At 33.9% G+C, this 138,130-nt stretch overlaps 15 protein-coding genes, 2 long non-coding RNA genes, 1 other non-coding gene and 1 pseudogene across 24 annotated transcripts; 9 read left to right on the top strand and 10 right to left on the bottom strand.

The window, feature by feature from the left end:
• The first annotated feature begins 8,111 nt into the window (after window positions 1-8,111).
• On the top strand, window positions 8,112-14,905 carry LOC140806035 (ATP-dependent DNA helicase DDM1-like). The gene is given in 18 exon segments (XM_073162467.1): window positions 8,112-8,242; window positions 8,438-8,515; window positions 9,079-9,255; window positions 9,257-9,322; window positions 9,401-9,438; window positions 9,440-9,488; window positions 9,687-10,033; window positions 10,129-10,318; window positions 10,434-10,609; window positions 11,284-11,353; window positions 11,439-11,628; window positions 11,950-12,048; window positions 12,134-12,228; window positions 12,310-12,429; window positions 13,071-13,190; window positions 13,714-13,812; window positions 13,917-14,027; window positions 14,355-14,905. Coding segments are annotated over 17 exon segments (2,253 nt in total). The 5' UTR covers window positions 8,112-8,242; window positions 8,438-8,449; the 3' UTR covers window positions 14,595-14,905.
• An 89-nt stretch (window positions 14,906-14,994) lies between these two features.
• LOC140806036 (acidic endochitinase-like) lies at window positions 14,995-16,059 on the bottom strand. Its single transcript, XM_073162468.1, has one exon. The coding sequence runs from the start codon at window positions 15,892-15,894 to the stop codon at window positions 15,013-15,015; it is 882 nt and encodes a 293-aa protein (XP_073018569.1). The 5' UTR covers window positions 15,895-16,059; the 3' UTR covers window positions 14,995-15,012.
• A 642-nt stretch (window positions 16,060-16,701) lies between these two features.
• Window positions 16,702-16,773, bottom strand: TRNAE-UUC (transfer RNA glutamic acid (anticodon UUC)). Its single transcript has one exon. It is a non-coding gene; the product is annotated as a tRNA-Glu (tRNA).
• A 311-nt stretch (window positions 16,774-17,084) lies between these two features.
• LOC140806034 (uncharacterized) lies at window positions 17,085-18,294 on the top strand. Its single transcript, XR_012112436.1, has 3 exons — window positions 17,085-17,225; window positions 17,653-17,995; window positions 18,157-18,294. It is a non-coding gene; the product is annotated as an uncharacterized lncRNA (long non-coding RNA).
• A 7,147-nt stretch (window positions 18,295-25,441) lies between these two features.
• LOC140806033 (SCARECROW-LIKE protein 7-like) lies at window positions 25,442-27,780 on the top strand. Its single transcript, XM_073162466.1, has one exon. The coding sequence runs from the start codon at window positions 25,577-25,579 to the stop codon at window positions 27,362-27,364; it is 1,788 nt and encodes a 595-aa protein (XP_073018567.1). The 5' UTR covers window positions 25,442-25,576; the 3' UTR covers window positions 27,365-27,780.
• Window positions 27,781-32,007: 4,227 nt separating this feature from the next.
• Window positions 32,008-41,372, bottom strand: LOC140806039 (vacuolar sorting protein 39-like). 4 transcript variants are annotated; one of them, XR_012112437.1, is made up of 13 exons: window positions 40,750-41,370; window positions 40,014-40,225; window positions 39,637-39,768; window positions 39,408-39,551; window positions 38,824-38,936; window positions 37,288-37,723; window positions 36,691-37,020; window positions 35,763-35,984; window positions 35,237-35,479; window positions 33,889-34,329; window positions 33,645-33,743; window positions 32,406-33,264; window positions 32,008-32,185 (listed from the first exon to the last, which is right to left on the bottom strand). XR_012112437.1 is itself a non-coding variant. In XM_073162472.1 (12 exons), the coding sequence occupies exons 1-12, from the start codon at window positions 41,201-41,203 to the stop codon at window positions 33,064-33,066; spliced, it is 3,021 nt and encodes a 1,006-aa protein (XP_073018573.1). In that variant the 5' UTR covers window positions 41,204-41,372; the 3' UTR covers window positions 32,008-33,063. The 4 variants fall into 4 exon arrangements, 3 of the variants coding, with proteins under 3 accessions (XP_073018573.1, XP_073018572.1, XP_073018574.1); XM_073162472.1 differs by having other exon boundaries at window positions 32,008-33,264; window positions 40,014-40,241; window positions 40,772-41,372; XM_073162471.1 differs by having other exon boundaries at window positions 32,008-33,264.
• A 1,090-nt stretch (window positions 41,373-42,462) lies between these two features.
• On the bottom strand, window positions 42,463-44,245 carry LOC140804753 (GATA transcription factor 19-like). Its single transcript, XM_073160866.1, has 2 exons — window positions 43,323-44,245; window positions 42,463-43,055 (listed from the first exon to the last, which is right to left on the bottom strand). The coding sequence occupies exons 1-2, from the start codon at window positions 43,758-43,760 to the stop codon at window positions 42,798-42,800; spliced, it is 696 nt and encodes a 231-aa protein (XP_073016967.1). The 5' UTR covers window positions 43,761-44,245; the 3' UTR covers window positions 42,463-42,797.
• Window positions 44,246-53,891: 9,646 nt separating this feature from the next.
• Window positions 53,892-57,675, bottom strand: LOC140806032 (sugar transporter ERD6-like 6). The gene is made up of 18 exons (XM_073162465.1): window positions 57,252-57,675; window positions 57,091-57,153; window positions 56,889-56,978; window positions 56,689-56,748; window positions 56,521-56,586; window positions 56,365-56,430; window positions 56,185-56,260; window positions 55,788-55,852; window positions 55,612-55,704; window positions 55,406-55,486; window positions 55,222-55,306; window positions 55,083-55,129; window positions 54,938-55,000; window positions 54,794-54,853; window positions 54,658-54,717; window positions 54,506-54,565; window positions 54,319-54,433; window positions 53,892-54,058 (listed from the first exon to the last, which is right to left on the bottom strand). Exons 1-18 carry the CDS (start codon window positions 57,444-57,446, stop codon window positions 53,946-53,948), a joined length of 1,458 nt encoding a protein of 485 aa, XP_073018566.1. The 5' UTR covers window positions 57,447-57,675; the 3' UTR covers window positions 53,892-53,945.
• A 2,026-nt stretch (window positions 57,676-59,701) lies between these two features.
• Window positions 59,702-61,259, top strand: LOC140806031 (alkylbase DNA glycosidase-like protein mag2). Its single transcript, XM_073162464.1, has one exon. The coding sequence runs from the start codon at window positions 59,887-59,889 to the stop codon at window positions 61,087-61,089; it is 1,203 nt and encodes a 400-aa protein (XP_073018565.1). The 5' UTR covers window positions 59,702-59,886; the 3' UTR covers window positions 61,090-61,259.
• A 10,936-nt stretch (window positions 61,260-72,195) lies between these two features.
• LOC140806030 (zinc-finger homeodomain protein 6-like) lies at window positions 72,196-73,786 on the top strand. The gene has a single exon (XM_073162463.1). It carries the CDS (start codon window positions 72,602-72,604, stop codon window positions 73,676-73,678), a length of 1,077 nt encoding a protein of 358 aa, XP_073018564.1. The 5' UTR covers window positions 72,196-72,601; the 3' UTR covers window positions 73,679-73,786.
• A 4,322-nt stretch (window positions 73,787-78,108) lies between these two features.
• LOC140804687 (uncharacterized) lies at window positions 78,109-79,792 on the bottom strand. Of its 2 annotated transcripts, none has more exons than XM_073160782.1 (3): window positions 79,470-79,792; window positions 79,147-79,256; window positions 78,109-79,082 (listed from the first exon to the last, which is right to left on the bottom strand). In XM_073160782.1, exons 1-3 carry the CDS (start codon window positions 79,676-79,678, stop codon window positions 78,226-78,228), a joined length of 1,176 nt encoding a protein of 391 aa, XP_073016883.1. In that variant the 5' UTR covers window positions 79,679-79,792; the 3' UTR covers window positions 78,109-78,225. The 2 variants fall into 2 exon arrangements, with proteins under 2 accessions (XP_073016883.1, XP_073016882.1); XM_073160781.1 differs by having other exon boundaries at window positions 79,461-79,784.
• Window positions 79,793-83,284: 3,492 nt separating this feature from the next.
• Window positions 83,285-84,432, bottom strand: LOC140804751 (protein RADIALIS-like 5). Its single transcript, XM_073160863.1, has 2 exons — window positions 84,030-84,432; window positions 83,285-83,450 (listed from the first exon to the last, which is right to left on the bottom strand). Exon 1 carries the CDS (start codon window positions 84,282-84,284, stop codon window positions 84,072-84,074), a length of 213 nt encoding a protein of 70 aa, XP_073016964.1. The 5' UTR covers window positions 84,285-84,432; the 3' UTR covers window positions 83,285-83,450; window positions 84,030-84,071.
• A 17,250-nt stretch (window positions 84,433-101,682) lies between these two features.
• Window positions 101,683-107,609, top strand: LOC140806026 (U-box domain-containing protein 5-like; annotated as a pseudogene).
• A 1,651-nt stretch (window positions 107,610-109,260) lies between these two features.
• LOC140806027 (laccase-11-like) lies at window positions 109,261-111,858 on the top strand. Its single transcript, XM_073162460.1, has 6 exons — window positions 109,261-109,558; window positions 109,657-109,808; window positions 109,891-110,135; window positions 110,222-110,350; window positions 110,433-111,356; window positions 111,516-111,858. The coding sequence occupies exons 1-6, from the start codon at window positions 109,448-109,450 to the stop codon at window positions 111,644-111,646; spliced, it is 1,692 nt and encodes a 563-aa protein (XP_073018561.1). The 5' UTR covers window positions 109,261-109,447; the 3' UTR covers window positions 111,647-111,858.
• A 281-nt stretch (window positions 111,859-112,139) lies between these two features.
• Window positions 112,140-115,907, top strand: LOC140806025 (putative glucose-6-phosphate 1-epimerase). Of its 2 annotated transcripts, none has more exons than XM_073162458.1 (10): window positions 112,140-112,299; window positions 112,411-112,518; window positions 113,436-113,546; window positions 113,737-113,788; window positions 114,114-114,251; window positions 114,397-114,495; window positions 114,652-114,749; window positions 114,973-115,080; window positions 115,170-115,251; window positions 115,648-115,907. In XM_073162458.1, the coding sequence occupies exons 1-10, from the start codon at window positions 112,229-112,231 to the stop codon at window positions 115,711-115,713; spliced, it is 933 nt and encodes a 310-aa protein (XP_073018559.1). In that variant the 5' UTR covers window positions 112,140-112,228; the 3' UTR covers window positions 115,714-115,907. The 2 variants fall into 2 exon arrangements, with proteins under 2 accessions (XP_073018559.1, XP_073018560.1); XM_073162459.1 differs by having other exon boundaries at window positions 115,422-115,695.
• A 248-nt stretch (window positions 115,908-116,155) lies between these two features.
• On the bottom strand, window positions 116,156-117,629 carry LOC140805122 (syntaxin-112-like). Of its 2 annotated transcripts, none has more exons than XM_073161323.1 (2): window positions 117,524-117,629; window positions 116,156-117,118 (listed from the first exon to the last, which is right to left on the bottom strand). In XM_073161323.1, exon 2 carries the CDS (start codon window positions 117,090-117,092, stop codon window positions 116,199-116,201), a length of 894 nt encoding a protein of 297 aa, XP_073017424.1. In that variant the 5' UTR covers window positions 117,093-117,118; window positions 117,524-117,629; the 3' UTR covers window positions 116,156-116,198. The 2 variants fall into 2 exon arrangements, with proteins under 2 accessions (XP_073017424.1, XP_073017423.1); XM_073161322.1 differs by having other exon boundaries at window positions 117,481-117,606.
• A 1,758-nt stretch (window positions 117,630-119,387) lies between these two features.
• Window positions 119,388-120,594, bottom strand: LOC140804151 (uncharacterized). Its single transcript, XR_012112091.1, has 3 exons — window positions 120,364-120,594; window positions 119,853-120,071; window positions 119,388-119,671 (listed from the first exon to the last, which is right to left on the bottom strand). It is a non-coding gene; the product is annotated as an uncharacterized lncRNA (long non-coding RNA).
• A 3,018-nt stretch (window positions 120,595-123,612) lies between these two features.
• On the bottom strand, window positions 123,613-128,451 carry LOC140806024 (protein MODIFIED TRANSPORT TO THE VACUOLE 1-like). The gene is made up of 5 exons (XM_073162457.1): window positions 127,997-128,451; window positions 126,210-126,962; window positions 125,878-126,033; window positions 124,348-125,301; window positions 123,613-124,133 (listed from the first exon to the last, which is right to left on the bottom strand). Exons 1-5 carry the CDS (start codon window positions 128,201-128,203, stop codon window positions 124,092-124,094), a joined length of 2,112 nt encoding a protein of 703 aa, XP_073018558.1. The 5' UTR covers window positions 128,204-128,451; the 3' UTR covers window positions 123,613-124,091.
• A 3,475-nt stretch (window positions 128,452-131,926) lies between these two features.
• On the top strand, window positions 131,927-133,055 carry LOC140804629 (enoyl-CoA delta isomerase 1, peroxisomal). Its single transcript, XM_073160704.1, has one exon. The coding sequence runs from the start codon at window positions 132,088-132,090 to the stop codon at window positions 132,880-132,882; it is 795 nt and encodes a 264-aa protein (XP_073016805.1). The 5' UTR covers window positions 131,927-132,087; the 3' UTR covers window positions 132,883-133,055.
• The last annotated feature ends 5,075 nt before the right edge of the window (window positions 133,056-138,130 follow it).

Here is a 138,130-nt window from a genome sequence, read left to right as displayed (position 1 = left end):
AAAAGAAGACATGCATTCAACCTTTTTCATCAACTCAGTTATAAAATATATTTTTAAGTAAACTTTTTTAGGAAAGCGCTCAATATAACTCATGAATTCTCAATCCTTAACATCAAGCGTAAACTTATATCGCTTCACATAAACAGTCAAGTTTTCCTTCAAAACTTTTTCGTAAAAGTTTCCTTTAATTTATGAAATATAGCTAAAAAATTACTCACAGTTCATAAATTTTTGTTCAAATTCTCAATGAATCCAAGTTGGCAGAGGTATCCCGAGCCAAATGCCGAAATCAAAAGCAAGTAATCAGTCAAGTCGGTAGGTGCATTCCTACTCGAAAGCCAAAACTCGTCATCACTCAAGTTGGTAAAAATGACTCGACTCAAAAGTTAAGACCCAAAACCCGTAATCAGTCATAACTTTGCTACAATCATAGAAAAATCTTTAACATTTTCATTAATCATCCGCGTCCTTTTTTTTTATAAAAAAAATCATTGTTATTTGATGATATATATATATATATATTAAAATTTAACTTGAATCCAAATTTATATTTAGATGATACCGAATCAATCGAATATCATTGAAGTTAATCAATTAGGAAATCATATTCATATAAAAAAATATTTATAATTTAAACGCATCTTATTCACTACCGAAAGTTGCTTCTTGTACACTAGCACTCGAAAGGGGTGGTTCGGCTACCAACAAAGGCCTCTCATTATTTCACCAGAAATTTTCTATGTCTCTACTGTCTAATAGCTTAAGCACCTAGAATAGAGATTTCACTTTTCCAAGCCACAAATCTTCATCAATTGCATAATATTAAGAAATATAAACTTTTTATATTTGACCTTCTATCCGAAAAAAATTTACGAAACCGGTAGCCGAACCGCACCCTTCAATTGCTAGTGTATAGGGATGTAAATTAACCAAATCGTTTGCGAGCTATTCGAAGCTCTGCTCGATAAAAAGTTCGTTTGAGTTTGTTTGTTAATCATATCAAGCCAAGCTCAAGCTCGATTTCGAGGTCGAAAATTTAATCAAACCAAGCTCATTGTATTAAATGAGTGAAATTATTGCAATATTATTTATATGGTGATCAATGTATGATGAATATTTGTTATCTGGATGCTAGATGTATTATTTTGGGATGTTCAATAATATAACGAGTTTATGTTTTTTAGTTGTTATTTTTTCCGTTTTGGTTATTTATGAATGAATTTATATTTTTATGTCTGATTTAAAATTAGTTCATAGATAGATTTAATTTTTAACAAGCTCGAATCAAGCTCAAACTCGAGCTTCATTCTATGATTTGCGAGCTCGATAACGAGCCGGGCTCAAGACATGCTTGTTAAACATGATAAACGAGCTATTAATGAATCAAAGCTCGAACTCGGCTTGATTAACATGATAAAAGAGCTTTTAACGAGCCAAGCTCGAGCTTTTATCGAGCTTAGTAATTTCAATACAAATAATACAAACCGACCTCGAGCATGATAATAGAAGCTCGAATCGAGCTCGAGCTCCTCAAACAATCTTAAACGAGCCAAGATCAAGCCTGATAGATACTGTTTGGTTTGATTTGATTTTGATCGTTTACATCCCTACTAGTGTACAAAGAGTATCTTTAACACGTGTATTTGTAGAGCGGTCAAAATGGGTTACACCTATTGGATCAATCCACTTTGCTACATAAAATATGTAAATTGAGTTGACAATTACTCCATTTACCAAAATAAAGAACAGATCCAGCCTCACCTAGTGATGAGTCGAGTCAATATGCCCGTTCCTCCATTACTATGCATTTGTACCAAGTATATATATTAAAACAAAAATATCAATGACATAATTAATAATGTAGATGGGATCTCTATTAATTAAAGATTAGACCAATTAAGACCACTTTTTTTAGGCATAATTAAGACTTTCCTTGAAAATAAAGGATTGGGCCAATTATAACCAGGGCCGCCTTTTATTGGGCCATTCAACGAAACGAGCGTACTCCCATACTTCTGAAAACTGGAGCTCGACTCTGATGGCTCCGCAGACTCGGTCGCAATCGAACTTGGTACGCACTTTTTTCTCGAACCTCTGCTTCATTTTTTACTCTGAACTTTCGCGTTGTTCATTGATGATATGTTTGGAAAACGATTTACGTGTTTCAATCGATTTCATAATGCAACTTCTGTGTGTTTTTCTTGTTATATTTTGGGGGCACACGGCTAGAACTATGGAGTATCTTGGTTTTTTGTTTGAATTATTGTGGCGGTAGGGTTTTGTAATTAAAAAACGGCACTACTTTTAGTTCAAACGTTTTTATTTTTATGTTTCGTTTGATTTTGTATTCTTGTATATGGTGTATTAGTTAATTATTTTGTCATAAGCAGTGATGTGGTGAAATCAGGAATTATTTCCTTATTTTTATCAAATTATTGGGGGAAAATATGCGAAATTTTTGAAGTTCGTATTTGAGAGGCGATGGAGGAGACTCGATTTCATATAATTTGCTGGGAAAGAAACCTTTTTTTAACAACTTCAGTAAATATATAGGTTTTCTTTTTAGGGGATCATTCCCTCTCGTCACCTAGGAGATTAAGTGGAAAGAAGAGTTAATTGGGTAGGATGCGATTTTTAAACACTGTCCATTCAGTTTGTTCGTCAAGACATGGAAACTTTTACCAATCAAGCCTGTTCGGATCCTTTAAAGTGTTGCTTTTGGCTGTATATTTCTGCAATTTATTAGTTAAATCACAATACACAGAAAAAACAAAAGAAGATTTGGTGTTGAACCATGAGTTATATTATGTTGTGCTTCTTTTGTTGCTCAAAGTTGAATAACTGATATGATATGGTTAGGAAGTGCATTTGTTGTTCTTTGTGTCAATTGTGAAAAGTAGAGATGTTTAATGCCGTAGAATGTCAAGTGTACGCACATGAATTTTGATGTAAAAGTGATAGAGATCTTTTCACACTCGATGGAATTACAAACACTTTACACCATTAGTGAATTTTAGTAATAGGCTTGTGATACTATTTGAATTTTGTGATACTTTGTGCATTTTAATTTAATTTACTAATAATAAATTTAAAAATAATGGAAAAAGATAATTAGTTATATAATCTCAGGTTTCCAAAATTCTAAAAGATATTATCAGAATTTTAGAAGATTCAGCTATCCCGATATTCTAGTCTTTAGGAAATATCTTTTACATGCTCAATCTCAAAAATCTTAAATTTCCTCCACTCGTATGTTTCTTAACCCTGCTTACCAGGCAAGAAATTTTTGCGTTAATAAAACAATGTATGTGCATGTGTGTTTATGCTTTATATTTATTTATTCTTGATAGCACACAAATATTATGACACAATCATCTAACCAATAATAATTGGAATTTTAATTCATAAATTGTAAAATTAAGAAATAACTGTTTTTTCCAATGGAATTGCACTGAATCGGTCGATGAGATTCTATACTGAGTATGTTAAGTTCATTGGACATCCATTGGTCATCATTAGTCCAAATATGTGGGATTTATTCTTGACCCCACAAATTTTTTTTTTGCTAAAACAACGGTTGAATCTATCATGAGGATAATATATTTATTATGATAGGTTAAACTAAACCAAATTATGCATAATTGAGGTCCATAAATGACTCTACCTCACAAGAATCTCACTCTAGAACTCCTCGGCCTAAAGCCCAAACTCCGTATCTTTCCTGGTAAATGCATACTTGGATTCTACTGCAAATCAACACGAGGAAAACCATTTGATCCAGTTTATCTTCAGGCAAATCACAATACACGTTTTCAGATTTTGAGGTATAACTCAGAACCCATTATTTAGATCTATTTCTTGAGGTATAACTTAGAACCCCATTATTTAGATCTATTTCTGAGCATAAGAGGTTATTAACTTTAGGTAATGAATTATTGTGATGTTGAAAATGAATCTGCAAGTTTACAATAGATTTTATGTTACGACCACCACAGTGGGAATGTCCGAGAATTCAAGTTTACAACTTTTGTTGTTACCCTTGAGGTCAATTTATGGTCGGAATGTTTGGAGTGTGCTGAATTATTTGGTTTCCAAGTAATGATCTGAATGAAAGAGATGAATGCGAATGATATGTGATGGAGATAGTCAAGGATGGTGATGATGGAATTCTTTATTTAGTATTTTAGAGAAGATTTTCTTTCAAAACATATGCATTTTTGGTGAGGCAATCCGAGCCTTACATGTTTTCTACTCTCTTCCCTTCTATTTTTTTAATCTGATTTTGTTAGAAGGTGAAGAACAAAAATAGGCTTGAAAAATTAGAATCCAGTTCAGAGCTGCAGTTTTAGGCAAGTTAGAAGTCTCATTCCAGTATATTTTTCTAGTTGAACGGGCTGCTGTCAAAGGGAACATACCTTTTTGGGGCTGGCAGAGGGTGTGAATCCAGTGTTGTTTCATGTTAGGGATTTCAGTGATGGAGCTTATGTTATTCTTCTAATTTGGATTTTCAGAATCGGTTATTTTTTGTTCGATATCGAGTCTTGAGGAACTTTGTTAAATTTCATCATTTAATTGTAAGATTTACGTTGATTGGTTCGAAACTAATGTTTTAATTAAGTCTTCAACTTGTTAACAAGATTTTAAAATCTTAAGTTTATTTGTTGAATTTTAGAACTTGACCTTGTTTGGTCTCCGGGAGCAGGGCGGCAGACATACTTACACATACAGATGTTACATAAGTGCTAGGATGGACTTAGGACTTGTTCTCTTTTACTGTCATAATGCGATTATAAACTATGTCTTTGGCCATGACAAGAAAACTTGCTATCTTTTTGCAGTATTAAGCAGAGTGACTAATTGATTTCCACTGATGGATCGTGGCAAGAGACCTGGTAATTTTTTGGGGACGAGGAACAGTAAGTTGTACATGGATCTCAAGGGCATTATACGAGAAAATGCTCTTCCATTTCTTCCGGCCAAATCACTTTTAAGGTTCCAGTGTGTTTGTAGGGACTGGAAACTTCAGATATCGACTCCATTCTTTGCCCACAACCAGTCGCTTTCATGTCGTGACGTTTCAGGTTGCTTTTATCAGATACCTGGAGGACCACCAACATTTATTTCTGCAGACCCAATATCCTGTGGTGTGCCAGATCCTTTGCTAAGATTTTTGCCCGAACCAGTTAACATCAGGTCCTCATCCAACGGACTGCTCTGTTGCCAGGGTTTCGCTGGAGATAATCCGTACTACATTTGCAATCCTGTCACCCAGCAGTGGATGAAGCTCCCAAAGCCAAACGCTGATCATGGGCATCATCCAGCTATTGTGCTCGTATACGAACCGTCCCTTCTTAACTTTGAGGCTGATTACAAGCTTGTTTGTGCCTTTCCTTCTTGTTAAAGAGAAGCAATGATCTGCCATTGAAGCAGTTAAGCTTCTCGTTCATAGAGCAAATATGAGAAGAAGAGGAAAATAAAATGTATTTCCAGAATTGTGTTTTGAGTACAAAAGTCAAGCTATTTATATCCTGACTAATTAAGCTACTAACTAACTGCAATATGTAAAAGACGTGTACACGTTTACACACTATTTAACAGCCCCCCTCAAGCTTGTAAGATGTTGAGGAGTGCAAGCTTGGATATCAAAAATTGATGCTGATCAGATCCCAACGGCTTAGTAAAGACATCCGCTGGTTGCAACTTTGTGGAAATATGTGTAGGGCGGATCACATTGTTGCGAAGCTTTTCTCTAATAAAATGACAATCATTTCTATATGCTTCGTTCGTTCATGAAACATAGGGTTGGCCGCAAGATGTATAGCAGAATTGTTGTCACAAACAGGGGTGTAGCTTGATCAATATATAACCCCATATCATTAAGAAGACCACGAAGCCAAACAACTTCACATACAGCAGTAGCCATCGAACGTTATTCGGCTTCAGCGGAAGAACGCGATACCGTGTTCTGTTTCTTAGTCTTCCAAGAGACAGTGGAGGAGCCCAGTTGAATAACATAACCGTTTGTAGACTTAACGGCTCATAGGACAAGATGCCCAGTCGAATCACAAAAGGCAGACAAGTGGAGATCATTAGTAGCTGAGAGGAAAATGCCCAGACCAGGAGTCTTTTTAATATATCCAAGAACACGAAAAAGCAGCCTGCAAGTGAGATTTCTTTGGACAGTGCATGAACTGACTCAGATATGGACAGCAAAACAAATGTCAGGCCTGGTGATAGTAAGATATATAAGACGACCAACAAGGCGTTGATAATTAGATGGGTCACTGAGAAGGGGATCAATCTCAGAAGTAGAACATGTCACAGACTTTGAACTATCAAATGCGAGAGTTGTAAGCTTTAAATGTTGTTCCATAGGTGTATCAAACGGTTTGCAACCAGACATTCCAAATTCTGACAGTAATTCTAACGCATATTTGCGTTGATTCAAACAAAGACCAGCTTTGGATCGAGCTACTTCAATGCCCAAGAAATACTTCAAGGAGCCGAGATCCTTGATGTCAAAAGTTGCATGAAGATAGGCTTTGAGTTTGTCAATAGCAACAGAGTCATCACCAAGTAATGACAATGTCATCCACATAAACTAACAACAAAGTGATTAAAGTCCCACGTTTCTGGAAAAACATAGAATTGTCATGCATGGACTGCGTAAAACCTGCTGCAATTAGTGCAAGGGAAAATTTAGAGTTCCATTGGCGAGATGCCTGCTTCAAACCATATAGAGATTTGAGAAGTTGCAAGCATAGTTCCTTTGCTTCCTTTCAAAACCTTGAGGAATGGTCATATAAATTTCTTCCTGTAAATCACCTTGCAAGAACGCATTAGTCACATCCATTTGATGTAAATTCCAGTTGCGTGCAGCTGCCATGGATAAGAGACAACGAACAGTAACAATCTTAGCCACAGGAGAAAATGTATCCTCATAATCGATACCATATTGTTGGGTGTAACCCTTGGCAACAAGGCGGGCTTTGTAACGATCAATGCTTCCATCCGCTTTGTATTTGATTTTGTAAACCCACCGGCAACCAATTGGTTTCTTCCCGGGAGGTAAGGGAACAATATCCCATGTACGATTGGTGTCCAAGGCAGCAATCTCCTGAGCCATGGCATCACGCCAAAGTGGATCAGAAGCTGCCTCTTGATAGGACTTGGGTTCGGTGAGATTAGATATGGAAGCAAGAAATGACCGATAAGAGGGTGATATTTTGTCATAAGTGAGGTAATCAGAAATGCTATGAACTGTAGAACTGGATGAAAGATTGGAACATACATAATCATGGGTCCAGATAGGAGGTCGTGAAGATCTAGTGGACTTGCGGAGTGGAATGGAAGAAACAAGGTCAGGGGAGGTAGAAGATGTAACAGCTGCTGGAGGAAGATCAGTGGTTTGAGGATGGCAAGGATCTTCCAGAAATAAAGAGGTTGAAGGAGGAAAAACAGAGGATGGAGAAATCATTGAGGAAAAAGGAAATATATCCTCATGGAAGACGACATCTCGAGACACAATAAACTGTTTTGTAGAAATATCAAAAAGCTTGTAGCCTTTGTGTTGGATAGGATAACCCATAAAAACATATGGTTTGGCACGGACATCAAATTTATCATGTGGCTTAAGATTTGAAGCATAACATAGGCAACCAAAAACTCTAATGTGAGTGAATGAAGGGAGTCTGTCAAACAAGACCTCGAAGGGTGTCTTATTCGATAATAATGGAGTAGGAATCCTGTTAATCAGGTATGCAGCATGTAATACACATTCTCCCCAATAAGGATCAGGAATGGATGCTTGGAATTTAAGGGCTCGAGCTATGTTAAGTATGTGGCGATGTTTTCGTTCAACTAAGCCATTTTGTTGGGAAGTATATGGACAAGAGCTTTGGTGAAGAATCCCTAAGGATGTGAATAATAATCGGCAATCATTATTGAAGAAATCGGTGGCATTATTAATCTGAAAAGTCGCTAACTAGGTACTTTGATGAAATAACCCCGAACTCTGGGGGCAAACATGAACATTTGAATTCCCGCCCAAACCCTAAAAAATCATCACATCAAATTAAAATAATCCATTTATTGAAGCCATAAATAAAAATCTGCACTTTCATTAATTTTCGGTCCCCTGTTGCTTCCATTAGAGAGAACGGAGCAGAGAAATTCTAAAGGAACTCGCGGCTCTTCATTTTTTTGGGTGTGTAATCTGAACCTATTTCCTTGTGATTATCTAGTATGTTTGTTTTTAGGAATTATTTCGTTGTTTGTGCATGATTTATGAAATTTGGCTTATTATCTTGTCATTTTTGTGAGATTCTTTGTATGTTTATGTTTTTGTTTCGTCATTTACTTGCTATGAGAGCTTCAGGTTAAGTGTTCGCTTTCCGTTTATAGGTATACGATTTTTTGAATTATTTTTATGGCGTAGGGTTTGAGTTTAATGGCTGAGAACGGAGCAAAGAGTGAGCCAATGGCAGATTCCCCGACTTCTGTTCTTGACGAAGAGGTACGATCATTTACTTTATCTCGATTTTCCCTTTCTGTTACTGTACTTGTGTTACCTTTGTTTTTGAGCTCTATTAGCTTCTTTTTTCTCTTTTCTTGTTTTGTTTTTGGAAGGGAATATCTGTGATTGGAGTACCAATTACAGCTAAAAGAGTATCTTCACTTTTTAAAGTGAGGTTTTTTATGGGCGTTTGTTTTCATTGAGAAGTACCTAGTTTTCTTTTTTGACCTATCTCTGAGAAGTATGAATGTTGAGAAATAATAAAAATACTGGAAAAAGACATTGTTTTATTTAATGACCATGTTTTTATTCCTGAGTGAATGTTGATCCTTGAGGTCTTTTTTTACGAATTATCTGGTCTACTTTGCTAACTTGATACCATTTTGTTATGGGTATTGTGTACTTGAGTTGCATGGGTATTGTGTACTTGAGTTTCCAATGCATTGGGTTCTTGTTCGTTCAATGGAACGCGTAAATTTTGTAGATGTAGTCGTCCTATTCTTTCTTGACTTTATTAACATTCTTCTTACTTCACTGATTCTTAATACTACTACGAACTGAAGGACTGCAAGGATAACCTTGCCGATAAAGTGAACATAGAAGATTCTTCTCTTGTTATAAATGCCATGGAAGAGGTGGAAGAGAAGTTAAAGGAAGAGCGGCTAAAAGAAGAAGGGGTAATGACAACTGAGCCTAAAAAAGAACCTCAGTTAAACGAAACCCAATTCACTAAACTGGACTGAGCTTTTAACTCAGACACAACTTTACACGGAGTTTCTACTGGAAAAAATGAATGACATTACAAAGGTTTCGTTATTTCCAGAATCTTTGAATTTAAATTATGTTAACTGGTCACTTAATCTAATTGGTTTTTCGATTTGCTAGGATGGGTCAGAGGACGATGGCGAAACTTGCTTCGGAAGTCAAGAGAATCTGTGGTTCCAAAAGAAAGGCTGGTTCAAGCTATGGAAATGTAACATATTTTTTCACAACGTCCTTCAGGTTTTCAAGAATTTTAAATTTAGTGCTGTCCTGTTGAAGTTCTGCATCCAATTCATGATCTTGTTTTTACTGGTTTATACCGTATTGATCTGAGATTCATTATGTGTCTTATGTTGTTTTATTTTAATTCCTTTGCTCCATTTCACCTAATAATGTCGTGCATCCATAGAGGAAGGCAAAAAGAGCTGTTGCAGCCATGCTTACAAGATCTAAAGATGATGGTTCTGCTGAAGATTTGACCCTCACAGATGAAGAAAGAGCTGAAAAAGAGCAAGCCAAACTGGTACCTCTGTTGACTGGTGGAAAGTTAAAGTCTTATCAAATTAAAGGTGTGAAGTGGATGATCTCTTTGTGGCAAAATGGACTAAACGGGATCCTCGCTGATCAGATGGGACTTGGGAAAACAATTCAGACTATTTCCTTTCTTGCACACCTCAAAGGGAATGGATTACATGGACCTTATTTGATTATTGCTCCTCTCTCCACTCTCTCTAATTGGTTTAGTGAAATCGGAAGGTACTTGACTGTTATTTCTGCCTCTGGAGATGCCTCAGTACGTTCTCTTTTTCAGCTTGTATGATCGATATTGGTTACTTCATCCAATTGATTAGGTTTGCACCCTCTCTGGATGCAATAATTTACCATGGTGATAAGAAAGAAAGGGCTGAAATTGTTAGAAAGTACATGCCTAGGACAATAGGTCCCAATTTCCCTATTATCATTACTTCTTACGAAGTCGCTCTAAGTGATGCAAGAAGACATTTGAGACATTACGGCTGGAAATACCTCGTTGTTGATGAGGTATATCTAACTGATACAATGAGTCGTTCACCCTGAAATTTGTTAGCTGCCTGAATTTAAAGAGATATTTATGTGTCTATTGGTGTTTATTTCGCAAGATCTGATTTTTTTGAAGGGGCACAGGTTGAAGAACTCAAAGTGTAAATTGGTGAAGGAACTAAAACAAGTATCTGTTGAGAATAAGCTTCTATTGACTGGAACACCTCTGCAAAATAACTTGGCTGAGCTGTGGTCCCTGCTAAATTTCATCCTCCCAGATATTTTTTCATCTCACGAAGAATTTGAATCTTGGTGATTACTTTCTATATCATAATTATATTTGTATTCTTCATTGTGATATAATTGTTCAACTGTTGCAAGTCAGTTCTTTATTTCCTTTTTGCAAGCATTTCATATAATATAATGCTAGAGGCACTGTTTTGTATCATATGCTTACGTTATACTTTACATTTTTAGGTCATGGCATCCACTTGTAAGTGATTAGTTACTTAGTGTATTTGATATTTGGTACATTTTTAGATTGTGATGTTCTCAAGATATACCTACATTTACGTAAAGTTTTCCCCTGTGATCTAGCATAGACAAGTTTCCAATTTGGCGTACATACACCTGAGATGGTTTAATTTGGTTATTATTTTCAGAAGAGCCTGATGCTCTCTATGAGAAGTTAATATGTGGTGAAGTATTTATATATAGTTTTTACTATTACTGTTGTTGTCGTTGCGTTGAAGAAACAATTGGTGTTCCCAGAAACTAAAAATTTATGTGGGTGAAAGTTGGAAGGGTAATAATATCTGTCGAGCTGCTACTAGTTTCAATTTCAATTAAACACCTTTTAATCCCTGATTGTTGTTTACATAGTTTACCATTATTGAGGTAGTCCATGAAGCGTCCTCTGTATTGTATGGATAATGGCTGAAGTGTTTGTATTCTGATTATTTGGTTTGTGATGTGAATATTTTCAGGTTCGATTTTTCAGGAAAGTGCAACAATGAAGAGGACAAGGAGCAATTGGAAGAGAAACGAAGGGGACAGGTCCGTTTAAGATGATTGATATTACTTGAACAGGAGACCAAGTATATGAATACTAATGTCATTTTAGTTTGGTTTAAATGGGCAGGTGGTAGCAAAACTCCATGCTATTTTGCGTCCTTTCCTTTTACGCAGAATGAAAGCCGACGTTGAACATATGCTTCCTCTGAAAAAAGAGATTATCCTTTATGCCACACTGACTGAGCATCAGAAGAACTTCCAGGATCATCTCGTCAATCGGACTCTTGAAAGTCACCTCAGAGAGAGAACAGATACCGGTGTTGACTTCTTTGCTATTAAAATTCATATGCAGAAATTTTTTCCTGAATTTTTAGTGACCATTTTTGAATGGTGATTCTCCTCAAAAGAACCAAAAACTTGGAACAAAGTAGCAATTTTATGTTTCTCTCTTGGTCTGTTTACTTGGATCTATTCGTATGGAAAATCTTTCTGTTTACTTGGATCTATTCGAATGCAAAATCTTTTTTGCCCAACACTCAATTCAACACTCTTTGCTTGCAAAATCTCAGTTCATGATTACATTGTTTTTGTCAAAGTGTGTGTGATGATGATCCCGAACTGATTTTCTGTACATGCAGCTCATAATGGCATGAAAGGGAGGCTAAATAATTTGATGGTTCAACTTAGGAAGAACTGCAACCACCCTGACCTTTTGGAGTCTTCGTTTGATAGTTCTGGTAATTGAGCAGCCCATTAAAGTTGATTTAATGCGAGTAATTAAAAGTCCTCCATAACCTTTCAATCTCCTATATTTTCTGTCAGGCTTTTATCCTCCAGTGCAACAGATAGTTGAGCAGAGTGGCAAATTTCACTTATTGGACAGATTATTGGCTAAGCTGCTTGCTCGCAATCACAAAGTACTGTAGAACTTTTTCCTTTGTATGAAGATGTGCTATTATTGCTTTATTATTTTATTATCTTCAAATTGATTGAAACAGGTTTTGATATTTTCTCAATGGACCAAGATTTTGGATATAATGGACTACTATTTTAGTGAAAAAGGATTAGAGGTGTGCAGAATTGATGGCAGTGTTAGATTGGCAGAGCGAAGAAGACAGGTATGGCTGTTTTATCTATATTTATTTGCTTGAGTCTATCCTCGTGCTTCTCTTTTATTTGCTTCGGTCTATCCTCATATTTCTCTTTGTTCTTGCAATTTCTTCCGTTGGTTTGAAGAATTTCTGAATTTCTGGTGTCATCTCTTTGCATGGGTTATCATTTCATATATGTAGTTGTATAATTTCACACCCGTTTAGTATTGTTCACGGTAGCCATAATTTGAGAACACCATCTTTTGTTGATGTTTATGAATGGTTTTTCTGCTCTGACTTCGACTTCACATGTTGCACCTAACTCTCTGACTTTTACTCCGTTTGTTTTGAGAATACATAGCTATGATTGGTTATTTGTTTCTCAACTATCATGTCACTTGTTATTCCTTGCTGTTGTACTAGTTGCAAGAGTTGCATAATCTTTACCTCATACTTTCGATTGAATGTCATTATTTTCTGGTGATGCTTCCTGCTTCCATGGATTTCTATATTAAGTACTAGTCCAACATTCCAAACTTTAATGATGATCACTGTTCATTAAAATGAAAACCTTGTTCTCAATGCTCTCGTGCTCCATGTTTGCTGGCGGCTGATTCCCATATATGTAAATTGATTTGACCTGTCAACTACTCATTGAATCTAAACAGATAAATGAATTCAACGAAGTCAACAGCGATTATAAAATCTTTCTCCTTAGCACTCGTGCTGGTGGGCTGGGTATTAATCTCACTGCTGCTGATACCTGCATTCTATATGATAGTGATTGGGTACTTCCTTCAACCACTCTTTTCATCTCTCTCTCTCTCTCTCTCTCTCTCTCTCTCTCTCACACACACACACACACACACACACACACATGCGTGCACATGTACCCACACAACCACTACTGTTTTATTTGGACTGGCAGTGCTATGATTTGGCTGGGTTTGATCAATTCAACTAAAGAATTATATAAAAATAAAGTATTTTTTGAAATGCGATGTTTAAAAAGTGATATTTGTGATGGCGAGAGAGAAGGATAAAGTAAAATAATGATTCTCTGAAATGTAGAGAGAAATGCTTGATTGTGTAGTAAATATATTTTTTGTTGATCTGATAGTTTGATTGATGATTTTGAATTTTTTGAGTGCTTTTTTTAAATGTGCATATTAATTAATTTTTTAGTTAAGTTTGGAGGGGCTTTGATTGAGAGCCCAAACAACTGGGCTTTTTCTTTCATTCTTATCTTTGTATTTTTTCTCTCTTCTTTAATTACAATATTCTGAAGATTTAATTGCTTTTGTTTTCCAGAATCCTCAGATGGATTTACAGGCTATGGACCGATGCCACCGAATAGGTCAAACAAAACCTGTTCATGTTTACAGACTGTCTACTGCTCAATCCGTGGAGGTGCCTACTAATCGGCATTCTTCTCTCTTTTCCTGCTGTATGTTTCAGTTATTTCATGCTTATAGTTTATTAAATGCGAAGAAATTGCCACCCTATACTCTTAGGGTCGAATTCTGAGAAGAGCTTTTAGCAAGTTGAAGCTTGAACATGTGGTGCTTGGGAAGGGACAGTTTCAGCAAGAAAGATCCAAGGCCGATGGAATAGACACAATGACGGTCCTGTGAGCTATTTCCTCATCTTGTGTGTTATTTTTTGTGCTTCCAAAGTTCTTGTTGTGCATAACTTTTTGAAATCTCTTTGTTTTTGTTTTCTATTGTTCGCTGAAGCTAGTAAGCTTGTTATTGTTGTCTTTCCACGGTGCTTGCTTTAGCTCTATTTCGGGTTCTTTGAACATTTTAAATTGTCTTCTCACAGTTGAATGGTTGTAGAAGTTCTCTTTTATGTTCTTGTTTGGAATAAAAAAATTATTTCTATCAAGGTTCATATAGCTCAGCCATTCATTTTACTTTTGGAAGTTGATTAATTTATGTTTTTTTTTCTAGGAAGAGGAGTTGCTAGCAATCCTTCGTGATGATGAAGATGAAAAAGACAAATGGATTCAGACTGATATTAGTGAGGAAGACCTTGAAAGAGTTCTGGATCGCAGTGATCTGGTTATGAAATCATCGGAAGAGGATGAGAAGTCTACATCCAAATCAGCTGTTATTCCTCTTAAGGGACCTGGTTGGGAGGTGGTAATCCCAACTGCAACTGGAGGCGTGCTTGCCAACCTAAGCAGTTAATGAGATAACATGCTGATACCTTTTGTTCTTGAAGGAACACAGAACATTGTAGCCAGTCTTTATGTATGCTCAAGTTTCCTCTCCTTTTTGTCAGTATTTTGAGAGGAAATGAATTCTCTAATTGATGATATGAGTATTGTAAAGTTCGTGGTCGGTTGAAGGCTGTTGGTACTTGGTAGGATAAACAGTCTTTGGATAAAATGGTGAAATTCCTTAACATCGATGGAAATGCCCTTGGGATTCTTATTGTTTCTGAACATATTGTCCAGATGATGTGCTGGAAAGAAGCTAAAAGCATTTACTGTCAACAATTCAAACGTATATATTAACAAGCACGAAACACAAACATATGTAGACATGGTTAAACACGTAATTTTTACATGACAAAACTCAATTAACAATCTCCATGAGAGATGGATCAAACATCATTCTTGATGGAAGAACTGTACCCAGAATCATGATATCTATCCCATAGCATTACACCTCCATATTTTGCAGAACCTTTAATCGCGGGAAGCACTTGTGAAGTAAGTTCTCCTGCAGGAACAAATCCTGTGCCAGCAGCATCTGGGGATGCTGGTAGTCCAAGAAATATATTTCCTGCCGGGATCGAGTTCCAATCCTTCCACGCTTCTTCAAAGCTCGTGGTTCCAGAAGAGTATTGGCAAGGAGGATTATTGTAGAATTGCACCCAAACATAGTCGAAAAGTCCTGTCTGAAGTGCATTCCCAACGTAGTAATCAGGGAACGGGCACTGTGGTGCTGCAGTAAGGTACACTTTCTTCCCCCTCTTGCCATAGTTAGAAAGGTATCGGGCTAAATCGTCCCAGTACAGGTTTGTTCCTCCCTCAATGTCAAAGTCGACTCCATCCAAAACTGCATCACCTAATGGCCGGGAGGATGATGTTCCACCCAAAAAATTGTTCCAAAGATAAGTTGCAACTTGTCTGGCATCAGAGGCAGAGGAGAGGTAATAACTTCCGGCCCCTCCTCCGATTGAGAGCATGACTTTTATGCCTTTCGCCTGACAGGACTTGATTTCGGAACTTAAACCAGTGCAGCCATTTGTGTAAGGATCACAATGGCCTGCAAGATTGATCATAGGTGCCTGGCCATTGCCAAATGTAGGGAGAAAAGCTATGTTCACGAACTGATAGCTTCCGGTGGCACAGGTTTCTGCTAATGAGCCTTCATTTCCATTCTGACCCCAATAGATCGCGATTTTTCCGGCTTGGGATTGTGACAGAACGAGGCAAATTGAGAGGACTAATGTGATTGCAGCCAGTGGAGCTGGTGCCATCGCAAGTTCTTGATTTGGTGGTTGTTTTTGTGTGTAAAACCTTTGGGAGCTTTCCGGTTTATATAGAAGGTGGTGGTCCTAACCGCACAAGTGCTACCGCAGAATTCAAGATTAGAGCTGCGTAGTATCTTGTTTAGCGTACGTGGGCTGCCACTGCCGCCGAATTTTGTGACTCCTGGTTCGATTTATATGCATGCGGGTACATTGAGGCCAAATACAACCGACAAAAAATATGTCATAAAAAAGCTTTAATGCACACAAGATATTTACTAAATTTACCAATTACTACTCATATCAAGTTCGTGAGTATTTAATTGAAGATTATTTCAAGATTAATTTTGAAATGAACTTTTAAATATCAAATTTTTATTTCAAGATTAATTTTGAAATGTTCTTTTAAATATCAAATTTTTAAGAAAAAAATATGTTGAATAAATATCAAATCAAACTATTCTTAGTTGTTATTTTTTTTGAGAGAACTATTCTTAGTTGTTATTAAGTATCAAGAGGGAAATGACGATAGGAGTGTGAAGTAATGGAAATAGTTCGAAAAATAGTTGATTCGTATTCGAATTTTTATTTTTAAAACTTGATAAAAATTGTTTTGTGTGAGTTTTAATAAAATAATGTCGATTAAATTCGGTGGAACTTACCCTGGAGGAACATTTAGATTATTTTGATACAAAACATTTGTCATGAAATATATTTTGAATATTACTCGATGCATGTTAATTATCATGATCATTTCTTTGTAATTAATTAACAAGAATTGTCCAGTTGTCATTTTTGTTTGAATCCCAAAAAACGTTCCATTGCCGGGAATCGAACCCGGGTCTCCTGGGTGAAAGCCAGATATCCTAACCGCTGGACGACAATGGATCGTGGTAACCTATTTGAGCTTAATATTTTATATATATATATATATATATATATATATATATATATATATATATATATATATATATATATATATATATATATATATATATATATATATATATCATAAAGTAATACCTTTCCTTCACTTCAATATGTACGTTTTTAGCGAACAGAATGGTTTCTCAAAACCCAAATCAATCGATCGGTAAACATCAAAATGGACCCGAAAAATTATCGATTCCGCAGCAAAACTCAAGCCATTGGCGATTCTCCAGCGGAATCTGTTTCAATTCAGTTCGATTGGAGTAATTAATATAGGGCAGGATTCGGTTGAGCAACTCAATGATAACTCGATCGAAGCTCGTGGAGCAACTGAGAGATTACCAGATCCGATCCCAGCACAAGTGGCCGGCCCTCACTGTATTCTCTCCCAAACCCATTATCTCCACCAGGTAATTTCATTATTTTGCTATTTCTTATGTTTCATAAATTGGTTTATCTGGACTATTTTCGTTCATACTGTAGAATTTTATCCCAGACGTTTTTTTGGTGATAAATGACTGGAAATTTTCGTAAATTCCTGGATTAAAGCGACATTCATGACTATATGCGAAAAGATGCAAGTTTGGGAATCTTGAATTGACTGTATGCATGGCTTTGAACTATATTGATCACTGCTGTTATTAAAAGAAACAATGATTGGCAGCTAGAACAGTAACTAATCTTACTGATCATCTATACCTGCACCATCTACTACGTTTATAGTCCTCTCATTATCGGATTCAAAATCGACATCTTCTTCATTATCTTCCTCAGAAGTATCTAAATCTTCGTCAAGTTCTCTAATGGGATGTTCTTTGCACTTCTCCTTGGTTGTAGCACTTCATCCGCTCCCGAGGCATCCACTACCGTTCTCCCGTGGCGAGGGCAGGCGACGGCGAGAGATAATTAGTGTGGTGGGCTTAGTGGTTGATAGTGAGAAAAAGTTAGAACCAAAAGTTAAAAAAAGAAAGTGGAGTGTGATTTAAATAAATAGGATTTTGAGATTTAAAATTAGTTGACTTTAACTAGGTTTTTAAAATTTGTTGACTACAACTTAAAAATGTTTTCTGCCACACCTGGCCTACCTTGACCTCCTGGCCACCGTCGTATAGCTTGGGCTGTCTAAAACAGCCGCCTCATGCAAAGGCAGGCGCCGTTTCGACCGTCATTTAGAACACTGGTAAGATACCAACACTTTTCCATATTTATTCTTATGTTTACTCCCTTCTTTCCTTGTTTCCATTTAGTTTGTAATCCCGTCAAAGGTTTCTTCAGTTATTTTACCATGTTGTTTTTTCACTTTCTCAGGTACTGATATTGTGGTGTCTATATTTTGGGCAGCGCTTTTTATCGTACTTCTAGTTTCATCATATAGTACCCTCTGCTTGAAATATTACTGGATTTCCTTCGTTATCATGTGTCTTGACATCCTTATTCCTGTACGTTTGAGAATTTCTCGGCAGTCGCTTGCAAGAAAAAGGGATAGAAGATTGTTGCTACCTTTATCCATGTGAACGATCTCATCTATTGCTGGGCAATCTACTCCTCTTTACCTGCAGATAACAGAGATTTCACTTCTCGGGAAGCCCGTTCTGCAAGCTCATTATTATTGATTTACTGAATGCTAATATCGGTAGGGCTCTTCCCGACCCTTTCCTCTTTGAATTTATACCAGAGAAATCTAGAGTTGCAGGAACGACACACACAACAAGCTTGCAGCACACGACCAACATTTCTCGCTCGAGTGATTAGAAACTCTCTTGTACTCGTTTCCAATAGTGAGAATAACTACCCCCCAATCGACTTCTTCATGGTTTCACCATCTCCTGGTCGTAAATAATGACCAAATCAGGAACTTTTTTACTCCAGATGAACTCCACATGAACCTAGGGAAATACCAAGCATCTGATATGGCAAACAAGAGCCTTTGGATTCTGCAGAAACAGAAAAACTATGTTGTATTCCAATGTTTAGCTGAAATCAGGGCTACACAAGAGCAAATATGTTTGATTTCCTGTCCTGAAAAAAACAGTTTCTCGCAGGTGTCCAACTTTTAGCATTATTGATGTAGTTTCCATTCAGATGATGTGATTCCCATATACATGTAATCTTTTCATTAGATATTTGATATCAATTCCAATGAGTTGAATTTTTCACGTAGAAATGGGATGATATATTTTTTACTTTGATAGGCCATGTACTTTCCTGTTTTTTTTACTCTAACGTAATACAGATACAAGTTTCTAAGTGTACACAGAAAGGGACAATAGGGTGATTTTGATACTGAAAATGACTTAGTTCACCCTCAGGACTCCGTATATCTCAACGTGAAGTCTCTTATACACAGTGCCACCGACTTACTATAGCCAGATTTGGAAACATAGACGGGCAATACAAAATGGGATAGGGAGATATTGGATAGACGGGGCAATGAAATTTCAATCTTAGTCCGTCCGCTATGTTGTTTTGACAATTTTAGGTTGTTTTCCACGAGGTGATAAGGTGATAGTGTGTGGTAGAAGTAACATTGACACGAAGACGTGTGTAGTGTCACATAAGACGTGTGTAGTGTCACATAGCACTCCAATGGGAAAAAAAGAAGATTAAAATTACAATTATATTGCAATATATTTCTGGTTATCTTTTTTATTTCTCAATTTCATATTTTCATGCCTTACTCGAATATAATATATATATAAACTATGGGGTTGAGAGAGCTCGAACTTGAGCCACTTACAAGGTGAAAATGGGTGAGACCACTCAGGTTGAAGCCCGGTCTCCTCATTGCATCCCTTTTAACTGCTAATAATGACTCTGGATTCTATCGGGTATTTAATTTCAAGTTCGACTTTTTTTAAAATTATCTAGTTATTTGAGCTTCAGCTCGAGAATGTTTGTATTATAATTGTAGGATTTAAATTTTTTATTTAAATAGAAACAATTAAACTCGAGTTCGGTTAAATAAAGTTCGAGTTGAGTTTTACTCGAATCGCTGATGAGTTACTCAGAATACAAAAATCGATCCTCTCATAATAAGTGAGATGTAAATAACAATTCTCTGTATTAAATGTTGACAAATTTCGAATGTAAAGATGGAAAGGAATAGCATGAGCATGAATTGTTTTGATTTGGTTTAGTAACAAATATTAGATTGTCTGCCACTTAGGTCCTCGGCTTTTCCAAACCCTTGAAGTCCACCAAATGAATCCATGGATCGATAAATCACATTATAGAGATTTTGACTATCAATCAATTATTAATTAGATAAAAACTTGTGTGAGACGGTCTCATGTGTCGTATTTTTTGAGACGAATATTTTATTGGGTCATCTATGAAAAAGTATTACTTTTTATGTTAAGAGTATTACTTTTTATTGTGAATAATGTGCAGTATTTTTTATCTTATGTCTTTTTATATAAAAGTAATTTTCCTAATATTATTAAAAGGTTGCTTCATGTATTTGCAAGGAAATTTTCATATTGAATTATTTAGAGGGTTGGGTTTTTTAAACATAAACATTTATTAAATAGTTTTAGCTCATCTTGAATTGTTAGACATTATTTTAAAAATTTAAGGATGTCATGATCAGGCTCAGTTGGGAGCTGATATACAATAATAATAATAATAATAATAATAATAATAATAACAATAATAATAACAACAATAATAATACAATAATGAGGTTTCATTTTCAGCCAAAACTTACGGGTGTGGCAATTATGTGCAAGGGAAATGCATGGGTCAAAAAGTGCGGCTACAAGAGAACAAATATGAAGCCTTTAACACTCAATTTATTATCGGGAAATTTGACTTCAGTTCCCAGCCGCCGTTTTTTTTTGTTTTCAGTCCCTAGGTACTTTTTTAGTACCACATTTCCACATGAAGTGTACCACATTTTGTATGAAATAGTACCACAATTTTGTGGGTAGGGAGTGAATGCAAAGAAATATTATGATTGAGGATTTTTCAATAACTTCCCCATTATTATTATTATTATTATTATTATTATTATTATATAGGTAATTTAGAGAGAGATATTACCCACTTTAGTATTTCTTATAAAAAAATTAAAATAATTTTTACTTTAATTTTTTGAAATAATTGTACGAGATAATTGTAAGAATTGGAATTCAAAATAAATTATAAATAGTAGTGGTTTGAGAGAAATATATAAATAATTTATGGAAATAATTTTTGCATAAATGAATAACATCACTCAAATTTAAATATAAATTATAATCTCATCTACACTAGTTTCTTGTAAAATATATCATGTTGGAATATTTTTTCTGATTAATTTTTGTTAGAATTTTTATTCTTCTATGTATTTTCTCAATAAAAATAAAAAAAAGTAGCCTGTGGCAGGTGTATTTAAATGAAAATGAATTGTATATTTTAAAGACCAAGATATTATGTATTAGAGGAAATATAATTCTTTTCTCATATGTTATTTTCAGTACATCTTATTTTTAGTTCTAACATAAACAGGAAAAAAAAAAAAGAGAAGTTATTATATTACACTAGAATTAAGTTTCGATTAAAAAAATGCAAAAATATTGCATTTTAATATATATTAGTATAAAACATATTAACAATTTGAGAAGAAGAATTATTTATCTTTTTCAATGGAAAGAAAAGAGGAAAGTTACACTTTAATGGCGAAAGTACTCCATAACTAAAGTTATACAACAAAAAATAACACGAACAATCATAACAAAATCCATTTCAAGTACCAAAAAAAAAAAATTGATTATGAATGTTCGTAGAATAATCTCGATTTTACGTCATCGTTTACTATTTATTATTATTTTGGAAAAAAGGTTTGTATACGTTTTTCCATAATGGAAGTGAAAATTATTAGTTATTGAAATTATTTTTCCCAAAAGCGTAAAAAGAAATATTTATTTAGGTGTAAAAGAGTGTACCATATTGTTTTCAGATTACTTTTATTTATTTTTCACTTTTTTATATAATTTTTAATAGTGGGCCCTAAAGTCTTGCTTTTATCCTTTTAATCTACTTGACGTGGGCCATGGAGGCTCGATCTGGTCCATGGAGCCCAAACAGGCCGAAAGAAAACGGCCCTTAATCTTAGTAAACTGGGCCCACCCTATCTTCCTCTTTTTATCCTCTTATTTTCTACAAACTTCACCTCAATTTGTCTCATTTACTTTTTGTTAATATTGCATATATATATATATATATATATATATATATATATATATATATATATATATATATAAACACACACACACACACACATAGAATATACAATACTAGTGACTAGATGTCGTACAAATCTCAGTTCTAATTTTTCACAAAATTCTTGTGAGATCGCCTAATAGAAGAATTTCGTAAGACAAATCTTCGACTTGACTCAATTCGAATAATAAAAAATATATTTTTATATTAAAATATTACATATATATGAATTGAGTCGATTCATCTAAAAAAATATGAATAGGTGAAACTAGAGTGAGTCTCATGTGAGAGCGTCTCACGGATTTTAATCTGTGAGACGGGTCAACCTTACTTATATTCACAATAAAAAATAATACTCTTAGTATAAAAAGTAATATTTTTTCATAAATGATCCAAATAAGAGATCTGTCTCATAAATACAACCCGTAAAATTGTCTCAAACAAATTTTTGTCAGTGAAACTATCATGCATTCACAGGAACCCTGTCATAGTAAATAAAGATAAATCAGGTAGAGTGGTTATCGGGTCAAATTAGCCCTTTACACATTCATCTCTCTCATTTTGACCCGTCCCATTCGTGGGGCCCACTAAGCTCCTACTTTGTCAACGCGTCAATCCAGGACCTCCACTGCCAACGGTAAAAAGAAACAGACAGATCTCACCGTCCAGTCCCCGATGGACGGATGAGATCAAAACATTTCTAACCTCGAGAAATTTCAAAACAATCATAAACAGTGACGTCATACACAGTACGGCTGACGCAGCAGTTAGGGCCGAAAACGCCGCAGGCACTGCACTGCAGCGCGGAGCTGTCCCCCGTTCAGGCCGGGGGAAAAGATGGTTTTCTGTGGGCCCCACACTGAATAAAGAGCTACGTCATCGTCAGTCTTCTATGGCGACGGTGCTAAGAAATCAATGGTGACCACACATCCTAATGGCGAGATTTGCGTGTGTGTGTCTATGTATTGTAAGATTGGAGAATTAATCTCACATTTAAATTATAATTATCATATTTCATGTTTATTTTTTTTTTTAATATCACCACATTTTTTAAAAAAATTCAGACCGACCAACACTTTTGAATTATACCTGAAAAACAAATCTCATAAAAAAGTGAGCTAACTTCAATACATTCACAATGATTCAAATGTAAAAAATTAATTAGTTGTAAATCATATTGTTGAGAATGATCAATCATCTCATCTCAACTTGTTGAAAACAAAATAATTTGTGAAAATAAAATCATTAACAATATTTCACATTTTTTTCAATCAATAATCACAAACCATCAATCGTAGCCAACTGCATAAATGTCAATTTCTGGACCAGATATATCATCTGATAAGATTTATTAAAGAGATACTCATTGAGCTATAATAGTTCGATTCTTGAAATATTGAACACCGATAAATTAAATCAAGTTTGATTTTAAAACAAGTGGAAGACACTCGAAATAATCATTCGTAGAAAACGATTAGACAAATTGTAAAGAATTTAAGAATATGCAAGTTGAATGAGGAAAATGGTTGAGGCGTTTTATATATCTGATATGATTGATTATGGGGATACTCGTTGAGCTACAATAGCTCGGTTCTTGAAATATTGAACACCGATAAATTAAATAGAGTTTGATTTTAAAACAAGCGGAAGACACTCGAAATAATCATACGTAAAAATCGATTAAACATATTGTAAAGAATTTAAGATATATACAAGTTGAATGAGAAAAAATATTTTGGTTGAGGCGTTTTATCAAAAATTTGGTATGCAATATTTTGGTATTTGAATAACATATAAAATGCTTTAACAATGCATCTTTAAAACTATGAAAAAGATAAGTAAATGCAATAAATACATAGACACAAATTTGTTTATGGAAGTTCGGAGATCAACAACTCCTATGTTACTCCTTCTTCCCCTTGGAAAAGATCCACTAGAAGACTTTGATTTATACAACACCTTGTACAAACTCACTCCAGAAGGACAAGACCCAATTAGAACTTCTAGCATTCAAGATTGTAGGCAACACTTCACAATCAGCATATTGTTTAACGTCTCATATTCAAATACTACAAACACATTGTTTTACGTCTTTGTGTGAAAACTCACTCATCTAATATTTGAAGTTCAACTATCTTGTATATATGTAAGTGATTGTGTGTCGGAAATTTATCCTTTACAGTGTACATCTCAAATATATCTTCAAACAATGACTTATTCTCTCAACTAGCTGATTTCTTCATGCTAACTATCCATGCTTTGAATTTCCTTCAAAAGCACTTATTTGATTTTCAGGATGTTGTATTGATAGGCTCCAACAATGATATATACGTTAGATACAAGAATATGACCGTTTGAAAAGTTTATGTACTGTTTTTGAAATTGCAACAGTCAAATTCGTCTTGCTGGACTTTTTTTTGAGCTTAAACTGGTCAACTTAGCTGGTCGTTCAGTTCAACTGATCGTTCAGTTCAGTTGATCAGCAGCTGTTTCGGTTTAGTTCAGTTGGTCAGCTGCTGGTTCTGTTCAGTTGGTATTGTTCAGTTCAACTGGTTCAGTTTCAGCTTGTGCAGAACCAGTAACTTAATCGTCATTTATCTGCATCTTAATCTTCGATTCAAACTTTGACTTCTGCAGATGATTTGTAGATTACTGTCTTAGTTTTCCAACGTATAGTGAATCGCTTCATCTCAATAACCGAGCTAAGAGATATGACCAAAATACTGCAATATCTCATAACCAACTGATTGTTGTTTTCGTGTAATCAGTTTGGTAATTCAGCGATCAGTTAGATCATGATAACATCTGATTTGTCCAACTGACGTGCAATACGACTTGTTTCAAATTGAGTTTTCTGATTAGTTATGTTGTCGGATTGTCATTTGAATCATTCAGCTGAGAGATATCATCAAAATACCGAATATCGTCAGAAATTCAGTTGGACTAAATTCAGTTTCTGTTTGCTTATTGTGTTTGCAACTTCACACATGACTAAATATGTGAGAAATATAATAACAAATTTTGTTAACATCAAAATCAAAATCACGAACTTGATATATTCCAACATCATCAACTGATCATTATTTATCATATCAACAAATTAAAGATCAGATATATCATCCACTGATCAAATTAACTATTTTATAACATTGAAATATAATAAATATCTAACTAAAAAATATATCATAAAATTAACTCACGGTTTACTATGACATAGTAATTGCATCATATATATATATATATTATAGTTTATGAATGAATTATGTTAAGTAAACGAGAATATAAACAAAAGATGTTAATATATTTGTTATATAAAAAAGTCAAAGGGTTCGTGCTTTCCCATTTAGCTGTATAAGATATTTTAATATTAATATATAATTTAATGCTTACGAGAGTGGAATTGTTTCGTCCACAGTGCACAAAACACAGTCCCCTTTCTCCTTTAAATCTCAGCATCTCTCCCTCGTCTCCTTTCTTCTCAAATTTCCCAGTTTTACATACGCTAGAAATCTGCGGCTGCTCAGTTATGTTGTAAGATTTTGTGGAGAAGAGCTTTACAATGGCATACATGTGTACAGACAACGGGAACCTGATGGCGATTGCGCAGCAAGTGATTCAGCAGAAGCAACAGCAGGAGCAGCAGCAAGTGCAGCAACACCAGCAGCAGTTCCTCAACATCAACCCTTTCTGCTCCAGCCCATGGCCGGGAACCAGTTCGACCGTGGCTGGTCAACATCACCATGCTCAGGCTTCCGCCTCTCTCAGCTATGGGTTTCTCGACCAGTTTAGTGTCTCGGGCGGCGAGCCCGACACGACCGAATCTGGGTTTTACTTTCCCAGCTTGGAACACCACTCCACAACAGGGTTCAGATTTTCGGAGTTGTGCGACGGTCCGGGTGGCGATTTTGACTCGGAGGAGTGGATGGAGAGCTTGATTGGCGGCGGAGATTCCACTGAGAACTCTAATCTTCGGACGGATTGCGACGCTTGGCGGCCCAGTTCTGATTTTACCACTCACATATATAATTCTGATCCGTTCCCGAGTCGACTCAGGGCTAACTCATCTCCGCCGTCCGATCTTGCCCGAGTTATCTTCTCCGAGCCGACTTCCACCTTGATCCCGCCTTCTTCCGCCGTGAAAGAAACGAAGCCAGTAATCCATGAAGTCGGCGCAGTCGTGGCCGGTGATTGCACTTTTGCTTCAACTAGTTCCCCTGACCCCTCCCCTAAAGGGAAACCATATCTAAAAGCTTTACTAGACTGCGCTCGGCTCTCTGATTCAGACCCAAAAAAGGCGGTGAAATCTCTTATACGACTCAGGGATTCGGTTTCCCAGCACGGCGATCCCCTCGAGCGAGTATCGTACTATTTCTCCGAGGCCCTATATAGTAGAGTCTCGCCTCGAGGTCTAAAATCTGCCACAGTTAGTGATACTACCTGTGAAGAGTTCACTTCATCGTACAAAGCCCTCAATGATGCCTGCCCCAACTCTAAATTCGCCCATTTAACTGCAAACCAAGCAATTTTAGAAGCCACTGAGAAAGCCAAGAAAATCCATATATTGGATTTTGGGATTGTTCAGGGAGTCCAATGGGCTGCCTTTCTGCAGGATTTGGCGACAAGACCTGCGGGGAAGCCTGAAAGGATTCGAATTTCGGGAATACCGGCCTCTGCTCTTGGGCATACTCGGGCGGCTTCGCTTTTGGCTACTGGAAAGCGATTGCGAGACTTCGCCAAGCTTTTGGATTTGAATTTTGAGTTTGAACCCGTTTTGGCACCGGTTCGGGAGCTGAAGGACTCGAGTTTCCGGGTCGATCCGGATGAGGTAACAGCAGTGAACTTCATGCTTCAATTGAATAATTTACTCGACGACAGTGATGAAGGCGTTGAGGCAACCCTCAAGCTTGCAAAGTCATTGAATCCCAAGATTGTAACTTTAGGTGAGTATGAAGTGAGCTTGAACCGGGTCGGATTCTTTCCCCGTTTCAAGAATGCCCTCAAGTACTACACCGCTGTGTTTGAATCCCTAGACCAGAACATGGCTCGGGACTCACCCGAGCGTATCCAGGTTGAAAGATTGGTTCTTGGCCGTAGAATAGCTGGAGTAGTTGGGCCGGAAGAACCAAGAAGAGAGCGCATGGAAGATAAAGAGAGATGGAGAATTTTAATGGAGGACGCAGGTTTTCAGCCATTAGTCTTCAGCCATTATGCATTAAGCCAGGCTAAAATACTTCTTTGGAAATACAGTTACAGTTCATTTTACAAGCTTGTTGAATCTTCTCCACCGGGGTTTCTTTCTTTAGCTTGGAATGATGTTCCACTGCTCACTGTTTCTTCCTGGTGTTGATTGAATAGGCTGAATTTTGTCTGTATTTTTCACCCCCGATAGATCTTTTTAGATCCTTGGTGTAGAAACACTTTAGAGAGACTGTTACTGGAGTCAGCTTGGATGAGCTAATACTCTTTATCCTAAAGATTGCATCAATTGCAGGAGTAGATGGAAGGCATCTTACCAACAGGGACAGATTAGTTAGTAGTTTTGAAGCTTTTGGGGGCCAACTCATTTTCCACTCGTTTCAGTATGAATTTCTGGTTAATTTGCCGAAATTGTTAGTGTTCAAGGCTTGTTTTATCCTCCATTATATAGTTTAACTCATGGCCTCATTGTTTGTTCTGTTACGTGACTTGCTGAGGACCAACTGTAACTGTTTATATGAATCTGAATTATTTATGTTTGGTAATAATTGATGTCTTGCTTTTCAATCTTTCAAGAACTGGAGAACTTGGATGAGTTACGCCCCATGTAATGGCCAACCAGGAGCCGGAATCAGTTTCATTTGAAGAATTTAATTCCATACTCGAAGAAAACTAATGTGTGAAAAGTATAATGGGGTTTTTGTTATATTTGTATGGTCAATTTTATTGGCGTGGGCATTTTTCCAAGTTACTTGCATCACATGATATATGTGTGTGTATACTGTAGCAGCCGCAGCATTTTCTTCAAGGCAATGATATACTGTAGCAGCCGCAGCATTTTCTTCCAAGTTACTTGCACCACATGATATATGTGTGTATATACTGTATAATACGTCTTTTTGCATCCATGAAGGTGAAAGACGTATTTTAATGAGTTTCATATGTTAAAAAATCACTCGGGACGCGTCGATCTCTCTCGATCTTTGCTGGAACGCCCCGAGGTTTGAGTTCATGGAAGCTAGAGGCGGCCCGAGTCCGGGAAAAGAGTCCAGAGATGATCCAAGGGGAACAGAGTGGTGGTGGTTCCCTTTGAGTTGCCATTTTACCCACGCCCATTAAGTAATATATGGACTCACACGGACTGCACGATACTCCTCTTGACTGAAAATTATTTTTTCTAGGAATTTCCGGCCACTGCTAAATTTTTTTTTTAGGAAAATTGTTTACAAAATATAAACGTTTTTAATTAAAATATGAAGATTTTTGTGGAGGCCGGAAATGTATGGTGCCACACCCTGGAAAATTCTTGGTGTGGACTGAGCCGAGTATCAAATAGTTGGAAAAATGATGGTTTTTTACAAAAAAATATCAGAAATATAGTCTTATAAATGTATGTACAAAAAATCTTGTAAAATGCCAAAAAAAGAAGAAGAAGAGATAACTTCCAATATTTTAAAGAATACATTTAGAGTTGTTTTTAAATTTTGGGACCAAAAGCAGTACAAATTATCACAATATAGTCAAATGAAATTTTTAAGAAAACTAAGTAAAAACAAAAAAATAAAATAAAAATTCATGTAATGAAAATATCATATTCAAATTTCCAACGGCTATCAATGATTCTTTATATCCATTGAACTAGTTTTCATGGGGTGCACAAGCTGCTAATTGGCCATTGTTACATTCAACCATCAAACTTTCATTCCTCAAATTCAAAAATAATAAAGTAAAAAAGTTAGAACCCAAATATCGATCATGTTTGGCCTTCTCCAATTTGGTCATACACATTCATTGCAAGACTCCTATCCAAGACCACCAAATGATGTAACGGTGTTCCGCTACATCCGGTGACGGAGCCGAAGGAGGGTGGTCGGCCCCCGTCGATTTTTTTTTTATTTTATTGACAAGTAGTCGAAAAATAATTATATTTTTTTAACCAGCTGCATGCATGCATGCATTTAATCAAAATTAAGCCCACGAGTCGACATTTCTAAAAGAAAAATCCAGGATTCTATGTCCAATAAAATGTGGTTTTGATACAATAACTTTGATATTTTTAGGATTTTACTCTATATTTTCGTCGTAGTGCTTATAACATGGATTTGAAAATTACGGAAAATGTCGACTCAATTGGCACTATGAATTGCTGATATGTATAAAAAATTGTTGATGTATCTGATGTCATGTCAAAAATTAAAAGTTAATCGAACAAAATAAAAATAAGATTATAATTAGCTATTGAGCAAAAAAGTTGATTTATATAATGCATGTGGTTTGATCAATTTCTTGGGCTTGTTGTACAAGAAAGAAATAATAAGAATATTTATATCTTTGGAAGGAAGACAGAGAGTTAATTAAGGAAGTTAGGTCGAAAATTATGGATAGAAATAATAAGGATTCATGGGAGATATACGCGTGTTATTCTGAGGGTCTATTTAGCTTCGAATTATACTAAATTCAAATGAATCTAATGTCTGCATATCAGAAAAAGTAGAAGAAGGGTAACATTCGAGTTTGTTTTCGAGAGAATATTTTCACAGAAATTGTATCGAAATATGTGATATATAGGTTAGGTAATTATGTTTAATTTACTCTTTATGTAACACATTGTGTAGAAGTGGGATAAAATGTATTTTCTAAGGTACAGTTTGGTACACATGATATGATAAGTAAGAGATATATAATATAAGGATAAATCAATGATAAATATAATGATAAGATAATATGTTGAATGTTTGGTATGATTTTATCAAGAGTGATTAAATTTATATATTGAATTGTAATGACAATATTAACCCTATCACAAAAACTTATATTTCATTGTTATCAATATCTTGTAATTGCATATCTCAATTCTTAAATTATATATATATATATATATATATATATATATATATATATATATATATATATATATATACACACACATATATATACATGTGTGTGTATATATATATTTGTGTGTGTAATGTGTATATATATCTATATATTTGATATATGCATGTATTTAATAAACATTTAACATTAACTTAAATGCATTTAAATTAGGGGTAATTAAGTCATTTGTAATGTATTTTATCATTACATTAAGATTATCCCACCTCTTACAAAGGATGTTTTATCCTTCTCAAAATTTATTTATCAAGAGCCCATATATCATGGGCTTTTTAAAAATGCACCAAACATGGGATAAGTGGGATTATTTATCAATCTCACCTTTATCCCATGTACCAAACAATGCCTAAAGGTTTTGAAAATACTTCAGAAAATACATGAAGTATACTATTAAGAGGTGTATACAAACATCCTCTAGTTTGGCTTTGGAAAACCACAAATTTTTTTAAAAAAAGATAGGATGTTTTTGGTTCGTATTTTGTGAGACGGATCTTTTATTTGGATCATCCATGAAATAATATTCCTGTTTATTTTGAATATCGGTAGGATTGACCCATCTCACAGATAAAAATTCGTGAAATCGTCTCATAAAAAACCTACTCTTTGGTTAATGGTCTCAATTTTTTTTTGTTGTCGATCAAGTTGCATATTTAATATGGCGATTGTCCCTGGAGATTTTCACACAATGCGATTTCGTCTAAAGTTATGAATGTCAAAGTGGAATTAACTAGATAAATATCTCATAACTACATTATCTAATATATTTTAAAATTAAAAAAATTCACTTATTATCTCTACAAATTACATATTTAATATAATTTTATTATCGTTATCTAAATAATAATTAAAAATTATAACAAAATTTTCCGAATCAACTCGATTTGTTAATGATCATAATCATTATCATTATTCATATACGTAATGTCATCGTTTGCTAGTTAAATATAAAATATTTTAAATTATCTCAACAACCGTACCATTAGAAATTGAGACTTTAAAGCATCAACTCCATTCGACTCAAATAAATCAAATCGTTCCATTCTAAAACAAAATTATAGATTCACTTTAATAAAGCAAAACGAAAAACAAAAACTTTTATGGTCTCACGTATTTTTATCTGTTAGACATGTCAACATGTCAAAAATATTATTTATTATTCTAAATATGGCATGTTGACCTGTCTTACAGATCCGTGAGACGGTCCACATGATACCTAATAAATGAAATATTAATAGCAATACATAGAAACTATAGGAATAAACCCAAGTGAAAAGCAAAATCCCATAAGTGAAAAGCAATACATTGAAACCATAGGAATAAACCTTATTTTGTACCAGAAGTTGTTCCATCTGAAAACTTGTCGACAATCTGAAATTAATAAAAAAATCAAACCCATAAGTGAGAAGCAAAATCCCATATTCTCAAAATCAAATTTGTACTTTTCGGCTCTCGTTCGAACTCAAGGGACGACCAAAAATATATTTACTTTTCGGGTGGGGAAATCAAATTGCTTTACTTGCTTTCTTGCTTTCAATGTGTTAAAATGAGAAAAAATAGCCCAACATATAATAATATCGATGCAATGTCATATTAAATAAACAACTTACCATCTTCCATTTGACTTGGAAACAACGTTTGTGATCTTCCATGGGAGTGTGGATAAATTCCTGGAAATAATTCTTCATATTCATGAAAAAACTCGCATTATGGCGATCAATTTGATATAATCGACTATTTCGGCAAGAACCAGTAACAGTAATTGGCTGATCAGCGTCCATTTTTATGATTTGCAAACTTCTTTCCAAGAAAATATGAGAGAGATCATAAATAGTATACCCAACAAGTTTAAACAGAATGAAGAGAATAGTTATGACAAAATTGCACGTGTTTTGATATTACCTGATGAAAAAGAGACGAAGAATATTAGCTATTGTATGTATGCATTTATAGTAGTCTGGTTTGATTAATTTGTTGGGCTGCTTGTACAAGAAAGGGATAACATGGCTTGGGAAGGCAGACAACTGTGCTTGACCTGTTTTTCATCTGCTAAAACTCAGCAAGTTGGTCTTCTTTTGTCCTGCAAGTTAACTAACGATTACAGATTCAAATTCATCCGAATTGCTTGAAGAAAAAGAAAGACAACATCAACTATGCCTCTCTGACTCCTCGACGTCCAAAACATTTGCACCTATGATTCTATTCAATCAGGTTGAATTTAAAATAAACACAATTTTGCATCAAACAACCCATTGTGCACCGACGTTCACGGTGGCACACTCTTGTCTCTTGATGATAACCTTTATGCACCTGCTCCCTGATCTATCGTATAATATGAACATCTGCCACATTACGACTCTGACCCAACATATACACTTCTCCAGATTGTGTTTTCGCTGCGTGAATGTTCAACAAAAACACTGCCATAAGCTAAGACGAATCACTAATGTTACAGGCGGGAATGCCTCTCAAACTTATCAACCCCGCTCCACAATTGTTAGTGACATTGATGTAGGACACAACATAAACTAGATAAAAATAGAAAGTAATACAAGTAACAACCAACAGAATGATTTGCTCTTCCATTAAATTAGAAAATATCATTTTACAATCATGTGGTGATACTAAATTACAACGAAATCAATTTCCAAAAAAATGAAACACTTCAAGCCTTGCACAAAAAAATACTCGCTTCTCATAAATAAGATATACAACAAGTTGATGACACCGTTCTATTATGTCACGTGTAAATGACTGCAGTTTCTCAGTCAAAAGAGCAAGAAACAGAACAAAATCATGCAGCTTTGTGAGTAGAGAACTGGTCCTTGTTGAAAAGGAAGATAGAAAAAAACAAAAAAGCACATTTTAGTTCATTTCGACCTCCCAGATGACATCGAAAACTTGCCACTGTCATGGAGGGACTACTGTCACCGCTACTACTAATCTATGCACTAATTGTCACCACTTGAGCACCGGCGAGCCTTTTGCCACAGCTTTCATATTCTGCGAATCTTTGAAGCAAACAAAGTGCACAATCGTCTTACCGTTGGGATAAATTGCAAAGACACTAGTTCCTATCTTTTTGTTGCAAAGAGAGCACACACTGTCTCCAGTAATCTTCACAACAGTTTTCCTTAGGCTATATAATTCATCTTTTACCTGCGATTTAGAAAAAAAATTATAATTTAGAGAAACTAAAAAATAATGCATTCTCGGACATTAGTTAAATTTGTTTTATTGAAATCTGGGTTATGCGCTGTCAGTTCCGGGTCAATCTTAACATAGAAAATGGTGGAACTTGTAGATCAACAGAGGATTACATGGTTAATGCTTGGATAGAGAGTACATGAAAACTATGATTGGCACGATTAGTTTCTCATTTGCCTCATTCATTAGAAAAATGTAAAAGTAAGTCATAGGGTAAAGTCCGTTGACATTTGACACGTGTACATGCTAGACATGATTGTATCAACTGAGATTCAGGTCGTTGTGAGAATACAAATTCCAATTTATCCGATAACATTTTGAATGAAACATACCTGTAGGCTTTCACTCTCTCTCAAACTCTTTATAACAGAAAAATTCCGGTATGCTTCACTGGATTTTCTCAAAAGTGGACCAAGAAAAGGAAGTAGATTCTGCAGTGAGCCAATAAAAAAAAGAGTGAGAGCAGTCTAAACATATAACAATACATATTATTCATCTCAAGAAACACCGGAAGAATCCAACATACGTATGCATTTCCCATTATAGTCATAGTACTCTGTCCAACAAGGAAATTACCTTTAGCTTAGTTTCTCGAGGTAGCAGCTTTAAGGCCTGAGCTCCATTTATTCGATCCCATCTTTGGCTCAATAAATCAATGACCTTATCAAGCATAATGGTAGAAGTTCCTTCCTCAATTGCATCATCAGTATCACTCTTTCCGCTGTCAGTGCCACTAGCGTTGATGCGAGTCTCTTCCGCAACCTCAATTTCCGCAATTTTCTTATTTAAGCGACCTTTGATTTTACTTGTTCCAGGACCAACTTTAGGAATAGCAAAGCTCTGAGAAGAAATCAAATTGGCAATTCTCCTTTCGAAGTTTTTCGTTGTCTTCCGAGGATTCAAATATATTTGCAGCAGAGTAAGATATATGTTTCCATAAGATTTTGCTGAGTGTTGACCAACAACGGACTCGTAAACCCGGTCGCAATATGACAGCGCCATTTCAGGAACATTAAGCTTTTTACAATTTATCCACATATCAAAGAAGAGAGGATTAGAATGCATGAAGATGAGTTGCTTCAAGGGGTAAAAAGAAAGAAAGAAATAAAGAAAGAAAGAAAGAAAGAAAGAAAGAACGAAAGAAAGAAAGAAATGAAGAGAGCATACAGAAAACATAAGCACGACATTCTACTGGCGAAACACATAAAACGTGTCACTTTAAATGTTGTTCCTTTTTACACGCAAGACTAATACATTAACACCCTATTTCTAGTCACCAATAACAAAGCTCACCAATATATTAGACATACCATAGTAATTTTAGGCATATGAGCAATCAAAGCGACTAAAGCATGCTATTTTACAATCTAGATGTGTGATAAAATCTAGTATCACAAATCCAATACCTACTTTACAAATTAAATAAGAACAAAACAAATATTAATTGATGTACAAGGAAAACACTTGAAGCGTGCCTTGACCATTTATTGCACGCCGAGCTCCACGGCCAACACACACACTTCATGAAAGTGATGCACCTTGATTTGTGCCAGACCCTTGTGAACCTCTAAACACTACAATGTACACATAAACATACCTGGAGCAGTACTTTTAGATATTACAAAATTAAGATAGTAATATTCCATCCATCTAAAGTAACAACAAACATATCAGTAAGAAAGAGCTAATTTGTCGGTGACTTGACATGTCAAAACGTCTGAAAGATAGTGAATAGGCAAGTACATCTGGCTACAATGTCTATCTAGTTCATATGGAGAACTTCCTAGACAAGGGTTCTATTAAACTTCAATTTTTTGACCAAGGCATAAAACACATACAAATAACACCAAAAAGTTAAGGACAAACATTTATTTGGTATCAAACACAGAGTCTTCAGAAAACATTGAACCTGGGACATAGTTACCTTGTGAACATAAATGGACAGAGCTAGCTCATGTTGGTTAATCTTGCCCAATAGAATTGCATGTTCTTCAAACAGGGCCTCTGGTGGAAGACGCTTTAACACAATCTCCGGGTTGTACCTAGAGATGCTATCTAAAGCAGATAATAATTTTTTCCTCGTAGGAGAATACATTTTCTCATCCCACTTTCCCTGAGAATTAAGATCTGCATACCAGTCGAGTACTTCTGACATATATATTTGTATCTGGATGAACCAATTATTTTCAGAAGATTAGTTCACATAGACTAAAAATTATGTGTGATATTAGCACTACAAAAGAACATTTCACCAAAATCATCTGATTATGATACTGTCTTTATTTGACGGAAAATCAGTTTTTCAACTGTTTTTGAGAGGAGACCATAAGCCGCACAACATCACCGCCAATTAAAAAATTTAAATTAATTCATTTTCCTCTTCGAGTAATTTTTTAAAACATATCATTAAAGGTCTATCTGAAGCAGCCACATAATGTGTAATTCCTTACCATTTCATTTTGGAGATTTCCTGAGATGCCGTTTTCATTCATTGCAAGCATAAGTTCCAAATATGTAGCCTGCATGCTTGGAGCATGTTGTTTTAGATACGAGTTTACCAGGTCGGCTGGAATATTTCCAGACAAGAAGAGTTCTATAGTTTGTGTGGGGCAGCTATCAAGAACTAGCATTGAGAACTCCAGGACTAGCATTGGATCTGTGCCACAGAGAGGCTGACAAAAATAGACAGATTTTCAAAAAAATTAGTTGAAGCAGGTCATTGGTGTCAGACAATAGTAACACAAAATTATATCTATGGCAATCATCCTGCTTGAAAATGCAACCTTCGCAAAATTTTATCTTGAATATGGATTATTGTAGTTCTCATATAGGTTTCATTACCCACTGAAATATCACACAATATGATAGGTTTCTTCGGATCCTTCCATTTAAAGAACTTTGACATACTTAATATGAATAAAGAGGTTCGATCCAAAAACAGTCGAGGCTGGAGATGATTCAGAGTTATCTGGATACTGGACCAATTAATTTGGAGTTTCAAGTTGTTTGGAACTTACAATATTTTACATTCGTAGACATACTGGATTAGATGCATTCAAACGATATACCATCAACATCAAACTGTTTATATTTGTAACACTGGATATGCTTTGGTAAGAGAAAACTAGCTGATAAATACACAATTAAGAAATAATCGAAAGGAAAAGCAATTAATAAAAGTATAACAAAAGCTAGAGCGGTGAGAAATTTTTTCCTGATGTCCTTTGTTTTAAGTAAATCTGGCAGTTATCCATGATGTATGGAAGTGCACTTGCATTATGATAGATTCTGCTGATCCAAGGAAACACTTTCAGTTTAAATAAATGCCAAAGTATTTTTTGTGAACCAAGTATAGTGTCATTCGTAAAGGATACCTACTTTCAGATACTCGATAATCATTTCAGGTTTGAACTTCTGGGTGAGCTCAGCTGGTGTATTGTTTGAGTTTGACTCTGCAACTAATTTATGAAGCAGCTTGAGTGCCTCACGGTGCATTGCATTGCATTTATAAAGTTCCAACAGGCAAACATGCTGATTTCTTTCCTGTAAAAACTCTTCACATATTTTTACATCACAATAATTGAGACCCTTTAATAGTTCCAAAGCAGCTGAAGGTTGTCCTGTCAATACAAGCGCCTGAAGTAATGCTGTGTCAAGTATAGCAGCAATTTCACGAGCAACGGAGCTGATGGGTACATTTGCTCGACCCTATGATAACCCAAAAAAGATTATAATCAAATAAAAATTAAAACATCAAACAATAACTAGTCCTGCAGGTGCTACTAGGAGTAAAATGGAATCTAATGATAACCAACAGAAAAAAATCAAAAGTTTTATTTAAGGTAGACGATACTTAATCACAAGTCATCACAATGAACGCAAGCTTAAATTCTGCTACAGTTGGGACCTTTGTCCATGAAACGAGAATTTGACATCTAGATTTATGACATGTAAGTGAAAGAAGCAAGACCTCACCTTTATTGGCTTCTTGGGCCGATTATATCCATATGAAACAAAACTATTTCCTACAGCATCTGAAACAGCTTCTTCAGTTCCTTCGGCGGCAGCTTTTTCAACAATATTGAATCTCTTTCTATGCAAGAACTTAATCAGGGCCATCAGAGTATTGTGGCTCATCTTCTTGGATTCAAAATCTACTCTCTCATCAGAATTCAATGCATGTGGATGAAATATAGATTCCATATCATCTGATATGGCTGAGGAACCTCTTGAGAGATCTAGAGCATCACCACTGATATCCATATATTTCTCTGGTTCAGGTACAACAGATGATTTTGGAAGAATGATTGATGGGTACAGAGAAAGCACATAAGTGATTTCCACCTGAGATGCCAAAAAATGTTCCATGGCATCCTCATAGTTACCATTTTCAAACAAATAGTGAGCATATCTGCATCCATGTACCGATTTAACATCACAATTTTGCACTTGTAAGAGTAACTCATGGCATTATATACCACGTTGGATTGTTAATTAAACAACATTTTGACCGCAACTTTTGATCAAATTATCTTCAATTTACCAGTTATAGTCTCTAACATTGCAAATGTAATTCCAGATCAATTTTTTTAAAAAGAAAAATATGCCTTTAAATATGTATATTTAACAATGTTACAGCAAATTGAAGTTGGACCATTTGAAATTGAATTAATATATAGCCCAGCTGTCGCCACGGCATCATGAATGAAAATCAAAACGGAGAAGAAAACTGACTAGACAGATTCCTTCCCTCCATAGGACCATCTCGATTCTATTAAATATACTATGAGCCAAATTCCAACGGATGGGATGTCCAATGTCGACTGGAGTATCTTATACTCGGAAAAAACATTTCATCAGATTTCTTTGAGTTTTAGCTCGGTACTATGATGCTTTTAACAATTTTAGTCAGTCGGTGCATTATAAAAAGATACAAATCAAATTATGTGTTCCTTGTTCCCATTTAGACTTGGTAATCCCTTCTCATTGCACTAAGGAAATGCGCCATAAGTCCAACTTCAAAAGAATATTTTCTCTCTGTTTCCATAAGCTCTGGTATTGACCATCTCTTGTTCAAGTCTTATAGTTGGATGTACAAATTATCAGCTGTGGATAGAATTTGTAGGACAAACTATGCTAAACAACTAAAAGTGCCTAGGCATGGCCAACATATCTCAACAATCAAAGTGTGTGATTAGGGAAGCTAGAAGAAAGGATAATGTGATCATAAAAGCTGCGGAAAAAAAAAGAGATAATGATTAGGCATGAACAATATTAATTTACACGTCTGCTGATTAAATATAACCATTCAAAGATATGGAGTTTAGTAAGATTCGATTAAAGTTGAATCCAATAAACTAGACAAGAAGTTTACATAGTTTAAAGAGTTTGATATGAGCATCATCATTATATCAGTAGAATAACTCGTATCCTTGCCTTTTTCTGTTTTCTTTTTATGAAGCGAGCTAAAAAAAACCTAACAAAATACGAAGAACAAGGATAAACAACCACCTTATATGAATTGACTGCTCCTTTGCGGCTCGAAGACTCGAATCTTCTGGGGGAAGTAACTTGCACATAGCCAGCGCTTCCTCAAAATTGCCTGAAGCTGTTAGCTGAACAATCTGGAAAAATGAAATACAACATATGGCATTTTATGAGGTCATGGTCATCTTTTTAGTTAATAAAAATTTAAGTCAAACATAACCGCCAGAGCCTTCTTTAAGCATTCCTAACATCAGTCACTGAAATTATGTTTTTCATCACAAAAGCCATATAAATCAGCATTAAATAAAATCATAGTATCTCCAGTAAGATGTCCAATGTCATGAAGAAAATCAAAGCATAATTTTCTCCCTTGGTCTATATTAACATATTACGAGTTTATGACTCCACATAATTGAAGAGGTACAACTTCTTGATTCCAACAAGTACTATGCCATATAATTAATGTTAGGATGAAAGATTGGCAAATATTGGAAAGACTGACCCACAAGAGATGTACAATCTACAAATATTTCTTGGTACAGGCACAATTAACAAAGTCACGATCAAATGCAAAGGCCAATGATTATGGGGAAAAAAATGAAATGCACCTGTGCACCGAGAGGAACAGGAAAAAATCCATAAACAGAAGTCTCTAGAGCTACAATCATAGCATGGGTGCTCTGAAGGAGCCGGCGAGCATTACGAAGAACAACAGTTTGAATCAGTGGATAAGGATCTAGAAGAGATCGTATCTGCATACCAAAATAAAATTGTTAACTGCGAAATTTCTCAAGACCATTCTCCATTCAGGTTGATAGCTAATTTATGCCAAGATACCTCAATATGTCTTGGTAAAAGACCTACTGCATATGGCATCTCAATAACCACTGATGCGGGAGCCTCCGACCAGCAAATCCTACCTTCCTGAAGAAGTTTACCATTTTGATCGACAAATACTCCGATATTATCCTGGAGAAAACATAGGTAAATTTAATCACTTAATGCATCCAGAAACTTTAGGCAACAAGACACGATATTGCATTTTGCATCAAGCTTGGATACTGCTTATGCAAGACATGCTCAAAAAATTGTTCTCTAATCCGGAAACTTCGGGACCTGAGTAATTGATAGACCTAAATCACATTATAAAAACCTTTGGGTGTGAAACACGGTGCTGACATCATGTAGATAACGAGAAACAATAAATATATTACCTTCCCCAGAAGAAGCTCTCCAGATGGAAGAGATACAACCAATGGCGGGGCAGTTCTGCCTGAAGGAAAAACCTCTGACAATGCACCATTTGTTGAATTCAATATGACATATTCTCTTCGAATCCCCAAACATATATTTTCACCACACCATGACATTGACTTCACATAGTCTGGAACACCAAATTCTTTCACCTCCGCAAACCCTCGCCCGCCTAAGAAAGTGATAAACTATCATGAATCAAGTCAATTTAGATAAAATGAACCACTGTATCAAAAAGATGTACAAACAAATTTGTCTTGAGTTCATAAATCATACTACGGAATTCCAAGGTAAAAGTATGTTAAGAAGCGTAACCAAAATGAATCAAAGATGATATAGTTCTTTCGGTAATCTAAATTTTGGACCTTCCTAGATAATAATGGCAATGTAACAGCGTCCGAGAACCTAAATCCATGAAATCAAAATGAAAAAATAACTATAAAGCCAAGTAACTTTCGTAGACAAGGAGCCAGAGTTCACCATACATAAATTCAATCCTTTACACAGAAACAGCCAAACAGTAATATCCTCGTAATTATTCTTGTTTCTACCCCATCATACCGTCAACAGAACATTAATAGTTCAACTCTCAAAACAGAGGATAAAAAAAAAACAAATCCCGTCAAAAAACCACAACCCATTTTAATCCAACAAAATGGAACCACCTAAACCTCATCTAAAATCACGAGTAATTACCATCGTGTCTGAAAATACAGACCCTTTTCTGCCGCGCGAAGCAGAGTAACCCCCTCTTCTCATCCCAAGAAAAAGCGTTCGCTCCCTTTGCCTTCGTAATCACAGCCAAAGTCTCCAAACTGGGCAGCCTGTGGAACGCAATCGACTCCGAGAGCGAGAGCAGGAGCTCCTTCGACTTAATGACTTCCATCGCGAGCATCGGCTTCTTGGAGAACCCATTAATCGTCCGCTGGAGCACATAGGGCTCCTTCTTCAGCTCTAGTGCGTGATGACAGAATTCAGAGACGGTAGACGGCGTGGATCGATCCTCCTCCCCGGAGGACTCGGGACCGTAGATTCGGAGGGAGCCGTCGGAGCAGGAGAGGAGCACTGTGGAGCCGCACGACTCGATGGCGTCGATTCTGGCTGCGGAATTGGGGACTAGCTTGAATGAATCGTAGGCGCTGTGCACCATTTTTTGTAACCGATTTTCGCGAACCTCCTTTTTTGTTCTAGCCTTTTCAAATACTTTTTCAATCTGGGGAGGTGGAAGCGACAAAACGGCGTCGTGCGCGAGCTGCTTTATTTGGGAGACAGTTGTTACAGTGGACTCGGGGGGAGGCCTCGTCCCGCGCTTTTTAACTTCCTTTTTTGGTCGGGTTCGTTTGGAGTTTAAACACAACAATTTCGTGCATTTTACGTTTATAATATCAACTTACTTCATTGAATTTACAGGAAAGAAATCAAGAAAATGAATTCATCACCCGACTCTCGACAAAACACACCATTATCAATCTAACTCACTTATTTTATGTGACGAGCCTTCAACATATGTAATCTGGTTAGACAATTATATGCACAAGAAAACCGAGACCAACTATTTTATTTAATCTATAGACTAACAGTATATATTTTGAAATTTAAGTTTCAATCATTTTCGAAATTTTCTAAAATTATTACGAGCCTTTTTTAAAAGTAAAAATAAAAATTAATCCATTGTAAAACAGTATCTAGGGCCTACGGGATAGACTGATTGGGCCAATAATTTTGAACTGTGAATTGGGCTCATAGTCATGGCCCATAACTATTTGGGCTAATCCCTCGACCCACTAAAACTACTTTAATCTTGTTCTCCATTAACCTCCTCGACCCAATATACCTGCCTATGAGCCAAGTTTCCGCCATAGTGTAAAGATGATATCAATCGATCAATCTTTAATAATAAAAATTCCTAGCTTGCCTAGTTCGGCGAATCAATATTTTCTCGATCAGTATGTCATAAAAATATTTGTCTAAAAAAGTTTATTTGAGTAGCATTGCAAGCTAATGTTTTATGCTGACGGTTTATCCAATGTAAACTGAATGGTTGCGACAGCGGGTTCAATGTCATAAAAAAGTAGTAACTAATAAAATTATTCCAGACAAATGAAATGACTGGATTTTAGCATATTTCAAAAAAAAAATAATACAAAGCTTAATATCCGAATGTCCATCATTTAAAAAATTTTTTTTTTTCGTTTCTTAGTGAAATCATATTAATTAATGTTATATTTAATAATTTTGTTTCTAATCTCTTACACTTCTCAAATAATTCTTTGGCATGTGAATCTTTTTATAATATATATGATATATGATATATACCAGTTCAACAGCATATAAAATTAAATTAAATTAAAAATATACAAGATAGTACAGAAAGGAACATCTGATTACATGGAAAACAACAAAAATATATATGCTTATAAAGCAATCCAGCTTGTTTCAAACTTGTCAAATTAAAGAAAAGTTCATGAAACTGACCAATAGAAAAATGGACCATTAGTATGTAAGGAAAAAAAAACAAAAGCCGTAAAAGAACAAAAGCAATCTAAGTGACATCGGATTTAACTCATTTTTCACTCCACCTACGTATTTAGATTTTCTCCCTGAGTGACACTGAGCTATCAGACCACCGTCGCCATCGAACTGCCGAAGCGAATATCGTGTGTAGCTTTTTCAGATTCTGCTTAACTAATAAATAAATATTGATTCTGGATGATGAATAATTAGTGGGATTTTTTTTTGGTTGATTATCTTGGGAAATCGTGGACGAAGCTCGGCCGGTCTGTGACGTTGAAGCGCCATGTATTGAGGTGGTTGTCTTCTTGCAGGAACTGGTACTCGTTGCCGTAGTAATAGGGTGTTTTCTGGGGTTGAGATGCCCATGTGTTGTTCATCATCTGTTGAGTTTCCATGGCTCCGTAGCTGCCGCCATTGCTGGTGGCGGCGGCGGCTGTGGCTCGTCTCTCTTCTTTCTTGAAGCGAATCCCACATGCATTGCACAGTGACTGCAGCAATTCATTTGGTTCCAAATTAGTCTCTGGTTTCAAAAAGTTTTGGAGATTGAATCTTTTCTAAAATAAGAAGGTAAAAATTTTGGAGTTTGAAGGCTAGATTTCGAATTGTATATCTGATGCCGTCCATTATTAAAGGGATCGAAGATGGATCCAAGAATCTAACAGATGAACACATGTGGAGTTGTTTTAAAGTATTTTTGTGTAAAATTTGCAGGAAAATTTTCTAAACTAACGTTTGATGTTCAAGGTGAGACTGACCTTAGGACCTCTTGGACCGTTCCTCCACAGAGGAGTGGAGGTGGTGTCGCAATTAGCACAGCGGCGGGCGAGAAGAGGGTCACCACCGGAGTTCCCACTGCTTCCACCACGGTTGCTCTTGGAGTTGGACGGCGGCGCCGGCGACTGCTTCGAAGGCAAAATATTCCACCCGAAAGCAGATATACGAGAAGAACGTTTCTTCTCACCATGATTGTCGTTCTCACTCGTCAGACGAGTGGAAGGCGTGCCCAAAGAAAGCGTGCAATCCACAGAAGACGAAGGAGATTTCGAGAAAGAGTACGTGTCCCCTCCTTCATCGTATCCTCGGTAGCCATTGTTCATGGAGAAAAGCATCGAAAACGAATTGCAGCTTTGCGTGTGGTACATCCCGCAGGTGCAACCCCCCACCACGTTCGAGCTACTGCATCTGTGCATCATTCTTCGATATTTCCGCACTCAAAATCTAATCTTAAACAAAATGGTCCTCTTCAAAACTCCAAGAAGGTTGAAAGACTGATCAATATTTTAGGGTAGATGGTGGTGTAGGGGTCAAGAACATAAAATTGACAGGGAGAAAGAACAAAAGAAGTGGGAGCAAATAGTTATCTGACAGCGACTTGTAATGCCAATAATAAAATTGTTTTGATCAAAAACAACTTGGGAAAGAAAGCTGTGCTTTGAGTGTACGAAATGGCAGAGACCGCTGTTGTCCGTTAGCTATTAAAATGGCGAAATATCAGCCATAATCTGCAGTATCCCACGTTCAGTTTGATCGCCAATAAGTGACGTTGATTATAAGCAAAACAAATTTCACACAAAACTAAGTTCTCAGAGAGAAGAACTTAGATGACACTGCGCTGTATAATAATTCGAGAATGATGCAGGAAGTGGGGTTAGGCTGTGGAGATTGGAGGGCTATTGCATGAGTATTTATAGAACTCGGCTGGGGATATACGTACACATATAGATACATGAAGGGGGTGGGGGGATTGGGTGTGGTCATCGGGCAGTCAAAAGAGCCCACGTGACTAGCGGGAACAGTCTTCCATGTATCTGCCTTCTCCGATCACGAGGCAATAGTCTCAAACCCAATACATCAAACTTGTCATTGCCGTCGTCATGTTTTTTATGAGACGTTTTTATAAATCTTTATCAGTGGGACGAGTCAAAGTTATCGATATTTATAATAAAAATAATATTTTTTGTATAAAAAATAATAATCGTAGATAACCCAAATAAGATATCCGTCTCACAAAATACTACTCATGAGACCGTTTCACACAAATTTTTATCCCCAAAAAAATTGAAGTTACTTGAAAATTTTAGCCAAGATTACTAAAATGTTCTCCCTGTTCCATATATATAAATGCGTTTTCACATAAGTTAAAAATAATTATTGAAAAAATAAAGTTTACGTCATATTATCTATATTTTATGAATGTTTCAATAAGATATAATAAATTATTGGAAATAGTTGATGAAATAAAGATAAACTAATAAAAAAATAGATAAAATAATGTTATATATATGTATAGATACTTGATCAGTATATGATATTTGTTGAATATGTTAAATGATGAAAAGTGATAACGGTTGTATTACATTGTACAATTTATTGGATTTTATAAATAGATTTCAATTATTAAATAAGTGTGAATAATATAAATTGGATTGTAAATAATAATGTTTATTGAAATGATTAGTCAAACGTAGACGACCTTATAGTATTAATGTGCTTGCTTGAGTTGATCAAAATTTTACTAATATACTAAATAGAGAACAAATATTTGTGAAATGTTGTTATAGTTATACCGGTTTTAGATATAAAAAAACATTAATTTGGAACTATTTGAAATATTATTATAAAAATTAGCTTGACAAAACGGGATAATTTTAATATTGTAAAATCAAACATTTGTCACTTTATCAAAATTTAAAATAGAAATAAATTTTTTTAAATATATAATAGCTCAAACACAATATTTTATTTGTTCTATCAAACACGGACAATTATTGTACCAACAATCTTCTTCCCAAAAATTGGATTCCTTACCATCAATGAATTCGAACATGTGAGCTTAACTCTGATATATCAATAGTAGAACCAAACATTCATCGTTTTACCAAAAGTTATAGAATGTGGCAACGGTGTAATTCAATTATTTTAAGCTGTATAACATCTCTAAAACCACGATTCAATTGTTATATCTAACATAAACAATTATTACACCAAACAAATATTATATATTTTGTGCCATAAAGTAATATTTAATTTCATGAATCTACATAGTATTTAGGATTTCGTGTTATGAATAAGTTGGGGCTAGGTGCCTTGATCCGGCTTAATTCTATTTTAATTAAATGGGTTTTTAAGTCTTTTTAACAAGTTTGGACCATAGTGTGTTTTCTATACCACACTTTACCAGACTAGCTCGGGTGGTTTGAATTAAAGTAATATACTTCTCTAAATTGTAGATTTAAGTTGATTAACAAAGAAAAATATATGTTTCTCCGTATCAATTTTCAGTATCGCGACATCATTTTCAGATACAACGTCGGCCTTCTAATAAAACATACTAAAAATTTAAACAAAAACAAATTTGTTAGACTAAAATTAATTAAAATTTGAAACCTTTATATGACTTAAATTAAAAAAAATACAAATTACATGACCTAAAATATCCTCTCACGTCTTACATAAAATTATTTATTTTAAGCATTAATCCTTGATAGATAGGAGATGTGTAATCATCAAAATCAAAATATAATAAAAGATACATGAAATCATTATAAATAGAACGGGATTAAATTCAACGTGGTAATTATCATTGCAACGACCACCATCCTTTGGTTGTTATAGACTGTCTAATCCGTCTATCAATCCCATTGCCGCCTAAACAGGATGTGGCAGATGGACAATATAATCCTTATCCTTACAACTAATAAACAATAAACATTTTCATGTCTAATCAAAGCTATATAAATATATATATATATATATATATATATATATATATATTTTTTTTTATATTCAGATTAACTCGATTCATACAGTAGGACATAGATAATTAATGATCCAAATAATTTTTCTCCTAACAATTACAATTTTTTCAATTAATTGAAATCAAAATCGTGATATCGTCTCTGATATCAATTGTAGAATTAAACAAGTTCTAGTTTAGGCTAATGATATAATTCAAATATTTTAAACAATACAACAGCTCAAGCACAATGTTCTTATTGATATACACAATATAGATAATTATTGCACCCAATAATATTTACAATAAAAAGTAATATTTTTTCATAGTCGAATCATAACGAGAATCCGTCTTGTTTTAATTACACACTCAAAATGTCTCTTTCCTTTAAAACTATAGTAAGAGTCTATTTTCTTAAATTTATTAGCCTAGTATAACTATTACATCTCACGTTTCCAATTTCAAAAACAATCAGTGTATGTTAACAATAGGATAATTATTCAAAAGTCCAATAATTATTGATAACAAAACTCCAGAATTTATAATCAGTCAATTCGGTCTAAAAATCCACATGATCCGATAGTAACATACTCCATTTTAGTTCTTAAAAAAACAAAAAATGTATGCAGGTAATATAATTATTTCGTATATTTAATAATAATAAAAAAAAGTATCCCCCCAAAAAAACAAAAAATAACAAATAAAAAATTCATAAATCCAATTTTATATTTGATATTCTGACTATTACAATCAGTAGCTGTGCCCCCTGGAATCACGTGAATTGAACGAAAACAATCCATTTGGTCGTATCCTTAATCATACCCTCCTCATGCCCGAATTTTTATTTTTATTTTTATTTTTATTTTTATTTTTATTTAATATTTTAATAAATTCAAAAAGTTTTCCCGAATCTAAATACTTGTATCCTAGACTAGATAGTTTTTGTGGGGACAATAGGAAAAAGTGAAAGAGATACTCAGTAATCAAAGCTTCGTGGGTTTGGAGAAATCTTTGACCCAAAGATGCAAGGAAACATGCAAAAGTGAACAAAGCTTGTGTTGATGTTCATAATGAAGTAATCACACTTGAGACATGTTGGATAAGGTATAAATTAAGATATCTTTGAGCAGTTTTTTATATAATCGAATTTGAGTTAAAAATATTACTATGTTGACGAGCAGTTCAAACTAATTCAAGATACAAACGATTACTTTTTATTGTGAATATGGGTAGAGTTGACTCGTCTCACAGATTATGATCCGTGAGATAATCTCACATAAGATCACTCAAAAAAAAAATATAACGATAATTTGAATCACTCTCAACTCCGAAACGATGATATCAAATATATAGATTAAAAAAGTAGCGATAAGAGACAACCGCCCTAACTTACACTGGTAAGTATCTGCGAGACAATGAGAGGTTTTTTTTTTTTTTTTCCTTTTCAAATTTCAGTCACTCAATTCCATAAAATGGGTCAAAATCTTTAATTTTTAAGTGTAGAAATGGGGACAAAAGGATAGGTAAGGCGGAACAAATGCCTCTGGAATATCGATCCAAAGAAAACAGCACAAAACAAAAGAAAAAAGACACAAATTGAGAATCGGATCGTCTTGAGATTGGAGTCCCCCTTCGACAAACACCGCTTTCCAATATATTCTCTTTTTTAAAAAACTATTCACATAATAATGATAATAATAATAATTTATTATCCTTTTTTTTGTTTTAAATTTTATCAACAGTGGATTCACTTTTAAATCATATAGGAGCGTGTGTCATGTGAGACCATTTCACGAATCTTAATATATGAGACGGGTCAACCCTACCCATATTCAGAATAAAAAGTAATACTCTTAGTATAAAAAGTAATATTTTTTCATGGATGACCCAAATAAGAGATCCGTCTCACAGATACAACCGTGAGATCGTCTAACACAAGTTTTTATCATCATTATAGATTATAATTTCCTTCGTCATTTTACTTAATTTTTTCATCCCTCGCGCACCAAAGTTCAAAATATAACATACTTGATATTAATTGATTAATATCCATTTATATTAGTAATTATAAGGAATTAAATTTAAGATCATATAACAAAGTAGAGAAGTAGTGATCGTTTAATCATATTTTTTTCTCCCCGTAATTATTTTGGTAAAACATTTCTAGCTTCTCTTTGTTAAGATTGACTAGGTGTTTAGAGGGTGGATGAATAAACACCGAATAAAAATATTAGAATTTGTAACTCGAGTGACTCTAGCTAGATTAACAATCAAATTTTATTCTAAATCAACTGGGTACAATATAAAACTATTGTAAATATTTTTCTTAGCGCGGAAAGAGCTGCTATACTTGGTGAATAAAATGATTAATCAGCTAGATTAAAAAAACTATCTAAAGAAGAAGTGAAATAAGTATTGTAGATGACACGATATTTGTTTCTAGAAGATTTTGATTAGTATAACAACTTGATCAAATCCGCTTCAGGTGACTTTAAACTCTAAGTATTATATAATATATAGTCATGAGTCCATGGACTAGAAAATTATAATCATCCCAATGGAAATCATCGGTTTCCCAATCCATAAAATTGTGTTACACATTATCATATGTGATGGTAACGATAAAACAAGTTTTGAAAAGTTCACCTGAACATCTTTGGAATTGACTTGAATGAAGAAATTTTATCGAAGAATATATTTAAAACTTGGATTTCAAATAACACTCATCTTGAGTATACATCATATCCAACTCGGTCGTTATAATATTTCTCTAAACTAATTTAATAATGGTTTGAATTTTCAGACAATTTAACTTCATCCAACAACAAATCAAATTTAGCTAGGGTCTTTAATTTAACACTATTATTTCAATATCTGAATTTAAAAATTGTGTATCGTTCAATCAAACCAACACAAAATAGTTGTTATAAAAGGGAATATACTTGCTCTAATAGATCGCTTTAACAAATATATTCAAAGAACTTGGGAGAAGACTTCATATCCACTCTATGTCATAAACTTTTGTAAATGTTTTCGTTATGGTACTAAAATATCGGTTAATTAACAACTAATGAATTTAATAAAAAAATTTATCTAATATTTATTAATATACAGTTAAAAATTTTATTTTAAATATATCAAATATTATTTTAGAAATAAATATCATTTTTTAAAGTTCATTTCAACAATTAAACAGTTTTTGAATATTACTTCCAAGATAAATCTAAAAGCTAAAATATTTCTTGAAAAGGAATAAGACAACAAAGAGTGAATCTCATGTCAGACCGTCTCACAGATCTTAAAATGTGATATGAATCAATCCTACTGATATTCACAATAAAAAGTAATACTCGTAGCATAAAAAGTAATATTTTTTCATGGATGAGCCAAATAAGAGATCCGTCACACAAATACAACATGTGAGACCGTCTTACACAAGTTTTTGCAAACAACAAAATATAAATATTTTAAAAAAAACTATCATTCCACTTAAAAAAACTTAAAATAATATTTTTTTTTAAAAAAACCATCGGATTAAATAAGAACCAAACGAACGGATTTAAACATTAAATTTATTTTACATAAATATTTAATATGAAAGAATAATATTTTTTTAAAAAAACATCTCATTTCCGCGAAACAGCACAAAACCCTACGGACTCCACTAATGAGGGGGAGGTCCATTGGGGATTATTTCACCCTACCCCTACAGGCACGGTCTGTAGGGGTACATCCAAGGGCTATAATTTTTTCTGGCTCAATTTTTTATTTTTTTTAAATTTTTTTATTCCTCATGATATGAATATCAACCCTTGATTTTAGGTGTGGGCACTGCCCCCACACCCAAGATCGAACCTTCCGTCAATTGGAATCGTGCAGGTGACGATGACGTCATGTCGGATTCCGTGGGGCCCGCAGATGGACCAAATTCTGAAGATATTACGATATAAATTACACCAAATCTTCACCCCAAAAGGCCCTAATCATTGCCATTAATCCACGTGCCACGTGGCTAATCCATGCATGCATGAATGCTGAGTCACTTCATTTTCCCAAATATTATTAAATAATATATCAAGGACTCCATTTCTGAAAGTTATGATTATTTATAAAAAATTTATAGAATTGAATGGAAAAATCTTAAAATATTTATGCCTATCGTTCAGAATCACACTTTAGAAATCGATCAAGATGAGAATAATGTGACATAAAAAAAGATTGTATGTGTCAATTTTGTGAGACATATATTCTATTTGAGTCACTCATGAAAAAATATTACGTTTTATCATAAATATGAATATAATTGACTCGTTTCACAAATAAAAATATGTAAAACTGTCTCAAAACAGAAATCAAAAAGCGGAGATGTAATGTTTTTACAATAGGAATCAAAAAGAGAGTGCTGTGTCCATTATTATTAAAGAAACATGTTAAATTTCTACTACAAATCAAGAACAAAACTGTGTTGGACTGCTAAAAAAAAACATTCCTCAAAAGCAACGAGAGAGATACAACTGGGAATGACTCATTCCCAGTACTTCCCCACTTTTCTTTCTCGTTTCAATTTTAATAATAACAATATATTATTTCTTGAATTTGGTGAAAAACACACAGGTGATTTTTTTTAAACCAAAAAAAAAAATATTTTGGAAAAACTCACAGTTCGTAAAATCTTTTTCAAATGAAATATAATATTTTTTTATCCATATCATTATTTTATAATTTCATTTATTACAAAAAAATGTGAGGTGAAGTGGAGAATTTGAGATTGGAATTGGTCTACGTTGTTTACAGCTGAAGTAACGTCGTTATTGACAGGATCTACTTTTGGCAGTATATATATAATGTTAAAGAATTGATGCCTTTGAGGGGTTTTGGGAATGGAGTAAAGATAAAGAAAGTTACATAAAATAATAATAATAATAATAATAATAATAATAATAATACATGATTCGTTTGAAAGAATTTATATGCAATTTTATGAATTAAAAAGATTAAAATATATTATATATTGTGGGTGTTTTTTTTATAAAAAAACTTATATATAATATGATGAGTTTTGAATTGGGAAAATGAATAAAAAAATTGAAATAATAATGACATATAAAGGTAAACTCCAATTGTCTCCTAGAAGGAGGTCTGGTCTTCTGCCCAAAGGAAACTCACCACTTTCCCTCTTTATCTTTTCTCCATGACCAATCAATTATCTCATGTATTTTTAGGTTACCTAAGCAGCTAACTTAGCATGCTCCATTTTGTTCAAACATATCACCTTGGACTTGGACCAAATCATTCTATGATTAATATTCTATTCTCAAATTAATGTGTATAGAGATCATGGAATTATTGATGTAATTCGAAAAACGATATGATTATACAATACTTTAATTTATAGGGATGATCTCAATTCAATCTGATCCATATTTATATTATCTCGATTCTTTTGTGAACATGACGTGACGAACATTTCGATAAAATTATGTTGAGTTCTTTAAGTCTATTTTAATCAATAAGGAAGTTAGATGAGACTGAATTGAGAATTATCTCGAATTCGTAATAAAAAAATATTGTAGACAAAATATTTGTCATAATATTGTTACTAGTGTATTGACATTGTGAATTGTAGGATGGTGTTCCATGCCTTGTTAAATTATCTATATGCATGGGCTTTGCGAGTGATTTGCTTTCGATCGTGAGAAGAATTTCACTTAAACAATAAAATGTGATCATTTATTTTATTAGTGAGATGTTTCTGATGCAGTACAAAATTCAGGTGATCAGTCTACTCGGGTGGACACGTTGTTATGAGAGAATAACCCGTACTCCAATGTTCACAACAGTAAATATCAGGGTCGCCACCTACGTCACGAAACGAGATTAGAGGTATCGTGAGATTCCCAGTAAAAGATCCTCCAGTACTCAAGTTAGCAAACACCCCAAAATATGTACTCTCAAAAGCTAGATACTTATGGAACATATAATGAGATAATCCCCCCAAAAAAGTGAGATGGCTCCTATTTATAGGTTTCCTAGTTGGACCATGGGCTCCAATTATCTTGGGCTCCCTATTGGGCCTATTCACCAATTAATGGCCCAATCCAACTCTAGAATACTAATAACCCAACTCATAAAAATAAAACCCCTTTCTAGATTAACACCCATCAGTTTCTATAAAACATAACATTTAGAATATAAACTAAAATATCAAATACAATATAATATAATATCGAAAATATGAATAAATTAATATATAATATTACAAAAATATTATAAGTAATCGTTTAAATGTTATATGTTCTTTTGTTTTTAGAGTAAAATACCATCTAAATTTCTTTTGGAAAACTTTTATTGGAACGAAAATGGGATTCAAATTATTTTAAAAAAAATTATATATTGTAAACTCACCTCATCTCAGTATTATATTTTTAAAGTTTATAAATATTGTTTATACTGAAATTTTTGAAATTCCATACTGATATTGTACCGATAATTTCGATATCGTTATCATATAATATCAAAATTTTTTACATATAAAAAATATCTATATTTTTCAATATGATAACTTCGATATACCGAAAGTTTCAGTAATTTTCCGACCTCTGTGAATGACAAACAAATTATTGGAAGGCGACCCTTGCATGAATTTATCTTTTATCTATGATATATCAAGAACTTGTACTTAGGAAGACATAATTTTTTGTATTTTAAGGATTAATATTTCCTATTTTATTATATTAGATAGAGTTTTTGTCGTTTTATTAAAAACTATCATCCATGATAACAATACAATTATAATATTTTAAATCATAAAACATCCGAAATCCGACCTTTTGATCCAGCAAATATAATTATTACATCTTAATAATGCATATTTTGGGGGTCTTGCGGACATATTAATTAATGAATTTTTGGCAGAAGTTACAATTTTACGGAAATGCTATAATATACTATTTTTAACAATGTATATTATTTCCAATATAAACTTTTATAGGATATAAAAAAGGTAAATAACTATATATTGAATGATACTACACGATAATTAGAACTAATTAATCACATGAACAATATCAAATATATAACTTGATGGATATTGTAATAAGAATGCTCACAAAATACGATCTGTGATAACGTTTCACACAAGCTTTTGCCTTGTAACAAATTGAAAGAAAGAATTCTGAAATTTTAGATCATCTCTATAATTTCAAAGAGAAAATATGAATTAGAGCAAATTTATAAAATACTCCACAAGTTGAGAATGGGAAAAAGAAAAGATCCTTGGAAGTTCGAATACAACAAACTCACAAAATAACATAAGTAATATGCTAACTCTCTTTATAGGACGATATCTTCCTTTGTTACACCCCATCTACATACATACACTCGAAAAAGAACTTGTTCAACTCGTTATTTCATTTTTCAAAGTCTACCACTCTACTAGAACATAATCGGGGTTCAAATTCGTCATGGTTGGGGTGTTGGTGCGTGTTTGAACAACTAATAATATGTGTAACGCACCCGGTTCCATCAAGGATGAACGGGTTGAAAAGCCATTGATGTATATAATCATCTCCCCGTGCATTGTAAAATCGGTGAGAAAGCAAAATGATAGCAAATATTGTCTGAGATCAGATTCTGTACAGCATCATCTGAAGGACCATTGAATTTCTTCTAGAGTTTTCCCTTTGGTTTCCGGAACCCACAGAGCAATGAATGCTACGGTGAGAGCTGATATCAGTGCATAAATGGTGAAAGTCCCTGCAAAACATTCGTTCGCACACAATTATCAACTCCAAAGTTAACCAAATAGGTGATTTCATAAGAATTTTATACAGTTACAGGTATGCTATCGTTAACATGTCAATTCTTTCAACTGAAGACCGAAAACTTTCAAATTTTTCAGAATGTGGCATACTGATGAGTTTTAGAGGCTAGAACGATGAAAACTGCGCTAAAAAACTCATCCTACACGGGATTAAAATGGCTTATAAAGACACACAGAGAGGGCAAGAGAGAACCTCCACTGCTCCAAGTTAAGAGCAAGTTAGCTGTCAATGTTACAATCGTAGCTGACAACCAATTAGCCAGCGTTGCTACGCTACCGGCCAGACTTTTAATGCTTACAGGAAGAATCTGAAACAATCAAAATTAGAATCTCACAAACATGGGGAAGAAACGTATCACTCATATAGTTATCCACTGTACCTCGGACATTATAACCCAAGGTATAGCTCCAAGTCCTACAGAGAAACCAACCACCAAAATCTGGAAAAAAACCCATTTATTAGCTCATTTGTAAATTTTAATTTCTACCAGAAAATGTAATGAATTTACATATTGTCATGTGTATGACATACCACGAGCCCAACTAGTGCTAAGACTTCCAACACAGAATGAGAATTTTCGGGTAAAATATCCTGCTTTCCATGAAAATAGTAACAGTTCTTAAATACTCATGATAAAGAAAATATAAATAATAAAAACCATACACACCTTTAGAAAGAATGCAACTGCAACTAGGAGGCTACTTGCAGTCATTAGTGACGAGGATATCTGCCAATATATATTAGATAAATTTTTGCTTTCTATGCTCAAGTAATTAAAACATGTTTCAAGCAAAGGAGTGGAGAAACGCACGAGAAGAAGAATTCGGCGACCAGCTTTGTCAACTAAAGTAGTTGCAATTCCAGTGACAATAACCTACATCAAGATGGCATTTCATTTATCATCCAACGAAACACAAATCAATTTTTTTCCAGGTTCATAATTTGATGATATTTACCTGAATGGTTCCAATACCAAATGTTGCAGCTTTGCCTGATGAAATTCCTGCTCAAAGTTAATAGTCAACTCCGATTAGAATTGATTAACATATTTTCTCACAAAGAAAACAACATAGGGTTTTATAGCTTGAACTGAACCTGCAGATAGAAATATGCTACTTGAATAGAAAAGGACACCGTTTATACCACTGAGTTGCTGAAGCATTAGTAGTCCAATTCCCACCTGAGAACAAAGAAAAAATGTTCTTGATTGAGGAAAGTATTACTAATAAAATCATTCATTGAGTAGTCAAACTTAAAATTTAATGTGATTGAAGTGTACCATCAAAGGATACCAATAGCGTTTTCTTTTGAACTCCGAAAACTTGAGAGCAGTTCTCTTGCTTGATGAAGCCACGGATCTCTGAAGATAATAAGAGAGTACATAAACTTATCAACAAACAATCTCTCGAATGAAATAAGTCAGCAAGATTAAAGAAAACCTCTAAGGTGACCTGATAGGATACAATTTGGGGTTAAAGTTGATACCTTGATCTCATTTACTTCAGCGGAGATATCTGTTTCAAATCCCCGTACAACTTGCAGAGAAGTTTCAAAATCTTCATTCATTCCCATTTTAGCCTAGAATTTTTAAGAATAGAAACAGGTCAAAAGAAATCAATCGAGCACATGATAAATGTAGTACTTGAGTTTTGATCTCATACCAACCAACGAGGAGACTCTGGTATAAAAAAGAGTCCAGGCATCAAGATCAAGCATGGTAGAGTTCCTGCAAGCAAGACTCATATCATCTATCCCTTTACTGCATATTACATGAAATCCCACATGATTTTCTACAAGATCCATTAGCAAGAAAAAACAATTTTTTGTTTGATCAATACCATGACAGAACAGATAGGGATATGGACAAGTGAAAGGATAAAATGGCATTTATCGGACTAATGAAATAAATCTAAATGATCATGTCCTTTTTAGGGTAATTTAGCAAATGCTGTGAAAATAATATATCAAAACAACAGTAAAAGAGTCAAGACTTAGGTACCAATGAGACTCTATTCGGTAAAAATTGGTAAAAGAAACCAGAAGTTTGTCTCAACTTACCAAAAACAGCGAGCATTCTCCACGGAAGAAAAAGCCCCAACAAATAAGCCAGCATTATTCCAATTGTTACTGAAAGCTACATTGCAAGTTATCAAAATAACTTCAAATTTTCATGAGCCTCGGAAACCAATAATTAGCTCTGGTAAACTGTTGAACTAGCAAAGTTATAACCAAGCGAACCTGATTTACAGCTCCAAGACTTCCTCTCATATTTTGAGGCGCTATCTCGGCTATGTACACCGGCACCTATTAACATTTCAATGGCAGAAACACAACAATTTTCATCTTTTAAGCATTCAGAACAAGGGGTTATCCTAACCATTCATTTAAACTTACCGTGTAAGAAATTATTCCGACTCCAAAGCCTGCCAATAACCTTCCCATAAACAGGAATGACGTATCCTGCACAAAAATCACATATTTCCCTTACATTTAACATTTTCATCAGAACACTAGACATCCATTAACAAGCTTCTAGTCTAAAACTTTGAAAATTTAACTCACTTTCGCAAATGAAATAGCAAGCCAGCCGATAATATTGGGGATTGAAGCAATCATAAGTGACTGCATTTCAAGAAATTACAACAAAAAAATATAAACGCATTTATTAAATAATGAAAATGACAAATAAAATAAGAACACATGGACTCCAATTATCTAGAGCTATTCATATTTATAGCAAATAAACAAAACGATGATCATACCCCTTTTCTTCCAATATATTCTGCAATCTGGCCACTAGCTATTGCTCCTACCATTGCTCCAACATTTGCTAAAGAACCAAATATTGAAAACTTCCCCAACAAAAAAACACAGAGATATAAGAAATTTATCTTGTTTAGCACAAAATTAAAACCCAATTGTTCAAAAAAGCAAATTTGTTTTTTTTTTTAAATGATAGGCTACCTCAGAAATGGTGAGGCCAAGATCTTTAATGATGTCGGTTTGAGTTGGATTAGAGTATCCGCACTGAAACATTAAAAAAAATAAAGAAACGTAGAAAACATAATTAACGAAGAAACTTGCACAAAAAATTTATGTTCCAGAAAATCATATGATTCACGCACTGTAAAACCGAATTGAATCGGGCCGAGTGCAACGATTGAAACACAGAGAAAGATTGAGATGGACTCGCGTATAATCTGAAGAGACGACCCCATGATGCTGGACTGCCGGGAGCCCATTCCCGCCATGCGGTACCAGCTCCCCGTATGCAACAAAGGCTTTCGTAGCCCATCCTCGCTGGCGATTTCTGAACTCATGCTCAGTAATATGTGATCAACACAGATGATCACTACGCTTTGATCTTCCACTTTTGGTATGACTGTTACGCTGAGAATTCCCTTCGAAATGCCTCGATGAAATGATACAATTTTCGGGTTTTTTTTTTCTGGATGAGAAAATGGAAAGAAGCTGGAAATGCGAAGTATTTGCGGTAATGTTAGTTGGAAATGGTGGGGCAGAATTGATCTACGGAGACGGAGAAGACGAGCTGAGGTGGAGCAGCTCAAATAAAGAACTCGAGCTCCAACGATTTGAATTTTCCATCGAATATTTTGTAAATTGCTATTTTTATTTTTCAGTCGGTATTATTATTATTTTTTCAAATATTTTCTAAATTTATTTATTTTTAATTCAAAACATTAAATATAACTAGCCGATTGTGATAAATGCGATGTTTGTCTCCTATAAAAAAAAATGTTTTGTGTGTGTCCTGCAACCAAAAAAGTAGTAGTATGGTAAGAAAAATAAACAATAAAATATAATAGAATAGACCTTTTATAGACGGTTTCACGAATATTTATCTGTGAGACGGGTCAACCCTACCGATATTCACAATAAAAAATAATACTCTTAACATAAAAATAATATTTTTCACGGATGACTAAAATAAGAGATCTGTTTCACAAAATACGACACATTATGCCGTCTTACACAAATTTAATTGTAGATGCTTATCGTTCAATCGAGTTCTTAATTGTGAAAAGCTTTCAGCCATTTGATATTGTAATACCATAAACATGAATATGATACATTGAATAACGTAAACCAAAAGATTCACTAACAAGCATCACCAAACAAGTTAATTGAGTACTGAAATGACTTGACTTCACAAATGCATTAGCTCTTGCACTAAAACTTGCATTTGTTCCTTGAGTTAAACCATGAATAGTAGCTGTGGAGCTTCCATATCCAATTGCACTTGCTCGAGTTCTTGCACCTGCACTGCCACTGGATTAGGTAGTTGCTCAAGCATAATGGCCCATCTGTACCCTTCTTGCAACATGATCCACGTCCTACCAAGTATAGAATGATTATTTGTTTATGGACAGCATGAAACATACATGTACAAAAAGTTCACTTACCCTAGAAGGAAATCTCTTATGTTGTTGTGCTCCCTGCAAATACTACATAAATTTTGTGCATGAATACATGATGAAATTAAATTTGACAATTACCTTCGACTGTGGCTATGTTCTGCAGTTGGTGTAGTCCTCTTTAGTGCCTGTTTTGGTGGCCTCCTCTGTGCCTGTTGTGAATTCTCACCTCCTTGTCCATCAGCCACCTGACATTGAAAGTTCTGTTACATATCAATCAACAAATTAAGAACAATTGGTAGGAGCAAGGGTAAACTTTGGATTGATTGTTACCTTGTACAACCTGGATTTGGAAGAACTGAATTTTTACATGTTACTATATTGTTGTCAAGTTCCAAACACTTTGAACATGTATGTATCAGTCCTTTTTCTTGTAGAGATGCTGCTAATGCCTTCATTTGCTTCTCTCCTCTCAATCTTTGAAGAATCATCCAACTCAGTAGAATCATTAATCTCTTTCTCAAACATTTCACAGTAACAATTTTCAACAAATTCAGGACCACAAAAATTTCAGCATTGTCAGGATATAAACATTTTCAAGAAAATCAGGACAGACATTTTCAGTAGGCAAAGGATCATCTTCAAATAGAATGGGACCAGAACAACAAGCTGTCTCAAGAACATGGCATATTCAGGTTCTTCAACAGAAGAAACATGTTCATGACCAGGTGCAGATTCAGGTTCTTCACGCGGATTAGTCTCAACAGGCGTAGTTTCTTTTGTATATTCAATATAGCCTGTCGGACCAGAAGATAAAAACTCCTCAGGATCGAGAACGTTTCCATTTGGATCCAAAACCATATCAAGGAGTGACATATTCTCCTCAATCCATATAGTTAGTAATTCTAAGTTTTTGTAATTTTCATACATCTCTGCCATGTCCTGATCTTCTTTTTTTATATAAATATTATAAAAAAATATTTATAATATATATAGTATAGTATTGATCTGTACTTTCTTTTAAATGAATGTATGAATTTAATTTGTTATTTTGTAATACTTATAATAATAAATCTCAAAAATATTTAAAACTATATTTTTATTTTAAAAAAATATAAAGAATTACGGCCAACGCAAGGGATATATTCGGCAACACATGCCCATTGACTCGAAGTTTTCCATGGCCCCTAAGCTTTATATGACGTTTCATGACCCAAACAGCCCCACGAAATTACCACTCTCTCCCCATTCCCACCTCTGCGGCTCTGCCCACAAATACTTCATATCCGCTTCCGCCGTCGTCGCCGCAGCCACCGTCGGCCCTCTATTCGAATCTGCAAGTACTCGCCGGGATTAATTTTTTCTCCGTCGCCGTTGAGTTCACATGGCGGAACAGAAGATAACGCAAATCAAAGTCCCGTCCAATCCCAAACCCGAATTCCAATCCCAAACCCCTGAAACTCAGCGACGCTGTATTTATCAACCAATGTACGTAACACCAGTTGACCCCAATTCTCAAAGTCCTCGTCCTCCGCCTCAATCCAGCTCTGCAGCTGAATCTCCACATTCCTCTTCCGTTCAAATCTCTCATAATTCTCAAAACCCTTCCAAAATTCCAATCCGACCCCCCAAAATCCGTAAACTTTCCGCATCTGCCACCGTAGGCACCCCCGCGGAAGACAAGCCGTCGCCACCTCAGACCACTGATGAAGATTATTCCGGTAGCTCCTCTGCAGCCATCTCAACAACGACCACCACACCTAATAATGTTAAAAACAGGCGGCGGAGCGCCTCCCAAGCTTACAGGGCTCTGCCACAGATAATCAAACCCTTATCTACCGATGGAGAAATTGAATTAGGCCTCCGCCACCTACGTGTGGCAGACCCCCTGCTTGGGCCCCTTATTGATATCCACCAGCCGCCGCAGTTCGAGTTCCACCACCCCCCATTCCTCGCCCTCACGAAGAGCATCCTATATCAGCAGCTTGCTTATAAAGCTGGCACCTCGATATACACGCGGTTCGTCTCCCTGTGTGGTGGTGAGGATGCTGTTTTCCCGGATTCTGTACTTGCACTTTCTTCACAACAGCTTAAGCAAATTGGGGTGTCCATCCGGAAGGCCAGTTATTTATATGACCTTGCAAACAAGTATAAATCAGGGATTTTGTCTGATGAGACAATTGTGAAAATGGATGATAGGTCTTTGTTCACGATGCTCTCAATGGTGAAGGGAATAGGTTCATGGTCAGTTCATATGTTCATGATTTTCTCACTGCACAGGCCTGATGTTTTACCCGTGAGTGACTTAGGTGTTAGGAAAGGGGTGCAATTACTGTATGGTTTGGAGGAGTTACCAAGGCCTTCCAGGATAGAACAATTGTGTGAGAAGTGGAGGCCTTATAGGTCGATTGGGGCGTGGTACATGTGGAGGATTGTGGATGGGAAAGGAGCCCAAACTGCTGCTTCAGCAGTGTTTTTAGAGGGGAATGTTGTGCAGCCGCTGCAACAAATTGGGCTGCCGCATGATGGGCATCGGCATCAGCTGCAGTATATCGAACCGCATAATGGCATTGGAAATCTTGGATAGGATCTTGGAAATAGTTGGACTATTTAAATTTACGCATTGTTGCATGAAGTATGTTTCCATGCTTCAGAAGGCTAGTAACTGTAGATTGTGTTTTTATTGCGTGTTATGCCTAATAATATATGGTAAAGTTTAGATTGCAATGATTATTTGAATTTCTCAACTTTGTTTAACTAGTTTTCAACCTTAGCCGGAGATGGCTTAAGTAAGGTACGGTTAAACCATCCATGAGTGTGCTTGTGTATTTTCAGATAAATAGCATAAGGTTCCTGGTAAGGAAGGGTGCCTGTAATAGATATCCATAAGCTAGATATCCGAATGCGTCTGAACAGATGTGTTTAATAACTAATTGTCACTTATTCCAAATTGATAGATAAATGAATAAATCTGCTTCTGATTAGGTGGACCAATAAGTGAGATTATTATTTGGAGTGGTAGACTGAGGCTAGAGAAGTACTGCGGAGTTACAAGGAGGACCAATAGTGTTCTTCATGTATTTATCTTTCATTTGCTGCATACCAGTTCGACCACGAAGGAATAATCAAGGACAATAAAGTTGTTTCCCTGTTTTCCTCTTATATATGGCTCAAAAGAATCTGATAATTGACATTATTAACATATCAAGGGGCTGGTTGCTAATAATGCCTTCTCCTTTGATTTGTGCTCCGTCGAACATTTTAACTTGCATTGTTCTTCAAAAATGAGTGATCAGTATTGCTTTTACTCTTGTAAATCTCTTTTAACCGCTTTTCTACAAACTCAATATCAAAGTTCAGCAATTACTGGCCAGTCTCTTAAATGCATGCTTAAAGTGAAATAGCTATCTTAGTTCTAAGATATTAGTCAATATCCGAGAGCATGAGGACGTGAAACATTCAAAACATAGATTGAACTCTGATGAACGAATCATATTACTATCTATTTCAATTCCTGCTTTTATTATCAACCATCATCTGCTGATAGAGTGGATAAATAAATGATTTTGTGGAAGTGTCATTGTGCCAAGTGAATTTGTTTAATGTTTATAGTTAAGGAATGCATTGAGGAAATAGATAGCTATGATGGAGTTGAAGTATCGTGTAAAGTTCAAAAGATACGTCTGATTATATTGGTTGTTGCAGAAGGTAGCTGTTTAGTGAGAGCTGTTATACTATCTATTTTAGATGGTGTCATATTCATTTTAGTGTGAAGAGCATGAGCTAATGTTGTCTCAATAGTGGAAGTATGTACTTTGGGAATACACACAAATGTTTCATATAAACAATAAACCGATTCTTGGAGAGCATATATTTGTTTTTCTATTATTGGGTTTGTATGAATCTTACCCATCAGTGACCTGGTATCCGATGCTTGGAACCAACCTAAGCATCGAACTTATTCTTTTCATTGAATAAAGTGTGCCTTGACTATATAAAATCTAGAACTGCACTACTTCTATAATTTGAGCTACTCGAATTTTCTTGCTTAAGCTTGCGTGGCTTTTTTACTAGTCGAAGTAGACACGTGAAAGCTTTTATTTCACAATTCAGATATTCGATTAATCCTGCTCAAAGAGCTCCTGATATTACTAAAAAGGTAGCTCCTGCGCTGTGTATATTAACTTATAACTACTAGCTTTTGTGCTTGGGGGTAACAAGTGCTTTTGGGTATGAGTTTTTCCCATGGCTTTGCTAGAACTTAATAAATATTTCTTTCATTTTCATCATGAAATAACGATCGAATAGTGTCATATTCATGTTGTTCCACGACATGTACAGCATTCGCAGACGATCTTTTCAATTTTTATGATTATGATGAACAGTCGATGAAGACTCGGATTTGTCCAATTTCTTAGTCATCGTTAATGATCCCCACGCTCGTGCTTTAATTTAGTTTTTTGAAACTGGGAAATTCATTTTGGCATTAAGATATATGATCAAGTTTAATGAAAAAATAATAATAATAAATAATTTGTTATTCAATGAATATTCGTGCATGACACATTATGCTCGACTTCTAGTTGAGTTTTGATCGAACCGCTTCCAAGATATTCACTATTGACATAAATTGCTACTTCCCTTCCTCGTGTTGCTGTAATTTGCTGAGAAATTTTGAATTGTCAAATGAAAATTAAATGTTCTTTCTCAAATTAAGGTAAACATGTGATAAATCGAATACTCCACCATGTTGTGCGTATCAGATTTGAAGAAAATGACAATGTTTTTAAGAATAGGTGTGGGGACCGGGACGCTAATCATCTTCTTAATCGTCATTGGGATTAATTTAATCAATTAGAATAAACAGGGTCTAAATTTTTTATTTTTTTTTAAAATGCGGAAGGTTTTGGAATCATTCTATTATACAAACCAATATAATCATACAAATCCTGTATAACATGCATCTAGTTCAAAACTAAGGTTCAACTACTACAATCAAATAATAAAACCTATCTATATCCAAGTCCGGAATCACCACTCTAATCTCGATCTTTCTTCACCTCTGTGACCCCGAACCTGTCCCACCTATTGCCATGCACACATACAGACAAGACAACAGTCGGATAACTCCGGTGAGATAAAATCCCAGTATAAACAATGTATCAATGCAATCATATAAAACATATATAAAAGCATAAACAATCATTAAAACATGTATTCAATCTGACTACATGAAACAATACGAATCTGTATTTAAGTCAATGGCTTATTATCTTATCTCAACTTATTTCTAGCCTAGGGATCCCGATCTAATTTAGACTTCGGCATGCTGTATCGAATGTCTACAATAGAAGTCGATCTACATCTAAGCTCATCGATACACCGTAAGTCTAGAGTCTTCGCGGTTCTGACAAAGACTCGGCGGTTCTGCCCTAGCTAGGCTGATCTGTCCTAGACTCAAACTCTGGCTCTGCTATCATTCAATAGACTAAACATATCAATCTGATAATTTGCAAATATCAATGTAATAAAATAAAGTATGTGATTTTAGGAAACTCAAGTCAAACCTAACTCGAGTTGTACAATCCCGAATCAACATTTATTTATACCTTTCTTGCTGTCGCTCTGATACAATCGAAGTCTCAACTCAAAGTCTGTCAATGTTCAATCTGACAATGAAAATATCAAGATACTGTATCAATATTCTATTCAAATCAAGACATCTCTGTCTTATCAAATTCTGATAGTACCATAGTACAATCCTGCGATACCGGTGATACCAAACCAGTATCTACTAATTCCAATAATTTACAATCAACCACCGTATAAATCTGACATCAATTCTAGTCAATCTCATTCTGAAAATCATAACAATTCCATATTCAATCCGTTTCTTAATCTGACTTTGTTTCTATGATGTCTACTATGTCAAGAACACTATATATGAATCGTATCTAATTCTGAACATAGCATAATTTCAAAACATAACAAAACTTACGTCTTGTTGTAGCTGTCGTTGCTAGGAACACGGTGCCGTAATCGAATTTAAATTTGGACGGACGGATTGAAATATAAAGGCGTAAGGATTTTCGGAGGATTTCTCGTTCCCTTTTCTTTGTTCTTCCCTATTTCTGAAGGAGGCGTTATAAAAGCAACGTGTCTATTTTTCATGTAAAAGCAACGTGTCTATTTTTCATGAATTTCGGTCGGCGCTCGAGCGGTGCTAAACTACCGCTCGAGCGCGGCATTCTCTGTCCAAGCACTTTTTTTCTTGCACCTTGGCGCTCAGGCGGTCAAAAACCACCGCCTGGGCGCCACATCTTCTGCCCGAACCGTATCTTTAATGAACACTGGCGCTCGGGAGGTCAAAAACTACCGCTCGGGCGCCAGACTCTCTGTCCACAAATTGTGTAATTCATATGCTTGGCCCAATTTGGTCTCGTAATGGCCCGTCCATAATCACATTAGCTCCACTTCAATAATCTCAGGTTAATATAATCAAAATCTCATATTAACAGAATCAAGATCTTGGCCCTTACAATAGGTCTCTTGTGAGACGGTCTCACAAATCTTTATGAGTCAACCCTATCGATATTTACAATAAAAAGTAATACTCTTACCATAAAAAGTAATATTTTTTCGTGGATGACCCAAATAAAAGATCTGTTTCACAAAATACAATCTGTGAGATCATCCTACACAAGTTTTTGCCTGTTTTTAATAATTTTGGATACATAATGGAAAGTCGATGATTACTTAGCAGTTAGTATTCTAACCATTTATAAATTAATCTAATAATATATATACATGTTTGACTTTAAATAGGGATTGTTTAAATGATTTGTTTTTTAAGAATTGTTTGAAGCTGTGTTTCGACGGATGAAATTGATGCATGTGGAAGGATTTGATTTAAATAAAGATTTCAAATTTGGATTTCAAATGATCGACATATTTAAGATAATCGCAAATAGTCGTAAAAATGTTTAAAGTTAATAAATCATCTAAAGTTGTGTTCGTATTGATTGCTTTGAAATATACATTCGGGTCAAATTCTTTAGCTTGTTAAGATGAACAAAATCATCTAAAGTAAAACAAGTTCCATATTGACAATTAATTCTCCAAATCAAACTCTTTCCCCTGAGTCCAACATAGCCCGCGACTACAGTTGCACAAATTTGAATTTTATTATTTTAAATTCATCCCCACACGTAACACAAAGCGATTTTTTTTTTATTTATTTTTGAAATAGTAACACAAGAGATTTTAATGTCTAAAAATATTAACATTGGTTCGACAAAAAGTAAAATAATTAGACAAAGTGACCCAAAAAATTTAGGCTGCGGCTGGTTTTTGACCACGTGTATTAATCATAAAATGCTAATCATGATGTTCAATTATATATAAAATATTTCTTTTGATTTAATAATTGCCATTTAAATTTATATTTATATATTAATCATACCATTATGGTTGGAATTTGTGCCATCAATCACAAAATGTGGGAGACACCATATTTGATTAATAATTTGAAGGGAGTAAACCCTAATCTTGTCTCCATCTCATGTGCTCAAATTCAAACTTTTGCAAGTTGCAACTTAGTCGGTAAATTTATTTATTTTATTTTTAGTAAAAAATACAAAATTAAAGGTTTTCGAAATTTAAAATGTTTAAATATTCAAATTTTATATACTAGTATTTATACTATATTGCCTACGTTATAAATGTAACATAATGGATATGACATAAATGTATGTACTTTAATACATATTTTTATTTTTAACATATAAATTATATTGAAAACAATATTTATGAAGGATTGATTACTTTAAATAATACTAAAAATAGTTATTATATGTTTTAAAAATATATATGAGATGGAGATTAAAAATAATAGAAGTTATTTTGGGCAAAGTGAAAAAAAGTTTCACCATCCATTTCACCTTTCATACCATAATTACTCTCTGTCTTAAATATTAACTACTGGCTTTAGCACACATGTACAATAATAAAAAACTGTCAATAGTTTTTGTGAAAATTTTAGATATTATATTAAAATTTAAAAATATAAAAATAATTTTGTATAACAATTTTTCATGTTATAAATTATATGATCAATTTAAATTTAAAATACGGATTCAAAAATATAGAGAAAGATAAAAAAAAATATTTTATTAAATTTAATAGATATTGTTGAGATACACATTTACTAAAATAAGTTTTTATAAATTTTTATTAAATAAAATTATATTTTTTATACTTTGATAATAAGAGTATTTTTGTTACATTATGACACAACAATTAGTATTATATATCTCTCAGCTTTAATAATAAAATTATATATATATATATATATATATATATATATATATATATATATATATATATATAATGGTGTGTATATATAATTTCACCAGACCCTATGAAAATTGTTAAAGCATAAAAACTTGAAAAATATTAATAAGCTAATATGTCCGTTATTCTTAAAAATCAAGTATGCAATTCGCGTTAAAAAAGTTTAAGCACATCTACCCCATTTATAAATATTTTTATAGGAATGTTTGAAAGATAGTAATTGAAATACAATAGTTCAATTTTTAAAATATTGAATATCGATGAACTAATTCGAGTTCGGTTTTCAAACCAAGCTGAAGACATTCAAAATAATCATTCATAGAAAATGATTAAACATTTTGGTAAAATATTTAAAAGATATGCAATATTTTAGCATTTGAAATACACATAAATGCTTCAACAATGACTCTTGAAAACATTGGCAAGTAAATAAAATAAATAAATAAATAGACAAGAATTTCTTTATAGATGTTCGAAAATTAACAACTCATACGTTACGCTTTCTTTCCTCTTAGAAGGATCTACTAGAATACTTTGATTTATATAACTCCTTACACAAATCCATTTCGACTTAGGACGTATCCATTATCTAATCTAAAGTCCTAGCACACTCTCGATTGTAGGCAGTAACTTTACAATCATAATGTTTGACGTCTTTTATGCTAAGACTACAAACACAATCTTTAATGCATTTGTGTGAAAACTATCTTAACTATAAACTTTGAAGCTCAATCCTCGTGTATATGTATGAGTGATCATTCAATTGAGCTCGTCAACTAGATTGAACCAAAGTGACGAGGTCTCTTGAAATCAGCATCGTTGATTTCAGCCTTTGCAAAACTAGTAGCTTCATCGTCATTTATCAGCATCTTAAACCTCGATCAATCTTTTACTTGTGAAGATTTATAGATCGTCGTCTTAGCTCTTAACTCATAATGAATCGTTTCTTTTGTATAATCGAGCTGATTAGACTGAACAAAATACCGCAACTGCTCAACTGATCATTGCTGATCAGCCAAATAAATGAGTCTTGCTACCATTATTTTTCCTAGATAACATTCGATTTAGCCCAACTGACATAAAAAAAACGACTTGTCCCAAATTGCTCTTTTTGTTATTTAGTTTTGACGGTCAGTCATTTGTATCACCGTTGTGAGATATCATCAAAACACTGAAGTTCGTATCATTTTCAATTTGATTAAATTTGAGTTTCAACTTCTATCTCGGGTTAACAACTTCACACTTTAAATAAATGTGTAGTTGTTAAATGAACCTAATTTTTGGATGAAATTCTCGACATAGGGTCCTTCCACTCCATTTAAGAGGGGACTGTACCAAGAGCATAGGGCCTTCCATAGACAATGACATATCTGAATAGGTGTAGAGAAAAATTTAATTTTTTAAATTAAAGTCTTCTTTATAAAATCTTGAAAATTTTGAATAGTCGAAAGTAAAGTTTCGTATTATAATTTGATTCCGGCATTTTTTTTTGTAACGTCGTTTTCACAATTTAATTATGTCATAATGTACCATGACCTACTGTCACTTTATTTATTTATTTATGTACAAGGAACCATAAATATTTTTTAAAAATTTTAATGTCAATTTCGTAATTTCTAAATTTTAATATATATATATATATATATATATATATATATATATATATATATATATATATAGACACACACACATACTTTCAATAAAACTAAATGAAGTGTAAGTGGCTATAGGCTATTTTATTTGATTAATGTAATTTATAAAATATTTCACTCTCCCAAATTTTTAATAGCAATATTTTCTTTTAGATTGTGTTTAGATCGAATGATCTGGATTTGCTAAAATATTTGAGATGAAGATTTGAAATTAGTTTATGTTGAGACAAATTTGAAATTGATCGTTTTGACTTATTATTTGTGATTTGAAATCTATTGTCGAGTGGATGTGTGAAAAAAACAATAGATTTGAAATCCATAACTTCAAATGTCAATCAAATTGCAATTTTAAGGGCGATACATTGAGAAATTTTATATCCTATAATAATTGAATATTTTAAAAATAAATATGTTGTGTTGAACTTGAATCATACTTATCAAATGATGGGAATAAGGATGAACTTCAGTACAGAAACTAAGGCTTGATTTTGATTGAACAGTAGACACCATGTCACGCCCCACGGTCGGAGGTGTTGATACGGACGTTGTTTCCAAACAAAATAATTTACAAACACCAAGACTCGTAGTATATAATCTATATAATCAATATAATATTTCGTAAAACAAAATATGGTCTTTACAACGATAAACTAATAAATAGAAATTCACATTGTTTGAAACAGGATAATGCAAAAACTTGAAGCGTGAAAACATAACAATAGCATAATTAGAATAGTAGCAGCAGCTAAAGTTCAGCATCATCACCAGCCACAAAACTTGTATTGCTCGTCAAGTTTGAGCTGTCCTCATTTTTTTTGGGGGATTGGAAAATAATATAAAGGAGGGTCGATCGAACATTATAACAATTGTAAGATCCAGCGCTATTTGTTTTACTAAATGTTATAGTTTATGGTAATCATGCAACTCACAGATTGTGAATCTTACAACATCTTAAATTTCATTTTCGATCGCTTTTTTAACTGAGGTAATTATTCTCTTAGTAGGATAAATTATATAATATCATTAATGTTGGAAATGTTAACATAATACTGGAATTTGCTGATGTAGGAGCCTAAAAATGCTGATTTGTATTAGCGTCATATCAATAATTTAATCGAAATAACAAAAAATTAAATTAAAATTTGACAAATTAATATATTAAAACCTCGTTAAAATAAATATGATAAGTTAAAAAACATTTTTTTTTTCTTTCAATATTGCCAGTTATACAGGAGGGGCCGACTACTAATTCGAAAAATGTACGAATTTAAAATTTGACAGAACACACACTAACGAGGCCAAATGCTGTGGACCAATGTATGTAATATCATTTTCACTTTTTATTCTATTCTCCACACAATCACTGCTCTTTTCTTCTTTCTGAATCGTCCTTCTACATATAGGCTAAATTGTTAGATCCAAAGGGTAAAAAGAAATACAATTTATAACTTCACAAAGAAAAATAGAAAAATGAAGAAAAAAGATCAAACACTCTAGATATTTTTTTATTCGAATTCAACTCCTTGTTAATAAAAACTATACAATAATTTATAGTTTATCTATATTAAGGTTCTAAATTTGAGATGAGTGATGATGGTCAGGTAAGTCGGGTGAACTAACTGGGAGATTTTAAATTCTTCTCGAGAAAGTGTGAGACTAGGCTGGTAGTTTTTGGGCTGTACGTGTTAACAATCTGCACACCCAGAGAACAATGAATGTTAGTGGGGTCGCCGTAACATAATGTTTTCGCGTGGTCACTCTGATGTTCAAGTTAGTCAAGTGTTTCTCGTAGGGAAAAATGCAATATATGTATACCGAGTGCTCGTGGAAAAAATTAATTGAATAGAATCAAGTAAGCCTGTGTGTTTATAGGAGAAAATGAAATGATGACCTTTTTTTCAGTGTTCAGTTGTTACTTATTGCAAGATGACTGCCCATGTCCTGTCATCTGACACTGCTACATTTGATAGTCTAGACTTTCTTTAGTCCAGTCACATCATCCAAACGGGCGTTGGAAGACACACCAATGATCCGAAACATGGTATCTCATACATATGGCCTCAGAAATGACACCTGCACTGAGGTGGTCGAGGAAATGATACATGTACTGAGGTGCTCGATCAATGATCATTGTGCAAGAATATAGACAGGAACATAGGTCCTATAAGTCTTCTTCCAGCCCGGGCTCACTCGAGCGTGTTTTAGCCGTGATCAGCTGTCTCAGTGAACTCATGGATGGCTTTCTCATAAAAGAGTTTCCTTCATCCATACTGGTCCAATCCTAGACATCTTTTTGCTCTCGGTTATGTTCTTCTGCCCGAGTTCCAAGATGGCTCAAGTTCTTCCCCTTCTGGGGTATCACTAATGAGGTATATGATTCAATACTTCATTATAATAAACTTCTCATTAGCTCAAAAAATAATCTGCTATCATATTTAGATGACTAAATAATAGAAGAACAAACTCTGAAAAGTATTTATAAAATTCAAAAGTTCATAACTGAGACATTAAGTGTAAACTATATAAACTACGAAGTAAAAAAAAAAAAAACAAGATTATTTTCGATTTGTAACTAACGGGGTCTCGGTCCTATATTTTAATCGAATCCAAACCCGAATGTTTGTCGTTTTTTTTTATTAAATTAACTTGGAACTTTAATTCGGGAGTTTTTTCATGTCAGTAAATTAAATAAAGCTAAGTATAATTGTTTCCAGTCAGTCTTGAAATGACATTTTGTCTTTAGATTTCTAATCTTTCATACATGTGCGAAAATAAAATAAAATAGAGGCCCTTTATGCAATAAAAATCGATATATACAGTAAGTACCCAATAAGCTTTCTTGAAGAACCCTTCACAAGCAACATTAGAAGCCAATGTCGACCCCTCAGGAGCAAGAAAGTTTTCCATCTGATAAAAAATTTAGCATTAATTGATATATTTTCTTTTTCATATAAATCCAAATCCTACAGTTCCCCTCAGTCTCGTCAAATACTTCCATAACATCGTGTTATGTATTTTATACCCCAATATTATACTACCTAACAAATGTTTTTAGAGGCCTATCACGTCTGATATTAGGGTTTGATTGACTTAACTTTTTCAAGAATATATATATGTGTGTGTGTGTGTGTGTGTGTGTGTGTGTGTTGGGGATGGGGGGTCGAGGCAATAATGGGAGAATGGACCAGTGTGCAGGCTGTGGTAGAGAACCAACATGAAGTTGTCGGTTGTTTTTCGGAGTAAAGTTCGTGTGTGTCATCACAATCTTACACACCCGTAGCCAAACTTTATCTATCACCTATCAGATCTACGAGCACCACTCTTTAATCCTGAGTGCGCATTCACAGGAAACACCCAAACACACACACACCGAACAGTGTCCCCTCCCCGTCTGCTTTTCTTGGATGGTGGGAGTTTTTTGTGGCTTAAAATCCTTTGGATGGCTGTTGGGAAACACGCAATCTACTCCAATACTTATCAACTATTCTCTCTCGTGTTGTCTGTATTCGGTTTTCTTTATTTGATTAACTCTCCATTTTCTTGAATTAATCAGTATTCAAAATGACGGGTTTTGGCAGTTTTCTGGGTTTCTACGACAGTTTCTGAAACCACATTTGCTGTTGATGACGGTTGTTTGATTACTTATCATTGAAAGGTAATCTTTTTTAAGATTGGGTTTAGTTTAATCGATTATGTTAGAAAGGGTCCCACTTAAGTGTTGTACATGTCCGAATTTAGATTAATTTTCAAGATTCTTGGATTTAATAATTGCTTCTTTGGATTATCTTGAAATAAAGCCCATTTGGGATCAATTTACCTTTATCCCCTGTGCTTCTTCTCTTGCTTAGGTATTGGGAACAGGGCAGAGAGTTGGTAAATTGGAGTGGTGGGGTTAGCACTCACAAAAAGTTCAAATCAAAAGAAGAGAAAGGGTAAAAAAGAAAACCCTTGATTATCATCCAAGAATTAGAGGGATTAATCAGGCTGTTTAACAGAAAAAGCCCAAGTTTTGATTACGTTAATGTTGATTTAGAGGGGATTAGCAAGAAAGTTTTGTACAAGACAAGATTTTTCAAGAAAAAGTGTCATTCGTTAATGGAACGCCGTGGTCAAGCAAGGGATATGCTAGGGATTCAAAACTCTATGAACTATATTCCTCCGCAAACCTCCCAAGAATCTCCGGTGAAGCTGCCTCTTGCTCCGTTGGTTGCCACCTCAGCCGACAGGAGAGGAAATGCAACTGCCTCCACCCGCCGCGGGAGTTCCATTTTCAGCCCTACCCAAATCTTGGATCACCAGAACCATCCTCCGCCGCACCACCGCCGCCAGGTGAGCCCTCCTTCGCAGCCTCTGGGGCAGAATGAGCCCAACCCAGATCCAGATCCAGATCCTTCTCCCACAGCCGCCGCGACGGCTGGTGGATCATCAAATTCGAAGGCTCCGGCAACTCAACCACAAGGGTGCCCCCCGCCGCCACCACCACCAGCTGCAGCGACTGCGATAGTGGATGCCGCAGCTGCTAATTGTAGTAGTACTCCCTCAATTATGTATAGAGAATGCCTCAAGAATCATGCCGCAGCCATCGGTGGACACATAGTGGATGGATGCGGAGAATTCATGGCCAGCGGAGAAGAGGGCACCCCGGAAGCGATGAGATGCGCCGCCTGTGATTGCCACCGCAGTTTCCACCGGAAAGAAGTCAAAGGCGAGCCGCCGCAACAACCCTATATTTACTATCCTTACAACCCCAATTCCGGCAACAGCAACATCCACCGGCCCAACCCATTACTCCACAACCTAAACACCCCACGCGGCCACCAGCAGAATCATAACAAAAACTCAACGCAACCCACTATGGTCAATTTCGGGGGAAACACTGGAGGCGCGGCGGCTGAGTCATCCAGCGAGGATCTCAACATGTTCCACCCCGGAAGCGGCGCGCATGCATCGATGCAGCCGTCGATCTCAGGGTCCAAGAAGAGGTCCCGCACGAAATTCAGCCAAGAACAGAAGGATCGAATGCATGAATTCGCTGAAAAGCTAGAATGGAGAATCCAGAAACAAGACGATCGAGAACTTCAACAATTTTGCAGCGAAGTTGGGGTGAAGAGGCAAGTTTTCAAAGTGTGGATGCACAACAACAAACAAGCCATGAAAAAGAAACAAATCTAAGGAACTTTCAGGACAAATCCGAGGAATTCTCGATTAGGTGAGTCACATGATGAGATTTTTCTCTTGTTTATCATCATTTAATGTAGAAAATAATTGATTAATTAGTTTCTCTAATGAGTTAGTTAAGAACCATACCTTAAATTTGACCCTAATATTCATTCAATAATTAATTCATAATCACAAATTAATTCTGGTTTGAAACAAAAAATCACAAATTAATTCTTTCAAAGCCAGAAGGTGGCAAATTACTTACAATCTTAATTATGTCGGTCGCAAACTAATTATCCAAAAAGTACCACGTTTACGTAGTAATTAAACTCCAGTTAATCGGGTTTTTTAATTGTTTAGTATTATATATTTGCTAATATATATGATAATGAAAATTTCCCATACATGAACAGCCACAGTTTAAATGCAAATTTCACATTATATATATATAATGTGGATTATGCAGAAAATTGTGATTGACATGACATGGGTATATATATATATATATATATATATATATATATATATATATATATATATATATATATAATTTTGATATGGTGTCAATTCATCGTGAGACGTTATTTATCTATTGAATGCGATGAAACATATCTGAATTATACATTCAACAATACATGAGTGATCCAGTTGATAAATGATATATCAAAATTATATGTAAGTATATTAGTAAGTGAATGTGTTTAACGTGTTTTACCGCTGCTATATTGGAGTGTCTGTCTTATTTGTAGTTAAAAGATGTTAGTAATAAATAAGTTTTTTTTTATATATTAATGAAGATAAAAATTTTGAATTACGTATATGATAAAGTTGAGTGACAAAATAATTTGAGTTAAATCTTCTTTTTGAATTTCCCTATTTTCATCGATCTAATAAAATAGAGAAAATAAATATTGTAAGAAAATTTCTTTGAAGGTCGTGGAGCGATGGATATGATTTCAAGAGGGAAAATAGGTTCTGCAGGTTAGCTTGGACCTGATGAGTTAAAATTGGGTCTTTGTTTTACAAACTTGGTTTTTTTTTAAAAAAAAAATTGGAGTATCAATATAAGGTTATATATTATTGTTATGACATCCTACAATAAACTAAAAATACGAAAGAAAAAAAAATCATCAATCTTCGATTAGTAAGTCTCTTGTGAGATGGTCTCACGAATTTTTATCTATGAGACGAGTCAATTCTATCGATATTCATAATAAAAGTAATACTCTTAGTATAGAAAGTAATATTTTTTCATGGATGATCCAAATAAGAGATCTGTCTCACAACATATGATCCGTGAGACCGTCTCACTCGAGTTTTTGTCATCTTCGATATCTTATGAGTACGTATCATGTGTGCTCGTGTTTCTGTGTGTGTGTGTGTATATATATAAAGTTGAGTAGGTCAAAGATAATTATGGCATAAAGCCCTATATTATTTATTTTCTGAGTTTTCTTGGTAGCCATTAAAAGGAGTAAATTCTATACCCCTTGTCTGTATCTTCTCGTACGTTTGGAGGTTATTATTGAAATTTCAATTATGACTGAACGTATTTAATGGTCTCAACCATAACTGCAAACTTGTAAGGTCAACTTTTGTACGTGCATTTAATTTCATTATCGATCACATTATCTCAGGAGTCAAAGTATCTAGAAGAGCAAAAGAAATATTACTTGCAACTCTTAATTCACATAATTATTGATAGGATACTCATGGAGACTTGGGCCTTGGGGTCTCACTGGCCGAGCTATGTATGCTGCCACTCGGTCAAATTTTAATTTTAAAAAATGTTTGGGTTTGATATTATCTCGAGTAACTCAATTTAAAATATTAAAAAATCACTTAATTTAAAATTCTAACATGCGTGACCTAATGTTTCCGGCTCCGCCGCCAGTCGATTTGCGGCATGGTGGTTTAGTTCAACCTAAAATCTCGTTAACCGGGTGAGAAAGTCCCCCAACGATGAGGTCATAATTAGTGCAATGTAGCTGCGGAATATTTCCGCATACGGCATATCTATCATGTTCACAGATAATCAGAAATTTATTATATAGAACGACATATTTCCGACATGAATGGTGGTGAGGCTTAGGGTTTTTTGTCGAAAATTTTTCACAAAGGATTTTGTACTTGTGTTTTCTTTTAAGAAAAGATATTTTCTTCTGCCAAATATATATAGTAATAGAACATCCAGTTTCTTTAGATGTGGGTGGCATCATCGAGTTTCTTTTAAGTTCTATATGGGTTATTGAAAATTAACAAAATATGGTGGATCTCAAACATGTATCTTTAGTTATAATGTTGGAGTTGGTAGGATCAAGAGCTTGCCACATCTTGGTTTTTTGTTACCAAATCACAACGTACTGATCAAGAGATATGCTTCGAGTCGACGATGTCTTCACATATCAACACAAGTTTTTCCACCGTACGTACATGCTCCTCATATGCTCTATGGAAAAACATTTATTTTTGGAGTTTTATAGTTATGAACTTTTAAATAGTTCTTATTGATACTAATAGTACATATCATTCTTTTAAATTTTCTCCAATCTTGTTTTGTTCATATTTTCTTCGCGCAAAAGCTTGATCAAGAACCACACTTTGACCATGCTACCTATTACCACCGGCGATCATTCCCTGCTCTATAGATATTCCTATCTGCCTTCACTTGGTTTATCCACACAAAACTTATTGGATTGCTCTCTCCTTACAATATAATCATTATACTCAACCCTTGGTATAGACTCTCATAATTTGGACAGTAGTATGGTGGCTTGTATACCGTTGGCTTAGTTATTCACTAACACCATCGTATTATTTCCGCACTTTATAAAATTCTTTTGAAAGTTATTTGCGAAGCCCGACCGATCGAGAATCTGCTTTTAGTTGCTAACACCGTTGAAATAAAACTATTACTTGGAAAAGCCATAAAAAGCTTGAACATGTGATATCCACCGCCTATAATTTCGAACTTTCGGATCGGAGATATATCAACAATGTTAAACGTCGTATCATTAATATGTAGTGACATATCAATACTAAAAAATAATTAGAAGTGAATAAAAGGCAGGCTATTATCAAATATCTGATTTTGAATAATTAAAATAAAATTTTGGCCAAGAAATTTTTCTGTTGTATCCATTTTGTTTATTTCAATTCATTGGGCTAAAAAAAAATCACATAGAAAAGTTGTAGCCTTTAGGCTTAGTTGGGATGTTGGAAGAGAAAAGACCGAAAGAGTTTTTAAATGTTTTTTCTTTCCAAATCCCAACTGCCAAAATAAGCTTCTTTTTATTCTCTGATTCTTTTGAAGGATTAATACCTTGAACATTAGGTAAAATATACTTACGAAAGGAATTTCGTACTTTTGGCCGATAATTTTATTCGATATATATGTGCGTGGTACATTTATATTTGTATTAAAAATTTTATGGAAAACTTATATATATATATATATATATATATATATATATATATATATATATATATATATATATATATATATATATATATATATATATATATATATTAACACCTATAAAATTTTATTTTATTTTAGGAAATTAATATAATGTAAACAAAGAATTGAAAGTACGTATTTTAGGAAACTTATATTTGATGACCAAGGTAAATATTTAAAATCACACATGCGTTGCGTGTGTACAATCTTTTTTATCATTATCGATGGACTAAAGTGAAAGTCGATAAATTATGGAGAGACTAAATTGATATTTGAATTATTAAAATAAAAAAAAAGATATGTTGAAATTAAAAAACAAAAAAAAAAACAAAAACGTAATATTAATATTATAAAAGCCAGAGACTAACCAACTGAGGCTAGAAACAGATGCGGCCTACAATGTAAACTCAAATAGGTTCTCGGTGGGTGGAGCAATTCGTGATCATAAAGGAAAGATTGTACTCGCGTTTGGACATCAAATAAAAAAGACCCCATCAGTTGAGTATGCAGAACTGGAAGCAATTAGAGAGGGCCTCATGAGAAAGGTGAAAGAATTCTCCTTGCAGATTCAAGAAATCACTTCGGACTCTTTACTGACGGTGCAAGCAGTCACCTCCCCAGAGGAGGACTTGAGTTATACAGGTGCAATTGCACATGAAGTTCGTAAGCTACTTTTAGACCTTCGTGGGATTAGAGTTAATCATATGCCAAGATCAACTAATATAGTTGTACATATTATTGCTTGTTTTGCTATTTCTTCCCCTACTACCTTTGTTTGGACGTTTGAGAACCTTCCATTTTGGTTGATAAATAATATTACAAGTATTACCGTCAAAAAAATATCATATTAGGGTAAAAATGAAAAAAAAAAGTTGGTGTCTATTCTAAATAATTATTATCATGTCCTCATATTTAATAATATAATATCGATATTTATAACCAAGTAGTTATTTACAATCACTCGTACTTAATTAATAGTAAAGACAGATAAACACCAAGTTTTTATATTATATAATTTCGATTTTTAACGTATAGGAAACTTCCTGAAACTCATAATTACTACACATTATTGCAATAAATTTCACAACCCAAAATTGACTCACAATTCGGCCGAGCCCTTCCTCATATGTTCTCCAAGATCTCCTGCAGCTTGTGAAACCCTCTCCTTAGCTGCTTCATATTGTTCCTTCGCCTGTTCGGAAGTTGAATCCATGGCCGCCGCGTATGCTTCGTTGGCCTTCCACTTCGCATCCTCGTACGCATCGAACGCCTTGTCTCTACCATGCGAAATCGCATGGCTCGTTGGTTCTTTGGCCTCACCAGCCTTTTCTGTCACCATCTGTATGGTGTCACCCACCTTTTCCGACGCGGCGTCGTACACATCAGATGTTTTATCTTTTACAGCTTCTTTTTCCCCTGCTTCCGTGGTAGAGGCTCGATCTGAAGTCGAGGCACGTGCATTGGATGCTTTATCCTTGGTCCATTCCTTGGCATCATATGCCATGTCTGATGAAGTGTTCATCGCTCGAGCCGCATGATCCGAAGCGTATCCATAAGTGTCGTGAACTCTGTCCTTCACCCTCTCTCTAGCACTCTCTCCCATTTCCAAAGCAAGATCATAAGCGTCATGCGCCTTATCTTTCAACACGTCCGAAGGATGGTCCATTGCCCGGCCAGCCTTATCATATGCGTGCGAAAATGTGTCAAATGTTTTATTTTTCGCTTCGCCCCCCATTTCTGAAGCCCTGTCCATGGATTCGCCAGCCCGGTTAGAAATACATTCATAGGCATCACTCGCCTTATCCTTGCCTGTTCGTTTCGCATTCGAAGCGATGTCAGAGGCTTTATTCATGGCTTCGCCAGTCTTTTCAGAAGCGTAATTCTTGGCATCAGTAAGTTTCTCAGACGTTTCCTCGGCCAGATCGTTGGCCTTCGACGAAGCATACCTCGATGTTTCTGAAAAGAAATGGAAATTGTCATATGTAAGAAGAGCTGGATAAATTTTATGCTATAATTTTACCATATGCAGCAGAGTTCATAGTATCCGTCGATTTCGATGCGGCACCCTTCGCCTTCTCCATGGACTTTTGGGATGCTTCTTTTCCACTCTCTGAATTTAATCCAAGTCTCCTAATCAAAGAAGAATTTATAGTTTGATTATTTATTCGTCCTCTCCGTTGTTTGCATCAGATGAGAACAAAAATTGGACCACATCAACATGAATCAATCAGAGGATACAAACGTATAATACATAACTTAATCAAAAATAAAATAATTCACCGCAATTACATCAAATAAATTGTAAGAAAGAAAACATCAAAGAAAATTAATTACTCGGATAACTTGCTCAAAGTCCAATTAGCCCAGTAACCAGTTTTGTCTTTGGCCTCCTGCATGGCTTCAGAAGCCGCCGCCTCCGACTCTCGCCCCCGCATCTTCATGTTCTCGGCGGCCATATTGGCTCTCTCTGCCACCTCCTCACCCCAGCACCACCCCACCGACGCCACCAACGCCAGGCACAGTACCAACAACGCCCTTCTGTTCAACTCCATGTCTAATAATAATGGCAAAACTTCGATCAAATCAGTCAATATACTCTCAAAATGGATTCGAGAAGCTGGTAGTTGAAAAAGTAGGCATGGTGGAATCTGTTTAAATATATTAATGGTGTGGCGGTGACACGTGAGTCGTGACGCACTGCATGGGGACGAGGATTGGTCGCAGTTTGCCACGTACCGGGGGTGCTATGTGTGGATCATTTTATTACTGTTGAGCGGGTATTGCTCAGGCCCAAGTGTCCTTCGGGATGTTGAAGATTGGATTAACGTTATTAATCGTGGATTAAGAAAAATATATTTCTTATTGATGTCTGATGACACATTCATGTCTTTTGTTTATTTCGTTATTCATTATTCATTATTTATTATTCTCACCTCTATCATTAAACTAAATCTGATAACAATAATAATAAGTGTTACGATCAGGGACGGATCCAGGAATAAGAGTTGGGGGGCTTGAACTCAATATGATAAGTTATATATTATTAAAGAAAATTTACATTAGATGAATTTACATCATTCAGGAAAAGAAAACAATAGAAACAATATGTCTTATTTGTTGAAGGGAATACTCCAACCAATAAAATTTCTAAAACCATTTTTTTTTTCTGAAAACGACTATTCTGGCTTCCAAATTTTGTACCTGGATACTCCAACATATCTGGTTGATAAGGCCCCATATTTAGATATGAACGTCTTATCTCATCTCGTACATTAACATGATATTCACATATTTGTTTTCTTTTTCCCGGATCTCGTTCAATAAAAGTAGACGAAGACTGATGATCGTCTCTAGGAGAGGAACATGAAAGAATTTGGATATTGAGAAATAGAAGACTTTCACTGGATTGATGTTACATTGTAAGGACCGTAAGAATTGAAGTATCTTCACTAGCTTGACGATCTCTCTTCTTAAAGAAAGAGGATATCAATGTTTTTTCTTTCTTTGCAGCATATTGAAGTTCCATTTTGAAATAGTTCAAGTTATAATCCTAAACAAGAATAAAATAATTATTAAACAAATAAACAAGTAATAGTCAATCAACAACTCAACAACAAACAATCAAGAAACCACAAATCACGCACAGAGAAGCTATAAAAAACAAAATAAAAAATGTATAGCCGATTCTTACCTGGATTGTTGCCTTGCCGATGAGCAATTCGATTTCTTCGGGAGTCCGCAATTCTATTCTGTCGCTAAAGGGCATGGGACTTGGGAGAGAAATTTTGTAGAATTGAGGTGGGGCGGATCAGAGGATATGGGATGAATTTGGTCTCATCCTTGTAAATGGACGGGACTTGATTGGACTAAGACATTGATGTACGACGGTTTTTGAAACAACCGTCGCTATTAGCAACGGTTTTTCAAAAAACTGTCGCTAATAGCGACTGTTTGAATTAAAACCGTCGCCATTCACATCGACGACGATTGTACTAAAACCGTCGCAAATATTAGCGACGGTTGCTGCTAAGAGTATTACTTTTTATCGTGAATATCGGTAGGATTGACTCGTCTCACAGATAAAGATTCGTGTGACCGTCTCACAAAAGACCTACTCATATAGATTTTAATAAAGTAAATGGATAGGGTGTGAAATATTTGGAAAAATTGCAGTTTTGGTCTTTTAATTTTATATTTTTGTAATTTTAGTCATTTATGTAATCAAATTTAAGTCTTAGTTTTTTAGCTTCCTTTTCTCCTGGCGTAACAACGATATGAGGCTAAGGCGTACAATGCTATATCAATACTCTCGATGTAAAAGAAATAAAATTTGAAAAATATACAAAACTAAAATTGAAATCTGATAACATAGAAAAAAAATCGCAAAAGTAAAACTATATAACTAAGAACTTAAATTTCCCGATACTCTAATATGTAGTGAATTATGTGTATTTTCCGGCGAGTTTGAAATAAATGAAATCTATAGGGTCAAGTTTTCCCAAAAATCTTATTGAAATGGGATGTCATTTTGTTTGCTTGCACTTATTTGTTTAAAGTTTTGATGATTTAACGAGATTTTATTTTTATGAAATCGCCGAGAGCTTATTTTGTTAACAATTCTTCATGAATTTGATAGAGATTTAGTTGATAGATTATTGAATTAATATGTCGTGAATTATTTTTCCTAAATTGGATTTAATTTTTGAAAATATGAACTTTTCTTTCGTTACTTATAGACTCTGGATTCAAAATAAATTTAGTCATATACAGTTGAAGATTGATGGATTTTTTATACTTTCAAATCGCTTAATGATTGAATTTTTGTGTCTTCGTATACACAAATTTTATTTATTTAAGTGGCGAAAAAATTTAATCTTAAAATATGGTACGGTCAACAGGAATAATTGACTTTGATCCAAAGTGGCCTATTTTATGGTATATGTAAATTTGATTATCTATATTGTTAAAATTGAATCTATAATGTTTGTGTTGTTAAAATGTATTTAGTTTGGATGATAGAGTGTACTGATTTGTAGTCAATATGGTTTACAAACAACTGTTTTAACTTTTTGTGTTTATCCAGAGCACATCAAAGTTAGTAGTTGCGAGTTCGCAAGTTTTTAAAAGAACTGGGTCTGAATTGTGTATCTTTCAATTTTTGACAATTTTAGTCATTTTAACCAACTAGCGTCGATTTGATGTTTTTGAGTTATATTACTGAAAATAAATCTAGTAGTCCATGATCTCTTGTCTTAACTGAACCCACAGATGTTTACTGGGATCCCCATGAAATGAGAAAAGAATGAAATGGAATTATTTTTCATAACCAAATCACATTTTAATTAAAAAATTAGAATAATTGTTGTACGTTTATCTTTGATTTATTTATTATTTATCATTAAGATTTTTTTTTATTATTATCATTAATGTTGTTATATTTTATTTATTTATGTATTATTATTATTTAATTTATTTATTAGTATGTTAATATTAATTTCTTAATATTTAAATTTTATCATCAAATAATAATTTATATTTATTGTTGTTATAAAATGATTCTTATAATTTTATTATTAATATAATTTTCCTACTATTTTTAATATTTATTATTATTAGTATTATTTATAAATAACAAATGGTAAATTTTTTATTATTAAAATATTTGAAAAACAAAAATGACAGAATGTATAGATAAATATGTAAAATAATAAATAAGAAAAAAATAAATAATATGAAAGTTTCCCATTTGAAAATAAATAGAAAAGATTGGAGGATGTGAATAGACAAATCCAACCCAAATGATGGGAATTACTATTCCCATAAATATGAAAGCAGGCATTCTCATTGGGTTGATTTCATCCTACATGCAGGGATAGTGTCTCCATTATAGAATCAACGGCTCAAATTTAGTCACACATACATGAGGTCCACTAATTTTTTTAAATCACATATATGCGTAAATCTTGTCCATCCAAACCATGTGGGGCACTGCCCCCACATGTAGCATCGAATCTACCCATTGAAACATGTATTCTCATTCTAAGGAAGAACAAAACATGAGAATGAGATTAATTAGAATGCATATTCCATTCCCACTTCATTTTCATGTACCAAACATGACTTTATAAATGTTCACAAACTTAAAGCTAAAAAAAAAGTAATGCAATTATCAAAATTGTGACTCAATCTGATTGACACCAATTACTCATAGAAAAATTATACACCACACAGCTCAATTAGAAAAGCTCCCACTTGAAAATGTAGCATATTTAGATAGATATTCACTTTCTTGAGTAATTTTCTGTTCTTGACACTTTCATTACCCTGCAAGAAAAATGAATTGGGAGAGCTTATCAATGCACTAGATTGTGTAGGAGCTAGAGATATATAAAAACATGCATTTGGGAGTTTAATTATATACCTTTTATAAGAATGATTTCAATTCTACAAAATATGTTTGGGGACAAAAGATTAGTAAATTTAAAGACCAAATGATAGAGGGTTGATGGAATAATGCTGCCATAATCCTTTTAAGGGGAAAAAGAACAGATTCCATATCAAGACAAGGATAATAAAGGGAGAAAGGCCAAAAAGGGTTTGAAAAATAGAGATATAAATAATGTTAATTGTCCCACATCGGTTGGATAAATAACCTGAGAATTGCATATATATATTGATCATCCCCCTTGAGCTAACTTTTGGGGTTGAGTTAGGTCCAAGTTCCAATCTTAACAAATAATATCTTTCCTAGATATCTGAGAGCAAGTGACCTATATAGTCTTACATGATATTATATAGCTAGAGTGCATTAGATTTTATATAAATATTTAACAAAATGTATATATGTTTGAAACGTGACAATGATAAGAATGAAAAGGTTAATTGGTTCAAGTACTGAATTACCTTAGGCTCCCATATCAGATCTGAGTAGCGGTTAGTACTGTTTCATCGATATTTCGGTAAGGGGATATTACCGGATTCAATGTGCTTGAGGTCTTCAACGAGAATCTCGTAGTGTCTTTTTACTTCATCGACAGATTTTCCAACAACGCGAGCTATATTCTGCCAACGATCGGGGGTGTCCTTATCATAGGCAGCCAAAGCCTTCTCGAATTGCTTGTTCTGCGACTTGGTCCATGAAGATGAGTTCGATTCCATTAATTCTTTATAATTGTTATTCAAAAAAGGAATTTGATGGAGGATAACTGAAAGAATGATTCAATAGTAAATGTTTTTCAAGATTTTGGAGTCAAAGAAGGTGGAAAATTATATCAAACACTCAAAGAAGATAAGTAGCATTCAATGGATAGATTACCTTCAGTTCCTCCTTATAAATAGGAGATAAAGAAGATGAGTTGGGCGAGCTAGGGAATGTATCTTCTTACAAGGACAGGAAAAGGAATGACTCTTCCCATGTTAAATACCACATGTTTTTTATACACACACAATATATATATATATATATATATATATATATATATATTTTATTATGAAAACGATGCATTTAGAACCGAATGATTGATGAAATAGTACGTATAAATGAATGGTCTTTTTCAATGTCAAATTCTATTAAATGCTGAAAAATATATTGTGAAGGACATTCAACGTTTGATTGACGCTTTACATTATGCTGATTTTGATATAAAAGTGAAAAAAATTGCTACAAAATTATTGGATTCATAGCTGATGGAATAAGTTTAGGCTTTGGAATTGAAAGTTTGGATTTAAAATCACTCCAACAATCAAGGATTTAAAATGCTTTGGTTATATATATATATATATATATATATATATATATATATATATATATATATATATATATATATATATATATATATATATATATATTTGCTCCGCCTTTGGTAGGGACTGGGCACACAATTAATAAAAATATTATATTATATATACATATTTATAACAATATATATTCTTCAAAAAATAATATTATAATGAGCATAAATAATATAACAATTTATTATATATATTTTTTATTTTATATATATACACACAAAGATGATGAAACCAAAAATTTATATCTCGAGTTGGTGAATCCAGTGATTCTTTGCTGGTCGGCTTAAGTTGAACATAGCTTCGGTGAGTTATGCAATTATGAATAAAAGTTTGAGGAGATCACATATTTCTGACGTAGTCATTTCGATATTTAAAAAAAACTTAAATTTATTATATAAGTAGTGTTGAGTGACAGCAACGAGTGAACGTGGTCCCATTAAGACATAACTATTCCTGGTCCATTATGAAATATCTTGTGCAATTATACTGATAACGAAACTAATTAGTCAGAACACAAATCTGAATCATCAAATAACTTTTTTGGACCACAAATTTGTCTTATTTTGGGATTTGGTTAACTAAATTACAAATATTCGAAATTACAGTACCAAAATTCGAAATGTGCGACAATGTAATGGATATTATTTTCTCAAATAATTTCTTGATCAAAGGAGCAAGTACCTGTCAAGACTTAAAAATATATTTTACTCACAGGAAATTTAGGGTCCGCTCCCAACAAATGTCACTAGTACAGACGCAGGGTTTTGAAATTGTCCTGAGCCTGAAATCACGAAAAAGACCGTTAGGAGAGGGCCAGGAGGGTGTCCTGGCGTAGTCCCTCCGACGCTCAAGTCAGAGACTGAGTATATATGGGGGGAGCAGCTAAGGGTACTGCTGAAAACAATATATTGAATTCATAATCATATGCTCAAACCTGGTATTTATAGGAGAATATCTGAGCCCTTGATGAGCTTGTTTTCCGCTTAGGCTATGGATGAGCCAGAGATAATAAGACCTTGATGGGCCTGTCTTCCATGAGGTATTATCAATATATTTTTTTGAAAACCAAACTTATTAAATATTTATGAACTCAATTCAATAAAAACTATACTCAAACACATAATTAATAAATCCAACCACCCAAAAATATCAGAAATCCTCTAACAAATAAATTAAAAAATTCGTTGAAACACACAAATTCCTCGAGAATCATTTGTGCTCCATCCGTATTTAGATCACTAATTTCATAAAGAGACGTTCGAGAATGATCATCTATGCGAATAACAATATCTTCCTTCCATCCAATGGTTCATATCAGTTCACTCCTTTTCGAAACAAATTTTTCCAGCCCCTCATGTCTTGTTGTACCATATATATCGCATCTTTTCAAATGTCTGTCATGTTTCGGACTTCGGAGTCGCTCGAGAGGCGTCACGTCTCGTCTCGTCTCGAAGGGAAGTGATAAGGTGGGGGGTTGCATGGCTAGAGATCATGATCATAGACGACTACTGAAAAGGACTTGCAGAATTGTGAAACACGAGCAGCCTATATGTGTGAACATATTATGCTCGATCGAGGCGAATTCGTGGTCCCTTTTGGATGATAAATCGACATCTTGTAATAGCTGGAAGATGTTATCGTTTCAAATCTTTTCCTGCAAAGTGCACAATCTCGTTAATTAATGTAATGCCTTGCCGACACAGGCGTATCTGTGCCGACGTACATTAATATGAACCACTGGCTTGATTTCCTTACGAATATAATATCAAACGACAAAGAGTTTGCTCTCAATCCATTCATGGTGTGCTATCATTACCTGATCTTGAGCGATATATATGCGCGCAGGTTCATGTATTTGGTAGATTTCACGAATCTAGAGCAGAAGATAGCGGCAGATATTGCTCGAATCAATGCAATTCTCACGCTAGCTAGCTAGCAACATTAACTTTACAACTTAGTTCTAAAGTCTATGACTAATCGATGCGTGTATGAGAATCGAATACGCGACCATGATCTTGTTTGATGCTGTAGCAGTCGCATTACATGGAGCTAGAGATTTTATTGTACACAACAATTCATGCAACCAGAGGCAGAGGCACATTGTTGTTTACCTGGGCTTTAGTTCGGGTGGACCAATTTTTTTTTAAAAAAATGTATATGTAAATTTTGTATAATTTTGGAATAATTTGATATTAGTCTGGTAAATCAATTTAAAATATTAAAAGATTTTAGAGTTTAAAATTTCAACCGGACAGAGTCATATTTCTGGCTCCGCCACTGCAGTGATGCAACCCTTGCTATCAAGAGATAGATTATGAACAAGATGGATGGCCTAAGGACATAAACAAAAAAAGTTAATAGAATTAAATCTCTCTAATACTCGAATAAGAAAGTAGAAAAACAATGGGGGATGAGGCTAAATAATGTAATCTGAGTATCACATTTGCATTATAATGTACAATATAATTATCAAAGATGATCCAAACTAGCTGGATGCAACTATCCGAGATGTGACGGAGTCACGGAGCCAGAAATATATCAAAATGGTTGTAAATGAAAATATAAGATTTGAAGAATAATTTTTTACCTGTATAGAAAAGTGAGATTTAGAGTCTAACGGAATGTATTGATTGATAAGACTACCTAGCCAGACTAGTATGGGTCCTATTTGGTATTTAAGTGGCTACTAACCTTCAACGCATATGTTTTGTGTGAGCATATATTTATATATAATAATGTTTTTATTATAATTTTTTAATTATATATAATTAATTAATTTAATTTGAATGAAAGGAAAAAAATATAAATATAGAATTTAGGAACATGTCAAACATTAAATATATATATATATATATAGTCCTATATTGGCGGAGGACTTACCACATTAATAATTTTCTTGTGTCGAGTCAGTATTTTTCCATTTTTGATGTTTAACTTTTCAAAGTTGGACAACGAAAATGTAAAAAATATGGCAAAGTAAATGATGAATTTAACGATATTCTATTTCAAATTGTCGAGCTCTCAATCCTCGCATAATTGAACCATTTCTAATCCCTTTCCAGACAAGTCGCCGAACTGATCGAGAATACGAGCCTGACCAAAATATTTGTACGATTAATATGAAGCTGAGAACTCGGAATTCTCAGATAAAATAATGAGTATGAGCACTCGGAATCTCTATAGAATTTTAGTAAAAATGTTCATGACCATTAGTATGTCACTTGCAACCGAATATATGGAAAAATTACAAAAGTCGTCCTCTAAATTGATATTTTATGATTTTTTATCAGGTAAGCTGTCAAAGTTCGGTGTTGTTTGGCGTCATGTCAAAGTATTTGATGTCATCTCAGCAATATATGGTGTCACGTAAGCATTTTGATAAAAAAAAAAATTACTAAAGATGAAAAAAAAATTGTATTAAGATCAAACTTTAATGAGTTACATGATCAGTGGTCAAAATAACCCACGTTAGGAGAGCATTTTACTAATTTTCCACATTTTACTAATTTTCTCTAGAACATAATATACACGTATCATTAGGTTGTACTTAGATTAAATGATTTTGACTCGAGGAAGCATATGAAGGGATATTTTGAATTTATTCCGCATTAAGGTGAGTTTATAATCCATTACAATGAATCGAAAAAAATTAGTTAAATATTTGAAATTTGTTATCAAATGGATTCACGGGGATGTAATCGAGTCGAGCCGAGCCGAACTCTTGAATGTTTGAGCTTGGTTCGTTTATAATCGAGCCTAGCTCGAGCTTTATTTAACGAATATATTCATGGCTCATGAGATTATTCAAGTTTTTATCGAGCCTAAACAAGCTTAATAAATATGAATTATACATTTAAATTTTCATTAAATTAATTAAAAAGTAAATTATATATTTAAAGAAAAATATATTATTCTTATTAAAATTTGTAAATTTATTATAATAAATAAATTTAATAGAATTTTCTATATATTTCATAAATAATATGCAAAATCAATAAATCAAATATCAAAACTATTACTTTTTCATATAAAAGATTACTCATGAACTTACCAACGAACATGTTCACGAGCTAACGAGCCGAATACTGTAAAGCTTAAGTTTGATTTGTTTATCTTAACGAGACTCATTAAACGAGCTCAAACGAACTTTTATCGAATGAAGCTTCGAATAACTCACAAACGGTTTGGTTCGTTTACATCCTTTCATTCAGCCAAACAAATCAATCGATTTGCACAATGGACTTGAAATCCTTTGCCCCAACATTAAATCATCAGCTTGTTAATTTTCGAATCGTTCTAATGAATTTCAAATCTATTTCAATATAAAGTCATTTCAGATTTTTCTTTCAAATACCTACTCAAATTCAATCCACTAATTTCCACTAACTCAAACGAAACTATAGAAAAGTTGAAACTAGAAGAAGTAGCCAAAACCGACATACACGCATGAGTTGATGGCCGCATAAAATTAATTAACCATATTTCCATGAATTTTCTCATGAAGATAAGGACATATACAATATAGCTGGTCCGAATCAAAGTGATTGACTCAAATGAAAACAAACGACAGAGTTTTGGTCGAACACAAAAACTCCTTTGAGACGGTCTCATGTGTCAATTTTGTGAGCCAAATATTCTATTTGAGTTATTCATGAAAAAATATTACTTTTTATTATAAATATGGACATGATTAACTCGGCTTACGAATAAAAATCCGTGAAATCGTCTCACAAAAAACTTACGATCTTGATCGAAAGGTGAGGGCCATTTTGTTTTTATGGTTTGTACAAGTTAGAAATGGATATGATAAATTTTCTGAGAACTCTGGTTTGGACTGGAAGACCGTGACAAGGGTGAATCTTATTACATACATACCAACTCATTGTTCAAAGAATAGTTCAAAGCGGCGGCCTAATCTATCTGTTAACTTCATATTTTTAGGAAAAAAATGTCGTGTGAATTAATTAATCTTTTTTCAAATAAATTTCGATTTTAGGAACCATAAACCATATCTAAAAACTCTCAAAGTTTTGGTTTAATCTTATTTAATTGTCGTCACGAGAAGGGTACATTACTTTTTAATTCATACCAGTTATATTTCTTATAGTGTTTGTTAAAGTGTAATAATTGTTTTTGTTGGATATAACAATCGAAATGTGACGTTTGAGTTGTATATTTTAAAATATATGAATTACATAATTATCATCGACTATAGTTTTTGATAAAGTGACTAGCGTTCAGTTCTAAAATATTATTTTGCATGTTTTCTATTTTGGTTATGTCGGATCATTCACAATGTAGTATACTAATTTTTATTTTTTCTGATTTTATTTGTTTGCTGATGTTGCATCGGACACTCTCATTTTAAATTAGAATAAAATGTAAATTAATATATTAAAATCGTAAATTTATTGACGATGTAATAGAAATTGAAAACGTGTGAGTTATATCTCTAAAAATATTTTTTTTCACGATAATATGAAAAAAAAACCTCGTTTTTTGAATTTTGTTTGTTTCTAGACCTCAATATTAATTTATCATAAAAAAACTAACCAAAAAGGCATGATAAGATAATTACATTTTTCATCCGTGTAAAGTTTGGGATCAAAACTTTTCTATTTCTTTCGTTAGTTTTTACAATGTGAATGTGGGGACAAAAAGCGTCTAAAAACTCAAAATTCATGGGATTTTTTGTTATATCAAAAACAATTTTTTTTGTTGTTGAGAAAATTGTAATTTCTATTATGTATATTGTCCAATTGTTACTTTAATTATCTATGTTGTTGAATTTAAGTTTTAGTGTGTCATTTTTTTTTATTTTTGCAACTTTAGACATTTTTCCTATATATGACACCGATGCAATACTGACATGAGTAGGTCTCTTGTGAGATGGTCTCACGAATTTTTATATGTGAGGTGGGTCAACCCTACCGATATTCACAATAAAAAGTAATACTTTTAGCATAAAAAATAATATTTTTTCATAAATGACACAAATAAGATTCGTATCACAAAATACGATTCGTGAGACCGTCTCACACAAGTTTTTGTCTACTGACATGCTACCGAAATGGTGCTGAAACGTGCAATGTCATATCAGGTTTCGAGTGGAAAAAGTAGTGAAATTGTCGAAAATTGAAAAATATAATATTAAAATTAAACTTTGACAACATATATAGTCAAAATTAGAAACTAACAAATATATATAACCAAAATCCAATAAGTACTTCTAAGAAAATTAATTAATTCATCGTAACATTTACCAATAATTCCGTCCAATTACTTGTCTGAATTAACAAAATATCTTTTATAGTTATAAATCCACCAATTACCAAGTACCCAATTAGCTAAATGGCTCTTTGCGTCCAAAATGTTCTTCTAGGCCCAATTTTTTCTAGTTATATGGGCCCAAAAATGTAAATTCATCTTTTTTAATAAAAAAAAATATGAATTATCTCCCATAATATCAATTAACATTGCAAGTTGCAACCGCTTAAAGTTTATAGATTACAGAAAAATGAGGAAAAATTAGAAATAGATAGTATTTGGAAATATAAATGAAAAATTGAAAATCAGAACCAGATAGTCTATCATAAATAATTAAATCTAACACGAACTTATGACTAAAATAACTTATGAATAAACGGAATCAACTTCTAATCAGTTTCTAGATTTCAGGTCTCTTGTGAGACGGTCTCACGAATATTTATCTGTGAGACGAGTCAACATTACATATATTCACAATAAAAAGTATTATTCTTAGCATAAAAAGTAAAAAAAATTCATGGATGACCCAGATAAGATACTCGTCTCACAAAATACGACCCGTGAGATCGTTTCACACAAGTTTTTGTCATTTTTGTAATGATTGCGAACCTTCACTCACTTAATTTGAAAAGGATGGAATCAAATTTAACATTTTTTTTAACGCGGATCATATTAATCAACTCCGTCCAAGTGTATGATTGCCTCTAGCATTTCATATCTGACTTTTTTTTTTAGTTTCGAACAAAAGTAAACAAATTAATTTCTTTTCCAAACAACTTAAATAATTAAAATATACGTAAAAATAAACTAATTAAGATAATTTTATACAAAAATAGAATTAACTAAACCCAATTACTCGGAATCAACCATTTAAAGTTTATTAATTGATATAGCTTTTGGAAAAAAAATATAACTTATAAGGCAAAATGTTAATATTTTTAGTCATGTATGTTTTTTTGAAAAAAAATAGTCATGTAATTATGTTATTTTGATAAAATTTAATAATTTCAAAATAATTTAACTAAATGACCAATATTATTAATGTTAAATTTTTTAAAATTATATACAAATGTATATAACAATGTCACTATAATTTTAACAATGATATTAATTATTTAATTCCAGTCTGATCAATAGTTGAACCGATCCGATAGATTGAAATATTATTTTAAGATAGATCGATCAGAATTATTACAAACATTGCAAGAAAAAACTATTGAATCATTATCTTAAAAAAAACATATTATATATAATTCTCAACAAAAGTAAAAATAAAAATTTATAGTTCATTTCGAAAAGTTCAAGTTTGTGAGACAAATAATTTATAATATAAGTCCGATAACAAATGTAACAACACATCTTGATATCCGATATCGAATGAACGTCCACTCATACATTTCGAAATACAATATCTACTTTTATTTTTCATCAATTTATATTTTTTATAAATTATATATTAAGAAAATACTATTTTGTCTCTATTTTCTTTTCGAGCTTCATTTTGGCTCTACCTACCATTGGCTTGGAAATTGACTTGAGGTCGTGTACATTTAATATGAACTCGAATCTTTTGACTTGTAAATATTTTACGATAATATATAATGAATAGGTCTTTTATGAGACCAAGGGCCGTAGCCAGAATTTCAAAATACGAGGGACTAGAAAAAAAAAATTAATCTAGAAATGAACACAACATTTTCCACATGACATAAAGATTAAGTGCAATCCATGATTTTCATGATATAATCATCAAATCTGGATAAATATTTTCCAAAAGTTCAAACATTAATCCTATGAAAGAGTACGCATAATAAAAAAAAAATTACGCGAAAGAGAGTAACTTAAATAAACACTACTTTAGTCGCAACCTTGGATTTTTCAAATGATCAAATCTATCAATTATGTAATCTATATTAATGTCATGAGCAATCTCTCTCTCAATATACAAAACAATTGCATTGTTTAAATATTCCTGATCCATTTTGTTGCGAAGTGGTGTCTTGAGAAATTTTATCTATGAAAATATTCGTTCAGTTGTAGCAGTGGAAACTAGAAAAGTTAAGACTGAACAAATCAGTTTATCAATAATGAAATAAATCATCGACTTCTTTGTTTCTGTTGTGAAAAAGTAAAAATTTATGGTAAAAAGTAAAAATCTCAAACACTCAAAATTTACCAACCAACACACTTTATAATATTTTTCTCTCTACTCAATTGTGATTTTCTTCACAAATGAGAGATCTATTTATAGAGTTTCATTACACATAATCCAAAAATAAAATACATCATTACATACATCATCACACACAAATTTCTAACTTTACAACTCTTATTTTCAACATTCAAATATTCAACTATTACTTTTCCATATTAAAATATATTATTTCAACACTCCCCCTTGTGATGATGATCATGATACGATGATGTCTTCATTACGTGTTTTGTACTGCCTCGTTAAAAACCTTACTAGGAAAAACCCATTGGGATAAAAACCATAGTAAGGGAAAAAGAGTGCAGTCACGTGAACTCCCCCTCATGTTGACACGAACAACTCTTCACAAATTTCGTAGATTGCGCATCCCAATATTATATATGTGCTTTCTGAATATTGACGTAGGTAGTGCCTTTGTGAAGAGATCTGATGAGTTTTCACTTGATTGAATGTGACGAACATCAATACATTTATTCTTCTCAAGCTCCTTGGTGAATGCGAAGAACTTAGGAGGAATATGTTTAGTTCTGTCGCTTTTTATGTATCCTTCTTTCATTTGAGCAACACATGCAGCATTATCTTCATATAGTATCACAGGTTTCTCATCGAATAATAATCCGCATGAGATTTGGATATGTTGGGTCATTGATTTTAACCACACACATTCACGACTTGCTTCATGTAGTGCAATAATCTCAGCATGATTTGATGAAGTAGTTACGAGCGTTTGTTTCTGTGAACGGCAAGAAATTGCAGTGCCTCCACGAGTAAATACATATCCAGTTTGGGAACGTGCCTTGTGTGGATCAGATAAGTATCCAGCATCAGCATAACCAATCATACTTGAATTAGCATCTTTTGAATACAAAAGTCCCAAGTCTGTTGTTCCTCGTAGATAACGGAATATATGTTTAATTCAGTTCCAGTGTCTCTTTGTTGGATATGAGCTAAATCTTGCCAACAGATTCACGGCAAAAGATATATCAGGCCTTGTACAATTTGTAAGGTACATAAGGGCACCGATGGCACTTAGATATGGTACTTCTGGACCAAGAATATCTTCATCATCTTCACATGGACGGAATGGATCATTTTCTATGTTTAATGATCTAACAACCATTGGAGTACTTAAAGGATTTGCTTTATCCATATTAAAACGTTTAAGGATCTTTTCTGTATAATTTGTCTGGTGAACAAACATTCCACATTCTTTTTGTTCAATTTGTAAACCCAGACAATACTTGGTTTTTCCAAGATCCTTCATTTCAAATTCTTCCTTCAAGTATGACACAACTTCTTGAATTTCCTTATTCGTTCCAATGATGTTTAAATCATCAACATATACAGCAATAATTACGCATCCGGATGTTGTTTTCTTAATGAAAACACAAGGGCATATTGAATTATTTACATATCTCTTTTTCTTCAAGTGATCACTTAGTCGATTATACCACATTCGACCTGATTGCTTTAACCCATATAATGATCTTTGTAATTTCACATAATAACATTCCCTGGGTTTTGAACTTTGTGCTTCAGGCATCTTAAATCCTTCAGGGATTTTCATATATATATTACTATCAAGTGATCCATATAAGTAAGCTGTAACAACATCCATAAGACGCATTTCTAAATTTTCAGATACCGCCAAGCTAATCAAATACCGAAACGTAATTTCATCCATCACAGGAGAATACGTTTCTTCATAATCAATTCCAGGCCTTTGAGAAAAACCTTGTGCAACAAGTCGAGCTTTATATCTTACTATTTCATTTTTCTCATTTCGCTTTCGAATAAAAACCCATTTGTATCCAACAGGTTTTACACCTTCAGGTGTAAGGACTATAGGTCCAAAAACATTACGTTTATTTAGCGAATCCAATTCAACCTGGATAGCATCTTTCCATTTTACCCAATCCTGTCGATTTTTACATTCACCAAAAGATTTTGGTTCATGATCTTCATTATCATTTATGATGTCGATTGCCACATTATAAGAAAATATATCATCAATTTCTTCTATATCTTTTCGGTTCCATATTTTTCCAGTATTAATGTAATTGATAGATATTTCACGATTCTCGTCAGTTTGTGGTTATGACAGAACATTTTCATCATCATGTGTTTCTTCAGGAACATCACTATCTATTTTGTGATCATCATGTGTTTCTTCAGGAACATCATTCTCTATTTTGTGATCATCGTGTTTCTCTATGAATTTTCTTTTTCGAGGATTTTTATCCTTGGAACCGACTGGCCTTCCACGCTTCAGGCGTTTAATGACATCATGAGTATTTTCAATTTGTTTTTTTGGAATTTCAATTCGAGCAGGGGCATTTGCAGCATGTATATATGATTTAGTTACCCCTTTTGTGTCTGATAATGCATCTGGTATTTGATTTGCTATTCTTTGCAAGTGTACAATTTGTTGTACATCATTTTCACATTGTTTTGTTCTTGGATCTATATGTAACAATGATGATACATACCACGTAATTTCCTTTTCGGTATGTTTCTGTTCTCCCCCTAACATTGGGAAGATTTCCTCATTAAAATGACAATCAGCAAAACGTGCTGTGAACACGTCGCCTGTCTGAGGTTCAAGATATCGAATGATTGATGGACTATCATAACCGATATAAATTCCAACCTTTCTCTGAGGTCCCATTTTCTTTCGTTGTGGTGGTGCAATAGGCACATACACCATACATCCAAAAATTCTCAGATGAGAAATGTCTGGTTCTTTACCAAATGCAAGCTGCAATGGGGAGTATTTATGATATGCACTTGGTCTGATACGAATTAATGCAGCAGCATGTAAAATTGCATGTCCCCATATAGAAATAGGGAGCTTTGTTTTCATAATCATTGGTCTAGCAATCATTTGCAGACGTTTAATCAATGATTCAGCCAACCCATTCTGTGTATGTACATGAGCAACAGGATGCTCAACAATGATTCCCATAGACATACAATAATCATTGAAAGTCTGGGAAGTAAATTCACCAGCATTATCAAGTCTAATTTTCTTGATTGTATAATCGAGAAATTGATTCCTCAATTTTATTATTTGAGCAAGTAATCTTGCAAATACAACATTTCGAGTTGACAATAAACATACATGTGACCATCTGCTGGAGGCATCAATCAATACCATAAAGTATCTGAATGGTCCACATGGTGGATGGATTGGTCCACAAATATCACCCTGAATACGTTCAAGAAACATTGGTGATTCAGTTTGGATTTTGGTTGGTGATGGTCTTATAATAAGTTTTCCGAGAGAACATGCTTTACATTGAAACTTATTATTCTGAAAGATCTTCTGGTCTTTCAATGGATGACCATGTGTATTTTCTATAATTCTTCGCATCATTGTTGAACCAGGATGTCCTAATCGATCATGCCAATTGATCAGTATTGAAGAATTATCAACTACCATGTTTGATTCAATTGGACTTATATATGTATAATGCAATCCAGTAGGTAGCATTGGTAGTTTTTCAACTACATATTTCTTTCCTGATTTATATGTGGTAAGACACATATATTTCTCATTCCCTTCATTCATTGTTTGAGTATCATACCCATGGGAATATATATCATTAAAACTCAACAAATTTCTTTTCGATTGTGGTGAATATAAAGCATCATTGATAAAAAAATTTGTACCATTAGGTAACAAAAATTGTGCTTTACCACAACCTTTAATCAAGTCTACAGGACCTGATATTGTATTCACCATTATTTTTGTTGGTTTTAGTTCCAAGAAATATCTTTTATCTCGGAGGATAGTGTGCGTTGTACCACTATCAGGTATGCAAACTTCATCTTTGTTCATAGTATTTTCCATATTTGAACTTCAAAAAAATATGCAATGAAATAAAATTACTGACAATACATTTATAAAAATACAATACAATACATATGCCAAAATATAACACACGATAAAATATTATCATACAATTACATGAAAAATAAAATGTTTTACATATTTATTCCACCCGCAAATTGATCATTGTCTGAGAAATCAATCAGAAAATCGCCAGCATCAAAATGAGTTGAATTACTCAAAGGTTCACTGTTTTCAGCGAAGTTGGTCTCCTTTTCTTTCCCCTTTATTGATTCTTTATAAAGTTTGCAAAGGTGCTCAGGGGCTCGACAAATACGGGACCAATGTCCTGGAGTACCACATCTGAAACAAGAACTTTCAAATCTTTTTGAGTGATTTTCATTTACACTCATGTTCTCTTGATGCCTTTTCGGTGGATGATTTGGGACGTTCCTTTGAGATGAGTTATTGAAGTAACTATCTCGATTATTTTCAAAACCACGGCCGCGTCCACGACCACGACTATTTCCACGTCCCCGACCACGTCCACGACCTCGATTTCGTCCTCGACCAAAATCTTGTCTATAACTTTGATTTTGGTTGCCAGATTTAAATTCATTTTTGCTTACGACATTTGCTTCAGGAAATGCCGTTGAACCAGTAGGTCGTGCCTGATGATTTCTCATTAATAGCTCGTTATTCTTTTCCGCCACAAGGAGACAAGCGATAAGTTCAGAATATCTCAAAAATCCACGCACTCTATATTGTTGTTGTAGAGTTATATTCGATGCGTGAAAAGTGGAAAATGTTTTCTCAAGCTTTTCCAATTCTGTAATCTCGTGCCCACAAAATTTCAACTGCGAGATTATTCTATACATCGCCGAGTTGTAATCGCTGACTTTTTTAAAGTCTTGGAATCTTAACGTATTCCATTCATCCCTAGCGATCGGAAGTATAACTTCCCTTATATGTTCGAATCTTTATTTTAATCCCTTCCATAAAGCCATGGGATCTTTTTCAGTCATATATTCACATTTTAATCCATCGTCGAGATGTCGACGCAAAAATATCATGGCTCTTGCCTTTTCTTGTGATGTGCATATGCCATTTTCTTTTATGGTCTCATTTAGACATAATGACTCAAGATGCATTTCTACATCGAGAGTCCATGGCATATAATTTTTCCCAGTAATGTCAAGAGCGATGAATTCGAGCTTTGTCAAGTTTGCCATGGTGGTACTAAAAATCACGATGCATTTTATTAGTTAATGAATATTGCAATACAAAGTAATGGATAAACAACAAGTACAAGTATTCGTAAAAATAAAGAAAACACACGAGGAGGATATTCTCCGATAAATACAAGACTCGTGAGTATGATAACTAAAATAATTAAAAATAACCTTGCGAAAGCCATCTTCTTTTTTTCTCCGAAAATTTGATGAAGAATAATTTTTAGAGAAGAAGAGAAAGTTGGGGTGATTGAATGAGTTTGAGAGATCATATTTATAGGGCAAAAACTAGCCGTTTTGTTACCGTTTATGACCGTTGGTGAATAAAAGAATAAATGTATGTATTTGTATAATTTTATGGTAATAATATGGTATATATAATATTAGACATGTTTAAATAATTATATATATCATATCATAATATTATAACGACTGTCATAATTTATTTTGTTTAAAAACCTTATAGGCTTTTATACTTGTCGTATCCCTTGCCGGGAGTGTGGGATGTCGTCTTAACATCATCCCAGGATTTATAACAAGTTTATGAAAAATTTATTTTTATTATTTTTAATAATAACATTATATTGTATATTAAATAAATATACAATAAATAAATAACAGTAAAATAAATATTATTACTTTTGTTACCTTTTTCTTCTGTTTGGAGCTTGGAATAGTATGTAGGACTTTTAGAGCTTCGTGCTGATAACGTGTTGTGAAAAAGTAAAAATTTATGGTAAAAAGTAAAAATCTCAAACACTCAAAATTTACCAACCAACACACTTTATAATATTTTTCTCTCTACTCAATTGTGATTTTCTTCACAAATGAGAGATCTGTTTATAGAGTTTCATTACACATAATCCAAAAATAAAATACATCATTACCTACATCATCACACACAAATTTCTAACTTTACAACTCTTATTTTCAACATTCAAATATTCAACTATTACTTTTCCATATTAAAAATATATTATTTCAACAGTTTCAACTAGTAATCGGCATAATTTAGGAAGATAATCAATATTTGTACATCTCGGATCCTCAAATACATCAAGCTTGTAATGATCCAATTGAGTCTTCAAATGTTTCATGTCATCTTTGGAAAAAACTTTGGGATAAAATTTATCAATCAAAGAATAAATAGCACTTTCAGAGAATGATTTGAAGACATCACCGGGATTCAAGGCTTCATAGAGAGCGAGAAGCTCTAATGAGATGAGAATTCCAATTTTCAGACGCTCCTGAAGCTGTGAGAGATGAACTTTTTTTTCCTATCATTTTTTACTCTCTCTTTCTTTTTCTTTTCATTTTATTTTTGTAATAGATGGACTTAAGGAAATAATTGGACTAAACTATGTCTATATAAAAAGAATTGATAATCTTTGTTGGGCTTGAGCCCAGCCCATACTATGGCTACGTCTCTGTATGAGACAGTCTCGCGAATCTTTATTTGTGAGACATGTTAATCCTACCGATATTCATAATAAAAAGTAATACTCCTAGCATAAAAAACAATATTTTTTCATGGATAACTCAAATAAGAGATATGTCTTACAAAATATCACATGTGAGATCGTCTCACATAAATTTTTGTCTTATATAATTTATTATTTGTGACTGAAACCATAAAACGAAATAAAATTTGTTTGAAGCTCACTCTAAGGTACCAACAAAATACACCATAATAATTTGACATTGGAAAGAGAGTGGTCCCATTACAATGACTTCAATCAATTTTTAAATATTAATCAAATCTAGTTTTCTGATAATGTCTTCACCGAGAAAAGGAAGATACGTAATTGCCATGTTGACTAGCAATTTTTTTCTCAAATTATAATTTTGGTTATATGTATTTTTTTTACTTTATCTTATCATATTGCAGTTTAAATTTATTATATGTGTTTTATTTACAACATTAAATGACGATGATGTGATGTCGACGTGATGTTTATCAAACCTCGATGTGATGTTTATATGTACAATGATACATCGACGCTCTATTAAGATAAAGAGTGATAAACTAATTATGTAGAGATATAAATTATACTAGTTATTCTGCACATGCGTTGTGTGTGTACAATCTTTTTTATCATTATCAATGGACTAAAGTGAAAATTGACAAATTATGGAGAGACTAAATTGATATTTGAATGATTGAAATAAAAAAAATAAAAATAAAAATTTGTGTTGAAATTTTAAAAAAAAAGTGTAATATTAGTAGTATATAAGGGTAAAACTGGAAAAAAAAAGATGGTGTCCTCCTTGACAGTTTTTATAAAGTGCTCAGCCTTAATAAATAGTATAGATAACTCAACAGAGAGAATGTACCAAAAATGTTCTGAATATGTTGTCTATGTTTCATCCCAATCTAACGAATATTTCAGTAAACGGTCTTCTGAAGTAGACTGCACAAATTTTATGTGAGAAAACAATAGATTGTGTTAGTCGATGAGAAACAGATTCAAACAATCACAAAACCTGATCTCTTCCGCAATTACTAAGCTTCAGATTAATTCAACGGTTCAATTTGTTTCAAATGCTTGTTTTCAAATGCTTTAACAAGATACTTGTAGGACTCTTAAAATCCAAAATTTCTTTCTCTCTAATTTTGTGTATTCTTTTGGTAACTTGTTATATATCGAGCAGCACCTTTTTTATTTGACAATTTTTTTCGGGTTCGAGACAGCTGCACATAAGGAAACACAGTCACGATCTTCAATTGTCAAATATGACTGAAAATCAATTTTAAAACTTTCTCATAAATCTATATTATACATAATTAAATTTAAATAAACTATAGAGCAGCAGGTAGTGGTCCAGACGTCCACTCACTGAATGTTATAGTAATAAAGAAAACATGTGGATTCCTGCGATTCAACTTTCTTTCGTTTTCACAAACAGAAAAAAATGTTATTAAAAAAAAGAAGTGAAAATCCATTCCCCTTTCTTTGGCTGGTTGCCTGAAAAAGCTGAAAGAACAGCCAAAAGACTAGATCACAAACTGGATTATAAGATTTCAATTTTACAATAACTTTTCTAATCATAATTCGACCTAGACTTTGATTAATTTGGATATAATATATCTGGGACGATAGAAAACACAAGTTAATGTCAAAAAAATGTTATTTTTAATTGGTAGAGAGAGAGAGAGAGTGGGACTTGCACATTTCAGAGATTCGATGTTTATTGATTAATCTTTCTTTTTTAATTGGTTGGTTGTGCTTTTAAATGCTAATGCTCTCTTATAGTCCAAAATGAGTCCCACTCTCTCTCTCCCCTTCTTTGCATTCATTGTTGAATAGAAAAGCTGACCCACCTCGGCATGTTCACTGTTTTCTTTTTGGATTGGGTTGTGATTTTTAAGGGTCTAGTGGGATGTTCGATATGTTGTTTGGTGGATGCTTTACATCTTTTTCGGAACTTCGAATTTTCTATACTTGTCTGTGTAAGAAGCGGACAAGTTTGCATAAAGGTTGGATCTTTGATCATCTTCAGAGGGAGTTCTTGTGTTATCACCCGGGGATTGTGGTTAATTTGCAGAATGGAAGTATTTTGGGTATTTTGAACCCTTTTTTGAATATTTTTTTTGAAGTTTAGGGGTGCAAGAACGAAGTGAAATGGTGTGGAAGCTGGTGGGAAGAAATGAAATTTTGTTGAAGCTGGTGTTTCTGGTGTGGGGAAACATAGTTGGATGCCCTTCTTGTTTGTTTACCGTGTAAGAATTTTCTCCATGCCCTTTTGGATTCTTGATCTTTCGTTTGCTTGTCTTTTGATATCTTAGTTAAATTTTTATGAATATTTAGTATCTACTCTTTCAAAACATAATTTGTGAAAAAAATGCATTTAATAAGTTTGAATCGTTTAGTTCCATATTTTTCGTAAGTTTCTTTGTTGATGGAATAGAAGATTGTGGATATAGAAAGGAGAGTTTAGTCGAAACCTTTTTCTTAGATGGGTCATGGTAGGATGTTGCTAGGATACTGTGATTGTGCAGGTTTGATGGTAATTCCAACTATCATGATTAGAATCATGTTTCCATTTCTATAAACAACACTGAATAGAACAATGTCCGGATAAATTAAATTGTGTAAAACAATTATTATATTTGTTTTTTATGCAAAATTCTGCCCAATGTTCATAAATTACAGATGCATGAGGAGATTCTAGAAATTATATTTGTTTGTTGTGCAAAATTCTGCCCAATGTTCATAAATTACAGATGCATGAGGAGATTCTAGAAATTGTATTTGATGGATTACTTGAAACTTATGCGTTTGGATTTAAAAGAATTTTGCTTAAAGAATTGTTTTTTTAAGTTACTTTTAAATGTGCTTTTTTAAGTAAATTTTTTAATATATTTGTGTTTGGATAAATAGATGAAAATCATTTTTTTAATATGAGTTATTTAGAAAAACACTTAAAAGCTATAAATTTGGGCTTTTGAAAAATCACTCATTTTAGCTTAATTAAGTGCTTTTAAAAGCACTACAATACCTATCCAATTTTAAAACTATAAAATTACTTTTTTTTCCTAAAAAGAACGCACTTTCAAGAAAAAGCTACTAAATCTAAACAGACTTTTCTAAGAAGTTAAGACTAAGACTATTGTGCTAAAGCTTCTTTGGTTCTGAGCAATATCTATTCTTCTCCTCAATATTGTATTCCGCTGCTTGCGAATTGATGCATTTCTTCCTTCTTGTTATCTGTCACTGGAAGCCGAATCGAAGTAGGTGTTTTTTCCTTCTTAAACTCAAGATGACTCAATTCTACTCTTTTGTTTGCAGTTTCCAACCAATCGTAGTATATAGCAAAAGGAAACCGCTCCATATTTTACTTAGGATGGTAGTTATCTAATCCTTTATTCGGTACATACACATGTAATTCCGACTCTGTACTTATTGGAGATCAGATTCTCTTCACATTTGGATGGTCTAGGTCCTGCCTTTGCACACACTATTCTATAACGAAACTCCATGATTCTTCTTCTGCCTTAATGAAATGGAGTATGTGGTTTAATGTCTATGTGAGCAAAAAACCTAATAGCTTGGTTTGGTCTACTACACCAAGGAAAATACTTGCATACACCATTTGATGTATGAGTTCCAATATATTTTATGCGCAACACATAAATGGTTTGATGCATCCAACGATGTGTGTTATTAGGAAGTGTTTCTCCCAATATGAAATGGGTGAGGTAGAAGTCCGTGTGTGTAGATTGTTTGATAGACTGGAAGTTATAAATTTGGTGTATCTTCAATTTTTTGCAGCTAAGTCGTTCAAATTTGGTTGGCTTGTGATGGGAAATGATATTACTGGAGTTTTGGAACGACTGGCATCTGCTCAAACAATAAAGGTATTGTTTCCATCTTCTAGTTCCTCTTATTTTTCTATTAGATTCTGGACGTTTTTCATGTGATTCTCTACGGTAGGAAAATTGTCTTGCTCTTAGTTGCAATGTGTTTTTATTTGTAAATCTGTGATTTAGAAGGCTTGATTTTTTATGTAATTTCAGGTGCATGCTCGAACATGTTCAGAATTGCTAAAACTGGTTATCATGGTTACCAAAATATTTCCGGAAATAGAGGCAGCACGTCCTGGGTGCTCATCAGGAATAGAGGCGCTTTGCCTGCTAAAATATGGCATTGATACAGCCAAGTCTCTGTTTCAAAACTGCAGCGAGTCAAGTATACTCTACCTGGTATACTTCGTGAAATTCGCTATGTTTTCCATCACAGTTTCTGAAGTCCATGTTAAGCTCCATTGTTGATTTTTGTTCTAAAATATTAATATTCTGCTAAAATCTGCTTCAGGCTTCTATGACTGGAATAAAAGGTCTTATTAATTTTTTTTGTCATGTACTGACCTTCTATTTTGCGCCTTTATATACATATTATTCCTGTTCTTCAAATCTTGCTAACGGGATACAAAAATTGATATGGTGGAGATCTAATCTCATTTCTTTAACAATTATCACATTTTTTTTGGCTTCCCTTTGTATCTCTATCTTTTTATTTTAAAGTTTTTGTTCGGTTGGAATCATCGATATGTCATATAAAACTAGAAAAAAAAGTGGAAAGTTGAAGACAAATAGGACTAAGAAAGCAGATGTGGTAGTCAAACAATGCATCTGTTTCCTTTTACATCATCTAGCAAAGTAGTGTATTGATCTTATCCTCCATTTTTAGTTTTGACAACTTTGCACCGTGTGTGATACCATTGGTAACTGTAGCTGAATTAAGTTATCCATCTGTGAACGTGGTACATCTAACAATTGTAGATGATATAAGTAGAATATATTTGTCATGGACCCGACTCACCTATAGCATGACTCTGTACTACACTGGGTCAAGATTCTTTTGTGAAATTTCATCTTCTGTTCATCTGATTGTCGTTGATGACTTTGTGTTAAATTATGATTTCGATTTGTAAACTTTCAGGCGCTCACGGGAGATGCTATAGTATCCAAGTGTAAGAAGGTAAGGGATTTATTGGAGCAGAGTCTTGGTGAAATTCAGAATATGGTTCCTGTTGTGCTGGCTGCAAAGGTATGTAATCATAACCCATTGTGAACGGATCAAATCTTATTATAATGGTTTCCTGAAACTTTGAGGCATTTTATTTTTATTCCACTAATTATTGCTATCAGATTTCTGGAATTATTGCTGATCTAAGGAGTGCAGTGTTTTGCTTGGATCCGTTGGAAGAGGAAGCTGGAAAGGTATTACGGGAATTGCTTCGCAGATATGGTTCCACAATTGATTCCACCGAAGATGCGGCAATATCTGTTATTCAATCTGTTTCCTCCTGGCTTCATATAACGTCTCGAAAGGCTCTATTAATTGAGAAAAGATCCATCCGAAAGCTTCTTGATAAATTTGGTGAAAGTGAACAGAGCAAGAGGAAGATATTATTGTTCTTTCTGATTCTTCTGAAAAAGTACGGAAAATTATTTCCAATGAGCAAAAAGACAATGGCCTGACAGAACATGAAGAACCCCCTTCACCTACAAGCCCTTACAGTATATTAGGTGAAGGTGAATTCCATCTGAGCTTTAGGTCCAGTGAAGCTCAAATTGACATGTTTAGTAGCCCTGCGCCACCCGACGAATTCATATGTCCATTGACTTCGAGGTTAATGTATGATCCGGTGACAATTGTTTCTGGGCACACATATGAAAGGACGTGGATTCGAAAGTGGTTTGATGAAGGTAATGACACTTGTCCTAAGACAAACATGAAGCTGGAGCATTTCTCATTTACCTCAAATGCTATCATAAAAGAGCAAATATTGAAATGGTGTGCGACACATGGAGTGCCTATTCGTAGAACCCAAAATTCAGGATGCTTTAGTCAATCCGTGGGAAGCTTCTATCAATTCCTTCACGAGCTTGAGCAGTTCCATGAATGATCTAAATCTTCCTTTCGATTTAAAAAATTTGTCACTTAAATCCAGTTTGAGTTCATGTCCCTCACATTTTAAGGTCCTTAGTAGTGTAAAATCCTCGCATGAAATAGACATGGAGTTTTTCGCTAAATTTAGTTCACATCCCTGGGATTCTCAATGCAATGCAGTTGAAGATGTTAAAAGATTATATGAAACAAATTATGCATCTTGGTCGATGATACCACTTGAAGAGTTTATTCAACTACTACTAAAATTTTTGAAGGATGCTCATGAGCTTCGTGACATGGAAGCACAGATTGTCTGGATGTGTGGTGTTATTAGAATTTGTGCAGAAAGACAGGTATTCTTACATCTTTATGTTGGTTATTCTTCTATTTTCTTAAATCTTTCTAACATGTCCATTTCGGTGATACTAATTAACTCCACGGCTCAGCCAAAAAAGGTAAGCGCCTAGTCCTGGAAAACAATATTTATAAGAGAGGTATTTTAGTCCACCAATCTACTTCATCTTGTGTACTACAGAAACAGCATGTTGTACTTAGACGAAGATTCATATGGTATTTTGGCCTCACTTCTTGACACAAAGGTTGCGAAGCAAGCTCTCTCCTTACTAGAAGCTTTATCCTTTCACCAGCACACTGGTTTGAAATTTGCTGCATCTGGTGCTCTTATTAGAATCTTGGATATCCTTGACATCCCATCTCCGGAATTACTCGAGCTGGCCTTAAAAGTATTGAGCAATTTGTCTAAAAACAGTGGTCTTGTTTCCTCTATCACACCTTCGGAAATCATTGCCAAACTTGTTCGACTTCTTGAAGATGAAACCCTAGCAAGATACTGTATTATCACGTTGAAAAATTTGTGTAACATTGAAGAAGGTCGAGTGTCTATTGCTGAAACTAGTGGTTGCATTTCTGCGGTTGCAAAGCTAGTTGAGAATGGGAGTTGTGATGTCCAAGAATGCGCTGTATCTATATTTCATTCTCTGTGTACAAAGCATGCCTTGTATCATGAACGAGTCATGAATGAAGCTGTTGTAGTACCTAGTCTTTTCTATGTGTCCAGGAATGGCAACGAGAGAGCAAAGGCAATGTCCAGTGAGATCTTGCGAATTCCTGGAAAAGGAATCGATTCTGCAAGAGAAAACTCTGGATCAGATTATAATAAACATTCCACAAAACAGTGCGTAGTCTCAGCCTCAAGAACTCCTGGATTCTTTGGGAAATATTTTTCAAGGCGAAGTGCCAAGAACAAGAAACTGATCGGTCAGCACCCCACTGTGGAGAACTAAGTGTATGTATTGTTGAAAATTAACTTCTTAGTTATTCATGTTGATATCATAGTGGATATATTAGTTTCATGAGAATATTGTAAAAATATATAATTCTAGTTCGGAAGATCTGTGCCATATGGTAGCCATTCTTCCTCTAGGAAAAATAGTGCCACATTCCTCCTGTGGTTTAACTTATCGAAGGGGCAAAAAGGGCGACGAAAGGATAAACCGCCCATGACAAAATGAAACCGGACTTACGATGTGTAGTTTGATCTATTACTGGGCAGACTAGTAAATATTTTGGTGATTAGTGATTAACAGAATACATAAATTGTATGGTGTGATGCTTTTTGGACAGGAATGTTTGTGTTCTTGTTTCTTAGTATCCTCTGCTCCATGTACTGTACTAATGTGTAATTTTTCTTGTATTGCGTAAAGTTTTTCTTGTAATTTTCCAAATTTTAAAGATTTTTACGGATCTGAATATATTAAAATCCAAGCACAAAGTCCTCCATTCTTGTGGTTCGACTTCTCAACGGCCTAAATTTATCTTGCCATTAGCGGAAGACAAATTTTAAAGAGAGATTGAATATGGTGGTGGTTGAAATGGCTAAATAATGGTCTATTTAATTAGTGGGGTTGGACAAACCTTAGCTTAGTGTGATCTATTAGGTTTATGAGAGCATGTAATACTGTGTGTGTGAGACCGTCTCACAGATTTTAATCTGTGACCAGTGAGATCCGTCTCACAAATATGACAAGTGAGACCGTCTCACACAAGTTTTTACAATATATTATTTGCATGTTTATTACGTTTAGATATTTATATTATGCTCAAGTATTTTTATGCAGTTTCAAACTAATCATTAATTAAGTTGATGCTGAAAATTTGAACAAAATACGCATCAATATACATTAAAGAATAATTATTCGCGTATAAACATTCATATTATATTTTATCCTGCAATCTCGTATAATAATAAAAATTAATTAATTACTATAAATTGCCTTCAACCACTGTTTGGACGAAATTCGAAATAAACTTGACGAAAAAGATTATAACTTTGGACGAAATTCGAAATAAACTTAACGAAAAAGATTATAACTTGATAATATAGAAAAATTTTATAATAACACACAATTAAAAATTTTAAAATAGAAAAAAAAAATCATTATAGGATTAATACAAATATTTTCATTATTATAAATTAAATTTATACCGTGAATTACAAGCAAGCAAAAACAACCAAATGGACAATAAAAAGAAACTCAAATTTCCATTCAAAAACAAAGGACCGGCGAATCCACAGCTGTCCTATTTTCATAAGAGTAAGTCTCATGTGAGACCGTCTCACGAATCATAATCTGTGAGACGGGTCAACCCTACTCATATTCACAATAAAAAGTAATACTCTTAGCATAAAAAGTAATATTTTTTCATGGGTGACCCAAATAAGAGATCTGTCTCACAAATACAACCCGTGAGATTTTCTCACACAAGTTTTTGTCATTTTCATAAACCTCTCACCTTGCACTAGTTTCATGATTTCTTGCTTGTTTTATATTATTTTAAAAAAAAAACCTGAGTTAGGACTAAAAGCCAAAAAAAATAAAAAATAAAAACAAAAACAAAAACAACCATGTTATATATAACTAAGAACCAATTTTGATTACTTAAAGGATCAAAAACTAAAATTAGAAAACTCGGCGAACACGCTCGATTATCTTCCCGTTTTAAAAATAAATGATAGAAAAATTTACATGTATAGAGTAAAGCAGAAATTCATGCGTTTATCTAGCGTAATGAAAATGTAACTTCACATGCATGCATAACATTAAGGTGTTAGGAAAAAAAATTAAGTGAAATAAATTAAAATAATCATGTTTGTAAAACCCAATTTACATGATTAATTTAATTTAACTTTTATTTATTTAAATTGCAGTAACTAGAAGTTAATTTATATAAGTAGTATAATCTAGTCTAGGGAGTTTGCCTCAAGCTTTGCTTAACGGTAAAGCTGGGCAAAGAAAAGTTGGGGTTTGGCCTTACATACCTCTCATAACATACCCCATTACCACATTTCCTTGGCCAAGTGTAATCCAAGCTTATTATTACCTTAAAAATGGTTGATTTCTGGGACTCCAAGTCATTCAATCTGCATATATTTTGCTTTAAAGCTTTGGTTAAACTTATCCCTTTTACCTAATATTTACATATCAAGAGCCACTTATAAATACCATGTATGCTTAACCAACTTCATGATCATCTGTATCCGTTTCTGAAGATTTTGATTCAGAAAAACGATGAGCCACAGCAAAATGTATTCGGAAATATGTCGTACTTGTGTAGTATTGGCCTCGCTTTGTGTTGTCTGTTTTCTAGTCGAAGCAGATGTTAAAACATACCAGTTTGATGTGAGATTCAAACTTGTGTGCCTGTTTTGCATGAAACTTATTGATAAGAACATATTTCTTGATCATGTTTGATAGTTTTTTGATGCGTGGATCTGCAGATTCAAGTGAAGAATGTGAGCAGATTGTGCCATGCAAAGCCAATTGTGACTGTTAATGGGAGATTTCCAGGGCCAACTATCTATGCTAGAGAAGGTGACAGAGTTCTTGTCAATGTAACCAACTATGCACAGTACAATATGTCCATTCACTGGTAAGAAAAAAAGGGTCAAACCCTGAAAATATGTGGATGAGACGTTGAAATATGCGCGCATTTTAACAATGGCCACTTGTAGGCATGGACTGAAGCAGTATCGAAACGGTTGGGCAGATGGGCCGGCTTATATTACACAGTGTCCAATCCAGACAGGGAATAGCTATGTGTATGATTTCAATATAACAGGACAAAGAGGTACACTGTGGTGGCACGCACATATTCTTTGGCTAAGGGCCACTGTTTATGGTGCAATTGTGATTATGCCTAAACAGGGAACTCCTTTCCCTTTCCCTCAACCTGATAGAGAAGAAGTAATCGTGTTAGGTGAGCATATTTCTTTATTTCTTGGCATTTTGATCCCCTTTTTCCTTGATGCATTTTGTTGATTTATTACACTTTTTGTGTTATAGGAGAATGGTGGAATGCAGATGTTGAACAAGTGGAGAAGCAAGGAGAGAACATGGGATTGCCTCCAAATATGTCGGATGCACACACGATAAACGGAAAGCCAGGGCCCTTGTTTCCATGTTATGAGAAACGTACGAGCCTTCAGAGACTACCAAATTTGAAAAGATCAGGGCATTTTTTTAATCAGTTTTATGTTTCTCTCTCATTTATCAGATACTTTTGCAATGGAAGTTGAACAAGGGAAGACATACCTCTTGCGGCTCATAAACGCGGCTCTCAATGATGAACTCTTTTTCGGGATTGCTGGTCACAGCATGACAGTGGTAGAGATTGATGCAGTATACACAAAGCCATTTTCCACACAATCTTTGCTGATTGCACCAGGCCAGACAACAAACGTGTTAGTCCGAGCGGATCAGATCCCAGGGCGATACTTCATTGCCGCCAGGCCGTTCATGGATGCTCCAATTCCAGTAGATAACAAAACAGCCACAGCAATATTGCAATACAAAGGCATCCCTAACTCAATCATCCCCACACTTCCTCACTTGCCTGCACCGAATGATTCTTCATTTGCCTTAGCATATGAAGAAAAACTAAGAAGCCTAAACTCCCCACAATATCCGGCAAACGTCCCATTAAAAGTCGATAGAAACCTGTTCTTCACAATCGGTCTAGGGGTGAATCCATGTCCAACTTGCTTAAACGGCACTCGTCTAACGGCTTCTTTGAACAACATCTCCTTTGTGATGCCTCAGATGGGATTGCTCCAGGCACATTACTTTGACACGAAAGGGGTTTACACCACAGATTTTCCTGATAAGCCCCCAACTCCTTTTAACTATACCGGTGTACCACTTACTGCGAATCTCAAGACTTCAAGAGGGACAAGACTTAGCAGAATCCCATTCAACTCCACAGTGGAAATATTGCTTCAAGATACAAACTTGCTGACAGTCGAGTCACATCCGTTTCACCTTCATGGATTCAACTTCTTCGTTATGGGAACGGGAATAGGAAACTTCGACCCAAAGAAGGATCCAGCCAAATATAACTTAGTCGATCCTCCGGAAAGAAACACAGTAGGCGTTCCCACCGGTGGCTGGACAGCTATAAGATTCAGAGCTGATAATCCAGGTATGCCGAGTTCTAGCAAATATCATTCTTTTCAAACTTGGGACCAGCTCGATCGACTACCCCCATATATACATACATCCACGAGTTTCCTCGAACGTATACGAGAAACCATAAAAAAAATGGTTTCTATACTGATTTTATCGTGTGAAATTTGTGCAGGGGTTTGGTTTTTCCACTGTCATTTGGAGCTGCACACTGGTTGGGGATTAAAAACAGCATTTGTGGTAGAAAATGGACCTAAATCCGATCAAACGATCCTCCCTCCACCAAATGATCTTCCACCATGCTAGAATATTTGAAGTGTAATATATACACAATTTCGTGCATTTATTATTCACAGTGAGCTTTGGTATAATACTTGAGAAGATGAAGAAATGAGTATTTCTTCAAGTGTGTTTCTTTATGTAGGCTTGTGTGTGTGATTTCTTGTGCTGGATTTGGTTCATACTCAAATGTAAATTTATGTATTAATATGTGAAAATGAAGATTTTTATTTGTCAAATCTCTAGCAAATTTGAAATGGTGGCTGGAGTGCACGTGAAAAATAATTTTTAGGTGGAAAATTGCAATTTTGTACCAAAATAGAAAAAAAAATATAAAGTTAGTCGAATAAAACTGAAATTTAAAAAAATATATAGAGACCAAAATTGAGTTTTTTTAGACTGATTAGTTGTCACATATATTTATAAATTTAAACATAAAATATTATTTCAAAATAACTATATAATAAGAATATGAAAATAATACTACTACATAAGAATATCCGAATTTGTTCTTAAAAAAAGAAAGAATATCCGAATTTCTTACAGCCTTACAGGCAGGCTTAAAACACTCACTTTAATTAAAAAAGGTGGAGAATAAATTCCGAAGAAATGGTGGCAGCATCAATTGCTTGTTCTTTCTCTACCTTAAATTTCCCTGCGAAAGCTCGGCGAGACAACCGGTGGGTAATCATCACAATTTTATTTACATATGCTCATAAATTTATAATTATCCGGCGATTTGGGCATTTCAAGAAAAAAAATAAAAGACATAAACTTTGGACTTGATACAGATTTTCAGGTGTGGCGATGGCATCCGCCAGCGTAAATTTGGACAATGTCAAAGTTACGGAAGGCCTGGGGAATTTACAAAAGGTTATTTTGACTTCTGCTCACGGAAGGTATTGTTTTAATGGGTTTTGGGAATGTTGTTGATTTGAATTAAGATAACATTTGATTGCAGAAGAATATCAATACCTCTCTGTTTGTGTAAGCTGTTTGTATTTTGTGATTAAAGAAAATAAGGATACTCTGATAATGCTATATTTGATTTCAGTTTGGCCATCAGTCTCATGATAGGTAGTTACGAACAGAAGAACTTGTGATGACTTGAAACAATTTCTTATGAGCATGGTTAAAACTGCCTTGCTGGTCGAAAATTTAACATGCCCTCAGAGGCATCCTGAGTTTTGTAGATGATTCTTTGTGGTATTTGTGTAGAATCATGGTCATTGACACTTGGTGTGAGTTTGTGTGATGTTTCCACTACATCCATTCGGCTCAAGCCAAAGCTTAGATGACGAAATTTTTGCTTTGTTTCTTTAGTAAGAAGTTTTCAGCTTTTTTATGGAATAAATTGTTTTGACAATTGGTGGGAAATGATTCTGACTTTCAAAAGGCCTGATCTGCCTATAAAACCGAAGTGTCTGTAAAACATGTTTTAGGAAGAAAACGCGTGAAATAGTCGCTAGGTGTCCCTACGAAATATTCTGATATTTAATTCAATATAGGGAATGATATGTAGTAGTTGTGTGCCTTTTGAAGTTCAGGTATCCATTATTTATGGATATAGAGTTTCACTTTTATTGTGTTTTTTACTTGTAGGGCTCTGAAGGCTAAATGTATCTTGAAAATATAGGGATAAATATTGGATTTAAAATAAAGAGTATGATGGGATAACCATGTTCTTGATCTAGAATAGAATCGATTGACATTCAATCAATGTTTACTCGATGCAAATAATCACCCTACCACAGTCGTGCAAATATCATTGCTTCTGTTTTAGATGAGTTCTACCCTTATGCTATTTTTTTTGCAGTGAGGCAGAGTTATACTTGTTTGGAGGTTGTGTGACTTCTTGGAAAGTGGCCAACAAGGACCTCCTATTTGTTCGGCCAGATGCTGTATTTAATGGGCAGAAGCCAATTAGGTCCTCGCTGCTACTCAAAATAGAATTTTTAACTCCAATTACTCTTTGCCATTAATTGCTGGTTTGTGATCGCCGAAACTATTTTTTGGAATTGGTGATGCTTGAATTAAATCCAAGTTTAAATTTGTGAAAATCTAAGAACTAGTTAATGTATCTAATAGTGTAATTGCTGACTAGTTTCTTGTAACAGTGGAGGAATACCCCATTGTTTTCCACAGTTTGGTCCCGGCCCATTACAGCAGGTAAAGAACTTAAGCATTTTGACACATAATTGGTATATTTGTTACCTTGTAGCCTTCAGTGTATGTCTATTCAAGAAATAAAAACTTTGCATTTGGTGAGAACACTCCCTTTTATATTTTACCCTCATACAGCTAGTTATTGTGGGTGTGCTGCTTCTTCAAATTATTTAACTGAAATACAAGTTCCAGTTTATGTCTACATATGTTGGATCTTGTTGTGGACCCGAGAACTGATGAAAATTCGCGGTCCAATTCCTTCCTTCAAGTTCTACGATGTATTTCCCCAGGTTTTCAATGTTGAATACTAGCTTATTGTGATTCACAGCATGGGTTTGCTAGGAACTTGAACTGGTCGATTGTTAAATCAGAAAGCTTGGAAGGAAATCCCACTATTACCCTAGAGCTAAATGATGTTCTATATAGCCGTTCTATGTGGGACTACAGTTTTCAAGCTCTATACAAGGTAGGTTAGTTTGTTAACCTTTTATGCGCTTAAATTTGTGTATGTGTATCTGTCTACATCATGCCTGCCTTACTTACTCACTCGAATCATCACTTACGATTAGATTTACTTAATCTCGTTTTGGCCTTTGTGTTTACTCTTGCAGGTCACTCTGGACAAAAATTCCCTCTCAACCGAGTTGAATATAAAGAATACTGATGAAAAACCATTTTCATTTAGTACTGCTCTGCACACATACTTCAGTGTGAGTATTAAATATTAGTTTGAGTCCCGAACTTTTATTTTCAGATATCAATTTCATAAATAATAGTATAATACTTTCCTGAAAGCTCATTGAAATTCAAGAAAGGCCATATATAAAGTTGCAGCCTTATGACATGCTGAAATTTCTATAATGCAGGCTTCTGTAGTCGGGGCATCTGTTAGAGGCCTAAAGGGTTGCAAAACACTTAACAAAGACCCTGATCCAAAAAACCCTGTGGAGGGTAAGGAAGAAAGGTGTGTATGGTTGCATATTGATTTTAGCTGCCTTTACTATATTTTGTTTATTTGATTGATTTTTTTGTTAGAGTGTGCATTCTTATACCTCAGTTTGATTAGCATTTTGTTCTAAGATCTTGTCTAACTTACATCTGCCTAGTGTTTACCAAATGCGGTAACCATGTTAAGGAATTTCAGCATATAAGACTTTTTATTGTTAAACTTAATTCTCCTGAATCAGGGATGATGTCACATTTCCTGGATTCGTAGATTGCGTTTATCTTGATGCTCCTGAAGAGTTACACCTGGATAATGGTTTGGGTGATTTGATTACCATCAAGAATACAAAGTAGGCTAAATGCTCTAACCGCTATTTACTTTTTCCTATCTTCATGGTTTCATTTTTCTTCATCATCCTTTTTCATTCTTTTCCTGTAGTTGGTCTGATACTGTTTTGTGGAACCCGCATCTGACTATGGAATCATGCTACAAAGATTTTGTGTGCGTCGAAAATGCCAAGGTATGGGAATCCTCATTTCAAAGTTCTTTGATCACCTGTTTAGCTAGTAAGATGTTGAATCTTCTGCATACAATATAATATCCCGTTCCACATGGATTTGTTAGAGTATTGCATAGAACGTTATGAAAAGATAGAAAGCTCTTTCAACAGCTTGGATTAGTCATTTTCAGAGAATGAGGGAAGATGCATGTGTTTACAAGAGAAATTGAAAACTCTTTGTTGCAGTTTTCTTGTAGAGTAATATCGGGTTTTCTCTCTCTATTCTATTTTCTGAGTGATCGAGCCACAACTTGATTATCAGGTTGAAAAAGTTTTTGAAAATTTGATTAGCTTCTGTGTTGTTGAAAATTATCGTTGTCTTAACTTTTCTTCTCTTTTTTCACATGAATGAATCAGATTGGACAAGTTCAGTTACAGCCTAACGAAACCTGGACCGCTGTGCAGCATCTAAGCCTGGCTTGAACTGAAAGCTTACCGATAGGCGATATTGACTTTTTGGTTGTCTGTGGTGAAGAATATTGGTTGACACGATCTTCTGTAATTCTACTGAATAAGTGATTTTCCTGAACAAGATCGTCTCATATTGCATCTGGATAATGATTTTTCTCCATGAGATATTCAAGAACCATGGCCCACGCCCAGATTTTTGCTGCTAATCTGCCTTTCACACTTGGAAGGAATTACAAAAATTCATAATATTATCAATAACAATCTCTAAGCCGCTATGATTATTATTCCAGCAACCCAACACAAATTTACACAAAATCATAGTTCGGTCAAACTCTACAAATTTCATTTGACACTAAAAATTATGTAGAAACAAAGAATTTTTAGTTTGTAGCAATGTAGCAACAATCCTAGGACTAAAAAGAAACCGAGTACAAAGGAAATTTGGCATCCGAAGACCTATAAAAGCACACAAACACAAACAAAAAACTCAAATTCTTTCAGTTAGTAAACATTGCAACTAAGCATACCAAAATTATGATAAATCCCACAGCCCACACCCAACACAGCCACTTCTTCCCCTCCTTCCTCTGCTTCGCATAGAACAGACTGTTAGTTCCGCCACTGATAAAGCTACCCGCATTGGCTACAATATGTTCGATATCGTCGATCTGTTTCCCTTGAGTCTCAACCATAACAGCCATATCAAGAAACACTTGATGAAGCTTATTCAAACTTCTCTGAATATCTATTACACCTTCATGCCTCTCTTTATTCTCCAAATACGCCTCTGTTTTTTGTTGAAAAATTTCTACGCTCCCATTTCCAGAAATCATCTTTTCAACCACCTCTTCACTCGGGTACTCTCCTGTCGCATTATAGTACTTTCTCTTGAGGCTCTCTTTGTAATCTAACCGAATTTTTTCCCTCAAATTCTGGAAGCCCTTCATGATATCTTTAAGCTTGGCTCTCAATCCATTAGTAGTCAAAATCCTCGTTCGATCTACAGCACTGCCTTCTACATATCTTACTGATATCCTGCGATTTGTCATGTTAGATTTATCGAGTGCTTCGAGTCTTGCCTTGAGTACGTTGGCTTTTCTCAGGACATCAACCATGTCTGAATCCATTCGGTCTCTAAGCCCACGAAGGATTTTCGCGCTATAAGCAGATTTAGTCTCTTCATCAAAATTCCGAAGATCAATCAAGAGATTAGTGATCTCGTCCATATCATTCTTGATTGCTTCTACTTCTTGGAAGAACTGAGAAAGATTGGATTCATCCGTGCGATTGAGTTGACCTATTTCTATGTCCCTGTCTTCCTCAAGATCCAATTGACCTTGCTTCTTCAACTCCACATAACTTAGAAACGATTTTGTCATAAGATCGTTCATCTTGACTGCAATATCTCAAGACCCGCCTGCGTTATATCAAGAAATTTTTACTACAACTCTTTGTTCCCTAATTTAACCATATGTATTGACCAATTACTCCAATTATACGCAGAAAATAAGAGTCTGCATCATACTTTGCGCAACATCCTCCATCATATCGACGAGTATTCATCATTCTATTGGGGCAGAGAATGTAACATGAATTTAAAATGAGAAAAGAAAGAAAAAATCCTACGCCTTCATGAAAATTCGCTAACAAAGACTGATTTCTTGAAATCTACTGAATCAAACGCACGTAGAAAACTTCTTTACACATTCATCAGCACTAACAGAAACAACAAATGATGGGTTTATAGAAGTCGAAAAACGAAGGATTCAATAAACTAACCAGTCGAACAAAATCTGATAATATTTGGGTTTGATGATCAAACCTCGAGGGATTTCTTCAATGGGTCTATTCCTTTCTGAAAGATAACGATCTTCTTCTCCTTTTTACTCTGAATTTTTTGGAGAGTCAAGGAAAGAAATACTAAAAGAAGGATAAAAGAGTTTCGGTTTTCAAATATTTGAATTCTTGGTTGTATCCGTTGGATTATGAATCCCGCTATGGTCGGTTATTCAGTTACTTTTGCCACGGCGTCGTATTATGCAACTTTGACGTTCTGAATGAAGGCTAAGTTATTACCTAGTAAAAATAATAAACTTTGGAAATTTTCTTTTATCTTTTCTATTCTTTTATATTTTATAAATAAATAATATGGACATCATAAAAATCTCTTTGAACATTTTGGTATGACCAAATCTAAAAACAACCTTCATTTTATTCTTAAAATTAAAACTTGGATAGAGATGTAAGAAAGAAAGTTTAACTACATTCCACATTTTAAATTTGCTTGATTGGTTCTTATTGGTAAAGAAGATCTTCATGCCCTCATCTTCTTCAAGCCAAGCCTTCCAAAAGCTTTAAAGAGACTAAACATATGAACCTACCTCTTTTCTTTCTTGCTCGCTCTTTTTAACTTATGTCTTCCCCTGTATTTAGCTACTCTTATTCTCAGGAATAAATGTTATCTTAAGTATTGAAACTTTCCTTAAAAGGTTCATCCTTAGACTCTCTGAAATTTAGCCTTAACTACTAGGCATGGCCTTTGTTACTGACCTTCGAATATACTCCTTGTTAGTAAGAACCTTGTTAGCAAGTCTTAAGTCTTACGACAGACTCATTAAGAGAAGTTAGACTTCAGCACCGCGTCTATCGATCGGGCTAACTGCCCCACCGTTTCCCTATATAGAGTGATCTATTCCCTTTTTTTTGGGTTTCACACTAAGACTAATGAGCTCTAAAATGATGCTTGGGAATGGCGTCTGTCCGTACTGTGCTTTCAACTACCGTCTACTAAATCAGTATAGTTTAAAAAGCATTTAGTTTTATTGACTCAACCCAATTTAAGGATCTTCCATATTTCATAGTATTTCTTTTAATAATATTTATACAGCTTTTTAAAATTTTATAAAGAATGTGCACACCATAAAAACCTCGATCTTGTCACGTTTTGGTATAATCAAATATATAAAAAAAAAAAATATGCCTTCATTTTCCTTTAAAAATTAAAACGTGGATGAAGAAATATGAGAAAGGAAGTATAAACTACTTTCCACATTTTAAATCTACTAAATCCGTCCACTAAAGGATGATCATCTTCCGCATTTCATAATACTAGTAGCAAAACACGTACAACTCAGTAACGAATTTGAGTGTAGTGTGAATATTTGTCGTAAATTTGTAAATCAACGTAGATTCATAACGTTTTCACAAACTATTCAATAACAAATATTTTTTCACAATTTATCTATCATTTCAAACAGTCGTGGTTTGATTTCTCCGATCATTTTCTTGTTTGATTTTTGAATAATTCAATCTTATCCATCTCTTAAAAACAATTTATTTTTTTTGTTCGATTAAATTCAACAATCTCATCATAATATGTTTCCATGTTTTTTTCATCATCGAATTTTATGTTGATTAATCTCTTTGATATTTACCTTTTTTTCCTATGACTTCATTTTGTTTATTTGAATCGTTCACACTTCGGATCATACTTTATTTTATTTCTTCTTATTTTTTAAGTCTCAATTAGTTTATTCACATTTTTCATCATCATTGACAACACGTCGTTTTTCTTTGTACCTTATTTATCTGTTCTTTATAAAGAACTAAACTCGTACTTAAATTTGTCTGTTCAGGATGTAGTAACGTAGTTACTGTCATAAAATAACCGAGTATGTCACCATACAAAACAGGATCATACATTCAAATGTTTCTGCGATTTGTCTACCAAGATCACTCCGCATTTAATTTCTTCAAAAAATAGTCAAGTTGAAGGACGTGATGCTCAGGAAAAGTTCGATAGTGGTCTACATGAAGAGACGGGCCAAAGTTAAAAGAGAGTATTTCCACCCAGTCCTCCTTTGGCCCTCCATGAATGATTTTACAGATTCAAATGGAATGACTTTGTCTCCAGTACTGTATAGATAAAGCCTGATTATGTGAAAGGCTTGAAATGATCTTTGTCAATCTCCTGTTTAAACAAAATAAAATGATTATCAAAGGTTTTCCCTTGGCTTTCTCGCCACTGAATTCTTATGACAACAAATATATAAATAGCTAAAAATGCTGTGCCCTCATAAATCATAACTGCAGGACTAAAAATGAAATTTTTTGTCTATGTGAAATTACATGGAGATTAAATGAACGCTTACTGATCATATACATGTGGCAAGTGAAGAAGAAAGGCAAAAAAATTCTCAAGTGCAGATAACAGCAAGCTAGGTTTCAAGAGGAAAAGGTTTCTTCTCTTCCAGATTTGTTCCTTTCATTCCAGCTGTTGATTCGGCTCCTTCTCCTGTCGAAGGGTTAGACTTAGAAGAGGAGGAGATGATTCTCTTCAGCAATGCTGTGGAAAATCCTGCCACCCATACCTGAAATGATTGTGTGGCTGTTTTGAGAACACACATTTTCTTGGCATAGTGAGTCAAAGGCTAATCAGTAATCACAAATTTAATTTTTGTCAAACATCGATATTAAATAGATTACACAAGAACAGGTTAAATGTGAGCTTCATATTTGTGACCCTGGACCAAAGATGTAGGAATTGTTACTGTTAGACTTGCAACAAGGAATCACTGTACCAGAAAATTAAGGATACAATCCTCAAAAAATAAAATAAAGAAAGAAGAATTAAATTGAGGAAATGGAAGGGTCGTGTCTCACTTTCTTTGGCAGCAACACAACAATGAAGCCACACGCTAACCAAAAATTCATATCCTGGATAGCCATGAGACCAGCTCATCGGTTAACCTCTCAATCCTCTCTTCTACCCTTCTTCCCAAATCAAACCACACCACATCCGTCACCGAATCCACGAAGGTGACAGTGTGTACGTCCCTTGCATTGTACAAGCTAACATACCTCTTCAAATGCTTGGTCTTCGCCCCCAGCCACCCCAACCTCCGGCCAGCAATCCCAATCCCAACCCCTCACGCATACATAATTCCAGTGGAATGCATCCTCCTTAGGTCCCCAAACAACGCTGGCGAATCGCTTGTCAGTGAACTGGTTTACTTTGGATTTCGATGGAGAGCTCAAACGGGAGCGATTAATGGCCAGGGGTCTGAAGATGGAAGGAATCCGTGCATGATAATATAATTTTTAGTGATTTTTTTATGATGGTATATTTATTCCCGAATAAATTTTCATGAGTTTCTCAATTTTAATAATATAGATATAGATAGTTTGTTAGATAAATATATATAATATCATAAGTTTCTCAATTTTAATAATATAGATATAGATAGATTGTTAGATAAATATATATAATAAAATGAAATAGAAAAATATTTTTTAATTTTAGGATGTTTGATTATTTTATAATATTTCGTAAAATTAATATTACATTGTAGCAATGTATAAGTGTATATTTATTTTGACAAAAACTTGTGTGAGACGGTCTATTTTGTGAGATCGATCTCTTATTTGGGTCATCTATGAAAAAATATTAATTTTTATACTAAGAGTATTAATTTTTATTGAGAATATTGGTATTATTGACCAATCTCACAGATAAAGATTCGTGAAACTGTCTCATAAGAGACCTACTCTTTTATTTTATATATCATGAAGGCAAAACTTGTGTGAGACGGTCTCACGGGTCGTATTTGTGAGACAGGTCTCTTATTTGGGTCACCTATGTAAAAGTATTACTTTTTTATTGTGAATATGCTCACAGATTATGATCCGTGAGACGATCTCACGTGAGACTCACTCTACTATGAAATTATGATTATTTATAAATTTAACAATATAATATATAACTGGAATTCAAAAAAGATAACATGTTCCTAAGACTTCGACTCAGAATCCCAAAAATTTAGGGAGATTATAAGACTCCTAAACAAAATAAAATACCAAAAAGTATATAAATAAGACACATGAAAAGCCGACATTATGTCACTACATCAACAACAACAAAAGTTGATGAAAAGAAGCACCAACAGATTGTATCATCCGACCACCCATAGCCATGGCGGGCCGTGCAAGATTTTCAAAGTCGGATGCCATCATGTCTTTGCTTGCCATTGCATCCCTGGTCATCGTCTTCATTATCGTCGCAATGCCTCGATCAGACGACTATCGAGAAGTAAAACGGCAAACTTATGCACAAGAACCATACAGATACACAAGTGGTGCCACGGAGAAGTGCGTGAAGCTGTGGTTTAGTCTCCCACCGGACTTCCCGGAGGAAGAAATCGCCGCTTTTTGCGACACCTTGTTGCTCAAAATTTACGACTATATAAAGGGGAGGAACGATTTAATTCCTCCATCGATGGAAGCTGCGGAGGAGGCGGAGAAGTTTGTGAACAAGACTGAAGAAGCACGAGACGAGATGGAAGAAGCAAGAATCTTTCAAACTCTTTTGGTCATGACCGATTGGTCATCCAAATAGGACTTGGTGTGGTATCGAACTCTTTTTTCTTATATTCTTATTTACTTTATTAATTTTTATTATTATTAATATTTAATAATATTTGGTGTTTCGGACATTGTTACGGCGTCTTATCATGTACATGGCTTGATTAATTTAGATTATGGATAGGTTCCAGTGATGTTTTCGTGCGTGGCTGGCTTCACATTTTATTGAAAATTATCACTAAGAGCGTCTCTAACCCTACCCTATTTTAGCAAGGATTTCTCTCCAACCAAGTCTGCACTATTTTGACAATTAGGCGCAGCCCCCCTTCTCTACGCCAAATTTGGCGCAAAGCTCCTCTGCGCCAATTTGGCGTAGAGCAATTTAATTTAATTTGACTTTTTTTTTACTTTTTTAAAATTTATTTTGGTTTTTAATTATTATTATAAATATTTATTAATTGTATTTTAGTTAATAATTTATTTTATTTTATTAGAGCTGGGTTAGGATAGAAACTGATTACCCATTATAATAATTCGTATTACATATAATTTAATTAATATATAATAATTAATTAATTATAATGATAATTATAATATTAATATTGTTAAACTTATATTGTTATGTTAAACAGAATAATTTGTATAAAATAAAAGGAATATTCTAAGAATATATTTTTTAGTGTAAGATTTAAAGTAAATGAGTTAGAGATAAATGTTATATTTGATGCAGAAATCACATTATTTTAATGCAAAATTTACACCAAAATAGATTTTTGGGTTGGAGATGACCTAAAGTTCGTTCCTTTACAAAACTTGAGTTTTTTTTAACAAGTTATTTAAAATTATCTTTAATATTTTCTAATTGAAAAAACATAGAACACGGGTTTAGACAAGGGTTAAAAACGTTCATAAAAGATATTATTATAAAAATGTTCTTCACATATGATTTTTAGAGTAGGTCTCTTGTTAGACGGTCTTACAAATCTTTATCTGTGAGACGGATCAGCCATACCGATATTCACAATAAAAAGTAATATTCTTGGCATAACAATTAATATTTTTTTTATTGATGATCCAAATAAAAGATCTGTCTCACAAAATATGACTCGTGAAACTTTCTCACACAAGTTTTTGTCTAATTTTTAAAAAATATTTGAGATATTATTAGAGTAATAAAACATGAGTTAAAAGAAAAGTAAAATTTTTTTTGAGTAATTGTTTAAACTAGATCTTAATTAATTTTAACTATAAAATCTTTTTTTAAAAATAGTACAAATATTTTTTAAACTCTAAAAACGTTTTTATAAAACAGTTGTCCAACACTTATTTATCATTAAAACAACTTATAAATATTTATAAGTACTTTTCCAAACAGTGATATGTTAAGTGAGAAAAAATAGAAAAAATCTTCCAATTGGACCATCTCCTTCCAAAACAAACTACTAATTCGTCCATCTCTACTTGAATCAAGTTGATCTTGAACTCATCTCGAGTTCGACAACTCAAGTTAAAGTCGAACTTTGACCGAACCACTACCAAGCAGATCTCAACTAGATTGCAACCATAGAAATATTCTATTTATTAAAATGAAATTTTGAACATGATTTTAAAGATCCACATCTTTTTATCAAATGCATGAAACAACATACTGAAACATACAAATGAATTGGAATACACCACAAGAAAAAAAAACTACATCCTCTCGGAGATTTCACCCCATTTAAGCCCTACGTACAGGAACACGCTAAAAGTTGCAAGGGGAAAGAATAAACAAAGAAAATAGCAAAATAACCAAAATCACTATAAAACCTATAGTGTTTATTCCAAGAAAAAGAATCATAGAAGGACTGCACAATATAAATAACTAGTTCGGCTACACTGCAACATAGTTGCAATTTCTATGACAGCATCATTCTTACCATATGAGATACACAGAATGGCGCCAAAAGAAAATAGATTTTTCATTCATTTTTTCCAGAGTGGTTGGCTCCATTTCTGACAAACGTGATGAATAACAGAGACCAATAGATTCAAATCAAACGCTTTTGTTCACGAGCTGCAGCTAAATGATCCTGTAATACAACATATAATTTACCATCAGGCTTTCTCTGAGGCATGCTTTTTGCCAAATTCATACACTCAAAGCATAGACAACTCATAAACGCACAAAGTCAATTTCTTAAGGCATCGGGGCCCCAATGAAATGTGAAAATTAGTCTCAAGAATAAAATGTTGTCATTATGTGCCTCTGATAAAAGATAAAATAAGTTGATAATAGAAACTTACCGAGACAAAATCAAATGCTTTGTTCTCCTCTCTCTTCGACTCACTCATCAGAGAAGTTGGAGGTTGGTTAGGTATAGCTGGATTAAAAATGTCTGGAAGGGGTGGAGAATGTCCAACTCTAGATCCAACAGCATTAAAACTTGTATTAGAATGCAGATTCCCTTGTTGCTGGAAGTTGGACATTGTTGCAAGGAACTGCTGTTGTGCAATAAGATTCCCCATGGCATTATAATTCATAGGATGAGAAGCAAGTAATGGATTGAACATCAAGCCGGGTGGAAAATTATAGGCCATAGCACCCAAAGGAAACATGGGATTTGCATTCATCCCAGGGGCTGGAGACGCATATTCTGCATTCAAGACATCATTTGAAACTCGATTATCTGGGTAGGTAGTCAAAATTGAACCTCTGTCCTCTGAACCCTTTTCAGAGGTAATTCCATTTTGCTTTGTCAATGAATTGTCGGAATGTATAGACAAATTATCCATCAAGTCATTGACATCTTTTCCACGGTTACCATGCTCCTGGTATCCCTCAGAACTCAAACTGAAAAGGTCAAATGGATCTGATTCAGTTTTATGAGATTTGACGTTCACTCCTGTACTTCCAGAGTTATCAACAGACATCCCAGAAAAGAGATCGGTAGCATGGTCCTTATCTTGACTGGTGTGAAAAGAAACATCCCCAAAAGGGTCATCGTCAAGTTTTGTTTCAGTGGTGCCCACATCACCACCAAAACTGTCTCCAAGTAAGTCACCAACAAATGGCATGATAGAAGAAGATGCTTGGTTAATTCTTGGTGCAGTGGCTGTTTTCTCTGTATCTTCCACACCAAGATCATCTTGATCACCAGTGTCTATCAAGTCCCCCATCACAGATGTCTGAGAGTGCTTCACTGTATTTTCTGCATGATTGATCACACCAACTTGTCCGCCATCCAGAAGGCTCAACACCTGTAGTCATCACAAATAATTTCTTTTTTGGACCTAGCAATCTAAAAAAATCAATACAAGGTTCTTTTAAACAAAAATAGTATTTCTATCTTATCAAGCTGATAAAGAAAAGAAATTCATTAAACAAACACAGGTATATGATTATCGCCTGCAGGATCTTTTGTGTGCTGGCTTCTCTGCACAAGTGCATAAATACTGGCATCTGCTGGATGGTGCGAACACCTTTCCCAATCACCCGTCACTTATATCCTACCATATTTGTGACAGGCGAAAGAGGACTTTTCAATCCACGCTGAAAAAGAAAAGGACTATGGTGGTTTGTGGCGTTACAGACAAACGATTGCATTAAGATAAAGATGCAGGTGCACTATTTTCAAATATCTATATTTTTGTTTAACGTATTTTATTTGTCTATTTTAGATTCTCTCTCAACTGTGTTAAACACTCTCATGGCTTTCATCAGAATCAACATATCATACGAATTTTTAAAGAGAAGAAACATATATTTGAAATTACTATATTATTCTCATGCACCAATCTCTATGTCCATAAAGGAATGTAGACACGAGATATTACCTTATTTGCTTTCTCCCTCAATGATGCTTGTGGAGATTCAGAACATTTCACCACCACGTCATAGTTGTCAATAAAATATGATGCTACAACAGAAAAGTTCTGGTCATCTCTCTTCCGAAGTACTGCCTCTAGGACACAGATGGCTTTCATGCGAACCTGAACAAATGATTTTGTTAAACGACAGTAAGTGAAAAACTTTGTCATAACTTTAGAATGGCCAGTTACTGAAGAAAAGATGCATTGAATATCAAAGATCTCATCTAGCATTCCTACCCTGAAGCTCATTATACTTGAATCATGATGCCAGAAAACTAATGACGTAAGGAACACACCTGCCACATTGGTGATTTCAGTTTTGCTTCGATGGCCTGCCCTAGTGCTAAAGGGTTTAACTTTGAGGCATCCAACAGAAAAACATGAAGCGCGTCTCGAGTAGGCTGTAGACGGACACCACCAGCCGTAACAATGGTCTCTAACAATTTCTCCTCGCGATTCTTCTGACCATAAGTTGCAGCAGATTCTACACTATTTGTTTCCATCTGGGATGAACTAATCTCTTGACCCCAATTTCCGCTACCAGCATTTTTTGAGAATCGAGAACTGTTGTCATTTGTCACATGAGAACCAATCCCTTCGTATTGATCGGAGTAATCATTTTCTGTGGTAAAAGAACGCCTAAGATTTGGGCTTCTGTAACTCCCTGTGTCAACATTTTTCCTCATGGATGGAGATTGTATAAAACTGCTAAGTCCCTGTTTGATTGTTGCAGTTCCGATGTCAACAACCTCGCTGATGAAGGACTTTCTATCTTCTGATGGCATTTCGTAGTTGGTACTCCCAAATCCCTGAATTCGACTTCCCAGGCTACTTTCTGCAGGTGTCGATTTGCTCTCGTCCGACAAAAATAAAGCAGATAGTGTTTCCTGTGCTGTTTCGCGCACAGCTTTGTTCAATGCATCGCCCTTCAAAGGATCTGATTGACCCTTGTAGTGTATTAATTGCCGTACATCAACTGAATTCCGTTGCATTTCCCTTCTAAACTCCACACCTGACTTTCCAACAGCATATTTGATGACCCTTAATGCCTGAAGATGATAATTTGTTTGCAGCAACAAGTTCGTGTGCCAATCAAAGATATTAATACATTAGAAATTTTCCAATTATAACAGGTGCCAGCACAATAAATCCACTACCATTTTTCAACATTCAATTCATCCATCAACAGGGTTCAGTGGGCATGACTTCATGAAAAATTAAGAAGTAATTTATTGGATAAACTATAAGCTAGAAGGAGGTACACAAATCTCACAAACAAAACACCGAGGAGATAGACCAGGTAGATCTAGACACTTCTCAATTTTCTATTATAATCTACCAATTAGTACCACCGCAAGCAAAACGTTATCGAATACTTGTACAATAGAGCGGCCTAAAAAGGTGCCCATTTACTTGACTATTAGTCCAATCAAATTAGTTTAAAATTGAGTTTGGCCCCAATTCTTAAGCTGCACGTTGTTCAGCCATATATAAATAAACTTAGCTTGATGGAGTCTATAAAATTTCAACAAAAAAACCCTACATAAGCAGACAAATTGAACTTGAGGGAAGTAAAACATTCATGATCATTGCTGAAATTCTCCAAATGATTATTATGGTATCTGATTTGATGACCTAAATAAATATATACGAGTGTTTTTTCCCGGCTTTGGTTCAAATTAGTCACCCAATAACTAAGGAAAGGGGTAATTCCATCCAGCAACATCAAATGCTCACAAAACTGGCAATACTCCTCATCCAACTGAGCCCTTTGATAAGACTCCAATAAACAGCTGTAAGACTTTAAACCGCGAGATCAAAATACACGATCTTTCTAACATTTCAGTTGATCAGGGAGCATGACAATCATAAATTTTGCAAGTTTTTTTTTTTAAAAAAAGGTTATTCGGATATCTTGCAACTCCAAAATCATAACAAGCACTACCATGCAACTAAAAATTCTCAACGCACATGCCCATACTCAGAGTCAAAATTAACAAGGTTGACTAAGTTTTAACAAGCCCAGAACGATAAATTGGAGCAACCAAAAAAGAGGGGAAAAAACCCAAGTTAAATGAAGGACCTTCTGCTTGACGATGGGTGATTTATGCTGGAGGCGCTTGAGGATAAAGTCGGCGACTTCTTTAACGATTGATACATGCGCAGACCTCAGCAAATCACAAATTTCCTCCAATTTGTATACTGGAGTCACCTTATCCTCGTCGGACGTGACTCCGTCTACCATTTTCGACCTCCAGTACGACTCCACGGCCCTCCTACTCTGGTCCATTTCTCCGATTCTGCTTTTGAATCGATCAAAACTTTAAGATCGATCTTCGATCTATTTGCCAAATCCTAAATATTAACGAATTACCAATGTATGGATCGATCTACCGAACTACGAATCAGAAACAGGCCAAATTGGAACGAATTTCGGTGTTTTCCAGCGACACCCAGACGCGATAAATAGTTGAAAATATTTTCCGAGGGGTTTTGTTGTTTGTTTTTACTTCTGAAAAGAGAGTTAACCTTCGTGAAATATCAATTTCCAGGAAATATTAAGAAAATTATTGGGATAGGAAGAAAAAAAAAGATTGGTACTCGAGCGGTTGATAAAATTATATATAATCAAATTAAAATTTTAATTGTATTTTAAATTCAATTATTATTAGTGTCATTAAATTTTTTATATTAAATAATAGTTCTCCGAATTTCCAAAAATTATATTAAAATATACAAGTTATAATTATATTCAAAAAATTACTCTACGGCTTTAATCGATTAGTATTTATTGGAAAAAAAAAAGTAAAAAAAACTGAATTAAAATTAAAAATGTTAAAATTAATTAACTAATAAAATATATATTCATTAATGTTGTCAGGTCTTTATAACTCAAACATTTTCTCGATTTTTTCAATCTTAAAAATGATTAATTATCCGCTACTTGAATTTACACTCATCATATATATAACACGAATTGTGAAGCTTCCCAGCTTATTTGTTTTGGTTATGTTTACAAATTTCTTATAACTATACATATGCATGTATGTATTATATATTATTTATATGCATATACATTGTATTCTTACGGGTCGTTTTTTGTGAGGCAGATCTTTTAATTGGGTGATCCATGCAAAATTATTATTTTTTATGCTAAGAGTATTATTTTTTATTGTGAATATCGGTAGAGTTGACCCGTCTCACAGATAAAGATTCGTGAGACCATTCACAATAGACCAAATCATCATATTATTGACAATTATATCCTTCAACAATCGATTTTCGTTAGTGTGATACCAAATTTACATGCATAGTATTATATTATATGTGTGGATAATACATATATATAATATAAATTATATTATATATTATATAGTTATATGGATTTTATTTATAATTTATTGTTCATAACGTTTTATTTGTGTTGTTGTTTTATTGTTTGTTACATTATCATACAGGTATAGACATGTCCGGTATGATATTAAAGAGTTTAAACTAATTCATATATGAGTGAGTCTCATGTGAGACCGTCTCACAGGTCATAATCCGTGAGACGGGTCAACCCTACCCATATTCACAATAAAAAGTAATATTTTTTCATGGGTGACCCAAATAAGAGATCCGTATCACAAATACGACCCGTGAGACCGTCTCACACAAATGAAATGGTTAATCGGAAGTTAGTAATTGACAGTGATTAACCTAAAAGATGGGGTTGAATTAGGAGTAACGATTAATCAAATAATGTCTCGACTTTGAGGGTTCAAAGTAACTAAGTAAGCCGTCTTACAACCACACTTTCCCCGCACTCCAACGATAGCCACACGCTTTGATACTCGCAAAGAATTACAAAAGCACTATACTTGATTGATTATAAGATTTTTCAAAGAATCATCGTGAATACAAGATAGAGGATTAGAGAGTTTTTGAATGTTTTGCTCTTCTGATGCCCGTGGAATGTCTTTTTGTTAGGTCTAATAACCGTCTATATTGGTAGATCAATTAAAACGTAGTGATTGTGTTAGTATACGGTTTAAAAGATTTGAATTGCATTATTACCAGCAGTTGTAACTTAACAGTGTAACTCAGATATTTTTTTTGTAAAATAACAAACGTTCGATCCTATGATTAGTATCGGAGTCAATGTCACGAGTTTGATTATCATTGATTACAATAAGTGCAATTATTGGGAAACCAATCGTTGGGTACAATAATTTTCTTTATTGGTAGAGCAATCAAAACATGGTGCTTGTGTTATTCTACGTTTTAAAAGATTTAAGTTACATTATTACAACTAGCTATAGGTTTTGGTAAAAAAGAACACTGTTCGATCATACACTCTTTTCTGTTCTTAGGTTCTAAATAACATGTATTACACAATGTGTTGAATTAATTTTTTTTATACGTGAATAATTATGCGTTGTGGTTGTCTGTTAAGTTAAACTAAAAAAATAAAGTGATAGGTTAAATTTTGGCTATTTGGCTTTAATGTATCTAATAAGTTGTAAATGTTTAACGTGTAGAGACATGAATGCAATTTTTGTTTTTATAATGAAAAAAAACAAAAATATCAAAAGATAATGATATACATTATATATATGGATCATAATCTATATCATGTTATTTGATCTTTTGTACATTAAGAAAATTGTTTAAAAGAGAAAACTAAAGAAGATTTTCTAAAAAAAAAAAAAAGAGTGTGTAGATCTGAGATCGATATACGCTATAAAAAATTCAAAATTATGACTTCACGTTAACCTTCACTTAAATTTTCAATCAAAATTTTAATGATTTAGCACCATAAATTATATATTATATGATTTATTGATTTTTTCACACACACACTTGATTTAATATTGCCCGTCGCATTTGCTTGCAGCGAGGCCCATAAAGTTCGTCCTACAACTGGGTAATTTTTTTTCAAAAAAATTCAGCACGTTATTAAACACTTTTTTTTTTCAGAATTTGCTATCAAATTATCCTTTTTGCTTGGCTGCTCTTCCATTCAATTGATCAAACGCAACTCTTACTCTTTTGATTCAATCATTTATCAAACAAATTCTAAAAATTATCTCTCACTCTTTTTTCATGAACATTAACCAAAAGTTTGATTGATGTTAGTTAAACGAACAATACAAATAAATTATAATTTTACTTTTTTCAATAATTAATCGATATATATAAATTTTAAAAATAACAAAATAATATTGTAATTTTTCATTAATGTTAGATAAACCAATGTTCTCCAAATCGGACCGAACGGCCAGTCGGACCGGTTCAACCGCGAACCGGCCTCGAGACCGGTCCGAAGATAAGTAAAAATCGGTTAAAACCCGGTTAAACCGAAAAAACCGGAAACCGGCCGGTCTTTAGGAACCGCACGGGTCGGTGCAAGAAACACCTTCTTTGGACTTGGAAGAACTTTTGGATGGTGGGGATGAAGATGATAATGACTACGAAAGAACACTTCAAGAATTGGATGCGGTGTGGACATCAAAGGATGTAACTTGAAAGTTGAAATTGGATGTTTGATACTTTTTTGTATAAGAAACTTGATGTTTGCTATTTTTTTGTATAATTAAACTTGATGTTTTTTTGGACACTTAAACTTGGTCATCACTATTTGGTTACACGTTAGGTGTAATTTGGATTTTTGAATTTGAAAAGTGATGTTTATTTGGATATTTGTTGTAATTTTCATCTTAAAAATTAAGTAAAAACTATAAAAACATAAATAATCAATATTTTACTATTTTATTTATTATATAAAATAAATAAAATATTAAGTTTATTGATCCGGTTCGACCGTTCGGTGGAATCGGTTGAACCGGTTGAACCATTTTTTAAGACTTGACCGGTTCGATTAACGGTCCGATTATAAAAACACTGATATAAACTAACAACATGAAAATTGTAACCAAATATGGGTTTGCATTTGATTATTATGAAATCCTAGCAATCCAACCAAACATAATCTTGTACAACAATTTAATATTATCTCAAAGTTCTTTCCAAATATTATGTTTTTTCGATACTATTAAATTAAATAAAGCATCTTCGAATTTGTTGTATTGGGTAAGATTAATGGAAAAGTTTGGTAAGAATGAAATGGATTGCTTGAGATCATGAATAAAAATACAGATTATTTATCACCAACCAAACACACCCTTGTGTATGACTGGATTGGAAACTGGGATGGAAGGCGGGATGTGCACCTTGGAGAAGCGCGGCGATATCTTCATCCTCACGATCACAGGCGACGACGAGCACCGACTGAACCCGACCCTTATCGATTCCATCCGCTCCGCACTCGATCGGGTCAAGTCCGATCCGGGATCGTCCGGCCCGACTGCCCTCATCACCACAGCCCACGGAAAGTTCTTCTCCAATGGCTACGATCTCTCTTGGGCCTTATCGGACACGGCCCAAGCCGAAACCCGACCTAAGATCATGTCCAAGAAGCTTCGCCACCTCGTCTCCGACCTCCTCTCCCTCCCCATGCCCACCATCGCCGCCGTCACGGGCCACGCCTCCGCCGCGGGGTTCATCCTAGCCCTCAGCCACGACTACCTCCTCATGCGGAAAGGTCGCGGGTTTCTGTACATGAACGAGCTCGATATTGGATACAAAATCCCTAATTGGTTTATGCAGATTGTGAAGAGTAAGATCGCGTCGCCGAAGGTTTGGAGGGACGTGGTTCTGAAGCCGGCCAAAATCACCGCGGAGATGGGAGTGGATTGGGGCATTGTAGACTCGGCTCATGATGGTGTGGAGGAGACTCTGGACGCTGCGGTGAGGCTGGGTGCGGAGCTGGTGAAGAGGAAATGGGACGGGATAGTGTATGCGGACAATAGGAGGACTGTGTTTGCTACCGTGCTGACGGCGCTGGGCTGCGATGAAACCGTGGGGGATTCCGGCGAAGATGGCAGTGTTGCCACTTCCGCCAGCGACGCTGTCCCACGACTGTGAGGATTGTTGATATATATATATATATATATATATATATATATATATATATATATTATTTCTACTAAAATGTTTAATTTCCATCAATTTAAATCTAAATTTATATTACTTTCATGTTTTCTTTGTAAAATACCATGGTATTTTATTATCAGATAAATTCAATTAAGTCTTAAAAATTTATTCTAAAATAAAAAAATTAAATTGGAATATCCAAGTTACACAATAGATGCTTGAATACATATACGAAAAAATAGTGCAATAATTACACTATCTACATCATTGTAGCAGAAAAATATATAATAAACACACATTTAACTCAAATAAGACAATAAGTTATATTGTCTCTATACACTATCAACTATATGACTGTTTGACCAGACACACCTAGTTCTTCGCCTCTATCATGTCTCACAGCACAGTCTTGTAACATATCCGACGGAAACAGATCCATGTGAGCATACACAACAATCATCATTGTATTACATAACAGTTATATTAACAACAACATAAAATATAATTGAAATCATAACAGAAATAATATCTTTGTTGTTTCTGGACAATCAAACCACCAACGATATCAACGACATCACTCTCATACTACTGCAACAACAACATCAACGATACGTCACACTCCTACTCCGGCGACAGAGATATCGTCGATCGAACAACAGCAACGACATGTCTCCCAACAAGACTGCCAATAACATCAACAATAATAAACAACAACAAATATAATATCAAATCACTCAATTCCGATGATTTACCATCGTTCAACGCAATAACATTTATCAATACTAAACAATGACAACATATGCTCGTACTTCAACACGTATATCATAATTGAGTGTGTGTGTTTTATATATATATATAATCTGGCTATTTCTTTGATCATGGCTTGTGAATGTATCTAAATAATTCAATAACAATTATCAGATCATTGTCATCGTATCAACATAGTCATAACATCCTCAATATATAACATCAAATAACCGAACAACAATTATTTAAACAAAATATAAAACTCGATTATGCTTTTTCATCGTTCAACAATTAATATCATGTCGTATTTAATTCACAATACTAACATCAAATACACTTTAATCAATTAACTTTAAATAACATGTTATTTTACAACATCTGTTAAACTGCGAAAACTTTATATCAACATGTAATATATATTTCGTAGACTCCAAATATTTAATCAGAATTACTAACAACTGATAAAAAACTCTCCTATCTCAATCCAACTACTAAAATCCCTAATTATAAAAAAAATTAAGAATAATTCAAAATAAAATCACGATAATCTTCTATATTTCGTTAAAATTATACAATATTCAACAATCTTCGTTAATATAATATAATATAATATATAATATTTCCAACGTCGATATATCCGTTGGACCAGTCAAACGATCAAATTTATCAAAACTCAAAAAATTAAACGTCTATATCTTTGAGTTTTCTACGTTATATCGAAATTTCAAATCATTTGAACTTCATATAACCATAATATGTCATATTTCATTATTTAAAGCTCATTAATTATTTAGTAATATCACATTACTAAATCAACCAATTGTGATATTTATTTCAGGTATTACAAGTATTTAGATCGAGTCATTTTATTTATGTATTTAAAACATATATAAGAGTTGTTTGTCTCATTTTGAATCATGACCTTTATCGTTTTTCATTTTCAAGGAAAAAAAGTAGATGAAGGCCGAAAAAGCTAAAGATCTACTTATTAACTTTCAAGTAATCTCTGTGAGACGATCTTACAAATGTCTCACGGATTTTTATCCGTGAGACGGCTTAATAATGCACATATTTATAATAATAAATAATACTTTTGTCATAAAAGTAATATGTTTTTATGGATAAATCAAATAAAAATATTCATATCATAAATAAAAATTCGTAAAATCATATCACTTTTCTTCTTTTAACAGTGAATTAGGTCCGAATTAGAATTATTTGGCCATATTCATTTCTGCGATGACAAGTGTGGATAAAGCGAAAAGGAAGCAGGACAAACAAAACGTGACTTGAGTTTGGGTCGCCACCACTTGGGCCACTCTTTTACGATCATTCTAAAATGTTAGATTTCTGACTTTTCAACTTTTTCTTTAGAGAATACTTTTCAACTTTTAGTACTAATTTTGTATTGTGGTTGGTTTGGCTTTTACACAAATAACTAAAGGGTAATTTGTAAAAAAATACATCTGTCCAAGATTAATTTAACATTCAGTACCCAACAGTTTTTTTTTGAAATTCAGTACCTGACAAAACACCAACTTAGCTTTTACTACATATTTCATGCATTTTTACATTTTTACCCTTTCAATTAATAAAAAAAGTATATAAATACTTATTTTGGTTGCACATCTTCTCTTTCCACTCATCAATCCCGATTCATTTGGATGACTTGTATATTTAATTTAAATATTTTTTATTAAAAAAAAACAAATTCACAACTAATTGAATTTTTTGAAATACTTAGTTTTACTTATGAAATACTTAATTTCAATTTTAAAATACTTGATTTAGTAAATGAAATACTCAGAATGTTTATTAAAAACTGGATATTCGAATATGCATTTAAAAAAAAAACCGCAACTAATTGAATTTTTTGAAATACTTAGTTTTACTTGTAAAATACTTAATTTCAATTTTAAAATACTTGATTTAGTAAATGAAATACTCAGAATGTGTATTAAAAACCTGGATATTCGAGTATGCATTTTAAAAAAAAACTTTACGCAACTAACTGAATTTTTTGAAATACTTATTTTTACTTATGAAATACTTAATTTAAATTTTAAAATACTTGATTTAGAAAATGAAATACTCAGAATGTGTATTAAAAACTGGATATTCGAATATGCATTTAAAAAAAAAAACAAATTCGCAACTAATTGAATTTTTGAAATACTTAGTTTTACTTATGAAATACTTAATTTTAATTTTAAAATACTTGATTTATTAAATGAAATACTCAGAATGTGGATTAAAAAGCTGGATATTCGAATATGCATTTAAAAAACAAAAACAAATTCGCAACTAATTGAATTTTTTGAAATACTTAGTTTTATTTGTGAAATACTTAATTTAAATTTTAAAATACTTGATTTAGTAAATGAAATACTCAGAATGTGTATTAAAAAGCTGGATATTCGAATATGCATTTAAAAAAAAAAATCGTAACTAACTGAATTTTTTGAAATACTTAGTTTTACTTGTGAAATACTTACTTTTAATTTTAAAACTACTTGATTTAGAAAATGAAATACTCAGAATGTGTATTAAAAACTGGATATTCAAATATGCATTTAAAAAAAAACAAATTCGCAAATAATTGAATTTTTGAAATACTTAGTTTTACTTATGAAATACTTAATTTTAATTTTAAAATACTTGATTTATTAAATGAAATACTCAGAATGTGTATTAAAAAGCTGGATATTCGAATATGCATTTAAAAAACAAAAATAAATTCGTAACTAATTGAATTTTTTGAAATTCTTAGTTTTATTTGTGAAATACTTAATTGTAATTTTAAAATACTTGATTTAGTAAATGAAATACTCAGAATGTGTATTAAAAAACTGGATATTCGAATATACATTTAAAAAAAAAATCGCAACTAATTGATTTTTTTGAAATACTTAGTTTTACTTGTGAAATACTTAATTTTAATTTTAAAATACTTGATTTAGTAAATGAAATACTCAGAATGTGTATTAAAAAGCTGGATATTCGAATATGCATTAAAAAAAAAAACAAATTCGCAACTAATTGAATTTTTTGAAATACTTAGTTTTACTTGTGAAATAATTAATTTCAATTTTAAAATACTTGATTTTGTAAATGAAATACTCAGAATGTGTATTAAAAAACTGGATATTCGAATATACAACGCAAGTTCACCAAATGCTCGCATTTCCATCCAAGATTCATTTGGATGAAATGTTTATTTCATTTAATTATTATTTTTTTTTGTTAAAAATCAAATTCGCAACTAAGCATTGAACTTTTTCAAGTACCTAGTTTTACTTGCGAAATACCTAATTTCAATTTTAAAATACTTGATTTGGTAAATGAGATACTCAGAATGAGTATTAAAATACTGGAAATTCGAATATGCAACGTAAGTTCACCAAATGCTCGCATTCTATCCAAGATGCATTTGGATGACATGTTCATTTTATTTATATATTTTCTTTATTTTTTTTTAAAAAAATTCGCAACTAAGTATTGAACTTTTTCAAGTACTTAGTTTTATCTGCGAAATAATTAATTTCAGTTTTAAAATACTTGATTTGGTAGATGAGATACTCATAATGAGTATTAAAATACTGGATATTCGAATATGTAGCGTAAATTCACCAAGTGCTCACGTTTCCATCCAAGATGCATTTGGATGACATGTTCAAGGACTTTTCAGCAGCCACAAAGCTTTGAAAAAGAAAAAAGGCTTAGAGCGAAGATTTGTAGATTTCCGGACAATGTTCTTCAAGAGAATATCCCGTGATAGGAACAAGTAACTTAATCCGTGTATTTAAAATTTACAGATAAATATGAAGTCGGATATACGTCGATAGTCATAGTTTAGTAGGTCGAAAGCTTGTGGATTTAATAAAACGACATGCAATTCACCCTTGATAAATAATTAAAGAGATTTAATTACTTCACTGAGTTGAATTAGTTTGGCATAGCTTGAGAGGGCGTGTTCAATTGGATATGAAATCTCGTCGAAAGCATAGATCATTGTCGAACGAATTAAGTAGTTTAGCGAGGGGTAAATGAAATACTTAGAATGTTGTATTAAAATACTGGCCAATCATGACTGAATTTACGTTGCATATTCGAATATCCAGTATTCTATCACATATTATGAGTATCTCAATTACCAAATCAATTATTTTAAAATTAAAATTAGGTATTTCGCAAATAAAAGTAAGTACTTCAAAATGTTCCATGTTTAGTGATCGAGCAAAACTTTCATTGTAAAATTCTTAGTGATCGAGCAAAACTTCAAAATGTTCAATGCTTAGTTGCGAATTTTTTTTAAAAAAAAATAAAGAAAATATCTAAATAAAATGAACATGTCATCCAAATGCATCTTGGATAGAATGTGAGCATTTGATGAACTTACGTTGCATATTCGAATTTTCAGTATTTTAATACTCATTCTGAGTATCTCATTTAACAAATCAAGTATTTTAAAATTGAAATTAGGTATTTCGCA

This window comes from Primulina eburnea, chromosome 11, assembly GCF_022965805.1.
Source record: "Primulina eburnea isolate SZY01 chromosome 11, ASM2296580v1, whole genome shotgun sequence".
Lineage (NCBI taxonomy): Eukaryota > Viridiplantae > Streptophyta > Magnoliopsida > Lamiales > Gesneriaceae > Primulina > Primulina eburnea.
The sequence above is the reverse complement of the archived record's forward strand: the minus strand, read 5'-3'. Positions and strand labels throughout refer to the sequence as shown.

What these genes read in the sequence shown, in the direction of transcription:
- LOC140804629 (XM_073160704.1), top strand. Translation starts at nt 132,088, where the DNA reads ATGACTGGATTGGAAACTGGGATGGAAGGCGGGATGTGCACCTTGGAG.
- LOC140806039 (XM_073162471.1), bottom strand. Translation starts at nt 41,203, where the DNA reads ATGGTGCACAGCGCCTACGATTCATTCAAGCTAGTCCCCAATTCCGCA. An exon ending in CTGTATTTTCAGACACGATG is followed by an intron (nt 40,226 to 40,749) that starts GTAATTACTCGT and finishes TCACTTTCTTAG; the next exon opens with GCGGGCGAGGGTTTGCGGAG. An exon ending in CTCGAGAAACTAAGCTAAAG is followed by an intron (nt 33,744 to 33,888) that starts GTAATTTCCTTG and finishes GGCTCACTGCAG; the next exon opens with AATCTACTTCCTTTTCTTGG.
- LOC140806033 (XM_073162466.1), top strand. Translation starts at nt 25,577, where the DNA reads ATGGCATACATGTGTACAGACAACGGGAACCTGATGGCGATTGCGCAG.
- LOC140804753 (XM_073160866.1), bottom strand. Translation starts at nt 43,760, where the DNA reads ATGATGCACAGATGCAGTAGCTCGAACGTGGTGGGGGGTTGCACCTGC. An exon ending in ACGGTCCAAGAGGTCCTAAG is followed by an intron (nt 43,056 to 43,322) that starts GTCAGTCTCACC and finishes GAATTGCTGCAG; the next exon opens with TCACTGTGCAATGCATGTGG.
- LOC140806031 (XM_073162464.1), top strand. Translation starts at nt 59,887, where the DNA reads ATGGCGGAACAGAAGATAACGCAAATCAAAGTCCCGTCCAATCCCAAA.
- LOC140806032 (XM_073162465.1), bottom strand. Translation starts at nt 57,446, where the DNA reads ATGAGTTCAGAAATCGCCAGCGAGGATGGGCTACGAAAGCCTTTGTTG. An exon ending in CTTGGGTTATAATGTCCGAG is followed by an intron (nt 54,434 to 54,505) that starts GTACAGTGGATA and finishes TGATTGTTTCAG; the next exon opens with ATTCTTCCTGTAAGCATTAA. An exon ending in CTTAACTTGGAGCAGTGGAG is followed by an intron (nt 54,059 to 54,318) that starts GTTCTCTCTTGC and finishes AATGTTTTGCAG; the next exon opens with GGACTTTCACCATTTATGCA.
- LOC140806025 (XM_073162458.1), top strand. Translation starts at nt 112,229, where the DNA reads ATGGTGGCAGCATCAATTGCTTGTTCTTTCTCTACCTTAAATTTCCCT. An exon ending in TTGACTTCTGCTCACGGAAG is followed by an intron (nt 112,519 to 113,435) that starts GTATTGTTTTAA and finishes TTTTTTTTGCAG; the next exon opens with TGAGGCAGAGTTATACTTGT. An exon ending in ATTACCATCAAGAATACAAA is followed by an intron (nt 115,081 to 115,169) that starts GTAGGCTAAATG and finishes CTTTTCCTGTAG; the next exon opens with TTGGTCTGATACTGTTTTGT.
- LOC140805122 (XM_073161323.1), bottom strand. Translation starts at nt 117,092, where the DNA reads ATGAACGATCTTATGACAAAATCGTTTCTAAGTTATGTGGAGTTGAAG.
- LOC140804687 (XM_073160781.1), bottom strand. Translation starts at nt 79,678, where the DNA reads ATGGAGTTGAACAGAAGGGCGTTGTTGGTACTGTGCCTGGCGTTGGTG. An exon ending in ACTTTGAGCAAGTTATCCGA is followed by an intron (nt 79,257 to 79,460) that starts GTAATTAATTTT and finishes TTCTTTGATTAG; the next exon opens with GAGACTTGGATTAAATTCAG. An exon ending in TATGAACTCTGCTGCATATG is followed by an intron (nt 79,083 to 79,146) that starts GTAAAATTATAG and finishes ATTTCTTTTCAG; the next exon opens with AAACATCGAGGTATGCTTCG.
- LOC140806024 (XM_073162457.1), bottom strand. Translation starts at nt 128,203, where the DNA reads ATGGACCAGAGTAGGAGGGCCGTGGAGTCGTACTGGAGGTCGAAAATG. An exon ending in TGAGGGAGAAAGCAAATAAG is followed by an intron (nt 125,302 to 125,877) that starts GTAATATCTCGT and finishes TGATGACTACAG; the next exon opens with GTGTTGAGCCTTCTGGATGG. An exon ending in AAGCATTTGATTTTGTCTCG is followed by an intron (nt 124,134 to 124,347) that starts GTAAGTTTCTAT and finishes GTTGTATTACAG; the next exon opens with GATCATTTAGCTGCAGCTCG.
- LOC140806027 (XM_073162460.1), top strand. Translation starts at nt 109,448, where the DNA reads ATGAGCCACAGCAAAATGTATTCGGAAATATGTCGTACTTGTGTAGTA. An exon ending in TTAAAACATACCAGTTTGAT is followed by an intron (nt 109,559 to 109,656) that starts GTGAGATTCAAA and finishes GTGGATCTGCAG; the next exon opens with ATTCAAGTGAAGAATGTGAG. An exon ending in AGAAGAAGTAATCGTGTTAG is followed by an intron (nt 110,136 to 110,221) that starts GTGAGCATATTT and finishes TTTGTGTTATAG; the next exon opens with GAGAATGGTGGAATGCAGAT.
- LOC140804751 (XM_073160863.1), bottom strand. Translation starts at nt 84,284, where the DNA reads ATGGAATCGAACTCATCTTCATGGACCAAGTCGCAGAACAAGCAATTC.
- LOC140806036 (XM_073162468.1), bottom strand. Translation starts at nt 15,894, where the DNA reads ATGGCACCAGCTCCACTGGCTGCAATCACATTAGTCCTCTCAATTTGC.
- LOC140806030 (XM_073162463.1), top strand. Translation starts at nt 72,602, where the DNA reads ATGGAACGCCGTGGTCAAGCAAGGGATATGCTAGGGATTCAAAACTCT.